A 138,883-nucleotide genomic window follows, 5' to 3' on the forward strand; every position below is an offset into this window, starting at 1 on the left:
GGGTGGAGAACAAAACTTTGCCCAAAGTGTAGTGCAGCAATCCTCCTGCATCTCCTGGATGCATGTAAAAGGGGCTTGGAAGAATCTTCATTTATCAGGAATTCAATTAAGTGGAATAGTCATTATTAATTTGATAGGAATTATTTGTGCAGGAAAGCCTGGAGTGAGGAAAGGACTCCTGGAGCCATTTCTCCTGTCAGTGCCCCAGGTCAGGTAAGCACTGGCAGCGCAGTCTCACCAGTTGAGATATTAATGAGATGCCTCAAGGTGCAAATGATAGTTTAATAGGTGTTACTTAACGGGAGTGCCCCTCGCCTGCGCACGCCAGCGCGCGGCTCCTGACGAGGCTGCCTCCTTGTTAGGATAAGTAATTAGAATGTAGGAACACTCACTTTGACACTTTAATAAAGTGTCAGCCATCATCAATTTAGTATTTAATAAAAATAAAATTAAATATTTACTAGATTTTTATAGCATCGCATTTAAAATACATATCCCTCAAAATTAGGTGGTTTAAAATGAGGTCCTGCTATAGGACTCTGGCCTCAGAAAATAAGTCCCGTGATTTCCTTCTTGGGCTTTGTCTTCCATGGGGAGGAGGGAATTTCTTACAGACATCAAAACCCAGCAGCACATGGAGGGAAGTGGTGCTGAAGGGTGGAGAAGAGGTTTCTTCCTTTGTTCTCTGTGCCTCCATGTGCTGTTTGGAGGCTGAGGATGAATTGAGTCAAGCAAATCTATCCCTGAAATCACCGGGGCTGGTGGGACATGGTGAGGCAGCCCGGCAGGAGCAGCTCCCTCCCTGCTCAGCATGGATGCTCCATCCCAACACAGCCAAACCTATTGCATCTCCCTGGGAAGGACCTCCTCCTTCACCCCTACCCTTGGGTGTAGGGCCTTGGGGTGGGGATGGTAGACTGCCCCACCAAGGCATGGGGGAAAAGTACAACTTTATTCCTAACAACTTTATTCCTATTTTGTTGGAAAGCCAAGCCTTCCAAATCAGGTGCTGGAAAGAAAACAGAAGAAAACCCTGAAGGTTAAAGCATGCCTTAAGCTTGGAGGGAGAGTAAGAGCTAAAATAGCTTGAGTGAGTTTATTCCCTGCCCATCTGACCATCCCAAATTCCCCTTCCTCAGGTTGCCCACCTGGTCAAGGACAGCCCAGCATCACTCTGCAACATTGGCCCCCCAGCATGCCAAGGTGAGAAAGGGCCACAGGTTACCCCCAAGACACTCAGTGACACAGCCAGATATTTGCATGTAGACTTTCCCCAGCTTCTCTTATCTCTTAAAGCAGAGCCCTTTTGGGGCACGCAGACCTCAGCCCCATGCATGCACACCCTGACTGTGATTCGGAAAACAAGTGGAAGCAGCAGGAGGTGCTGGTCTCTCTGGCCGAGACGCCCGGCAACACGGGGCGGGTGTTCCCCAGACAGCCCCCTGCTAACAAGGGATCCTGTCTCGGAGGCTGTGAGTCACCGCTGAAACCCTGGCAACAATTCTTTCCATGGGAGCAGCAGCGCTGCACTGCGAGCGGTGCTGGCACCTGCTTCGGGGAACGGCACATCTCGACACGAGTCTTCTGAAGATGAACTGCTCGGGCGGCTGCGGGTCGGAACGCGATGCTCCTCTCAGCGCCCAGAAGGGACGACGGCACCAGGGGCCGAAGCCGGACCCGAGGGGCGAGCGGGGCTGGGGAGCCCCGGGGCGGCGGTGGAGCCAGCGGAGACGGGGCCGCTCGTGGGCTCCGTGCGCGGTGCTGCGGAGAAGAGTGCCACGCTGTGTCCGTGCCGGGCCTTACAGCGGGCAGGCAGCGCTGCGAGCCCTGAGGCTGAATTCCTGTTGCCTTTTTCTCCCCAGCGCTCACGGCTCCACGAGGACACCCACCAGCTCTGCTCCCTGCTCGAGGCTCCCCACGCTGTTTGCTTTCACCCGTCTGAGCTGTGCCATCCCAATGGACGGAGGCTGCCTGCTGCTTCCTCGGGTGGTCCCTACCCAAATATAAAGAAACACCTTTACATTTTAAAACAGGGCTCACCTGGTCACCCTCAGCAGCACCTGTCATTTGGCAGCCGATGGGGCTGCTCTGGCCTCAAACACATTCCGTGAAGTTCATTGAAAATCTGTCTGATAAAGGAGAAGCAATTAGGAGATGGCTTGGGGCTTAGGCTGACTTCAAAGGCTCCCTGCGAAGCACGCAGCAACACCCAGAGCTTCTAAAGAACCTGGACCTGCAACATGCCAACAGCCCTCACTGGGGTGAGGGTCCACCTGCAAGTGAGACCCGGAGTGCTCTGCTTTGCAGATGGGCCAAAACGCAGCTCCTGGCAGCCTCAGCGAGGTGTCAATGTAATGCAGAGGCCATGGGAGGTCCGAAGGATGGCAGAAGAGGACTGTGCTGTTTGCAGAGTACCACTGATGGGAGCACTCAGCTTTGCCTGGTGATGCTGGCAGCCCCACATCCGTGTTTTCACAGGCAAAAACCCAACACTGACCTCTTTCTTGAAACATAAGGCAAATGCCTGCAGTCTGGTTTACATCTGCCACGGGATCCTGTTACATTCAGAACAACCCCTGTCAACGCTGAATCTGTAACAATCAATAAAGAGGAGAGGGTTTGTTTATTCGGTGTTGGGTTGTTGGGGTTTCTTTTAATGTGTTCTCATCCCTAATAGTGTTATTTTGCTGCCCCAAGTTTTGCAAGTTTTGTGTTCACGTCCCTCCTCCCTCCTTGTTTGCTTCCAGGACAAGCTGTCATCTTCTCGCATCTTTTCACCCGGCCACTGCCAATGTAAAACTGTAAATTGCGGGATTGTGCAAATAGCGCTAATAGCATTTGCATAAAAATTGGTTGCAAAGAGCAATTAGCACTTCATTAATAATCAATGAAGGGCCAATTTACACATTGCCCAAAAGCAAATTGTAAATTCAATTTTGTCTATAATTGAGCATTTGGTGCTGGGCAACTGCACACGGGTGCCAGAAGAGCCCCACACAGCAGTGTGAGGGTCAAACCTCCAGCCATTCAGGTTTCAGGTAACTCCCAGCCCTTGGGGCCCAAACCAGCACCCTCTGACAAAGGAAGGATGCTCCGTGAGGTCCAGTGGTTTCAGCTTTCACGGAGAACACATCTTGACCTATTATTATCCCTGCTCACCTGCAACCCTATTGAAAGGAACATAGATGCTGCTTGCAGGGCAGAGGTCCTTCTCCTGTCCCTGCACCCTGCACCCTGTGGTGCAGCTGTGGAGAAGGGGAGATGCCTGAAGGATGTGGGAGAAGAGACATCACTGCTGTGGTCCATAGACCTGCACATCCTCCTGCTGCAGTGTCAGCCAACGCCCTACAAGTGACACCAGAGCAAATCCAGAGGTAAAGGTCTAATGTGGGCCTGATGGGTGAAGTGAACACACCATCCCAGTTAATCCAGTCTGCCCTTTGCTACTGCCATCTGCACACAACCTTTCTGAGTTATCCCAAACATGCAGCTGTTAGGATGCAAAGAACTCATTCATCCTTGTTTCACCGCTTTGATTTCAGCATCACTGAGTTGTAACCAGGTCTCGTTGGCCATCAGGAGGTGCAGCCCTCAGGTTCCCCCTCTTAGCAGCATCCACAAAATTAGGCAGCTCACCCAGGGTGACAACTTCCCCCGTCCCAAATTCACTGCTATCTCATCCTCCACTTAAAAGGCACAGCCAGCTCTGCTTCCCGAGCGGAGTCTGACTCTAAACCACTTGACATCTGAGGTTTTTCTTATCACATTTTACGTGGATCTCATGAATCTGGTGAAAAGCTCGACGATCATTTAGCAGGGGTTGGTCGCTTTATCTATTTTCCATAATAATTTGAATATTATTACAATGGCACCTTTCATCTGGGGATATACATGCACTTTACATATGTTACATTAATTTCACCGATGAGCTGGGGAAGCACTCTTTATCCCTATTGTGTGGGTGAGGAAATGGAAGCACAGAGATGATATACCGCTTGCCCAGTATCACGCAGGAAGTCTCTGACAGAGACAGGAATAGAAATCACATCTCCCATGTCTTATGCAGAAGAATATCCCCATGTCCCTGCCCAGTAACTGAGCCCTTAATCCAGACTAAGGCACCACACAGGACCTGCTTTGCAAGAGCAGCACAGCTCCGGCAATGCTCTGCTCTGCTCCAGGGCACCTCCCAGATTTCCCCCACCTTGAAGGCCTTCTGTGAGCTCCGAATGCTCATGGGGAGGGAGGACAGCTCTGGGAGCAGTTCCCATCTGAAATGGATGTTATTGCTTGCTGTAAGCAGATGCTCGACGTGGGATGCTCAGCACTTCTCAGCTTTCACCCCATGATGTCCCAGCTTCTTTTCTCCTTGCCTGTTCAATCCACCTCTACCAAGAGATTGAATTTACAGTGGGCTCGAACACATTTAAATCCATTTATTGCGAAATTACTTTTCAATAATTACATCACTGTGCTGACTGTGTTGCATAATGAAATTAGCATGAGGGATATTAGGAAGAATATAAAATTACAAAAAATATTGAAATACCTCTTTCTCCGTCTGCCTTAGCACAGCCCATAGCTTAACTGGAAGACGAACATTGCGCCTGGATGGGATTTAAATGCATCAAGTGTAATTTTATGTCTTTTATATAAATTAATTATAATGGTTATTGCTGCTTTACATTATTAGATTGAAATTTGCCTCCACTTCAGCACACTGAAAGAAAGCTGCACCCATTTTGCTCCCCACGTCGGCACCACTGACACGTTTGAAGTCTGGAGCTTTGGGAGTGTGTTGGCATTGCAACTCCTTCAGTCCCAAACTCAGCTCCAGGCCCTCGAGCAGTGCTGGCATCCTATGGGGTTCTCTGGCTGATGAGGGGCACTGCACCCATAGCAAAGCTTGATTTCTGCATGGTCATAATGAGGATGCCTAGGCTGGGTTAAGCAATCCCACCCAAAAGCTGTATCCACAAAGAGCTAGATGTGGCAAAGGAGCTTCATTTTGCCTATCTCCACTTTTCCATGCAGTCATTGCATTGCTGTTCTAATATCTGGGCTATCACACACAAAAAAAAAACAGCATGGAAAGCAGACACTGAGCTCTCAGGAGCTGCTTGATAGGCTGTACAAACCACCGTCATGCAAAGCAGAATGAAGACACAGCAATGTGCTTTCACCACCACTTAATACTCAATATTAAGTCCAGTAATATTCAATTTGTGACGTTATTTGCACATTGAATTAATGCAGAAGCTAAAGGGCTAATGAGTTACGGAAAGTAGCACATAGCTTAATTGTAACAACAAAGGCTGCCGGGCTGTGTTCAGTCCTGGATAAACATAACATTTTGCATCCAGTATTGCACAGCAGATGGGCAGGTCCTAAAGAAGTTGAGAAGACCTGGCAAGCAGCAAATTGAACATTGCAAGCTATTGGAAAACCTGTTCTTTAAATACCTTTAAAGTTTCCCCCCCTTTTTTTTCTCCCCACTCATATTCCTCCCAAAACACCACAATGTTTGATCAGCAAAGCTCAGAAATGCCATGATGACCTATGGGAAACAAAAAAGAAAGAAGATTGACCTTGTGTTCTCCAAGGAAGTCATTGATTGTGCCATTTCCCACTTCAGAGCATGCAGAACTCTCTCCAAAGCCCTTTCCTGGGAAGAAAAGCCACCGAGGATCCCATCTTCTGCATAGTCTTGTGGTTCCTGCCTCTTCCCTGAGTCCTGCGCGTAACGTCATGGTGTGGACAGCTTCCTGAGATCCCCTCGAATCATGGAGCTCCATCATGGAGTACCCAGAGTTGGAAGGGATCCATAGGAAGCACTGAGCCCAACTCTTGGCTCTAGACAGAACCATCCAAAATCTGACCCAGGCAAAGAAAATAAACATGGAAAGTGTCATAACCAGCCAACTCATCCCCAGCATCCCCAGCTGGACTATACCAGCAGTCCTGCTCTTCTTCCCAGCACTGCTTTCCCCAGCTCCTGGAACAAGCATGGAGCTGGCAGGAGGAGGGCTGGAGCCCTGAGCCTCCGACAGAGCCAGGAGCAGGTCAGGAGCTCAAGAGGTTGCACCATGTAATAGAAAAAGTGAATAAATCTAAACAGCACTTAATTTATTGATGAAATAAGAAAGACTGTTTAATGTGGAAAACATAAGCAAGATCAATAGCAGAGAACGCAAATAACTAAAGCTATTGACACTTAAGTATTTTAAGCCTAATTGCAGGCATATGCACTTTCTAAGGGTAGCTCACCTTCTAACAGCACCCTCGAGATTACGGGGTTAATTGATGCAGCTGTTTACTCCTGGCTCACGTGGTCTGGATTGGGATTCCCCGGAGGATGCTATTAAACTAAAGTGTTTAATGAAGTGCTAAAGAGTGGAGTTTCTAATATTCTCCCCTTGAATGAAACTGAAAGGAAACTGGAGCAAACTTCTCCTCCCCAGGTGGGAACTACAGCTCGCATTGGAGAACATCAGCCTGTGGTCCTCACGGGGAGAGGCTCATGTGCAAGGGCCAAAGGGTTGCTTGGGCTTCTTCAGTCTGAACCTTTCTTAGGCTGAGGCTGTAGGAATGCTCTTGGGTGATTTCCTCTTATGTAGCAGGTAGGAGAACAGACCCACATACATATTCCATATTTCATGGGTGCATCAACTTGATGATGCTGGGGCAAACCAAGACTGCTAGAAAAGAGGCTCTTAGAAACAGAATCATTCAGGTCAAAGAAGGCCTCTAAGAACCCCAAGCCCAACCCCAACCCTTCTTCTGTGCCCACCAAGTATGTCTCTCAGTGCCACATCTCTGCAGTTGTGGAACACCTCCATGATGGAGAGCCCACTTCTCCCTGGGCAGCAGTGCCAGTTCATCACAGCTCTTCTTGAGAAGAAATTGTTCCTACTTTCCAACTTGACCCTTCCCAGCACAACTCGAGGCCATCACCTCTTGTCTGCCAGCTAAGCACCATGAAGGCAGGTTTAAACTAAGCTCTTTTCTTTCACAAACAGAGCATACAGCCAGATAGCAGGGCTCTGCTGCTGTGGGCTAACTCATTAAATGACAGCAATTAAATTGCCTTCAATTGCCTGTCCAGCCCCTCCACCCCACGCTGGCTGCTGTCCCCCCTGGAGGCACCCCTCAGCCCTATGGGGATGGTGTGGGAGCACCACAGCCCCTGACGCCAGTCCTGCAGTGCCAACATCCAGGACAGAAAAACAGGGAAAATTAGCAAAGAAACACACAGCCAGTCTCGATGCCGAATCACTAAAGGATAATTATTGTCCTCTCACACGTCTTTCTTGTCCTTCTGACAAATAGAACGTTTCTGAAAGAGCGCACCTCCCTTTACCACCGCTGTCTCTCTCGCGCCCTCCCTCTGTCTCGCTAGCTCCGTCTCTGCCTCCCTGATACCAACTCTGACAAACCGTGCCATTCTGATGGAAAATTCATTAGTCGTCCTCTTTCTTTTTTTTTTTTCCCTTTCCCCATTTTCCCAGTCAGCTTCGCGCCTGATCTGTCAGCCTCTTCCATCCTGATTATCTGGAGACGCCAATTTCAAAGAGACATCTTAATAGTGATGTCAACGAATTAATTAGATGTGTTAATGAGCTAAAAGCAACCCAAATTAAATTAATGCAGTAATAAGCACAGACAGCAAAATTAGCTCCAATTTCTGTAAATGATTCTGAACTGTACACAACATCTCATCCTGCTAGAACATTACCATCCCCCAAAGCTAATCAAGAACTCCAGTGCAATTAACTGCTTAATTACAAAACACACACACAGCTCATAGATCCAGCAGCAGGAGGGGTGCGCCGTGCTATTGAGTGAGCGGGGAAATTCTCTGCAACCAACACCATGCATCAGTCCTGCAGGAAAGGCTGTGTCCCAGACAAGAGAGCCCCACGAAGCCCCAAAATGGGGTTATTTGGAGCCAGGGCAGGGGATGGGGCAGGTGTGGGGCCGGGAGCATCCCATGCTCTGGGCATCAGCGGGGGTGGTCAAGGATGCTCATTGGCCAACTGCTCAGCATTGGTTATTGTGTTGATCAGAGCAGGGGCTGCATGGCAAAGCCTAATTGTCCTGCTCTGCTCCTGTCCCCTGGGATGAGGTGGGAGCCACTAATAACATTGCGGAGCAGCTCAGGTATCTGATTAACGCTAATTGTAGGCGGGAAGAGAAAGAGAAGGAGAGGATAGGGCTGTGATGAAAGGAAGAGGGATGAGGATGGTGGAAAGAGGGAATAGCTGAGGGGGACTGATGAGCATCCTCAGGATGGGGAGAGAGGGGAGATGAGGAGGGGAATGATGGACATAAACAGAAGGAAAAAAAAGGAAAAAGAAAGGAAAGACAAATCGTGCAAACAAAGAAGCAGAGCCAGGAACAAAGGGGAGAAAGTAGAGACAAAAGGGTTGTGTGTTGCCAGGCCCCACGGATCAGCAGGCACAAGGGTGATGGGGACATGGAATCAGCCCTGTCCCAGCCCTGCCATGCTGGTGGCACTGGGTGTAGAGGGAAATGCTGGTGGGTGATTCTGCTGGTGCAGGGATTGTAGAGTCATCAGCCCCCGAGCAAAGGAGGAATATTGGCGATAAAGAGGAGGACAGCTCCCCAGTGCCTTTCTGAAATACCTGTTGATATGGGTCTCTTGTGCTTTCTGCAGGCCATTAAGGTTCCTCTCGGCTATTCCTTCTGATAGTGCTGATGCTGTTTCACAACAATCTAATCATTTCCAGGGGAAATCAAACCCCCTAAGGCAGATAAACCAGAACTGTCAACCACACAGAGAGCAAAGCCAAAAATCGTATCACACCAGAATAGGCGCTGTGCAAACAGAACCCCATGGGCTGTGATCTGCACAGCTGGGTTTGAAAGGAGATGCAGATTGTGGCAGCAAGAAATGGAGAGGCTTTTGGCTTTCTCTGCACCATCCTGCCAGTGTGTTGGGGGGACCCATCACTTGCATCATGCTTCGGCACAATGGCCAAAACCATCAAGTCTTGGAGAAGAAAAAGCTTAAAATGATGTTGGTTTTGCTGTTAATGAGAAAAGTAGAGCTAAAATTGGGCTAAAAATGGCTCATAACAGATCATACTCTAAAGGTTCTATACCTGGCCAATTCCTCACAGATCTTGCTTTGATTTTAATAATCGGAGTTATTTTTTAAGACAAATAATGCACTTCCATGGGTATGTTAAGGATGTTATTGCAGACTCTGGAGGCTTCGTTCTGTGACAGTGACAGACAGACAAATTGCTTGCACTGTGCTAATGACATATAACTAAGGACCTACCTAATGGAAGAGCCTAATAAAAGTAAGATGTTTCAGAAAGCAAATGCTGAAACGATCTTCTGGACTTGGGCCTAATAGCAAGTTCTCTGTGCCAGGAATATGCAGCTCATCTTCATGCCGTTTCCTCTCTTCCCAACTTTATAAATGGGGTAATACGATGCATTCTCCAACTAGAAAAATCAATGGAGCCTTCCCTGGCCAGGAGCTCCATGGACAGTCTGCAGCAGTGCAGGACAAGCCCAAGGGGTGGGGGGGAGACTGGTCTGTAATGCCACAAATTAACCACGCTTTAAAATGCTGGTGCTTGATCTGTCAGCATATTTCTGAAGAATTTACAGTGGATTTGGCAGGTGGCCGTGATATAGAGAGTACTGCGTAGGAAAAACACTTCTGTAACAGAAGTTAATACTTTCCAGGAGAACAAGGAAATAATTGTGTCAAAACAAACCTTAATCATCGAATTTTACCTGTTTCTCACTGCACACAAGTTTGCAAACATGATTGCCATCATAGCAAACAAGAAACGCGGGCAACGTCTGTGTTCCTCGAGAAGAAAATACTTTTCACAGGTGCCTTCTTGGTGCTGCCTAATCAATCTGCTATCTCTTTTTATTTATTCATGATTTCTTAAACTACTGCAGCAATACTGACATTAAATACAGCTTCAGCTTATTTATTTTTTTCATTCATTTGTATTTTAAGTTGACTTTATCGACTTCCCCTTGGCTCACTCTGTTTGTGCTCCCAGCCTCCCCCTACACACATTACCCACGCTTCTTTCCCAACTCCTTGCTCCTGTTCCAGGTAACCACAGCACAGTCATTTTTAGCTCCCAGTGCAGTGGATGAGCTGGATTAAGACCACACTGACCAAAGTGGGTATGGCACACTGTTTAACTCAAGACAGGCAAGGGTTAACTCTATTTGTCCCCTTTTCTATCTCATTGCCCCCTGCGATGCCACGGCTGGCTGGCGCCGTTCAGCCCACCTCTACCTTCCACCCATCCCTTCTCAAACTTCAAATCATCAGGAGAAGGACAATGCTTGCTCTGCTCTCCAGCAATCTTCCTTTTTCTCTTTCTCTTCCCCATCCCCATCATGGGTTCTCACTCCTCCCTCCTTGCGCTCTGCTCCCTGATCACTGCTTCCCCTCTTGTCATATTCCTCACGGAGTAACAACCTGTCACACTCGTAACCTCTTTGCACCAAAAGTGTTCTTTGATCTCTGCAAACTACATTTGATGCTGAAATCCTCGATATTAATATCTTTTGTTTGTGTGTCAATGTTCTCTAGAATCTAATTAAGCAATGTTTTGAGAGCATTATATATGTTTGAACAATTTGGCAGAGCAGACAATATGAGCTATTGACCTGCAAGGATAAATTGTGCTTGTGGATTCAGAGAACTCACACGTGCTTGCTTCTGTATGCCATTTCTTCTGAAATATGTGCATTTGTAAAAAGGCCTTTTTTGTAATAATCTCTGCAAGGCTTAATCAAGGAACCTCCCCTGCTATCTGCTGCAATTGCAGCGGCAGATTCAGCAGGGCAGAATAGCAGCAGGTTGCAGCCAGCAAAAACAATGATAAAATAAAGCAGAGCGAGTTCCACCCAATGCTAATAACAGAGATTATTCAATCAATAGACTCTTGTTATGAATGAGCAGGCTAAATTGCCTTTGAATGATGTAAAGATTGACAAGGTACAGGTCAGCCTAATACAACCACTTACCCTAATTTGACTTCAGCAGTCTGAATGGCAGCACAGGCTGGCAGTGGGGTTAAGTCCATGGAGTGATGCTCAGCACGGCCTGTGGGGATGCTGGCGGCAAGCCGGTAGACAGGACCTGGAGAGGGGCTCAGGAGGGGGAAGGAAGGAAGAAGAGCAATTACAGAACATATTTCCAAGCTTCCCCCACCCCAACAGCAAAGCCTGGTCAGATGTAGATGCTGGGTTAGAGTTGGCCCTTTGTTATGGAGCCCGACACATCAATGGTGATGCTGGGAGATACCCACTGGGGAGGGCTGGCAACACTGGACTCAAAGGAATTTCCCAACATTGGGTTGGACATGCTGTAGAGATGCAGTCTAGAGAACAGCAGAGGGGAAAACTCATACTGTACCACACTTCTGGTCCTGCCAGGAGGCACAACCCATTGCTGGAGCTGCCGATGTGCCTCTGCTCTCAGCAAGAACAAAGCTCCAGGACAGATAGAACAAAAATCCTACACATCCAGCACAGGAAATTGAGCAGAAAAGGATGCTGCCCACCTGAGCAAGGCAGGGGCCAAGTCTGTGTCTCGGTTTCCCTTCCCGGGAGGTGCAGCCAACACAACTGTCCCAAGCGCAGAACCCTTCCTAAGCAGCGCATGGAAGTCCTTACACAAGTAGTTATTAATATTAATAATAATAATTGTTGTTGTTACTAAGCCAACTACAAAAATAATTTTTCAGAGAAACAAAGTGCCCTGTCTCCCGGTGATAGATGACAATGATGTTAGAAATTACTCACAGTGTGAATCTGGTTTCCAGTCTGGTTCCTTTCAATAAATTACAGACTTGAGCCTGGAGTGTGCACAATTTTAAAGTAAATACAAAGTAGGCAGGAAGTCTATTCCCCCATCAATTTTGCTCCTGGTCATTTGGGGTTTTCTCTATATTTCCCCCAGCAGTTCTCAGCACATTTAACTTGGGACTGGTGGGGCTGTGCATGAGCAAATGGGGGGTCCTGCTGAAAACTGGGGTGCTGGTGCAAACATGAGCATGCCCTGGCCACCCCAGCCCTTGGCACCTCCTCCTGCAGTTTCCGACTCCCTCCTCACACTCTTCAATTCTATACTTCTTTTTGTTGTTGTTCTTTTTTAATGTTGGGGGTTTCACCACTGTTGTTTATCCGTTAAATTCCTTCCAGATGGGGCTGTGCTTTTCCTCCTTCCTTTACGCCGGCAGCGCGCAGCGGCTGCCCACCAGCAGGTGTAGGGCTGGGCGCAGCATATGCCGCGGGTTTGGCAGAGCCGGCTGCCCGGCAGCTCCTGCGTGCATCTCGCCGGGCAGCGCTCAGCTGGGACCTGGCGCTCCTCACAAACACCATCTGGCCTTGGCAGGCCCGTGGAGCCCTTCCCAGTGCTGGCAGCCTGTGTGGATGGATGGGTAGATGGATGGACGGACAGACAGACGGATGGAGAGAAGAAGGGATGGACGGGTGGAGAGACGAATGGATGGACTGCTGGAGGGATGAATGGATGGATAGATGGATGGAGAGACAGATCAATAGATGGATGGGTGGATGGACGGACAGAGGGACAGATGGACAGACAAATGGATAGAGGTATGGGTAGGTGGATGGTTGGACAGATGGACAGACAGACGGATGGATGGAGAGATGGTTGGATGGATAGGCAGAAGGATGAACGGAGCAATAAACAGACAAATGGATGAATGGATGGATGAATGGACGGATGGACAAATGGACAGACTAATGGATGGACTGGTAGAAGGACGGAAGGATGGATGCATGGAAAGATATGCAAACACCCAAAAAAATAATGAGCAGCAGAGGAAAGCAGAGGGAGACCCACAGGAAGAACTGCTTCTTTTCCACTGTGTGTACCAAGGGATCATTCTCACCCACTAAAACAGCCTCTGCAAAACCAGCACAGGGAGACAGGAATGGGCAAATCTTTCCAGAATGCTCTTGGCTTGCAAACAGCTTGGAAAAAAAGGTTTGCTCACTCCCAGTGAAGCTCTCCATGGTCAAAGTGCAACAGATACTTCAACAGATATCCCTGGGAACATCAGTGAGCAGTATCCAAGCTCTGTGCCTCCAGGCAACAACATCCCTGAGGGCAGCAAAAGACTCATTTTAACTCAGTTTCTGCAGGTGAGGAGGCGTTCTGGGCCCACATCTCAGCAGTCTATCATTGCCTGTATCCATTCCAGCACTTCTTCCATCTCCCACAAAAACTTCATTTCTTCTAGTCAGGTCCACCAGAAACAGACTCATCAGTACAGGCAGCTTGCACCCACACAGAGACATCCGCTATGCAAGTCACTTGCCAGCTGATGTGAATGAATGGCTCGAACCTTGGGATTCTGAAGTCTTACAAAAAACAGTTTTCATCTGGAACCGCACAAAGAATAGAATCATAGAACCACTGAGGTTGGAAAAGACCTCCAGGATCACCAAATCCAACCCCAACCCAACCCACCATGGTACCAAACCACGTCCCTCAGTGCCACATCTCTGCAGTTCTGGAACACCTTCAGGGATGGTTACCCCACCACTCCCTGGGTATCAGTGCCGGTGACACTGCGCTAAGCCTCACCAATGTATCACCCTACAGAGCCAGAGCCCCTTGTTGCAACACTTTCTATTTTGAACAGGAAACCACCTGCCTTCCTCCCTGCCACATCCCACTCCCCAAACTCAAACTCAACCAAAAGGATTTGCTGGAGTGCCCAAACCTGCAAACCCACCTCATGGAGCACAAAACATCGGGTCTCCCACCCAGCCACTTGAGCATTGCTGATTTATACAGAGGCATGCAGCATTGATATATGTATTAAACCATATATACATCTCCATTATACAATTATTTCACACATGGAGCAGCATCAGGATAGGCTGACCTCCCACCTCCCTGCATGGGGCTATCCCCTGGGCACTGCCAGTCTGGGAGGGCACCAACGGAGGAGGAGGAGAGACAGATGCTTCCCAAGCAAACAGAGAGGGACAAGGAGAGAAGAGAGCCAACAGGGTCAGAAAGGAGCATGCATACACACAAAGGCAGGCAGACAAAGGGAGTGCAGGGACAGGAGCTGCAGAAAGGACTCAGCTCAGCAAGGGCTGCTCTGGGAGCTCAGTGCAGGATTCAGCCAAGCAGCATCCTGACACAACCCTGTGATAAATATTTATTGTGCCTGGCTCTACGGCTTCAGTATCCACCAGGTTCACCTCCATTCTTGCTATAAAAAGTGCCCCAGTGTCCCTCACACTGCTCTGGCCTTCCTCCTCCTGATCCCCCCCCCCCCAAACCCCACTCCTGTGCAGCAAAGGAGAGAATTTTCTCTCATCAATCAGGACCACGTTTCTCCCATGCCACGTAAATAATTTAGAAGCACAAGCATCCATGGCACTGCTTATGTGCAGCCCAAACCCAGTGCCAGGAATCTTGGGAAAAGGGCCCAATAATATTGTACCAGTCCAGAGTAATTAAAGTGCATCATTACATATAAATTTGTAATTAAACACTTTAACGTAATCATCCCGCACAGCACGATTCCTGATGAATTAATTAAAAGAACTCCAGAAATTAATGTTTTACTTGTCACTATTGTTGTGCTAGCTGTAGCCATCTCCCTGACTATTCCTGCAGCATGTTGTGAAGTAATTATGTCATTACTGGGGAACGGAAAGGCTCAAAGTCCCAAAAGAGGAGAAACTTGAAACAAAGTGCAGATAGCAACCACAGAAGGCAGAAGTGGAGAAGCACCAGTACAGGGTGGAAGCATCTTGATGGCCCCCATGTGTGTGCAATGTGTGAGGGTGCTCCCATGCTCGCTCAGGACAGGTCACCGACTCCTATATCCCTCCCTTACACCTCACATTACATTGCATTGCATGTTCTGCTTCAAACATATTGGACAACGCAGAGTCTCCAGGACCAGCCACATCCCCCCATCTTGATGGAGATGATCCCCAGGATGCACCCCCAGCATCATCTGCTGGGGTTAAGGGGTTAGAGCTGAACCTGAATGGAATTGCTGGATGCAGCAGGCATTGCTGTCCACCCGCCCGTTCGTGTGCACGCATACATCTGCATGCAGTGTGCAGCCCTGTGCCAAAAATTCTGCTTGAGGCTGCATGGCGTGGTGAACACAGGGCTCTACCAGCAGCCAGAGCCCAGGCACTGCCTGCATGGCAAGAAAAATGGAAGAAAATAAAAGAAAGAAAAAAGGAGAGGAGATGGGCCCATCAGCGTGCTGCAGAACAAACTGCCAGCTGCATTGGGTCACCCATGGCTGCAGGACTCCCCATCTATATTTACACACTCTCAGTAAGGAAGAGATTCACCCACAAATTACATTCCCAGCGCTGGTTACTATCACTCCTCATCCTTCCAGGATTATCCTGGGCATCACCTCAGTCTCACTCTGGTCTCACTTTGGTTTTCTACCCGTGCAAAGCCCTGAAGTGCTCCCAGCTCAGCTTACTGGAGAGGTGCAGACTAAGTGTGGCACCTGGACCTTAGTGCAGACTAAGGTAGGGCACCTCCAGGCTGACTCAGTTTCCCCAACTAGAGATTGCATTTACCTGAGGCTGCGTTAGTTAACATTTGTGCAGCTCTTTGAAAAAGAAAAACGTTTGAGGCTTTAAACGCTGCCAGTGGGAACAGATCAACAAGATTTCTAACCCCTCTGAAAAATTAAAGCTTTTGCCAATTAAGCTGCCAAACGCGTGGATGTGAATCTAAAAACCTCTCGAGCTCGAGACCAAGATGGGAACCTCCTGAGAGCAGCTCTCCTGCTGCTCCTCGTACTCACCACGTCAGAGATGGAGCAGGGAGCTCAGACACACACTGCCCAGCAGCCACATGCCTGCAGCAGAGACCTGCCTGCACAGAGCCACCGCTCCTCACATTGCCATGTACAGCACCAACGTGCAGATAACGTTGTCTCCCAGATTGCTTCAACTGCTACTGCAAAAATGTCATCATAAAGCACAATTTCCTTTAATTTTTCAATTAGCCCTCAAAGTCAGGTTGCAGATTTGATGCCATGAGCTCCACATATATTCATTCCAGGATATGCATCACCTATATTTTGGTGATGTCTGTGGCTTCAGCGACTAAATCTCCTCTTCAGCTCTGGAGCAGCCCAAAGAACACCATGATGGATGGCAAAGCAAAACGTGTGACACCTGAACATCCCCATCCCTTCCTGGCTTAGCCCTGCTGACTGGTGCCCAGCTGGACACCCCATTGCATCACCCATCTACATAGCCCTAGGACAAGGGCAAATGCTCACATCATTGTAGGAACTGAAAACCAGAAGCCTCCAAGCCACCACTGTGTGCGTGCATTGCACTGGTGGTTGTAGCAACATGTACACGTGCCATGATGCACGGTCTGAGCACAGGTACCCAAAGCAACGCCACCTCCAGGCACCAGTCCTGGATGAAACCATTTATCCCATCACCTGCAGTCGGTCACAGTCCTTCAGTGTCACCACAGGGATGGGGCAACTACAGCACAGCTCACCCCACACACACACCTTCCCCAGGAAGGGTCCAGCTTGCAGTGCTGGGGGCTCTTCCTCACCCTTCCCCATCCCTATAGGAAAGCCTTACCTTTCGGAGCAAGTCCAAGATATTAATTAAGATAAATCTACCTCAATTTTGAGATTCTCTTATCATGTAATTTATCAAAATTATGTTAATTATTTCTGTAGGGCAGCAAAATTATTACCTCTTCCGTGTCTGATTTGTATTAATATTCATAATTTAATAATTCAGCATCCAAGCCATCTGGTTTGGGGAGCCACGCTCCTTCCCCTCCCTCTGCCGGAGCCAAATCGCTGCAGCCTCACATCTCTCCCCGATGTTCCCCACCCAAAATACAGCAGCGATTCTGCCATTGCCATCCCCCGCTGTGGCCGTGTGGGTCCCACAGAGCCCCAGGAGCAGAACAGCCCCTGCCCTGTGTTGGGCTGAGCCTCTGTCACCGGCGCTGTCTCAGCCCGGCAGGTGAGCTCAGCTGAATTGACATTTTCCACACTTTGTGATTTTTACACTGTAATTTGACATAATTAATGCCTACATTACTGCTGATAATTTAGCTAGTTAATTAAACTCGGAGGAGATAATTAAGGAGAGGCTACTGCTTGGACTGCTAATTGTTTTTGTCATTATTTTAGGGGCCCGACAGCTGCCGGCTGAGTCATCCTCCCCATCAGCTGACGGCCGCACGTGAGTGGGGCTGCGGGCATGGGGCTGGGGGCAGAGCGGTGATGCAGATGGCGAGGGGCTCTGAGCTGTGCGGCCCCGTTTGCTGCTGGAAAGCAAAGGGAAGCTGTCAAAAGGTGGATAGCAGTCAAGCTTTGGAACGGGCAGCCCGGGGAGGAGGTGGGTTCACCATCTCTGGGGGTGTTCCTGATCTGAGATGTGGCACTGAGGAGTGGCTGGTGGGCATGGTGGGATGAGCTGGGTTGGGATTGGGGGTCTTACAGCTCCAACCTTAAGGGGTCTGTGATGCTACAGTTCTATGATTCTATAATAGCATGTCCAAGGTCTTCTTCCTCCATCTCATTGGATCATTGAACACCCCATGTGCCATCAGCTGGCGGTGCACAGGGCTCTCTCTGGGGCTCACATGGAGCAGAAGCACTCATTGCCTGACCTGCATTTCCCCATGTGTCAGTGCCATGTCCTCATCCTGGACATAAGAAAAACTTACCCTCCTGCACTAGCAGCACACGTGGCTTGGCAGCGTGAGATTTCTCATTCTTGGGAGCTTCAGCCTCATTTTCAATTATGGATAAATCCCTAGAAGCAGATGGGTGACAGCCCCACCTGGTCCCCAAAGAGAAAAGTACATCATCAGCACAGTGTCCCTGCTTCCCACACTCTTTGTCTTGCAGAGCCCTGTGCCAGCCCCACATCACCACCCCATATACCCATATACTCCCCTACACCTCTCCGCTGCCCCACGCCTCCCCCACGCTGCCTGGCTCCCTCTGAGCTCTGCACCACTCTCCTGACTTCTCAACCCAGAGATGGGGAAGGAGAATGGTGACTGGCAGACACCCTCCAAATGACGTGATTGATCACCTTAGCCCCATCCGGTGCTGTTGGCATCCTCCAAATCAAAGCTTCTCTTGCAATGCTGTGTCAAAAAAACCCATGGAGCTGCTGGAAGGGTTCAGCCGAGCATGAACCAAAGCAGGAGCCGTACTCCAGGGGCTGTGCATGGCATTGGCAAAACACTCCTTCTCAATATCTCTGCAGTCAGAGACATGAGATGTGTAACAAAGCACACAGGGACCGCTTTGTGTCTCTCTGTGTTAGGAGGAGACACTTGGATTTTCTTTCTGCATTTCTATTTATCCCACTGCAAAAAAAGAGCAGGGAGGAGGGGAAAAGGAAAACACGCCAAGAGGATTCAATGTTTTCTCACTCCTTTTTTGCCCAACCATCCTCAGACTGTGCCCTGTGAGGTGCTGCACACACAGATTGCCCCATACAGCACTTATCTATGGGGTCAGCACCACCCTCCTGCACACCCAGAGAGCACTGCTGGGGCTGAGCCTGAGCTCCAGGAGCCCAGGGCTTGTGCTGCCAGCTCTCAGAGCTCTTTGTCACTGCTGTTCCATCCCTAACAACATCCCTGTTCTCGGTGCCCCCCTGCATGAAGGACCACAGGGGCAATGCCAGAAAGCAGAGCTGTGCCATGGGCACTGTGGCCCACATGGCTGGCATTGGGTGGCTGTCCCTGCTGTTGTTGCTTCCTTGCTTACAGCCAACTCTTCTGCCTTGCTGCATCTCCAACAGCAGCTCCAGCCCTGATGCTCTGCCCTGGCTGACTTCTGGTGGAACCCAAAGATCCACAGCACAGACACCACCACAGAGTGCCTCAGCTCAAACAGGACCATATATAGGCTGCTCCAAAAGTAATGCCTCCTGTTCATCTCCATGGAAATCACAACAGCTACAAAGAGCACAGCAGCACTAATTGATGGAGCAGATTCTCAGCTATTCTTCAGTGCAGTCACCATAATTAGCCATGAATTTTTACCAGCAATGAACAACACATGGCAGCTTGAAGGTGCTGGTGGTGGGGATGCATGCAATGCACATGGAGGAGTTCCCCAGCCAAGCAGTGCCTGTGGCTGAAATGCAACAGAATGTCATGCTGCCCTTTCACTTCTTCCTGCTATCTCCCAGCAAAATGAAGCTCTCAGCTCCAACAAGCTCAGCATCACCATCCCACAGAGCCAACCTGCCTCCTCCAAGCCCCATCCTCAGCACACACAGCAACAGCGCCCTTAGCACCGGAGGGAGCGAGACGCAAAGGAAGAGCATTAGGTGGAGTGAGAGATAGCAAGAGCACGGCCGTATCAGACGTCTCCAGGCAAGATAACACGATAAATAATCAATCAATCCCTACAAAATCCTTAAGTGCTTGATGTATCCTCCCGCAAATTGAATCACTTCTCCTACCAGGAAGTTCTCTCTTGTAAATAAATGAGAGCAGAAATGGCCCATATTGAAAAATAATGTTGTTAAAACCACTGATTAAGTTTTACACAAGCATATGAGAGGAAACTAAAAGGTTTTAGCTTTTTAATTTAAGAAATGAGGAATATGATATAATTTCAATTTGTGATGAGATAAGATGTTCTCGATATTGTGGCTTCAATTGGATTATATCCTAATGTACTTTTATAAAGTGTCAGGCTAGCTGCAGATTAAGGTATGTGTGTAATATTCTTTATTAACAATTTAATGGACTTGCTTTCACTCTATCCATCTTAATCAGCGTTTCCAGTCCACCTGGGAGATCTAGTTAGTGCAGAACCTGAAACTCCAACCTGATGAAAGAGGGAACTCAGTGATCCGTCAGTGTCAAAAACAAGAGGGAAGCACTGATAAAGGACTGCTGAGGATCATCTTTAACCTCCTGTCATCGGCTCCACTCCAAAAGCGCTCAACAACCGCTCTTGGAGTCACTCGATGAGACAAATGCCCTCCTCAGCCCCACATCCATCCCTTGCCAGAACATCAAGGGGCCTTTTGGCAACTCACAGGACATGCTGCATCATCAAACCCAGTGTCCTGATCCGGAGCAACTCACTCCATAATCCCATTATACACTCAGACAGTGGTGTGAGAGCAGCCTGGCTGTGTGGGCTCTCCAGCGCTCACCCACAGCCCTGCCTTGGTTGGAGGCTTCCAGCTCATTTCGTTCTGAAATTTATTCATGGCAGTTTTATATCTGCACGTGCTGGTATCAATATTGGCCTTTAGCTCTTCTCTCTCCCTCCTGTTTATCTGCCTGAGCAGTCACATCTCTCAGCCTTCATTTGGTTAGGATCCATCAGCTGAGCTTGTTCAGCCAACTCAGAGGGACGTCCTGACACCTTCCCCACTCTCTGCACCAGTTCCTCTTTTCCAGAGGTGCCATCTCCATACACAGCTCCCATCACCTTTCCTATGCTTTTACTGAGCAACCTCTCACTCCGGCATGGCACTGAAGAAAGGCAAAGCCAGAGCAGCCCCCAGGCATCCTCCTCTAGGCAAAGGGCATGAGACCTTGGAGCACACAGCATGGCCACACTCAGACAGCACCCAGTGACCTCCATCTGGGACTACAGCACAACTGGAGGATGAGTCTACCTGGCTATCAGCATCCACCAGGCAGGTAAACCCCTTTTCCTACTGCCTTCACTGCCATACACACACACAGCCATCACCCGATGCACGGAGCAGCAGCCTGGTAAATAATGGTCCATCAGGAAAGAAGTGTCTATACATCTCATCTCCTTTAATTTACTTGCAATGCGGTGATTCGGTGAGGGTGGGTCGGTTGTAGCTGCAGGTGTTTCCGGACCTGGGGAGGAGCACAAAAATGAAGTTGTTTGTGGCTTTTGATTCCATCCCCGGAATTATTTACAGCTGCAGGCAATATTAAACTATGTAGAGCAAGTGTCCTCATTTACATGCTAATTCATTTATACCCTCTGGATTGATTTCTCCAATTCATTTTCAGCCCACTAACTCTTCTGATATGAATTATATTATCACCTCCAGAACGGCAGCGGGGAAATGTGACGAAGCCACCCCAGCTCTTCTGATCTCTAATTGCCCTCGCTGCTGCTCGGAGCTGGCGTGGCTCCACTCCCTGCCCACAGGCACCCACATCTGCTCCATGCCAGCAGACAAAGGCTGTGCTCAGACAGTCCCACCTCCAGGGCTCAGTCCTGGGGAAGGACCCAGACTTGCTGCTGCCTCTGGAAACCATTCCTTCTTTCTGCCCATGAGGAGCATTTCAGAGAGCAAAATCAAAGTGTGTCCACGTCCTCCAGCAGACAGGCCTGGAATTAAATCTAGATCTCAAGAGGGTCTCTCTGAGGCTACTCAGCATCCTCAAATCACAACAGATGGATGTGACACATCCCCAGTTCTCCTTGCCTTGGGAATGAGGATCTTACAGTGAGAGGACACACCACCACCAGGGGCTGGAGAAGAGCAGGGGCTGCCCATAGGAAGCAGCATCTTGTCAGCATCCCTGATGGAAGGCTGAGGCTGAGATATCCTTTTCCAGATGACAAATCCAACTGCTGGACTCACTTCTCTAGAAGACCTGGCTGAGATGTCAAGGTGACAGTGAGGAAATGAACCACCTCCTGCTGTGACCCATGAGCCTGCAGGACTCCAGCCTGCCCCAGGGTGGGGGGGAGAAGCCAGCAGCCAATGGGGGAAGGTGTGACCATCAAGAACCCTTCCAACCCAAACCTATGACTCCATGTGCAGCACTGCAGGGTGCAGGGCAGGCTTCCCCTTCTCCCTCACAATAGCAGTGAAGTTCTGCAGGAGTTTAAATCTCAGCATCCATAACCGGATGGATTTCATCAGACAGATGCCCCATTGACTATCTGTGACATCATTGCACTGGGCTCACTGTCCCTTCATCTGGAGCATAGCTTGGTGTTCCCATAGCACCATTTGCTCCCTGACCCTGTGTTTCAGCATTGCTTACCTTGCTGGCTATGGGTGAATTCACAGTAGGGAACTGGTGATGCTCTCATGCAGAACACTTACACATCCTCTGTGTTGCAGCCAGATTTGGGTGCGTTAGTCCTGTAGAGGGGGAATCCACCTCCCATGAGCTGTAGTCAGACGCACTGACATATGCCCTTCAGAGCCCATTTCAGTGTTTCACAGCTGTTGGTTGACCATGTTGGAGATTGGAGTCCAGCACCTGTGCAAGTCAGCAACTAAGGAAGCCAGCAAGAGGAAAACATTCAGCTGGCCAACATGGCTGTGTTCAGACAGTGGTGGGTTAGATGTCACACACTGAGGCTGATATAGACACATCCAAACTGGACACACACACACAATGTTTGGTATTTTAAAGGCTTGCAGAAACCCGCTTTCAACAGCCTAACTCCTTCCTTGCTCTCGCATCTTGTATGAGCAGCACGCAGCTCTCTGCTGCAGCTGGGCAGGCGTGCCAGAGGGACCAAAACCAAAAGGTCCAGGCTCATTGAAAGTTAAACAGAACCACTTCTCCTCCAAATTCCACTGCAAAATGAAAGCTACAGGGAAATTAAGACATTTCTGCTGGCTGGCAGGGAAAGGACAGCTCTTTGTTCCTGATTTACACCATCTGAAACAATTAACTTGTAAAGCCGAGATACCGTTCCCTTTGGCATCCCCTGTTTGTTATGCCTCAGACCATTTCAAATGAGCACTTGAGAAAGGAGAGAGCCCCTCTGCCTCCCATCACTTGAGGGAGGGGGAAAGTTGTCCTAAGTGGAACAATAGCCTGTCCCTTCTTAATGCCACTTCAAAGCTCTTCGGTCAGGAAAATTGATAATTGCGTCAAGTGCAGTTTCTCTAAACTTCATCATTTAGCACTGAAAACTGGGCTATTGAATTCATATAGTTCTTTGATCAAGACCAGTTAATTAAGTTATTCCCTTGATATGACTCTTATCACTTTAGTGCCAGACCTACATCACACTTACGCAATTCCCACACTAGCTTTGATAAGCATCACGTAAGCTTCCCAGACCATCATGACTGGGCTTCTACCAAGCCACCGCTACTTTACCAGTTCCACCCAGCACACGGGGCAGGAGGTCAGCCTGGGAGCTATTAAGAGTGATCCTACAGCCCAGAAGGCTCCTGTGCCAAGGGAAGTCATCCATGGGCTGAAACCAGAGTGGCAATTTCCAATTAGCACCTTGAGTTCAAAACTCCTTCCTTCCCACCTGATTCCTCCTGATCCTTCCTCTTCTCTCAGCTCCTCCATCCCACCCAACCATCCAGGCCTCATTCAGTAAATCCTCTTCTTCCTCTGCATTCCTGCTTTCCATGGAAGAGTGACAAGCTCCAATTTAGGTCTCCACAGTCTCTTCTTGGGCTTATCCCCTTAAACCGGATTAGCGAACGTCTTAATGCCAGTGACACCACTCACAGCTCACCATCTGATCCTGCCTTTCAGGATTTGCTGCATCTCTGCACTTTCCACTGTTGAAGGAGATCCTGTGATCTCTCCTTGCGAGGCCTCCAGCTCCTCACCACCAGCAGCCTCCCACCCCACTGTAATCCTCTCCCATCTCATAGATGTCCAAATATCCTCATTTTCTCACCCAGCCACTCCAGGGTCTCTTTTGGCACCTGAAAGCCTTTGTGCTTTCCTGGTTTTGATACCTACGGGGTTCTCATCCAAGCCCTCTTCTTCAAGATGCAGCCCTGCTGGAAAACTCACAGCCTTCTTCCTTACATCTCATTTTTCCTTCCCTATCAGATACAAAACACTGAGGCAAACAACTCAAGGCCACATTCCATTCCTCTGATCCATTCCTATATGGAATCTGCACGTGGTCTCCACCCTGTCAGGACTTCAACAGTCCCTGACACCCCATCCTCAGGGCTTTGCTGCCCTTCCCAGCTCAGCTTCTTTCCCTGCAGCACTTAACACATACCAGCCCACATGGTGACTCCTCTTGCTTCTCCTCAACCTCCTCCATAGACATGTGTTCCTTCCAGGCCTGCTGGTCACACTCCATTCCCCATCCATCTCCACCATGATAAGGTGGCACTGCTGCAGCACTCTCCCACTTACAGCAATGGGGAAGAGATGGGGTGAGCTCCAGCGCAGATGTGACAGAGGAACCCCTGTGAGCAGCACAGAGGTAAGACAGGCCCTGGTGGGCTGCATCTCACATCGCTGTGCTCCCCATCATCCGACCACCACCTCCCCATAAGCACAAGTTCCCGTTGTCTCCACAAAACAAAACCCCAATGGAGCAGAGTCACCAACCAGAGTTCAATTTACAACTCCAAGGCGTATCTGGAGCCAATTTGCAATGTGCTTACTCCAAAAATTGCCCTCCCCTGTGATGTGTGACAGCTCCAGACCACAGTCCTGCACATGGCTCTGAAGGAAAAATGTTTTAATTTGTCACAAACCAATTATAGCGTCTCATCTATCCCCGAATTACTCATCTTGGCTACAGTATAGGACAAAGGGCCCCTCTGAGAGGAGATTAGACATGGATATTAACAAGAGAAAAAGTGTCCACTGTCTCACCTTGCTGGGGACGCGGCTTCAACAAGACAGGAAAAGGAAACCCCTCCTGACTGACAGCTGGAGGGAGGGCTGCCATCCCGCCGCAAATCCCTCGCTTCACACAGAAGAATAGTCACGACAAACTCCGTATTACTCTGTATTCAAATAATATTCATGCATGGCAGATAACAGAGTCACGGCTGGCAGAGCTGCCACATGAATATAAATAACCTGTGCTCCTCTGGTTGCTACCGGAGATGCTCTGCAACTGTGTTGGAGCATGAGTGACCAGGCTGTCAGCGCAGTGTGTGGGGACCTGAGGGATAGAGATGCTTACATGGGTGCTTTGGCCTCATCTGAGGGCACACCAGCAGTCCTGATAACCTGTGCTTCAGACCAAACCTAATTCTCAAGGACACAAGGCCTTCCACATCAAGGCTCCATCACTCCCTTCCCAACAGTGCTGGCCTCAGGCATCACCCTTCATCTAGAGGCCAAGGACAAGGGTGGCACCACCCAAGAATCACACGCAGTTGGGTTGGAAGGGACCTCAGACCATCCTATTCCCACCTCACTGCAATGGTTGCCAGCCACTAAATCAGACACAAACTGAGACTCAGATTTGCAGGTGGTTTTGGTCACTTTGAAAAGTATTGCCTGAAGCTCCCATATTCAAAAGGCTCTTTACATTTACAGACCCAACTGTGGCCAGCCCTGGCCGTTTAGCTCAGCAGCAGGGCTGCCCTCTGGCAGCTGGATGAACAGGAGGGCTTGCTGCTCTGTCTCAAGTTGATTTAAGGCATCCAAGGGCAGCCTATTACAGATCATCTTCTTCCTTGGTGGAGAGGGAGCTGATGAAAGCCAATTTCCCTTTGTACTCATCACGAATAATTTGGAGAATTCCCCTTGTTTACTCAGAACTGTTAATGATGCGTCAGAAATTACCTCTGAGATTGTAATTAAAGAAAACGGCAGAAGAGACACACACACACACACACACACACACACACACAGAGCCTCGTCACAGCTTCATCTGCAAGTCAAGCAATTCTGGAGCAGGCAGTCACCTCCCCTGCATCATCTCAATCCCAAAAAAGGACCCCCCCCTCAGCTACCCTTAAATGGCAGAGACTCAGAAGTACAGCCCCCATATACCTCCAGTTCAGCTACGAACAAAGCAGCTGCAGCACTCCTGGGTATCCAGGAGCCAGCGAGGCCATGAACCCCAACAGGGAATGAGTAGGAAGCTCAACCCTCCTAAAAGTAGAGCAGCTGACCTAGAGGAGCAATTGAGCTTTCAGTCATTGCCAAAGTGCAGACACCCCCACATGAGTGCAGCAACCATCAGCCAGCCCCCTGCCAGCCTGACCTCGGGGCTCAGCATCTTTTGAGGTTTGAGTGGAACACAGCCAGCCCTCTTCCATGGAGACATGAGAGGAATTTGATTCCTGTTTGATTGCAGGAAGGTGCTCAAATCGCCCAATTACTCAGGGATGACCACTGCGGGAGAAAGGCAGCAAGAGCTGGTTACCCAACTTCCCACTCAGTCCCGAGTAGTGAGTGCCTGTTTTCTAGCAGCAGCAGCTGGCCATCTCCAAACCCTATAGGAGGCTGTAAAGTTGTAACTTAAACACCCAGTAATCGCATTCCTGTGTAGCTCCAGTTCCTGCCTGCCTTCAAGATGAGTGAAGCTGAAGACAGAGGGCTTGCATGATGATTTTGCCACCCTCAAACTTGCATAGACTAAATTTCTCGAGGCTGAAGAATCTGAGCCTGAAAAGACAAAAGCAGAGTGAGAAGAACAGCCCAGGCTGAGACAGTCATCAAAGGAAGAGCTTCACAAAAAGAACAGTCCCTGTGGTCAGAATGCTCCCAAGCCCAGCTCATCCTCCTCCCTGGGTGAACACAGGCTAGCATGGAGCACACAGTGACAGTGATGAATCTGCAGCTCAGCCAGACAGGCCAGCAGTATGGCTGTGTCAGGGTACTGCAAGGCTTGGGGATGTGTATGATGTTAAAGCAGCAAGGGAGAAAATAAATGTACTTATCCATCTGGGAGCCAGGGGGAGCTGGGCATGTAAAGGAAGTCATGGAGGAAGCCCTTGGCTCTGCTGCTCTCCCAGGACCTGCAGCTGGTCTGTGAGCTCAGGGAGGGATGCTATTCCAACACAGGTGCACAGAGAAGGACCAGCTCTCCTGTGGGTCCCCTGCTACCACCAATGGCTCTGGACACTCTCATCCCCAGAGAGTGAGTCAGTGCTTGCGGCAAGCGGGACAACCCAAAGCCAGTAACCCATTCCTAAACTCACACTGACTCTGAGATGTGCACCAGCAGCTCTTTATTGGACAAAAACATAGGTAGGTACAGGGCGTTCCACTGCATACATGCACTGTGGGCAGTGAGAAACCCCTTGGGTGCTGGGTACCTCACTGAGATCACCCTTTCGGTGCCCAGGGTGGGCTGCCTCGGATGGAGAGTCCCACTGCCACCTCGTGGGTGAGGGACGCATCGCCTCTGCTCTGCCAGCGGGCACAGCAGGCAGCAAACCCCCTCGCTGAAGAACAGGACACAGGGAAATCATGAAGCACCCTGGCATGGAGGGAGGAAGGAAGCATGGGGGAGTGCACACTTGAGCTAGGGGCATCATGAATTATTCTCATCCATCCCTGACAATCTCTATCCTATCTTCCAAGGTTGACTGCACAGGACGATGCCATGTAGGGCAGCTGTCTGACTGCAGTCACTTCGGACTGAGTGTGGAGCAGGAAGACACACTGCCAGCAGCCCAGCGCCTACCTTGCACTGCTCCTTGTTGCCCTGGTTCTGAGGTGAACCATAGCAACCCCTAAGGGCACTGGATGTCCAGGCACAGAGACTCAGGAGATGAGTGCTTGTTCCACACAGAAAGCTGGTGGGTGAGACGAACCCAATTACGCCCTTCTGCTCCCTGTTAGCATAAGGCTGTTAAAAGAAAAGTTGTGTTCGTCTTCAGCATGGTGGGCCACAAGCAATGAAAACCACACTTCCCTGTGCAGTGAGAGAAACAAGGAGTTAAAAATCTCCCCCATAGAGGGAATGAAGCAGTGAGCAGCCCTTCATGGCTCTGAGAAATCAGCCTACAGCAACTCCCACAAGGAGGTCTGGAAACAGCACTATCGCTGAAATGTCTCTGGGTCTAGGACATGCCAAACCACAGGTAACTCTGGTGTCTGCTTCCCCTGGCTTTGAGGGCTGAAACTCCAGTTTGCATGGGTGCAAATAAGGAGGAGGCCATTGATCTCTTGTGACACATAGTATCTCTCTTTCTGCCAAAGGGGATGCAGGGAGGGAGAAAGAACTGCCATTCTGGAAACCAACACAGTACCTGTGGCATAGCTCTGGCTGATAAGAGTGGGGCGCTGTGGGGTGACACACAGTGCCATGCTCCCTGATTCAGGCCTGTAACGACCTAAGCAGTAGATGGGAAAACTCAGTTCTGTCCTTCTGAGCTGCCAACAAGGCTAAAGCCAGCTCTGAGTAGATTCAAAGAAGGAAAATCTTCTGGGGAAGGTGCATCTCACACCAGTAAGAGAGGACTCACACTGTCCCTTTGATCAGCAAACCTGCAGTCTCCACGTCAGAGAGGAAAGAAGCCTCGTCACCATCCTGCACAAGTCCAGGAAAGCAGCAGCAAGAAAAGAACATTCCTTTGACAGTCCTCCCTGCACCAGTGTGCAGAGTAACATCACTCCCGAGTTTAACTCTTGTCTTTCTGCTTCCATATTTTGGACAAGCGGAACTTGTTCTTCTTCTTCTCTGACTCCTGGCCGCCAAGAGATCCATCTAGAGGAGAGGGAACAGATGTAAAGAACATTGAGACCCACAGCCCTAGTATTATCCAGTGCTGCTCTTTAACAGCAGAAAGGGTCCTTACCCAACTTCCGGATCATGTCTGCCAGCATCTGGTCCTCCTCTTTCTCTCTGCAAATGAAGAGCGTGGCATTAGAAAACGACTCTGTCTCATGACAAGGTGGCAGACATTGCAAAACGTGTAGAATCACTGCTACTGTCACTTCAGAAGCAACCAACACCCCAAGGTCAGGAAAAAAAAAACCAGTTAAATTCCTAGACATAAGCAAATTACTTCTGTCCCACTTTAAAGCAATAAAGAGTGTAGGGATTTCCAGATCAAAGAGGACCATCGCTACAGCAGCCAGGCCCTCCCTCAGCTGGTATGAGAGTCATCCTTGTTCACTGTGTTGTGAGGCAACACCACACCCTAGGAGATGAATAAAGGTTGGGACACCAGCAGCCCAGGGTGCTGCAGAGGTGCTCACATTGCAGTCAAAAACACTCTGCTACTTCCTATGGCCTGGGCAAGGCCAGAGCCAAAAGCTGGGGCATTACTGGAACCCTCAAGGTAGAGCTGCTGCCTGAAGGCAAAAAATGGAAGCTGCTCTCAGCAATAGGAGGCACACATCCAACTACTTGACATAGCAGCTTTCCTTTGAACTTGGAGAAGATCCAGCTTAGCACAACACTTACAGCTGTTCCTTTGCTTTAGCAGACGAACACACACATAGCTTCATGCTCCCAGAGTCCTCATGGGGTTCCCATGCTGCTTCCACCTCCCCATCTCTAACTTCTCTTTCTCTCTCCCCTGCCTTACACATTTTCATGGCCCTTGTCCTCAGAGCAGTATTTGCTTGAGAGAGCTCTGAATATGACTGCAGACCTGGTCACAGTTTCTAACAGCTGCCAAGGAAGCAAAGGCAGCAGCATTTAAGACAAGATGGTTGGTGACAGGTCACCACCCACCTCTCATGGAGCAGAAGTATTGATAATAGCCGTTCATCCACCCCTGCAGTCTGGGCAGTGGAGCAAGTACAGAGCAGACCACTCCTTGTGCTGGCTCATACCCTTCCACCCAAGGGCCCTCACCTGATTCTGTCTTCATCCAGGCACTCCACAATATTATTCCGATCATTGACTGTGTTCAGGTATGAATCCAGCAGCTCCTTTTCACGTTCCTTCTCTCTGGGTGTCTTCAGATTCTCTGCACAACACAAGAGAAGTCCATCTCATAGCTACAGGTCGGTACCTCCCCGCCATGGCTCTGCCTCCTCCCTGCTCCATCAACTCCCTCTAGAAGGTCTGAATTCAATTACCCTCACTCTCAGGGGTAAATCCTACATCCCTCAGAAAAAGTGAGTAGGTTGGATCTTACAGAGAGCCTGCACCTGACAGCTCAGCCAGGAGAGTTTCCCAGTGAAGCTTTGATACCTGGAAAGCAGTCATTCAGATCTGAAGGACATCCTAGGACAAGGTGCAGAGAGTGCAGCAGGGACCAGCAAAACTCTCAGTACAGCTCATCCTCACCTGGCTTGTCCACGAGACGTCTCAGCTCCAGCTCAATGTTCCATTGCTGCTCCTCCAGATTCTGCTGTTTCATCCTGGAAAAGTCCATAGAAGTGATGAGTTACACCCCTCCACAACCCAGGTCTGGATTCTTCTCATGTCATGCTAAAGCTTCATCTCTGCATGGCTCACCGCCTCAGCAGGAGTTGATGGACTGGGAGAAATTTGCCTCCATCACATCAGTAAGGTTTCCCTTCCCACAAGCTCATCACAGACACTGAGGGCTTGTCTATCCACTCAGTGCTCAAAGGCCCATAAGCTAATACCTCAGGATGCTGGCAGCTCTCTTCCAGCCCTTCTCATCCAACCAGCTAGCACATAATCTTGTGGCCTCCCACATTTCTTCTCCTTCACTGCTTACTACTTTACTTTACTTTACTAGGTAAAGAGTATGGAGAAACAGGTAAATTTTTGGTTCTGCTTACTTGTACATCAGCTCTGACTCCTGTCTCAGCAGCAGCTGTTTCTCATGGATCAGTGTGAACCAATCTACCATGAGGGCGTCCTCAGACTCATCTGTGAAGATGACAAAGAGTGAAATAATTCCAAAAGCTTCATCAGTTCAGTTCCTTCTGGCACTGGCACAAACATACAATCACTTGAAGGAGAGCCCAGAATAACTTGAGTGAGCCATAGGCAACCTCCACTGAAAACAACTCATCTTTGGTACTCATCTGAGATATAAAGGAAAGGAAGCACACCACCCCCTGTAGACTCAAGGAAGCTGCTCACAGATACTCTGTCATAGGGCACCCTGTTCATTTTCCATGTGGCTGCCTTGCTTTGCCATTCTGAATCCACACAGAACTGGAGCCAATTGTGACAGTCAGTCTGGCTTGGTATTAAAAATCAAGATTAATAGCAGCCTTCCACTCCCCAGACTCCCTCTTTCTCAGCCAAATACACACAAGCTCAAACAATAGGTTAGGAAACAGCCCTAAATGGGTTCAAAATTCCCAAGGCTTTATCTTGCTCTACCAGCTACTCTTGGTAACTTGGTGTCTCATGTGTAGTATGAGCTTCTAGAAGCAGAGCCAAGAATGCCCAGGGGTAGGATGTGAGCCTCGCACCTCCCTACTGTAACAAAGCTGGCCCTCCCATTTCTTTTACCTCCTTCACAGCTACGCAGCTGCTTCTCCAGATCCACTCCTTTCAATTCCAGCACATCTAGCTGCTTCTCAATGTCACGTACTTTCTTCTGGATTTCCTCCTCAGGGAGGTAGTCTGGGTGCAGCTAGGAAAACAAATGTAGGAATGAATACAACTTAGTGCCCTCCAACTGCATCTTGAAGGCACAGCCCCAACAGAAATAGGAAACAACACAAAGAACAAAAGTGAAGAGCCATGCCCTGGAAGGGGCAAGTAAGCAGAGATGCAGAGCTGGCTGTTCACAATGCTGTGGTAGCCACTGAAACACTACAGCAGTATGCTACATACGCTGGATGATATCTACCCACACTTGTCAGAGCACAGGCATTCTCCCTCCCTTCTCTGCTGGAGCAGACTTCATCCACCCGAATTCTATTACTTATGGCTAAGTTTTGTTCCAGCCTCTACTGTCCCCTTGCACAGGAGATAACTGGCAATCTCTTCCGTTTATCTTTGTCCCAGAGCTATATAGTCTTGCCCTGGGAATTCAAATACATCTTCAAAAGAAGACAAATTGTATCATGACAAGCACATCAGCAGGATAACCAGCAACACCAGTCTGTGCCCATTACACCTGGTTCCCAGCCATACCTTGGTTGGTGACACAGCTTCAATGCCCTGGATGCTTTTTGTAATGGAGGATTTAACTAGAAAGAAAAAACAAAAAGAGAGAAAAAGTAAGAAAGCCCACACCAAACCTTAAATAATTTTGTGCTGAGGGACAGTACCTATACCATGTCACAGCAGGTCTCTTCCACCCAATAGAGGGCACTAACTCGCACTTGCTTTGGCAAGCCCTGACTAAGGTGAGAGACGTATCCTCAAGAAACATCGCAGCCTGATTTACTCCTTGCTGCTGGACACTCACACACTCTGTGATCCCAGGGCACTGCTTTCCTCCTCAGGGTAAAGCAAAATACATCCCTTATTAAGCTTTGAAAGGATAGAAAAGATGCATTGGGTTACTGCCATTAGAAAAAACAAGCTATATTTTAAAATACCCCTCTAGTGCTCTTGTACAAATAAGTATCAGTAAATACTGATGAAAGAAAGATGGTCTAGGGGAACTTACCCTAGGCATCGGGAAACTAAGGTTCAGTTCCTTCCACAAAACACATCCTAGGTGAGAAGTCCCTCTGGCCCAGCTACACAGCATTATTTAGGCCCTGGACACCTATTAAAATCAATCCTTAAGCAATGTGTGTTTGTTCCACTGTGCCTCAGCTTCCTCTACCCACCTGTGCTGCGAGGATAACTACAGGAGAGTGTGAGGTATTTGGATACCCAAGAGGCTGGGCTGGATAATTACCACAGAGAGAGAACAGAGCCATATGTGGATGATGTGATAGGAAGGAAAGCTGCAGTATTAAAAGAGCAGAACTGTAGAAAGGCAGTGGAGGTGCAGCACACACAAGGAGAAACACAGGACAGACAGGCCAAGGAGCCTCCTGAGAGTCTCTCTCTACTGTGCTGACTGCTGCTGATGAGAAACTCGTGGAAGAGCTCAAGGACATCTTACAGATTGACCAGTCCTTGTTCTAAGCAGGCTTTCTTGAAGACTGCAAAGGAAGGAAAAGATGCTGGGTACTGAATTGTTGCATTGTCTCTACACTGTGCCCCCCCCAGGTTACTCTTCCCTCTGTTTGAGGGTAGTTTGCAGCCCCATGTGCTACCTCTGATTCACACTTCTCAAAGAAGGATCTTCATCTCCAACCTCAGAACTCTATCTCCAGACTCTTCCTGATGACCTCTGCAGCATCTCCAAGCAAAGCAGAAAGCTGTACCACTGATCATGAGAAAACATGGTGGCTGGAAAGGAATTGCTTGTAAAATGACATCGCTGACCAACACAAAGTCTGATATCCCCTGATAACCTCAACTTCTATTCCCACAGGAAAAAAATCTTTTTCAATAGAAAACTATCTATAATGATCTACAGAGATGTTCATCTCTGTGAAACACAGAGATTAAGGGTAGGAACAGCCACTGACTGCTCATGGAGGCTCTCTGCTGAGGAAAAGATCTATACAGTGGAGCAACAAGTCCATCCTTAATCCTCAGGCTGCCAAGGGACAGCAGCAATGGAGCAGCTTTTCAGATAGCAGACATGCACACATGAAAAACTGGGGGAAAACTGCCAGGCAAGTCATTCACAAGAGACTCTCCCCAGCAGCAATCACTAAGAAATAGGTTTAAAACAGCCTCTTTAGGTTAATGGCTCACTTCCTGGAAAAAGATTTACTGCTGAGCCTTGTGGAAGTGGAGGCATGCTGAATTTCCAAAACAGACAACGCAACTGGAGTTTCAGCACATCTCAGATGTCAGAGGTGAAGGCCAAAGACGGTGCTAATCAGCCAACAAATATGAACAACACATGAGACCACCAAGCCATGTGGAACCATCCTGCCTGCTCCAAGACAAAGATCAGTCAGAGCTGAACCCTGCTCTGAGGATCTTCTAGTCCAAATAGGTAAAACAGAGACAGACAGGGTAAGGAAAGGAGAAAAACAAGCTGAGCACACAGAACAGCAACAAATATCATATGGAATGTTAGCTCCATGATGGCATTACAGTGAGCTATGTAAGAAAGAAAGCAGCAAGGACTACAGGGTAAAGGTATGAAGTAGCACTAATGTAAAACAAACAAGAGAAAGGAACTGGATTAAAAGCAAGGAAAAACTGGCCAGAACTGGTTGGGACATCTTTGAATGTCCCAGAAGCAGCAGCCCTGGCTACTTCCACAGTGGGTCCCACCAGCTGCAGTTTCTTGCTGACAGTTCTCTGCATTCCTTTCCTTTTCCAAAGTCGCTAATTTGGAGAGGAACAGAGACATCAACAAGATCCCAGTTTCTCAAATCAGAAGATGCTCCTCTTCATAGCTTTGAGTCTGGAGAATGACAGGGCAGTGACCCTGGAAAGTCCTTATTTTAATTTCTTCCCTTCCCACTGAATTCCTTGGCCTGGCTGGTTCCTTGCTAATAAAAAACTATTGCCACAAATTTTTCTCCCATGACAACAGTTACAGGCTTATGCAGAGAAAACTCTGGGACATGATTCCCACATTAACCACTGAGGTTGCCCCCCCAGAGTGCAGAGCAGAGAATGGCTTTAAGTAGGCAGAAGAGATCTTACATGTAACAGTGTTTTGGTTCAACTGGAGGCTGCCCTCCTTCTCCTTCTTGGCAGAAACCCCATGATCTTCCCAGTCTTGCTTTGAATTCTGAAAGCTCCTAAGAAGATCTGGGCTGGGGATCAACTTCTTACGGTTTCCACTGGAGGAAGCTGGATTAAGAAGCACAGACAGGTCTTGGGCAAGAAATTTCAAGCCTCACCTCACAAAAGTCCCTGTATTGCCCACAGCCTCTGGCATTTGCCACTAGCTGACATCATCTCTAGTCCTACCCCTCCTTTCTTGACAACACTGAGGGGCACAAGTCTGAAGAAAACAGGGAGAAATCACCGATCAGAAGACCACAGTATGAGAGAAAGGTGGAAGAGAAGAACTAAAGGTGAGCAAGTATCAACAAGATTTCTCACCATTATATACCTATGCAAGGCAGAATAAGTGAAATCTTGCTAACTGTCCTGCAGAAGAAGAGCACACTGGGAAGACAAAGACTCTCTCCTTGGGGAAGGACAGCTGTCCAAATAAAAGTAGAGCCAAAGCAGGTGGAGAGAACAAAAATTCCAGAAACCAAGGCACTGTCTTGACCACCATATTCCCTCACCCCCTCTCTGCACTGCAGTACTAATGCTTGTCCTCTGACCAGCAAAATGAAGGCAAAGCTTATACCCTTTGTACTGGACTCCTGCTTTGCTGACGGAACGACTAATGGAGCTGGCTTTTTCTCCTTCTCTGCTGGGTTCCCTGTTCCCACCTGTGAGTGATCAGTAGGCTTCTTAGAGCCAGCCTGGTCTCTGCAAAGAAGAAAGACAAAAAGTAGGAAACCATGCCTCTAACAGACCGGTCCATAATAAGATCTCTGGACATCCTGGGCTGGGATCTCCAGCCAGGATGGTCACACCCTTCTAACCAGAGTCCAGCAACTTGAAATGTGCTCTCCCTTCCTGGAAATGAAAGTCTTTGACTTTTCATTCAAATAGTTGAAAATAGAAGCATTAAAACACAAGGACTTATCCCTCCTACATGCACACAGACCTTCAGCATCAAACACAGCCTGCAGACATGGACATCCCCCTACAATTCTCACAGAGACCCACAGAGTCAAAGACACTCACTTGTTTGCCACAGGCTTCAACCGAGATCTCCACTCTGCAGGGCTCTCAGACTTGTCTTCATCAGCATTCACAGTTCCTAAATGAAGATACATGGCAAGATAATATCAGATTCAACAGAAAGATACAAGCCAGATCTGCATCCCAGAAGGAAGAGGCAGCATTTACCTGTATGCAAAGCTTATAATGTCTCTGGAGCAAACCAGTATCAATTCAAGAAGTTTAACATGGACAAATTCATATACAATAGGTTATAAAAAACCTTGGTGCTATTTTGCCTCTCTCAACTCAAATGCTCTAAAATCTATGCAGCTACAGAAACACAGTTACAGTGGAAACGAAGACATTTTTATCAGCAATACAACAAAATCAACTGAGATCTTAGAAAGCAAAACATGGAGGAGAAGAGGAAAGACCAAAAAACCCCACAACAACCACACAGAATCGCATCAGACTTCACAGAAATACTGCATTCAGCACTGTCCCCCTCACAAAACAAGCCATAAGGAAGTGGCTGAGACTCTTAAGTGCTCCCAAAACATCATTCCTTGGCCTACTGCTCAGTCACCATTGTGGAAGATCTGCTCAAAACAGACAAGGAGGCTTGGAAAGCCCCAGCTGCAGCTACAAAACCATCCTGAAGTCATGGCAAAGTCTTCCATCTGGAAAGTCTATGTAAACCTCAGAAATGACCATGATCTCAACACACGATGACAGCTAATACAACTTCAAATACCTGGAGATCATCAGAGAAGAAAGAATTGCCATGCTAGAGGGAGCAATTGCACAGGGCAAATAAAAGTGTGCCAATCCCCAGAAGGCAGTAAACCCTTATGTGGTAATACAGCAAGGAAGCAGAGGAGCTGCTGACAGATTCATTGCAATGGCCCAAGAGAAGGGTGCAAATTTAGCTTGCTGGGTCCAGGCAGAGCCGTACGCAAATCAGTCATTCTTACCTTTAAGGCCTTTTGACTCTGGCTTGTGCACAGATTCAACAAGTTTGCTAGTAGTCTGACTCCTGGGCAAAGGTTCTGTGATCTTTTCCTGTTTTGGTGCTGTGTAGCCTGTTTTGCTGGTCTGTAGTTTCGGAGTTGGACTCTGCGATTGGGAACTGGATGGAGAAACGTTGCTACTGCAGAAAAAGAATGATCTAATGAGATTTGAAAGTTTGTTCTCTTTGAAAGGGTAGGCCTTTGTTACTGAATGCCATTCCCAAAGACATGGATGAGTCATTTTATTTGTCTTTAAATACTCTCCAAAAAAGTAGTCAGGGAAAGGGAAGAAACACGCAGAGACTTTCCCAAGTTATTGCAAGGTCTTCTTGGGAATAAAGAAGGAAAGGGAAATAGTACCTACCTGCTAGATGCTGAAGAGCCAGTGGAACTGAGTCCTCCTGGCCTGCCTGGAGAGGTTTTTGATCCAGCTAAAGTTTGTATAATATGGTTACGTGCCTGATCCTTCTCAGTCTTCACTAAAGTGACCTCAGTAGCAGTTCTGCCAGAGGAAATTTTCCCACAGCTGTGAGAAGGGCTGTGGTTTTTAGCATCAGAGGTTTTATTGCTGGAGGACTCTAATGACTGAAAAAACTTTTCACGGGCTTGCTGTGTTTTTGTGTTGGAAGTTGTCCAAAGAGGTCCTGATGTGGTACCTTCACGATGATCTGTTTTATTTCCCAGTGGGGTACCTTTGCAGTCACCTGATTTATTTACAGCTGATGATGACCATGGAGTATTTAGACTTCTGAGGCCAGAGCTTCCAGAAGATGGAACAGATGGCTTGGTTGAATTAGCAAGGCCTTCCTGGCTTGGTTTCTTCAACATCTGCTCCTGTTTCTTGGGTTCTGCTGCTTTCTGGAATGCTCTGGCACTAGTAGAGGCTGGGGTGCTCTCAGGTTTGTTCTGGGTGCTGCTGAGCCCAGAACTCTGGACACTGTCTGGCTGCTGGTGGCTGGTACAGATGAATGTACCGGGCTCAGGCCCGGCTTTGTAGCTTCCAGGAAGAAGCACATTCCAACACTGCCTGCACCTGTGGGTAAGAAAGAGTCAGAACACATCCTTCAGAGAACAAGAAGGTCACTGATACAGCTGAGTGTGCAGGCACAATTTCACTGCCAGCACAATGAGGGCAAAGTCACCACAATGGCAGTGAGCATGCTCCTGTGTGCATGTTTGTATGGCACCAAAACAGGAGCTGCCAATTACAAATGGCCTGAAGCAGGAAAGGTGTGGCTGAAAAACAAACTGTGCAGAGTTCCCCTATGCACAGGTCAAGATAAGGCCCAGGCTGCCTCCACTCTGACGGAAATGTTTTCCCGGCTCTCTGAATGCCTCACATCTCTCCCTCCAGCCCTAAAGGAACAGGACTGCCCCACAGAAACCCACAGCTGTGCCCCCACTTCAAAGAGCCATACCTGAAGCAATTCCTGTGATAGAGCTTCCCATCAACCAAGTGACGCTGTACCAGGTGGACGTGATTCCCACAGATACCACAGCAGCTACTACGGATATTCCCACTCTCTGTCAGGACACCCTTCTGTAGGAAGAAGCAGTCATGAGCAGGCAGCACTCACATACACCTGAGAATCTCCCATAAAATCAAGTGTTTGACAATAGTCAGTTGCTGGGACAGAGAAGGGATACAAGCAAAATCCTTGCTCTGGCTAACGACTATTTTATACAACATGGAACCAGGTTGTTCAGTTTGCGTGTAGGAAACTGAAGTTCAAAGGTCTCTGAATTTAAATGGCTGGAAAATGTCTTTAGTAAGAGAGAAGCTTCCTTTCTTCCACTCTGAAAGCATCTCTGAAACTGTCTCTAAGAAATTAATCAACATTTTCTAGACAAAAACAACAAAACCCAACAAAAAATCCAAACCCACAAACAACTTTTGTTAAAAATCCCCATCCTCATGGTCTACTGGCTAGAAACAACAAAACTGTGTCCTAAGACACCCATCTCCTATTCACCACTAGATGATTCACAGCTGGCTGATGTCTTCCCAATGACTCCCACCTGAATATGCGCAGTATCCAGACCTCTGGATTAAATCCTCCATAATGAGCAGAAAGTTTAGAGACTGAGTAGAGTACTGACAACTAGCTGCCTTGAAATAGCATAATACTCCCAAGTTCATTGAACAGATTAAAGACAGAAAGAATAACTCAAAATCTTACTGTGGTGACTGGGGAGGCTTCTTTTGGCTTAGCTTTGGCTGGTGGGTGTGCAGGAGGCAGTTTTGGAGATGCTGGTTTAGGAGGCTCTGGAACAGCTTTCTTCCCAGCAGGGTGCTCCTGAAGTTCAGAGGAAGAACGCTTGATTCCAGCCATGCCTCCAACTGGAAGAAAGGAAAGAGGGAAGATTTAAAAGGAACATAAAGAAAACCTATGAACCTAGTAGTTATCTACAGTAGAAGAGCCAGACGTGCCTGATGGATAACCTGCAAATGCCATACAAAGAGACACATGCTTTCTTCATAAACAGTTCTGCAGAGGAACAAGAGACAAGAGGCAAAAAGTGAGCTTTATCAACACTTGCAGGAATAATTTGGCAGAATAAACTGCTGTTCTTTTTTTTTTTTTTTTCCTTCTGAGAGAAATTCCATAGAAAATATAAAACACTGTCCTTTGACAGTGTGAACAAGACCTGTTTGTTCCCATGCTTGAACCTGGCTCACAGTTTGGTTGCATTTAATCATCACCAAAGCAGGCCCTGCTGTTACCCATCACAACTAAAGCAGCAAAGTACAAAGGGTTTATTTCATTCAAGTTGCTGCACTCCAGTCTTCCCACACATCCTCAGCCCTCACTGCTGTGTGTGTCCAACCCACATCCTAGCTGGGGCACTCACTGAACAGACAGACTTGTCAGACACAGAAGTGACCTCTAAATATGGCTAATTCTGCATCAACAGAGACTAGGATGTGTCATGGCCATGCTGATGCAGAAACCAACATGACTTGCCACAAAAAGCCTGCAAATGCCCAATCCTTTCTTCACTGCAACCCCTCTAAATTCACAAACAAGCTGAGGAAACAGAATCACCAATACACTTCAGTAATAAGCCCAGCACAAATTCCCCATGACCTGGGAAATGCAGGTAGACTTCCTAGGGAAGTAAGGTTTCATGCACAGCTCTGACAGACAAGACTCCTCATTTGTCTCACCAAGATGTTATTTTTATGCCACTTCCTATTCCGAATGTCACTGCATTCCTTGTGGGAACTCAGCAGTTATCTGAGCCACAGCTTTGCTTTAAGAGCAATCAACTTAATGACCACTCATCTCAAAAGAGATTATAACCTTCCCAGTGAATACAAGGGGAGTCTGGGCAGGCTGAAGGGAACAGAAAGGAAGCCCAGTTCTCAGTTGTCCAGATAAAAACCAATGGCTCTTCTAACATAGAGCCAAATTGGACTGGTGACACCAGACCCATGTTGGACTTAGCTTGTGTTCTCACTGCCTGCTTGTTCCACACATACAGAGCTCCCAAAGCTATGGCACAAAGGCGTATGGCTTCAGTTCAACTCTTCTGTAAATGTCTCACCTCAATAAAATATTGGCTGCTCACCCTTTCTGACCTGCATCTTGCTTATTTCATGGTCCTGCCTGAACCCAATCAGAGGGCAAAGCTATAGTATTAGGAGCCTGCTTAGTGTCAGAGGGCACATTCCTGGCTGGGCTCATTTTCAGACACACACTTTCACCCCAGCAACAGGAATGCAACCAGAGCAGTTTGTAAGACACTAGAGAGTATAAAAATGTGCTGTGCTTGACGACGTGGTAGGCAAGATGCTGGGAGGGAGGGAGTAAAGACCCCAAACTGACCCAGATTCCCACAACTTGGCACAAACAGGATGGAATTTGTTTCAGCATGATTTCAAAACATGAAATAAAAAATGAAGGGGGGAAGGGAAGAGCTTGTGGAGGGAAAGAGAAAGCCTGCTTAATTGCATGAAAACATGGAGGAGAGAGAAGAGCTTACATACAAAAGAGAGCTCTCAAGAGTGAATTATACTTTCTAAGATGTAGGATGTTTTCAGTATTTCTCTCCTCCATCTAGACTCACCTTAACCAGTTAGGTCATTCATGTTCTTATATAAAGCTCATACTTAAAGCCAAATATAAACCAAGCCTACAATAGCATTCCTGTGAGCCCAGATAAACTCTCCAGTACATGGATACAATGCCTTGGCAGCTCTGTGGCCTGTTTTATGCTTGAAAGAATTGCTACCACAATTATGCCAGTTGAGGGAATCGTTTTTTTCTGTCTCCTACACCAGTCTGCTCTGCTATACAGTCTCTACTGTGGATGCTGTTTTGTTGGCAGAAACTCACAGACAGGCTCAACATTGTTAGACTCCATGTTCTTTCCAGCGTGGCAAGGACTAGAGTGGTGATGGAGCTGCTCAAGAAAGGAAAGTTGTGGTGTAGATCATGGAGTTGAACTTTCTGTGCTCCTATGTGGCTATACTATAAGAAATTTTAGATCATATTCTAAGTTTTAAAGCACAAGTTTTGAAGATGAAGCACATCTCTGTGCCCTTCCAAAAGCACCGTGCTGCTCCAAAGAGTAAATAAGTCGGATCCCCCCACTGAAACAGTTGTGGTACCAGAATACTTCTGACTGGTCTGTTTTGCCTTTCTAAGTTTGTTAGGAGGCAAGGAAAAACACAAAATTAATCCCCAATCCTGCCCACCCCTACATGGTATATGGTACTTACTAGGAGAACGTCCATGGAAGTAGTTATAATACTGGGAAACGTAGGTAATGATGCTCAGCCTGTCTGGCACCCTCAGAGCAACCATATCCTCTGCATCCAGCAAGGCTGGGATCCCCAGCTGCTCTGATGCCACTTGAAATGCCTAGGGAAAGAAGAAAACAAGGAAGTGGGGGGTCTTATCCAGCCCAGACAGCAGAGCTGCTGTGCATCAAGAGAAACTGCATGGCAGACAGCCTCATTCAAGTAATAACTCTACTGGGGAACAGCTGCATCAGTTTAACTCCTACATTGTACGGCCGTTACAGGAACCAACAGAGTCGTGGCTTCCAGCCACCGCGTTGAGAAATTCAGGAAAGGAGCCAAAAATCTGGCCTGGCAAGCTGGCCATAACTCACTGCACAGGAACTCACCTGGGCTTCCCCTGCTCTTCCTCCAGCCTGCTTCTGTCTGGATGTGCACAGCTGCAGAGTGAAGCCTGGCAGAAGGGCCTGTGTCAGTCCAGGCTGGCAGACGTGCAGCCAGGCTTCCAGCCCAACCTGGGGTGCTCTCCAATTAGCGGTGAGCTGGTAGGTGTTTGCAGGCAGCTTTCTATCTCTGAGTGCTGCACAAATGTTAACACTTCCTGCTAACACATGCTTTTTTCCCCATTTAAAAATAGGAAGATCTGTTTTTGGGAAGGAAACCATTTCTCCCAGACTAGAGAGTGGGAACAGAAGAATAAAGAAGGATTCCTGATACCTAGCTCCCTCCCAGCTTAACCATTTCCATGCTGACATAGCATGTACTGGGGGCAAATACTCTTCATTGTGGTCTGAAACTGCAGGATCAAAGACAGACAAAGGACAGAAAAGCTATTTTGTTTTGCCACTGAATTAGAGCCTTTAGTAGAGGATACACACACACAAAGCAACATCCCTAAAGCAATGGTGCCTTTGCCTTATTCGCCATAGGTCTTTTGTTAGAGACCTTCTCCAGTCCTCTTCCATCCTGACTTATGAGAGAAAATCCTTCCACCCCCCCCCCTTTGGTGCACTCATTTTAAAATGCCAATAGAGAAAAGGGCAGCAGCACCTGCAGGAGCAGAGGCACAAAGAAGGGGACTGCTGAAACCCACAGTGAAATAGTTAAAGCAAGACTTGAACATATTAAACCCCTCCGCATCTGACCTCTGGCACAGACACACAACAGAGTTGGTGTACATGCCAATAACTCCCACTTAGAAGAAACAAACAGCCACTATTATTTAGTAAGATAATTACTGTTTTCTTCCATTGGGTATCCCAGCAAAAATGTAACTAGGCTGACATTAAGCGTGCTTTCAGCCAGTCACCTCCGGCTGCATCATCCCGGCTGCCAGCCCAGCCTGGCACTTGCTTGTCTTGTAACCTGGTACTTAATATATTCCTTGGAACACTTCCTATCAGGTTGGCTGCCCAACAGCTCTGACCAGTGGGGTTTTCCAGTTCCTGGGAACTGCTCTTGTCTGGAGATCTAACATGCCTGCCATCCAGCACAGCCCAGTTGCTTTGCTCTACCTCTCATACCAGGCTTGCCTATAAAGAAGCAATGTTTTTCACCAGTGTAGCTCCAAGGTCATACAGAAGAGGCAAGCACCACTGCTTCCACTTCACAAAGACCAGAGAGGATAATACTTGAAGCCATCTGAGTAGGTCAGCCACTGCTTTCCTCTGCTGCATGCACTGTACCATGCCACCATTCATCAGCACTGAAGAAACTGGATGCCAAGTCTCTAGAAACCTTTCTCACATTTATGTATGAGAAAAAAGCCTCTAACAGTAATTTCTTTCTTTCTTTCTTTTTTGGCACTTGAGGAGTGACACATTCTTTCTTGGCAAAATGACATCACAGGACAAGTTGCAGCCTGGACAAGATATTTTTTTGTTGAGTAATTGGGCCCTTAAAAAGAAGATACTGAACAACGTGGCATGAAGGAAGGTCTGAACAATAGCAGAGGAAAAGTGCTGAGAGAAATCAGAATGCTCACATCCCAAGGAGACAAGCCCAGGAACACAGTGCTGTGGGGAGATGGAAGGGAAATCTCACTCAGGTGCCAGGCCAGCAGGAGTCTAGCAGTGTAAGGGTAACACAAACTAGTCATTCTCCAGCAGAATGAGGGGGAAAAAAAGCAAAATAAAGGGCATAAAGCAAGAGATGGAGGAAAGACAGTCTAAGAAACATAGTCTGACTTAAGGAGTTTAGCAACTGTTTTTTATGAGAGGCACAAAGGAGCTTTTCATCAGGAAAAGCAGCGGAGGTCAGTTGTACAGCTCATTTCCCAGAGAAAAAACAAAGTCACCAGCAGAACAGACACCATCAGCCAGGCGTGGGGAAGGAGCAGCACTCGGGGCTCACAGCACTCAGTCCAGGACAAAGAGGCCCTCATGCCTCCCAAATACCAAAACAACAACAGCAAAACCAGTCTGAACCTCACCTAGAGGAGAAAAATGTGCAGGACTGAACCCGAGTCTGAACACAACTGCTGAACCTGACCAGGGCTGAAAGGAAGCCGAAGCAAAGGAGTGCACACAAGGCACACAATGCACTGCTCTTAGCTCTCCTGGAATCAAAGACCACCTCAGACAGCTCACTGTGTCAGAAGATATTACTGCTCCAGTTCAGACAGGAGGAAGCTGCAGCAGTTCCTTTACTGCCCGAGCTCTGGCCAAGCAGCCACGAAGCTGTGTGGAGCGATGCCAAGATAAGTGTTTTAATCTACTGTTTCTATTCTTGCAAGGGGGAGAGAGAGAGAGAAGGAAAATCCTTTCATAGAGTACAAAGTTTATGTTCAAACTTAGTGCAGGAGTGGGTTGGCCTGTCCAGTTTTTTTTCTGAAGAGAACAAGAGAAACTGAAAACCCATCCTAGAGTGATGTGGGAAGATGAGAAGTTAGGACTTCTACACCTTGCAGAAGTAATGTCCTGTGCTAGAAGCAAGAAGTGGGGGAACCCCTTACCTTCCTTTCTTGCACCACCTCCTGCTCTATCCCTCATCATATACACAACATGTCCACATCTCTGTTCTGACCTCCACCATCTGCAGCCAACTCCAGCCAGGCAGAGGGATGGGAGAAAGCAAGTTCACTGCCTGGGGCCAGTTGTCTACTCCTTCTCCTTGTCAACAGCAATTCTTTCAACGTCATTTCCCCAAATCCTCAGTTATCAAACCACCTCCCCTTCTTTTGCTATTCCCACTACTGAGGTCTGGTCAGGTTAGGGCATGAGAACGTCAACCACTTTACCAAAATTGAAGTGTTGAAAGTCACTTACCAACTTGTTGTTCTCGTACACATTTTCTTTGCTGAGAGAATTGAAGTTTCTGAAACACAGAAAGAAAAATCTCAGGCTGGTGACACAGAGCAAGCAGTCTGAACAAGCTTCTAGCTTCTCAAACCTCTCTGAGCCTCACTCGCATGGAGGACAGAGCCCCTTATCCCACTCTTCCTTCCCAGAGATGCAGCAGAGAGAGCAGTGTGGCAGATCCCCACACGAGCCTGCAGACTGCCACAGATCTGCTGCACCTCCTGAGGCAGGGGTGGGCAGGAGACCCAGCAGGCACAGCCATCTGCCCATGGGCAGCACAACACATTTTTGGCACAGCTAACCTTGCAGGGCTGACTTCCTCAACCTCCTGCAGACAGGACATGCCGATGCCCTGCAGATTGAGGGGGGTTGCTGAAACAGCCAGCAGCAAATTCTAACTCATGCTTTTGATTTGTTTGTTCTTTATTTTCCCCCACAGAAAGCCTTGCCTCTTTCTCACCCCAAGAGGATAAACTCATGGCTGCCAGCCAGACTTGCAACACTCTTTCCCTGGAAATACTTTCCAAGCAGACACATTCAAACTTCCTCCAGTTTGTCTCCCCACACTGGAGAAGAGCTGGGCACCTCCAGCGCTGCATCTCACACTCCTTCAATGTGATCATGTCCTCTGATCTCAGATGCTGCTGGTTCCACCAGGACACAAGTTCTGGCTTCAAATCCTCTTTCCTCCTCCAATACCAACTGTCTGCATAAGAAATATGTTTACCACAACACAATCCTACAATTGGTTACACCAAATCTAGCTCTCCTTTCCCTGGGGCCGTCACCTCTGATTTGTAATCATAACCAATAACCAGAAAGGAAGAGACAATTACTGTCTGCAATTAGGAGCCAAAGTCAACAATCCTTCTTCCATTCCATTGGCCCTGGGCATCACCTCCCTTTTCCTGTCTCCCCCACTTGCTCTCCGGTCTCATACAGGTGCCACCAGGCAATGTCAGGAACTTGAAAACAGTGACCTGGAAGGACATAACAGAGAACACAAGGCAGCCTGTGCCTTGGAAGCACAGCCCACACTCTGGGCTCTTTTTCACTCACAGCAGAGCATGTCCATTTCTTAGGAAATGATCACCATCAGCTTGTTTTAAACTGATCATGACTGCTAACCCTGGGGCTACATACTGACTTCTGGAAGGCAGCCCCACTTCCAACACTGCTTCCTCCTGCTGGGCAATGCACAAGGTCAGCTCGCTTCCAATAATCCAGTTTCACTTTACAATCCTTGCACTTGTTGGCACAAGGCTGAGTGCAAGGCTTTTATCAGCAAGGAAACTCTCACCGACAAACAAGTGCTACACCATCAACTTTGCACGTTTGTATCCAGTCCTTCTGTAATTGATGCTGCTTCACCCCTGCTGGCCTCACCTCCAGAAGAGTGCGGGTAGCAGTGCTAAAGCCAGGGCAGAGCCGGCTCACAGCAATCTATTCATGAGGCAAACACATGATCCGCAGCACAGCAGGGGAACTTTTTCCACTAGTTGTAACAGCAAGGAGCAAGCCAGGTGCTTTATCTACTTCATACAGAAAGTGGAGCATTATACTGTAAAGGCAGCACCTACAAATCTCACGCACAGCCCAGGATACCTCCCCTGTTTCCCACATTGGAGGCTGTTATGCTGGATAAGGAAAGAATGAACAGGAAGCAGCAGAGCAGACCCAGAGGTCACACTCCCCCAAAAAGCACATAAAGACAAGGCACATCCCAGCTTTAAATCACACACTCTTATTCTGTGCAAAAGCAAAGGGACTTGCAGAGGTTTTCCTCCAAGCACGATCCTGCCACGAGACTTCCCGTGCCTGTGCTAATGGATGAAAATAACTACAAAACAAAAAGTTTCACGGAGACAATAGATACAATCACTCTGTTTTATGTCAGGCAAGAAAATCAGCTTTTTAAAGAGCCAGCTGAAGGAAGTACTGGAGCTCTCTGCCTCACTGCCGGTTCCGCTGCCAATGAAACCTCTACAGCACCAACATCCTGAGCACAGGAAAACACCTGCAAGACAGCAAGGAGCTGCCACTTGCTCAGCCATGCAAAGGTGTAACACAGCACCAAGGGAGGAGGGGATGGCAGGACCAGGAGCTGAGCACACAGCTGAGGGCTGGAAACACAATGCCACAATGGGTCCTGGCTCTGCTCTGTATCAGCACATCAAAATGCAGACATGGGACATGCCTGAAGGAGATCCGTGCCAGCTCAGTGATAGCAATGACCTATTTATTGCCAGCCTGTGCCTCTCACACCTTACTGAACGCTGTTTGCAATAGGATTGTTTGTTCAGCTTCCCACTTGGGCGGAACAGAACAGGGACCTAAAGACATGGATCTCTGATGGTGAACATTTGAAACCCCCTCCTGCTCCCCAAGGAGGGTGCAAACAACCAGGTCCTTTGGTCATTTCAAGAACCTCGTGCCCTCACAGCTTCTCTGCTTCCCTGGCTATTTGGGTGAACAGTTTGCATAGAGTATTTCTTCTGGAAGCTGATCTCGCTGGTGCATCCCTATCTTGGAATATCAAAGCTCTCTAGACCAATGTAATCCTAAGAAAGCAAAGCTAATACAAAGAGAGAAGTGGGAGTTCTCCGCTGAGGAAACACAGGCAACTGAATTAATTGGAAGAGGTGAGAAACATAAACCTGACCCAGGAGAGCGCCTCCAGTGCTAGAAATAAATCAGAGTGGAGTTCACCAGCAAAGGAATAGAACTTGAGTTTTTAGCTCTCCAGAAAGTCCATTTCTTAGCAAAAAGTGGCCAAAAATCTGTGACCACCCACTGCATGCTCACAAAGTCCTCTGCAATTACATGTGCTTCCTCTGTGCTGATGCTTTGCACACTCAGAGCCTTCACCAAGTAGGAAAAGTCCAGAGGCTATCAACTGCCTGGCCACATTGGCAGCTCACAGCCTCATCCTGCCTGGCTTAGCTGACAGCGACCCAGAAAATGCTGCTGGAGGAACGGGTGCACACAGCTGCTCTGTTCTGGCCACCAAACATGCATGCCCAAGTGCACAGCTGTCAAGGGGAATTTCACAACCATCCCATTCCCAGAACGCTGCCAGCACTCTGGGAACGAGCAGGATCCAGGATGAAGGAGCTTAATCAAAACCTTTATTCAACATCTGGCATCAATAACAGAGAGAGTGTGGGCGGCTCCCCTGCTGCTTTTAACTCACTTATCGGATGGGGAGCAGAGAAACCTCCAGCCAGAGCTGGCTGCAGAGCAGGGCACACCACTGTGAGGCTGTGCTCCCTCTGACCACAGGGACTTTAATGCTCTGCCACCATCCCAGAATGGGCTCACACCCATGGCTGGGTACCACACACACTTCAGCTGGGATGAAGGAGAAACAGATTTCCATGGTAATTCAGTGTGTGCCTCTGCTCCCACAGAGCTCAGCCTGTCTGTGCATCCCTGGGTGAGTGGGAAGTGAATTGGAAATGGGTTTCTTATTTTACACAGCCTGTCCTGCTCACTGATAACACACAGAACTGGTTAAGTCTGAGAGGAATTATCATGTTGTCCGTATGTTTCCTGGCAAGAAAACAAGAACAGGGAAGAGCCCTGCACCAACCTGCCCTCTGACCCATGGAACCCACAAGAGAAGCACATGATTATTACCACAATTTGTAATTGCTTCAAGTTTTCCTATGAACTCCTCAGGCTCTTTCAAGGAGAAATCACCTCTCCATATCATGCACTCTTCAGCCCAGGAATGTAAACCAAGACGGAAAACACACTGTTACAAAACTGCTGCTGTGACTGAATCATGTCCTGCAAGCAATTTATATACAAGGGCTGCAGCAAACACACCGCCACTGCTAACACCAGTTACTCAATTCTGGTTTTCTTTTCAGTGTGATGTGTTTAATCCTCAGCTTTTCTAAGAACAAGAGGAGGAGCTCAGGATAAACCAGTTTGAGCCCCCAGGAAGCAAAAATCACAGCCACACGTACACCCAGCTGCCAAACTGCCACAAGGGCTTTTATAGATTCACAAGGAAGCTGCACGAATACTCAGCCCTGGGAGCTGAGTTACACGTGACGGCCTGAAATGACGACTATTTGAAAGTATAATTTACTTGCAGCAGGACTTTGTCCAGGCAAGGGTATACCTGGTGATTTCCTACATTGCACCACTGACGCTGAGGAGGGAAGTCATACCGAAAGCTTCTCTCACTTTCACCCCCAGGCAGCCTTGTTGAGCTGGTCCAAGTCAAAAAGGGTTTTTGCAAAGTCCTGTAGGATTTCCAGCACAAGATAAGTTCAGCAGGAACAAAGATGCTGCAGGGATCCTTTCCCCTCTCCAACACAGAAACATTTACTTTACATACATCTATCCACAACCCCAGCACACACTTCTAGGACTGTAACAACCCACTAAAGGGGTCCCAGTTCCCAGATGCTGAGCCCTGCTCACACTCACACTCCAGATGGGCTGGCAGCAGAGCTGGCCAGGAAGCAGCCCCAGGCCAGTCCGTGAGCACCTCCCATCACGTCAGCCTTTCTGCTCTGATATTTCCTACCTTTGGGACAGTGAATGAATGGAAGGAAGGGAAATATCTGGAGCCACGTGGATGTGACAGCACATCAGGAAGCCACACACAGCAACACCATGGTGACAGCCCAGGGAATGGCAGAGCAGGCGTGTAATAGTTCCTGCTGCTCTCAAGGCTGCTCCAGCCCCTTCTAAGTTTCAAAGCTATGGAGAGGAGTGAGTGCTAAACGACAGCTTGTCCTTGGGCTTCCATCAGCACTGAGACACCTATAAAGGATCTCTACACATAAAGAGGTGCCGGGCTGCATTGGGAAACCAAGGGAAGGCAGAACTCAAGAAACAATCGGAAAACTCCAGTAAAGAACACACACCCCATCAGCCACGTCTCACTGGGAATGACCTAATGCTTAAACCAACACACCTGGCCTGTGCTATTCCACTGCCTGCTCCCTCCTCAATCCCCCGCAACAAAGTGCAACGAGCCCAGAATTCCTTCTAAAAAAGACCAAACCTAGGACAATCCCTAGTTAATTTTCAGTTTCCTTTAACAATTCTCATAGCCGGGCGTTACGTTTGGGGCAGGGGCAGGTCAAAAACCACGGGATGACAGCAAAGAAAGAAGCAAAGGGGCAGAACCGTGCACGGGAACGCAGCGATAGAGCTGCAATGTACGGGATGGGAGGACGCACCGCCCCACCAACACAGACAGCGATGAACGAAACCCCAAAGCGATGCCTAAAGATGTTGTGCAGGTTTATCTGACAGCCACAGCTCCCTGCAGGAGGAGGGAAGGAGGGAAAGCAGACTCAACATCGGAGCTAACGGAGCGGCTGAGGGCCGGGCTGTGCCGGTACTCACATGAGGTCGGGTCGGTGGCGGTGCAGGATGGCGCAGAACGCCAACCCGTCGCGGAACGAGGTGGTCATGTTGGTGATGCTGACATCTCGGTAACCCTCGCATTGCTGCTTGCACCACAGCTGCAGGTTCTGGATGGCAGCCATAGCGCAGCCCCGGGCCGTGCCGCCTGCGGGAGCCGCGGGCGTGAGGCGGACGGAGGGAGGAGGAGGCGGGGAAAGGGGCGGGAGCCGGCGGTACCTCACGGCCGCCCACAGCCGGGCCCGCCTCAGCCGCCGTGCGGGGCACACGGATAAGGGCAGTTCTGTTACACTCATAGCGTTTTCATGTGGTGTCAGGGCCGAGCAGGCCGCCCGTCTGGTACCGGTTTACGCACGGCCTCGCTGTGTGGAGAGAACGCGGGCAGATGGGCCGGGATCCGCACTGTGTGAAACCAATGGGCGGACGTAGCGGGGGCTGGAGCTGCAGCTCAGGAACATCCCGGCCATAGGATGGTTCAGACTAAAAGAGGGCAGCTATAGCAGTGTATAAGGAAAACGTTTTAAGAGCCGTGAGGCGGTGGGATGGGGCGCACAGAGCAGTTAGAGCCCCATCCCTTCACACACCCGAGCTCAAGGAACAGATTTCAATACCTGAAGGGAACTTACTCCCAGGAGGGGAGGAAACTCTCCAAAAGGGCTGACAATAGCAGGACACGGGGAAATGGTTTTAAGTTAAAAGAAGGAAGATTTAGGTTGGATGTTAGGGGGAAGTTCTTCACTAGGAGAGTGGTTAGGCCCTGGAACAGGCTGCCCAGGGAGGTTGTGGATGCCCCGTCCTTGGAGGTGTTCAAGGCCAGGTTGGACGGGGCCATGGGCAACCTGATCTAGTAAATGTGTATGTTTGGTGGCCCTGCCAGGCAGGGGGTTTGAACTACATGATCCTTGAGGTCCCTTCCAACCCGGGTCATTCTGTGATTCTGTGTGATGGAGCTGTGGTATCCCTGTATCACTGCACACAGTGGGACCAGGTGGCCCCAAAGGGTCCATTCCTTCCAGCTCAGAGCACAAAACACAAGTGCAAGGAAAGCCTATGATGACCTCAGTGTGGCTGAATTGAGGCTGTGGAGACGCAGCTCCAGGCCTGCACAGGTGGCACAGCTGGGGGAAGAAGCACCACAGTGAGTTTATACCATCACCCACATCCAAATCATAAGTCACCAGACTGAGTCACACGTGGCTGCGGAAGAGACAAGGTAACGCTTTAGGAGCTGCCTATAAATCAGGTAAAAAATAATTAATAATACATATACTCTAATATATTGATGGTGTTTTCATGACATGATATGGATAATATACATTAATATATAAATACCTTACAAATAATTCAGCGTGTTTCCATTTCATCAACAATCACTGGCCAATGTATTTACTTTATGGTAAGGATTATACATTTCATTATAAATGGCTTGCTGGGCATGTCAGCAACTTTTACATCTCCATTCACTTTATTATTAATGGTTTCCTGAACAGTAACGGCATAATAATGCACACAATGCAGCATGCATATTTTATATGGCATATATAGTCACTCATTTATCATTTATAACGTGTTGCAAAAACATTATAAAACATTTATTACACATTTATAGATCACTTTATACTAAAGCAAAGTTGTGTTATAAATACATTATTAATCCTTGATGCCATTTATAGGAATCCCTTGTAATAAGGCCTTAGCATATGTTGCCACACGACTGCAACGATAACAGAACAGTGAGGCAAGGAGGAAATACAGCACAGTAAACTTGCTCTCGAGTACTGTGTATATTCTGGAAAGGATGGGATAAACATCTGCACTCAAAATTAATCAGACTACCAAGGGACCAATCGAAAGTAAAGCTGGGTTCACTCAAAATAGTTTCTTTTTCTTCCCCTTCAGAAAAGAAGCTTGTTTGCTTGCAAGTTGGAAACTGCTGTGCTGGAACACTGAAAGCTGAGCTGTCCTGGTTTGTTTCCAAACCACCTTTTCATTAGATTGATGAAACTTCATGAAAAGCAAACTGGCTAATGATGGGCAGATGGGTCCTTCCTATCCCCTGTCATCAGGTCACTCAGGGAAGGGGCCTTGTGAGAAATAAAAAGGAGGTGATGGGTTCAGGAAACACATTTGGGGGGGGTTTCCTCTTGTTTAAAGTCCCAAATATTGTTTTTGCTTAGCAGTATGCGTCCCCCTGCTGTGCTTGCAATCTAAATAGAGTAGCACTGGGAAATGAAGAGACAAAATTGATGTTTGGAAATGGAGTTGTTGCCAATCAGTGGTGGAAATCAGCTTCTGAGCCTAGCTTTGACACAGCTGTACTTGCCCCTTTCAGATTTAATGGCCCAGATGGGGCACAGCACAGGGAATGATATCTGTTTTTCTTTTCTTTCTTTTTAATATATTTGTTTAACATGACAATCTGTCTTCTAACAAACCCAGCTTAATGAGTCGATGTGGTCAGTGCCTTCTCATTACCTTGCACTTCAGGAAGGGGCAGCTGGGGCTGGGTGACAGGGGACACAGATCCATGGAGCGGAAAGCCAGGCTGGACTATGAGAGCAGCTGCTATTTTCTGTATGTCACAGGCCCCTATATGTCACCTCACTCCTCCCCATACTGAGCCTGGTCATCTGTGTTTGACTGGGGCAAAACCTATCAGAAAGGCATCCAGGCTTGCAGACACCAGAAGAATCTGTTAGTCACTGGCTTCAAGCTGTGCATCCCAAGAGAGCGAGGCTGGAGACACAGGCCTCGTTATACCAAAAGGAGCAGGTTACACTAAGGTGATTAAAATAACATTGCTGAACAAGTTAGCTAAAGCAGTAATAGTAATAGCAGTATTACTACTGCCCCAGTAATGGCTTTTCAAAATACAGACATCAGCGACTTGTGTGGTGTTCTTAGATGGTGATTAAGGGAGCTCTGCAGGAGTTTATAGCTATGATGAGTCCTTAATGCACCAACAGGTAAACTAACAACCACTAGAGAGAGGAACTGGGGAGGACGGGAGCAGAACTGTCTTACAGCTGCTTACCCATTACCAACAACTGCTGTTCTCACAGGACATCCCTTGCAAAGTGAAGCTTACAAACGTTTACTCTGGATTGTGTTCTTCCCTTTTACATGTTTGCAGGTCCCTTACATGTCCTTATCCCCATTTTGTACACCTTGCTTTCATCCCTCCCAAGGTGTGTTCAGAAGCTTTTGGAGCACAGTAGGTCACAGCTAAGGAGTGTGTTATTCTTATGTATTTTCAGACATTTTTCCTTCCCTTTCACTCCTTTTCAGTTCTCTTTCTAGACCCTGAACTACAGCACAGAAATGCTGAGTGCTTCTTGACAGTCGTTCTGACTAGTGGGGATCACTCTCTGGTACCACCTCTTAAATTTATCCTGGCTCCCACATGCAGTATCCTGAGTTTTACCATTAGTAGAGAAGGAGTTTAATATCCGACAAGAACAACCCTAAAGCCCAATGAAAAACAAGCCAACATTTGTTACTTTGAGGACTCGAGGAAGAAGGGAAGGGTTGATTCTTCATATCAGACAGCACGGGGCCTCAACTAACACATCTTTTCTTTGTAAGAGCCACAACGTCATGGACTGACAAAGCACATCTTTTAACTATTGTGGGAAATCAGTAGATCAAATTGAGCTACTTCGTAATTTCGCTGCAGGCTGTACACAGTTCGCTCTCAACAATAGGAAGTATGTGCTGTAGCCAAGAGCTTTCCTACATTCCCCTGCCAATGGCTTACATTAAATCGAGGGATTCAAAACAAGAAGGAAAAAGCACACGTCTCATCAGTAACATGCCTCATCAGCTCTCTCTTCTCTCTCTTCCCAGAAGGCAGCCAGGCTGACTCCACAGAGACACAGGGGCCCAAACCAAAGGAAAGGAAGCTCCTACAATTTCACAGCTACTAACATAGAAATGCTTGTGCATGATACTGCCTCTCTGTGGAGCCCGGCTAGCTTGACCTGTGCAGCAGGAGAAGAAAGTTATTAAAAATTTCAAGTCTGAGCACGAATTTCCACTGAAAGAAGATGAAAGTGAAATGTGAAGTTGCAGAGAAGGGCACTTCGGTAAAGCTCACCACAACATATGCCACTGAGAAGCTTGTAAATGCTATATCCATTATCCTAAATCCTCAAAGCATCAAAAACAAAGCATCAGGGCAAAGTGTGTCCTGCCACCCAGGTGTAACACAATGCCTGACTTAAAAATAACCCCAAAATACTATCACCAAGTCTCTGTCTCTTATAAACCATTACTGACGATGTGGTCTGTTGGCTTTCCTGTCCCTAGCACACAGAGGTGAGGGACAGGCAAGAGATCCATCTCAAAGTCATTGCTGAGCAGCAAGGATGGGAAACTATCCACCTGCTGCATCCTTCCCACCAGGTGAGAAGAAGAAATGGAGAGATATAACTGCTTTGTAGGGCACCAGGGAAGCTCAGGGAATTGAAAGCAGCGCACAGAGAAACAGGGATGGTGCTTGTCACAAGGTGACCTTCCCTCCTCTTCAGAGAAAGCTGAAATGGCCAGTGGTGATCTGTGACCCTCACACAACCATGACAAAATGCAATTCTCCAAGAGCCACAAACTTCACTGCTCTTATCAGAAAGTGAAAGTAAAGGTATGTTTTGCTGATCAAAACCTCTTTGGATCCTGAGATTGAGTGAGGTGAACCGTATCTCATGGCATCACCATGGGAGCAGGACCCGCCCTGGAGCAGGAGCTGGCTTGGCCACTTTGAAATGCTGTGTTTTATCAGCCGAGCAGAATTTAAAGCCCGGAAACACGATAATATTTGTTAGTGATTAACAGTGTTAATCACTCTTAGCAAAGAAGCCCTTTGCCTCTTTCAGGCTCCTTGCGGACACAAGTAAACGAAGCCTCCATTTCACAAAGGTGTGAGCAAACAAAGCTTTATACTTACATCACTGGAAAACAAAGCCACGTTTGCTGCATTCTGCTTAGAGCTGAACTCTGAAATCCAGCTTCCTGGTTCCTTACCAGGACCAGAGGGCAGCTCTTCCCTCGGGTTTCCAGCTGGGGACGCATATAGTGCTGTGGCCATAGATGTGGTTCATGATGGCACATGTGCAAAGTGCCATTAGCCGTCGCACTCCTCTCCAAAGACATCCCCAATAAAGTCTGGAGAGAGCAAATCTGCAAATGTTGCCTTCGATTTTAAATCTCATTATTGATTTAAAAAAAAAAAAAAAGAAAAAAGAAGTGGTAATTTTATTACTTTTATGGTGTGTTTTCCATTATTTGCATAATTGTTCAATGCTAATAAGACAATTAGCAATTCTTACAGCTTAATAATTACCCAGTGATGACTGGCCTATTGTAGCTTAATGAATTTTTTAATTGTTGCTGGGGGTCTTGACGTTCTTTTGTCCAATATCTTCTTCAGTTAGAAATGCTGCTCACGCAAACAGGGCAAGGCAAAAGGCAAGACAACACCAGCTACAGAGGACAAGGAGAGATGTTATTATTAAGATCTCTTGAATTTAAAAGGAGGAGAAAATACGAACTTTATTTTCGGCTGCTTTAGGGTGGTATTATTTAAATGCATGGAAAGGCAAGGCAGAGGTTTAAACATCAATCCACCTTAGGCAAATGCTACCTCTATGGAACCCAGGCTGCTTAGCTGGTGTGGGGCTGGCCTTGACATACACACAGCTAACAAAAGTCTTAACGTTTTTACCTTTTAGTGAATAACTCCTTGACTTAAGCGTGAATCATGCTGTCTTGAACTGCCGTGTGGCCAGAGGGAAGTTAATTGAGATCAGGCAGGGCCAGAACTGTAGCTGTCACCAACCGAGGTCACAGATGAAATTGGCTGAAGAGGATGGCGAGGCACCAGGGAGCAGTCGTAGATAGACTCCTCAGCCCACACTTACCCATACACAGTAAGTAATGGAGATGGACTTTTCCTCTATCTCCTTCTGCACTACGTTCCTTGCGTGCTGCTGCTTGCAAAGCGTCTCATTCCTTCCTCTAATTCTAAAGGCTGGAAAAACATTGATGCCTCTGTCCACAAAAGCCTGTTTACTAGCAGTTACCTGGAGACCCTCTGTCTCTCCCTGCCTTTCTGTTGCTGACAGCAGGTCAGATAGATTTGCCTCTGAGGTCAGTGCTGGGTCTCTTCCAGTTCCCCATTGTAATGTATTTCCCAGGGGCAGCTGCCACTGAGTCAGGAGCAGGCAGGCAACTCCCCTGTTAGTCATGCCCTGCTCTCAGCTGAACCAGCACCACTGCCCCTGCTCTGCAGCACCAGCATGCATGGGCCCACACTGTTGCCACACCAGACTCCATCCATCTCGGTCCCAATAAATTCCTGCCAGCCACCATGTGCCTTTCATGTCCACTCTTGCTTCTGCTGTCTGGCACAGAGTGTACACACATGTGGTGAGGCTTCATATTGAGTGAGTGCAAGGATTTGAGATGAAAGGCACCACCTCCATCCTCTTCCCAGAGGGGAAGAAAGGGGAAGCCTCGTGAGTCCCAGTCCAAAGTTATGAAGTATAAGAATTAGTTCAAATAATAGGGATCTGCTCCCTCTCATACATTCCTGCTAGCGTACTTTTCTGGTGCTGTTCTTGTGAATTTCCACCATATATTTGATGCACACCTGACTTTCCCAGGATCATGCTCTTGGTATGGATCATTAATGTAGCACTGATATAACATTTTCACCATGGCTAATTCTCCCAAATAGCAGATGCCTTTCTCCATAGCAGTCCATTTCTTCAGCCCAGGCATCAGATCTTCAAAGACCTTCTCCCCAGATACAGCTCTACCTCACATCTACTGATGTATTTGCATTGGCAGTTGTTGTCCAAGCAGAAAATGGAACAGTGACTGCACCCTTCCAGGTCTCCAAGTCTCCACAGGCTGAAACCTGGGGAGTGCTCACACTTGTCCCTATGAAAGTTGTCTGCTATTGCTGCAGCAGACATCCTCCTTTAGAGAAGCACCTCAAAGGCAAAGTGAAAGCCTCCTGGGTCTTGGAGAGCTAAGAGTAAGCACCATGGCAGGTTCAGCTCTATAGGAGAAGGAACAAGCCAGCCCTGAACCCCCACTCTGGGCACTGGGGGCCTTGGAAAAAGCCCCACTTGGAGGCTGTGCTGGAAGAATCATTATAAAACATACTTATGGTGTTTCTACCCTGTCTTTGCCCACCTGTGCTTAGTGGAGGGTCCTGCAGCCCCTCCTTTGTTCCTCAGCCCTCTACCATCTCCATACAGCAGGCACTCAGACAAGAGCTGCTGCCAGCATAGTATGGCGCAGATACAGGATGCAGAACAAGCCAGCAGACAGTGTTTCCTTCCCCTTGAGCTGGATGGAATTCCCAGGATATTCCAGGACACCAGCACTGGCTTGGGAGCAGGCTTGCTCCAGGCGGACACACCAGATACCATCTCTGGCAGACCACAACTCACCTAGGAAGCTTTCAACTGCAGAAGCTTGCAGCAGAGGAGCATCCAAATGATCTTGCGACTTTGGGGCATGTCCTCTGACGGGCAGACAGCAGCAGTTTCCACTGGGTGAGTCTTGTGAGCTTCCCTGGGCTCAGATAGGAGCAATGCTGCAAACCTCCTCCTTGCTCCTCTTCTGAGTGAGTCAACATCTCTGAAAGTCACAGAACATGGCCCTGGCCCCCAGGAGGAGCCCAGCAGACCTGCTAAGGATAACGCTGTCAGCTCAGCAGGGATGGGAGGAGAGAAGGTGCTCAGCCAGGCAGAGATAAAAGTTACAGAGTGCTGATTAAAAGGCAGGCGAGTGTCAGAGCATCTGTAATGCTGTCGCTAACCATTTCAGAGCTGTCACAGCTGCTAAGGATGGGCTCCCACAGCACTCCTGCCCCGAGCTGTCTCCTCACATCCAGGCACCTCTCAGCTGCCCCCTCTCCTCTCAGCCATGATCTGGTTTCAGTGGCATGTTTCAAGCCAGGGCAGCCTGCTCAGCTGCACTGCAATCAAATGGAGGATGGTAGCAGAGCAAATGCATAGCAAGAACTTTCAATTTAGCAGAAAACAGGCAGGGAAACAAATCACAGACGATGCTTTTTCTATTGGGAGATTAGTAGAAATACATTGCTCTACAGCACAGCTTCTACCCTCCTACAAACTTTTGAATTTGTTTCCTGATCTCCCAAAAGAGATGAGCTCTCAATGATAAAAATACTGTTTCTACCTTCTCCAGCACACCTAGTTCCCCACTGCAAAGCCTAACTATCATCCTGCAGCACAAGGTGGTTAAACAGTTCCTCCACCATCCAAGTGTCCTCTAACCCTGGCCTCCAGACATTACAGAATTCGAGGCCAGCCACACCATTCCTTTTTACCCATACATGTTTGTAGTTATAGCTCTGGAGTAGGATTTCTGGGAAGCCCCATCCAGAGGGAGGCTCTTCAGCAAAGAACAACTACTTTGATTCTGTCTTTGCTGTGATAACAGCCCTGCAACAATTTTATTACTCCTTAGTTCAAAGTCCTGTGAAAAGCCCTTTCCCAGCCAGTCCCATAAGTTCCCACTGGCTCTGGGCACACAGCAGCACCAAGAGAAATACTACCCTGTTCTGACAAACTGAGCAGTGTTTTAATGATGCCTGATAAGAGACTATAGTGAGAGGAGCCAGTAATCTCACTGGGAACCCTTTAGACAGGCGTTAATCCTGCTGTCATTGAGCCCCTCAGGAAAACCATTTCACTGACTTGATCTTCTTCAGCTGTTCCTCCACATAATTTATATCTAGCTAATTGCCACAGTAGTGGCTCTGGATACGAAGCAGATGCTGCTGAGGAAGAAAGCATGTTGCATCCTTAAGCAATAGCTCTAATCTATTTAAAGGCAAGGCGAGACTACTTAACAGTGGTTGGGAAGTTCATCTCTCTCCCTTTTCTCCTCTCATTCTCTGCAAAGCAAGCAATTCATACAGCATAATCATAGTCATAGCATTTCTTGTTTGCAAGACTGGACAATGCTTCTCCATCTTGCCACCCACAATGTTACAACTGTCTCTTGCAAGGATATAGATTTAATTACAGCTGTCCATAAAATTTCTCTAGGATCTTTGTATTTAGGATACTAGATTATTTACTAGCAAATGGAATGTGAGAGGAAAAGAGACAAGTGATGTGAAAGCAAGCCGGTGAATAGAGTAAGACTGTGAAATGGGCGGTGAATTTTCCGCCACAGAGGGATGGAAGCCACCACCTTTTCTGTTCTCCCATGACAGCTGGCAGTAAACAACCACATCGATCAGCAGACAAGGACTAGAAGAATCACAGGGAGAAACAAGCAGATGCCAAAGAGGAAGGCCAGCTGCTTACTCAAACTCAGCTGCTGTGACTGGGATGTTTGCAGATGCGCTAAGAAGTTTGCTTTAATTGTTTTTAAAGAAACCTCTCACAAGATCTTGTCAGCAGTTGGTGCTACCAAGACCCAATCATCAGATTCATCTTCCTCATGCCACCAATCCTTCTAAACTTCCTCTAGCATACACTGTAAAAGGCCAAGAGGGCTCTGCATGCATGTGGCCACAAAGACAGGTCTTCCAGAAAAGCTGTATCTAAAATAACAAGACAGTGAAGAACAGGGAGAGAAGGATGTCAGGCTGCACCAATGGCAGCATGAAGCAGAAAAGGCACAATGGAAACAAAGATCATTTTAATTGGAGGGGGAAAAAAAAACCCACAAGAAAAAAAAAATGACTTCACCCACCAGCCTGTCCCACCCCCCCAAAAAAACCCCACCAAAACATTAAATGGTCTCTCCCCCTGCACATATCCACATTTTTTTCCAGCATAAAGTGCAGAGACTTCAACTGAAAGGGCCAGCGCTTCCTTCTGCTCTCCCAGCAGCTCTGCCCTCTTGGAGGAAAAAAACACCCAAGATAAGTGTCAGCCACTGCCCTAAGAGTCCATGACAAAACTGGTCCCTGTTTGGCACAATATTCAGGAGATTTTTCTCCCACAGTAACAGCAGCATAGCCAGACAGATCTGTTCTTGCTCCTTCGTCATCTTCATCTGGCCTGCTGCTTCATCTCTTTGATCCTTCAGGGCATTGGCTGAAATACAGTGCCGTCTCACAGGGCCTCAATGCAACTGTTGAGTCCAGTTAAATTCCACTGGAAGTGAAGCTCCCACAACCACGTGTTCAGATTGTGGCTTCCATATGCAGAACCTTCAAGGCCTCTGAGATTTGAGAGCTGGTGTCAATCTGGCTGTACATCCCCACTAGGAAGGCTCTGTGCAGTAACACTGCAGCGTGTTCTGTGAAAGAGAAAGACAGCATGAGGAGTGGCCTGAGAGCAGCAATCTGCCATGGAACACCTGGATGAATGCTTGCAGCCATGCAAGAAGTTCCTCCTTCTAATTATGGTTAAACAGAGCATAATTCACCTTGAGGGTTTGTGATTATGTGAAGGATCACAACTCAAGAGAGTAAAATCATAAAGGAGCAAATCTGTTTCAAGGAAGCCTCCCTTATCTCTATGGCAAGTCTCCTCTGTGTTACTCAGACAGAAGTTGCTATCGATACAGATGACCTACATGTCTGATAGGCTACTCTAGGCAATGCTGACTCTTAGCAACTTCCCAGAAGGCCATTTTCATAACAGGAGTTCAATTGACCTTTGCAAGAACACCAAGCATGCACCCCAGAGGAGGCAGATACTGACTTACCTTGGCAAAGGAGGGTGTACTCAGGCAGGTTCCTCAATGCTGTCTGCACCACCTCAAAGTCTCGGCTGCCAAGGCAGTACATGAAGGTAGGAAGGAAGTCCGCAGCAATGCTAAAAATAAAACATCACAGCATCAGTGCAGCCCAGTTCACCATCAACAGACCTGCACGGTGGGCAGCCAGTGCCCCTCAGTGACTCACAACAGCCTGAGTGCCCACAGTCCTTACCTGGGGTTGTTCTGAATGGAGCGCAAAGCCAGGCTAAAGGCCAGATTTCGGCAGGATTCCTCTGATGAGCTCATCAGCTTCTGTAGGTTTGTCTGAGAGATGATGCACAAATAAGGATCACAGGGCCACATAAGGATCAGAACTGTGCAGACTTGCATTACTACCCCTCCAGCATCAATCCAGCAGGTACCAGCTGAGACAGGAAATCCCTCTGTAATAAGGATTATCCTGTTTTGAATGCTTTAAAGCACCATTCTTTAATCTTATGGTGTGTGGGACAGCTGAATTTTCCCTGCATTCCTGTGTGTTTTTAATGGAGCTGTTCTGCTTTCTCCTAGTCCCATTACTGTAAAGGGGACAGAAGGCTACTACTTCCTCAGATATAAAGAGAAGTTCAAGGGGATGATGGAACTATGATTCAATGGAGAGAAGACAGTAGGAAGGAACACACTGCCTGCTGTCAGAAAGCCTAACAGAAAGTGCAGCATCTTAAGGGAAATGTAATACCATCCTCCCCTCCAAAAGCAGAATAAGAACAGCAATTAAACTGGCTGTGCAACACACTGTAGTGAACAGAATCTTTGACTTTTGGTGGCATTTAGACATGTCATACTCACAGCAAAAAAGGAAAGAATTTCAGGCCTCCGTCTGGACATCTCATCAATGTCTGTCAGCACTTCCAAGATGTCTGGTGGAAGATGCACATTAAAAGGAATGATTGAAATTCACTGATACAGTAAAGGACCTACAAACCCAGCCTCCCAAATGGTCAAGTTTTACTTAAGAGCACATAGAGCTAGAATAATAAAGGCAGTTCTTCAAAAAGGAAGAGAACAGGCAGTTCACTTGCTAAATCAACATATCTCAAACTGCCCAAGCAGGGGTCACCAGCACTGTCCTGACATGGGCAGGGGAGGAGTGAAGTGGGGCATCATGTTTCAACTCCTTTTATCTTCCCCAGTTTCTAATGTGGAAGGACAACCGTCACCCTAATGTTACCACTTACGTCTGATACAAACACTGGACACTTGCGATTTCAGAACACTTCAGGAGAAGCAGCATGTTGTTGCCACATGCCACGTTAATATGATATTCCTTCATGAAGGTCATCTGGGATTTCAAACAAAATCGTGCTTCTAATCAGTTTGGTATTTTTAATATATTAAATAAAATGGCACTCCTATCAGTACTCTAGAGCAGAGTCACTGGATCAGTGCTGGCTGACCATGAACTGCAACACTACATGAGTTACTCATGCAAACTCCCAGATCACTTTCAAGGTGTCCGAAAGAAGAGGCAATTGCAGCACCGCTATATTAAATGACAGCAGCATTGTAGGAAGCCTCTGTCACAGAACCACAGAAAGTTACGGACGAGTCCATCCAAAACAAAACTACATCCTGACTGCTGGAGACTGCCAAACAAAGTAAACAGGAAAGAAGCCTGTAGCTGACAGCTGAGGAACAGGGTTGGCACATGGCTGCATTTGCCCTATGTTCTTGCACTTACCCTCAACTGTTTGGCCTCGAGAGAGCCTCTTCATGTATGGGGCCATTTCAGCTGGTGTGAGAGGAGTGAAGAGAGAGACGCTGACAAGGGGGAGTGAGCCAGCTGCAGCTTCATCTGGTACAGAATGAGAACAGGTCACTTTTGACAGTCTACACAGTTTTAACAGTGTTCCCTACCAGCCATCAGCTGAGCAGCAATGCTTCCCAGCTCTCACAGCCTCCCACCTCACTGCACCTCCTGATAGCCCTTGCTGATGTAAAGAAAACAAACCTTCCTGACATGATTTAATACTGAATAGTTATCCCATGCAAGTTGCAAAGAGAAAGAATGTACCCCAGGGTCTCCTGACAAGCTGATCCCGAAGCGAGGCTTTGGAAGGTAAAATCCACAGTAATGAAAATTACCCTAAAAGCTCTTCTTCTGCACCAACAGTTGTACCACTGACAGCAAAACAAAGTAACCCATTCCAGACACTGATTTCACACAGCTGAGCACACAAGTGCCATTCCACATTCTAAATACCTTTTGCTAGAAGTAGAAAAAACACTGCATACAGCACACAAAAACATCTACACTCCAAGAAGTGTTGCAGGTTTGCCAGCTAGAATTACTCTTGCTTCCTAGTCAGACTTACCATCCTTCTCTTCTTCGGAGCCTCTGTCCAAGATGCTGCTCCTACTAGGCAGACTCAGCCCAGCCAGGAGGGATTTCAGCATTGCCAGGTCACTGTTGTCTGATGACAGGTCACTAGTGGAACAGATGGCATGTTTAAATAGAAGTAAAGGTGTGAAGACAGATAACAGCACGTAAATTAAGCATGGTAGAAACAGCTTCTCAGAAGCAAGATTTTTCCCATTCAGTGTTAACTACAGGGGTTGCTCCAAAATTAATGCCTTCCATTTTATTCTGTTGGCCTACAATATCAGAGATGGATGGTGGTGGTATGGCAGCAGAGGCTGAATTTTCTGCCAATTTTTTGTTACATGTTGCTGCGTGACAGATGGCAGCAGAGGGGCTGTCTGACAAAATGGCATTTGACATGGAAGTGCACAGGAAGCAAAGGGAAGGAACTGAATTCCTGCATATGGAAAAAATGGTGCCAATTAACTGATGATTCCTGAACATCTGAGACCAAACAGTGGATGTGAGCACAATGAGGTGGTGTGTAGAAATAAATAGGGGGCAGTACTTTCAGAGTGACCTATTAGAACTCAAATAAGCTTGTCCCTGTATCTGCAGTTGTGATCCTGCTGTTATAGCTCCAGGTAAAGACCTGCTGCTGGCTCTCTGGAAATGACCGCAGAGCACTACAACACATTATCAGAGCATTTAAGTGATTACATGAGCTCAGATTACCACCCAACTTTGTCAGATTTGAGTTTTCACACATAAAAAGGGAGATGCTGCTCATTTCAATAGATATTTAAGCAAGCAAAGGTGAAAAAGTGCCACATTAACAACTACTGTCACACAATCTTGCTGCCTGATTATCTCACTGCACCCTGCCTGATCAAGCTCTTCATGAACTAACCCGTGAGTTAACTGGAATAAGAAAGCTTACTGTAGAGGATCTGAGTGCTTCTGCAAGAAGGAGACAGCTGCTTGTGCATTGCACGTGATGTACTTCTGGATAAACTGGACATATTTGCTGATGAAGGCAGCCAGGTGTCGTGAGGATTTCCTGTAGTTCTGAGAAAGGGTAGGGATGATGAGTTAACAAAAACAGCAATGATTCATTGCTCCATTCTGCACCTCTGGGGCCTAGGAATTAGATTACTGATCGCTGGCCTCCCCTATTATAATCTCTCCCAGGTATTCTATACATCTTTTGGCTCTTAAGATATACGAAAGTTCTCCCTTCATATAGCAGAACGTTGGGCTGGCCCTGTGTTACATCAGCTTCTCCCTCTAGCGGCTGGCAGCCTGCACACAACGTGCAACAAGGACTTTGCCTACCAACAGCAGACGGATGAAGGAGAGCAGACAGTCCCACAGCGCCGTCTGGTGCTCATTCTGGAAGACCTGCGGCTGAAGCAGCTCCAGGATCCCCAGGACGTGTATGAAGAAGGTCAAGTGGTTCTGCTGCCTGAACTCCTGGAAATTGAGGTGAACACGGCCGTGTAGCAGAGCTGCAATCATTGGTAAGTGCCTGGAACACCAAACATAAGAACATCCAGCTCTAGCCTCTTCCTAAATAGAGTCACATGTTGTTACATCCCAGTGGCTTTAAATGTCCCTCAAACTCTCCCAGGGTTTTGGGTTTGACCCCAGTATCCATGGAATCAGCAGTCACCATTTCCCACCCATTTTCTGCTCTGTAGGCTGCAATTCTATGAAGATTGTTTCCTGACAAACAAGGAGCCAAAAACAGTGCTGCCTCCTTATAAAAGATACGGCTTTTATGCCCTTTCTTATAGGTTTCATATATGAATACAGATCCTGCACAATCTATGTGACAGCTCCAAGCTCCCCCCCCCCCTTATCCCCTTCCCCTTCTATGGCAAAGGTGGCTTTTCAGTAAACGCAGTCACACGGATGGTGAAAGGAGAGAGCTGTACCTGAGGAGGAGGATGGGATGAGCCACAGCCAGCTTCCTGCATGCCATGTTGGCATCCCACACACGGCTTTCTGATGACTTGGAGTCACTGGTGTCTGCAAGGAGGTTAATGAATCTGTGAACCAGGGCATCAAGCTAGAAAAGAAAGTAGTGAGTAAATAGTTAAGTTTAAAGCACAAACAAGCCCATGGCTCTTCAGCAGCATTTCTCAAATACTTTCCAACTACAGATGAGGTTAACAGAAATTATTCCCAGGTAGAACCTGCAAGCAGAAGCAGCATTCCAGCTGGCACAGGATCTGAAGTCCACACTCCCTACAGACATCAAAGCAGGATCAGACGCCTGCACACTTGTGCTTTACAGAAGCCTTTGGCACACAGAAATTTATATAATCAGAGCTTAAAGTATTTTATAGAGAGACAATGCAAAATAAATCATACCTAAACTCTGCTCCTGAGTGTAAAGGCAGAGAAGGGGCAACTAAGAGCAAGGTTAAGAAACCAAAATGACCCAACCAGCACACTCCAGTTCTCTCCTTTCAGTCTAAATATCGACTTAGCATTCACTCTAGGTGCAAAACTGGAAATGGGCTTTTCTGTGCTTATAAATTTACCTTGCAAGTACTGCTGTCTCTGGCTCCTTCACTGGTGAGAAGTATCTCAGGCAGAGGCACAAGTTGCTCAGGTAGCTGTAGGTATATCTGAAGCAGAAGGTCCTGGCAGCATTTTCCCACAGAGCTGGAAGAAAAAGGGAGACATGAGCCTCTGGTTACTGCTTTAGCTCAACCAGCAAACGTCACAGATCCATCAGATTATTAACAGCTTTCTTGTATATGATAAGCAACTTTGTACGGTAGTCACCACTAATCTGAACAGTGTTTATTCAGCCTGTGCTACTTTTTTAACTACTCTCAAAACATGCCCAGTCCACAGGGATCAGTGATCTACAGTGATCCACCATGAGGCCACTTCCAGTGCTGAAATTAGAAAATGAGTTACCTAGTTACCCCTGCATACAGGACAAGAAAGCCAGGCTTCCATCTCCAGTGAGCAGAATTCCTCTATGCAGTACTCATGGCCATCAACATCTCAATTGGAAAAGTAGTCTGAAGTACAACTATTCAGACTAGCCTGTTCACAATTAGCACACCTGGCTGAGATGCATCATCATGCAATAGCAACTGAAATTACTAAGCATCGTTTCTATTACCATAAATGAAGTTAAAATTAGGTCAGTTTGCTCCGCTGACACAAAGACACTATCTTCTGCTTTCCCAACAGTGCTAACACAGCTGTTGGAAAACAATCATAATGATCTGCGCAGTTTGATCATATAATTCAAGGGATGAGTAGACAAGAAATTCCACATTAGGAACTGATAATTAAGAACAACAGCTGACTTAGGGAAAAAAAAACCAACAGTAACATTGAACATTTTATGCCAAAATTCCTGAAAGAAAACGTGCCCTGCAATTTCACTTTTAAGGTCACCTTCTTGGTTCCACTAACACTTAAGAGTGGCATTTCACTCTCCTAAAATGACTGGGAAGATAATGCATGGTAAGCACTTGTTATACGGGCTCTAGAACACTCACTAATGAAGACATGCTGTCAAGTCTCATCATTACCTGGCTGCCTGTGCCCAAGTAACTACAATTAGAGTAGACAGTTTGCAACCCCCACCTGCTACCCCACTGCTGGATGCAGCTGGTCAAATACTCTGTTACTTTTTTCATGCTCTCAAGGTCCCCATGAGAACAACTGAGCAACAGAGGCAGTCGAGACTGGATGAGCGTGCAGGAAGCCTCTTCTGTGTTCTGGTGTCTGGTTTCTGCTTCAGCCAAGATCAGCTCCACCATGCTGATCAATTCTGATGCCTTCAGATGGAGCACAAATTCCTCACGGCGCTTCTGCAATGCAGAACACAAAATTAATCCCAGCTGAATCCCTAGATCCTTAGTTCTAGTCACATTTCCTCCAGACAGACAGGAGCATCTCTTAAGATGAGACTTAAGTAATGTGGAAACTCAGAAAGAGATTGAAGTGCCTTTCCATGGCAAAGTGGGAATTATCCCACGCTGGGTTTTAGTTTGCTCACTGCTGTAGCCTTTTGACTAGATCTTTAATAGATATTATGGCAACTTTGCAGGAGCTGCAGAGGAAATGTCAAGGGGGCAAATTTATGTGTGTTCAAATGAGCTTTTTGAACCCAAAATTGCTGTTGTAATATATAATAGAATAGAGCAGCTAAGTAACCAGCTGAGGTACAGGCAGCAAATTTGGCACACTGCACCTGTATCACACTCCAGTTGCCTCTTGGCCATGACAAGTCATGCAATGTGAAAGTATCACCTCTCACTCCATCCTGACAGGAAACTTGGAAGAACTAAACCACTACCTGAGGAGTTCTTTGGTCCCTTCCCTGCCAGATCCGAGGGATATGAATACAGGCCCACAAGAAATCCAAGGAAGCAGTTGGATCAAACCTGCCAGAAGACAAAAGAAGACGGATTTGCAATTAGAGTCAATGCAGCCCTCAGGCAACACGCAAACACATGGTACTGTCTCTAAACATCACAAGTACTGTGAAGGAAAAACATCTGCAAAATGTAAAAATAGGATCCATTAAGTCCCAAGAAGGGGCTTGGTTCTGTTCCCAGATTATGGATAAATATTTGTTGCAGTAAGCACAACACAGGTATGGTGCCCAACAAATGGCATTCAGCGACAGTATGGAGGCTGCACAGCTATGCAAGGTCAGAAGTCTGTCATAAACATAAACACTTGATACAAGAAGACAGTGATCTTCAAGTTGCAGAGTGCAGAACATCCTGCCTGTTATCCTGGATTGCAGAAATTAAATTGTTAGTGAGCAAATCAATAAAGAAATTGCAGGAAACAAATACTGCTAGCTTTAGAAATACTGTTAGTTTAATCATGCCCTGCCTCGCTACTTAATAGGCGTTAGGGTGATCTGGTCTACAAGTGTAAGAAATTTAAGCATGATACTACTATTACAATGTAACTGCAGTATCTGAGAGCAACATATAAGAGCTGAGAGCTAGGGCTGCTCCCGGGATCAGAACTGGGCTAGAGAAAGACTGGTAATGGAGTTTAGTACAAGCAATGGATCCAGCAGAACCTGCCTGGGTACACAGATCCCCATTGGTTTGCTATCCAAGCCATCTTTCAATCCCCATGTTCATAAAGATTATCAACAAGGGCAATGCTAGATGGATTACCTAAACGATTAGTACTTCCTATTTAAAACACAGCCAAATCTTTATGTGCTCTTTCCATCAAACAGCAGGTAATATTTAAATCAAGGTACACAAATCAGCATGACTGAAATCAGCATCCTTCTCGCAAAGCCTGTTTTTGGCTGAGCTACATCTCTTGGCACATGCACTGTGGAACTCAGCAGCTCTTGTTCGCAGCTTCTGATTGTTCTCTCTCAGATAGCAAATTGCCCAACTCAAAACTCTGTGCTAGGCTCAAAAGAAAACCCACTAAGACTCACCTCTGCTCTCTGTTTCTGCAAAGCAGAAGCTTGATGCACTGGTGCAGCGTAGTCCAGCTGGACTGATGAGTGAGAAGAGCCAAGAGATACGGGCGGAAGGAGGGCACCTGAGATCCAGCCTGCAAGGAACAAAAATTGAGATACATAAACAGATTCTTGCTGTGAGATGGACACAAGAGACATAACGATGGCAATCCAAGCAAGCAGACAGCACAGAAGAGAACACGTGGATTGAGAATTTGAAGTACAGTACAGTTTAAAACATGGCAGAAGTCACGACACTCAGCTTTAGCCTTAGCTTTGGTATAGCGCTTCTGGGCAGGATACTTAATTGTCTTCAAAAAAGCAAATCAAAACACAGAGTGCTAGGCTACTATCGGACTACATCGTGTCTATAATGCTCTATGAAGTCTCAAAAAAGAACAGGGATGAAGAAATACAAAGATGAGATGAAACATGTGCCTTGTACTAAGAAGGATACACCAGAACCTCTGTCTTAAGTCAGACTGTGCTTTCAAACAGGTATAGTAACATGTGGCAAAACATAAAACTCCCCCAACACCCTTTTTCCAGGTGTTGGGTCAGCACCCCATAAAGGCTGTGTCAGCACAGCAGTCTCTCTACCCAACAACTCTTACCTTGTTCCAGGAGAACAGTAGTTTCTGCTGGAGATCAGGGCAGCTGCTTATCACCTCTGGGTCCAACATCTCCAGCCAGTCATTCAAAAGACCAGAGGATGGCCCCAGCCAAGCAGCTTCAGTACTAAAAAGAAAAAGCCGGTATCAAAGGTGATGCCATGAAACCAGACCTCCCACTGAGTTCCAATTATTGCCCAGGCTCACTTGCAACTATCCAGCTCTTCCTTCACCGTTGTCTCTTCCTTGTCCTGAAGCAACAAGGAGCTCACCACAGCAATTGGTTTCATGGCAGGAAATCTGGCAGTGGTTTCAACCGTAGCTGAGAAGAGGACTGTGAGGAGTTCCTCCAAGTATGGAGAGTGAGTTTCAATCAGGCCCTGAAGGACTAGCAGAGGTAAAACGATGTCACTAACCTCAATGTGTGGTGAAAGCTATGAAATGTTTTAAGTGAAAGCAATCAGTCCAGAATTCCCCAGAGAACAGCTCAGTAAGGAAGAGAGAGAAACCATTTCTATCTGGAATAGCAGACTTCTATTTCTTATTAGGTTAGCAGAAACCAACAGTTTGCTGTAAGACAACCCCAGTCCTAGGTCACAGTTTACAAACCTATGTACCAGCCCAGGGAAAGGAAGAGATATAAGATAGGCCATGTTTAGATCAGTTTGCATTTTCTTGCTTCTCACTGCCTATATATGAGGTACTCCCTCACTGTGCTGGAATTTCATCCTGCTTCTGCTATAGGGAGGAGAGCAGGAAGACAGTCATACCTTTGCTGATGAGCTCTGGCTCCACATTCACCTTCTCTCCTGATTTCAGGGTTGCAATAATGGCACGTACCGTGGAGCTGATCAAGTCAGGGTCATGACGGAAAGTCAGAGCTTCTGTGAGGTGCAAGAAACCACCTCGAACTGCAAAGAAATCACAGCATTTGTATCTGGAGAACAAGCAACAACAGATCTCTCTTCTACAGAGGCACCATGTTATAGTGGTACATAACTACTCGAACATACACACCCAAAACATCCCACTATCCTTCTACTCCCACTGCAGCTCTTGATAGCTCTCCAGGATATGGATTGAATGAGTCTTGTCCTCTCAAGGACAATATGGATTAAGAGAATACTCAATAACCACAAACCCATTTCCCTGATGAATCTCTTGGTGATAGTCTCCTCCCAGCAGATGGCAGATGACAATAACTACAAGCCATGACATGACCTTGTTTCATGAGCATTCTTGCATGTTCATCTTCCAGGTCTACAGCTAGCATGGAATTCCTTACCTGAGCAAATCAAAGTTTTCCCTGAGAGATCTGCTTTGCTTACTGAGATGCTAACAAATGTCAACTGCAAACTAGCTTTGTTTCTGCCCCTTTCTTAACCCACTTGGTCCAATCAGAACCCCACAAGCTGCACAATGCCAGTACCATCACTGATCCTGTGCCTCGAGGAGTACTGCACAGCAAAAGCCTTCAGCTGAGCACGCAGAGGACCATCTTCCACTGCAGGGTTGTCCAACCACTGCAGCATCTGCATGAGGACTTTGAAGAAGAGGGAGGAGAAGGCAGTGTCTTGTGGCATGCAGCGCTGGGGAGAGCAGCAAAAGACACCTGCTTACACACACACTTTAAGAATAAAACAAAGACAGCAGAAGTGGCAGACAGTGGCACATACTGCCACAAATACACAGAGTACACCTATTCTGTTGGACCGTACCTCACTGAAATCAAGGCAGCGGCTTCTAATGTAGAAATGCAAAGCAGAAAATATCAGTCACGAACAAAATACCTCTCCGTGCATAATTAAGGGTAGCTTTGTGTCTTCTTTCATCATGAAATGAATGAGATACTTTACTGGTAACTTTTAGCCTGCCCTGAAGTTCTCTTTAAGGAATTACAGACTTCCTTTCATAAACTGTCTGCAGATGCTCTGCTTAAAAGACATGTCCATGCTACAAATCAGTACAGACTGGAGATTCCAAAAGAGGACTCACAGCTGCAAACCTACAGTGCCACAGTTTCTAGACTGCTTCAGGTTCACCGAGCCCTGAAGGTAAAGTTCCAACTCTCAACAGTGCTAAGCTAACATGGCCAATGTGCACTCAGCTGTCTTGTTGTTCAGACAACTTGAGTCCCTTTATATTATGCTCCGCAGGCTGTGTTTCTAGCATTACACAGGTAGAAAGTCTGCACACAACAGAGTGGATGCACAGCAGGTTTTGTTTCCTTCCCAGCCCACTTTGTTCAACACCACTCACCTGATACTGGTACAGCTGGCGCATCAGTGGGCAGGAGATGAAGTGGTTACGATGCATAGCCATCACCAGTGCACCACTGTGTGGTGAGTTCATCAGAGCAGCTACTGCCTGGAGAAGCTGTGCTGTGATCCCGGACACTTGTGTTTTTCCCTGGCGGATGTGAGCCAGCTCCTGCCCCAGGGCCTGCTGTAATGCCAGGGCAAGTGGGCGCAGGTTTGAATTCTGCCATCGTGGATCTGGATTTAGTGGGAAAAGCTGGTAGGATGCAGAACAGAATATGTCTGTGAGAAAGCAAATGAAAGGACTTGCTATACCATAAAGTACCCTGAGGCAGAGGATCAATTTACCTTGTATAATCACACTGACTATGAACTAACTAGAACCTTGATACAGCTTTTTCAATATTCTAGTGCCTGGTACAGGAACAGCATCTATGCAACACCAACTCGACTGTCAACACTGACACCATGGGGGACCACCACACTACCCAAATACAGGCAATCAACTTGTCCAATTAGTTCCCTAAAGGTTTGTTTTGAAGTCAACAGAGAGAAGAAGGCTCTGCTAGCAGACACGCCAAAGCACAAAGGCTGTTTACATACAGCTTTGTTGCCAAGGCCCTGTGAGTGTTTTAAAATCCTCCATGCACTGCTGAGACAAAAGGCACTATACACAGAACAAACAAGATGTAGAGATGGTAACATGTTAGAAGGCACTGACAGTATTAGGCATGATCAAAAGCCACATCATGTTCAGACTACCTGAAAAAACAAGTCCATCCAATATAAACTCTGCCAGACTAACAGACTAACATAACTTACTTTATGCAGGGCTTTCCTACTCCCTGCCTACAAACAGTGCAGGAGGAATGAAGCAAAAGATGCAAATAAACAATATGGATTTTGCAAAGGTGCTGCAGGAAAGGAGTTGATGGACAATCAGCTTGAGGTTATACCAGTACCTGCAGGAAGATGCCTGCTAGATCATCTTCTGGGCCCAGAACCCGAACCTGGCTTAAGGCCCGGATTCGGCTCTGGCTTTGATTGCTCTCAGGGCTGGATTTTGACTTTGCAGTCTCAGCACTGTCTGCAATAAGAATAGAAGGAAAGAAAGAAAAATACTGTTATGGTAAGTAGCATCTGGAGCCCCAATATTGAATCACCTTCATCTTTACTGTCTGAGAAATCCAGTAGCTTTTCCCTCATGGCAAAGCAATACCTACTTCTCTGTACTACTCAGAACAAATAACTATAGAAAAACTCCAAAAATACTGGAATTCCTCCCATGAGCAGAAGATAAAAGACGTTTGAAAGAAGACTTTGATATTCTGAAGTTTAAGCTATCCTGGACAGTACCTCGACGGGCTGGTAAGGAGGCTGTGAGCAGGGAGTGGAATGTCTGGCCACCTGTCGCTCCTCTTTCATGCTGAACCTCCACAAGGTGAGCCATGTAGTCTGAAAAAAGGACAAGATATGAATATGTTACTTCTCCCTCTTCAGTAAAGCACTACAGAATTGGTTGCTGATTGTGTAGCTACCACAGTGAAGACAATTTGCTGTTCATTTGGACTTCGTAAACATGATGCAAATGAGCCCAGTTTCTTTTACAGTTTTAGCCTCCAAACTATTTATAGACTTTGGACAATCCAGTTCAGAAAAACCCTCCTCTTCTTTGGGAAATACAGTCAAGGGCCATTGAGACAAGAACTGGGCAGGTCTCTACAGAGACAACAACCCACCAAAGCAGCTGGTACAGAGTCCAGTGAACTAGTTTGGATTTTACATGAGGAAGTCACAGGATGTATTCACAGTGACCATTTAAGGCGAAGTAAAACGTCTAGTTAATCTCATACAAAGCTCTTACTCTTGTCCATAATGTTCTGCTCCAGTGTCTGTGGGTCATGAGACACTGCTTGATCCAGGTACTGCAGGAGTTTGCTCATGCTGGAAACTGGGATTCCAAAGGACTGAACAAAGAGAAGCAACTGCTGCGGCTCCAGGTCCTGCAGGGCTGAAATATAAAAACATCAAGTTCTCAGACCACCAAATTGCTTACAAAGGGTCATCGTTATAACCCAGTATTGTACTTTTGGCTGGACTAAGCAACACATTAACGACAGGACTGCAGACAGCCTAAAGCCAAAAGTCTGACAGCTGCCTACACTGCTCTGCAAATCACTGCCTTCTTACTGCATCTTTCAGTTAATTCACTCACTGACTAATTTGATCTTCTGTTTAATTTGATCAAAACCTCAGAAACTCAATCATCCATATTAAAAAATAACTTCCACCCTATCTGTTGATAGCTGCAGGCAGGAATTATTGAATAATTCAATCACTGGCTATAGAGAGCTGTCATTTAATTAGTAAGAAAGGGACAAAGCTCTGAACACCAGGAAGAAAGACAGTACTGATAAGCTGTGCAAGGACAGAAGTAACTACAGATATAGCTTACATTCTTCAGCCACTTCCCTCCACACTGCAAGCACACCACGTCCTATGGAAGCAAAGCTGTGCCTGCTGTCTGGTCATTGTGTACTTTAATTTGAGCTGAACTGTTATAATGTAGATAGTACCCAAATAACAGTCACCTATTTCCTTTACAGTATACGGAATACACAGAAGCTATACAAGCTCTCCCCCTGCTTGAGAAATAATAGTCACCATCTATAAAAGCCATCACTCAGCTGCATATAAAAGCAGCTCACTGCAAGGTCTGCAGTGACTGATGGCCCCAACAAAAGCATCCACGTAGCGCAGCTGGAACACAAAGAAGAACTGAGCAGAAAAGGCTACCTTTCCTACAGGAGGGTCTGAAACACCAGCAAACATCCCACAGGCTCACCTGCATCCACGAGCCGTGGGACCTCGGAGCGGATCATGCGCAGCTTTAGCCAGTCAGGGAGCAGCAAGGCCTCCTCCGAGGTGTCAACCAGAAAAGCGGTAGGAAGGGGCTTCTTCTCCGGGAACCATATATCCAATAATGTGTAAAAATCACCATCCCCTGCTTAAGAGCAGACACAAAAATCTCATGAACATAAGGACCCAGAATACTCTATCCTTCTCTATATGAATCAATCCACCAGAACACTTCCTCATTCTAAGGCTAGAAACAACTTAGGAATAAACACTATCGAATGGAAATGTGATCTGTGTATTTGAGTGCCCAGCTCTCATCCCATAATAAACCCTGAAGTCCTTGTCTAGCAGGGAGTGACACACCATTTTAATGTTTTCTGCTCTCTGCAGAAGGCAGCAAATAAGCCTGCAAATCCTTTTGTCCATGCAGCAACATTGTAATAGATACTACAGCTATTAGCAAATGTTGCTACGGACAAGGCTGGGTAGACAGAGCACTGACCTAACCTGTTACACAGGTACAGGACAGTGTACAGTCCACCATCCCTTGAACAAATCTGAGTATACTTACTAACCTTGAGGTGGCCCTAGTGTCAGGAGAATAACCATGGCATGCACCACAAGGATATGCATAGTGGCTGTTTCACCACTAGTCCAACGAAGGAACACCTGGTCCTGTGACTCTGACTGGAAAAAAAGGAGACAAAAAAACAACCAAACAGATGAGCAATGGTGGGGAAAGAACAGAAAATGAGTTATGTGAGAAGCACATGAAAGGAGAGCATAAGAATGGTCACGTTTATTCAGACCAAAGTTCAATCTAGCCCCAGTATCTCTAACAGAAGCAAAAGAAGATACAGAAGGAAAACAATGCAATTTTGATGCTACATCAACCTCCAACTATTCTCAGATCAGGAATTTTTTGAACCAGACACAGCTTCTGCATTCTTAGCAACCCACAATGGGCATATTTTGTGTTAAGTTGGCATTTATCTACCTGCCTAAGAAAGGTAGGGAGGAACTCACCCATCTATACACCTCCTCGCCTTCCTTACTCTGGCGCATGCATTTGATGTAGCGGGAAAAGATGGAGAGAAGAGCAACAAGCACTGCATCTGACTCAGCAGAGTATGAGAGCTTGGAGAAGAGGTGAGACATGATGGTAGAACGCTCCACTATGAGCCGGGCTACGTCCTGCAAGAGAAGAAGGTCTGTGGGTTCTTTACAAAATTAACACAGACAGGACCTACTGCCTCACTATGCCACATCCTCCAGTTTCCATCATCAGCCCAGTTAACACGATTCTAGAGACCAATATAGAGAGTCAAGACAGGAATCATCAAATTAGGAAGACCAAATATATTGTGTGCACCCTGTGAAAACTTAGTGTCCCACATTGCAGCACAGATACTTTCGAATGCATCCCATGAAAAGGGAGCAATTACCAGTATTTACACAGCAAGAACAGTGATTCTCTAAATATTCAGCAACACCCACATATTTAAGAGGATCTACTAAAGCATAAAGAGCCTGTCAATCTCTAGATCCATGTAACTGAGTCTCCAGAAGGCTGTTACAAAGGACGCTGGTTAATGGACTTAAAAGCAATGAAAAGAGCACCCAGAATGACAACAATGAATAACCGCCGTATACAAGCCAACCATCCCCAAATCACCAGGCTTTAACAAGAAAAAAAAAAAAGAGTCAGAAGTTCAATAATGAATATCCCACCACTAAGGTTCCTGACTTTCCATTCTCTCTCCAGATACATGCAGGTTTAACACCTGTTTACTTGAAAAATGCTGCCAGATGGTGACATTCCCTTCAAATCACTATCTGCTCCTGCACTCCCCATACTATCTAAGACAGGCTGCTAGACTGGAGATCGTGACTATTGATTTTCTGTTTGAATATGAAACCAAACACACAAGTTGCCCTTCATCACATATCCAGAAACACAACTATACAGTTATCAATTTCACGTGCTCCCATAAACCCCATCCTGCTGGTACAGCAGGCTACTGCTGCCCTGGACAACGAGTTCAACACATCAGGCCTCCCCGTGCAATCCCTCTGTCTTTGCAACTCAGTCTCTCACCAGAGCAAGGTCATTATGCTGTCCCTGCTCCTCCACAGGGGCGTGCTGGGAGAGGTACACGAGGTAAGCACTGATGGTCTGGGGATCCGTCTCCATGTGGATGGCCTAGAATGACACAGTTCTCATTAGAGATCAGGAAGCAATGAAAATAAGCACCAGCAGAAGGTATGCTCTTTTGCAAGGATATGAAAACATCAATATGACAAGCCACACAGCTTGCTCAGATCTATTTTAGCACAAGTAGGATAAAGAATCATTTGCCCAGGATCTGGTCATTTATCCCTTCCAGGTAACACTTACCTGTTGCAGGGCAACAGCTGTTGTTGCTCTAACGCTGTCAAACAGTGGCAGTCTTGGGAGGTCCCTCAGTAGCCACTGATAACCCTGCAGCAGTTCAGAATCACCAGAGTCTTCTTCCATGGGATGATCTTTCTCTTCTCCATCCCGCAGTCCTCCTTCTGACAGCACCAAAGACAAGCCCTGCAGAAATCACACAGACACAGCCCACGTGCATGAAGCTGGACCAACCAGTTCCATACAAGTGAGTGAAATAGAAACAAGCTTCAGACATCAGGAAGCAATCCAACCGCCACACACACAACTTACAACATAGAACTTGTTTGCTTGACAGCTACCCTGCTTAAAGTTTCAGTCCTCTGTTAAGCATAATCTTGAACTCTGCAATTCTGCCTGCCGTGACTATGCTCTAGAGCACCAAGCATTTACTAATTTACATTCCCCATGGAAAACAGCTGCTGCCAATTATTCCTTGTACTTCACAATCTGCTGAGTCTACACCTGAACTTCACAGGGAACAGCAAAACACAGCTTTATCTTAAAAAGGTACTACTTGGCTGTTGAATAGAGAAGATTCTGAGCAGCAGGAAGCAGAAGTGCATTTGATGAGGCCTGGAGATTGAGATGAGTTAGCAAAGAAGGATGATAGAAAGTTCTGCTCTCAACCCTCAGCTTCTGATAAGACCTAGTCAAACAGATTTTTCTTTTGCTCACCTTCATGGCCAGGACCCGTGAGGCCACCTGGGAGGAACTCAGGCGTCGCAGGAAATAGTCAAGCACCTCACAGGTTGTCTGTTCATCTGCCTTGGGACCCAAAAGCAAGTCTTGCAACCGTCCAAGCAGCTGCCTTTGTTTCTGTTGTCTCTGTGGAGCGAGAAGTTGGCCTTTCCAGTGGAAACAAATTCAGGATGCACAGAAAGCAGGTAACAGAACTGCCCCCCAAGAGACCCCTCACCTGGCGTTTCTTGGCACGCTGCTCTTTACTCTCACCCTCCTCCTCTTCTTCACCTGAGGTCGACTCATCAGCAGCATCATGAAGCAAGAATTCACAAAGGCACTGCACAGGTAGGACATCCAAGGAGCCCTCACTGGACTGGACCAGATCTGCCAGCCATGGCATTGATTGCGATGAAGCCTAGGAAGCAGGAGAATGAAATGCAGGATCAGCAGAACATAGATGCAGCACACTAATCATTTCATTCCTGAGCAATAAAACACCTTCTCCTGCACCATACTCAGCTTCCTTCTGTCCCTTACTCTGCTCAAACTTTAGAAAGAAGAGATCAGATCCTAACTTTGCCAATCCATCAGTGGAGCTTACCTGTCTTTGAATGATGTTGAGAAGAAAGTCAGGATGACGACTTCGACACAGGAGGTGGCCCAAGCGAAGAGACTGGTTCAGGCTTTTCACCTGCTCCAGGACATGTGGTGGAGGCCTGCGTGGGGGGCCCCTGCCAGAGAAACAAGAAATTCATCACAGACAAGGCACACTTTCATTGTGGTGATCAACCAGTTCAGCAGAGCATGAAGGCTACATACAAGCTGCAACACACATACTACACGTCCTACCCCACCAACCTCCTTATTAGCAGCAGGAGTTCCTGACCAGGATTAACTGGAATTTCCTAATACCAATAGACTGTACAAGGGTACTCACTGAGGGTCCAGGCTTGTCAGCTGGGATAGCAAGAGGCTGCTGCTCTCCGTTATGGTTTGTTTTGTGGATGCAGCAGCCAGATGACCCTCAAATGCAAGAATCTCCTGCTTTTCCCTCTGGGAGATTTGAAGCTCACGATTAATCATCTCTGTGCGAGTCTCCTCATCCGTCAAGGTACATTGAGGATAGGAGTAATTACTGAGAAAACAAACAAAAAACAGTTATCTTGTCCCTTTCAAAATCTATGAAACGAGCTATGTCCCCATGTTATTAGTTCTATTAAGAAAAACAAAATATAAATAAGGCAGCTTCTCAGCAGCACCAGGGAGAGACTGAGAACCTTTCAGCAAATTGACATCACAGTCACCCCATGCTGCTTATATTCTCTTGAGCGGAAAACTCCTTTCCCGTTTAAACAGCAGCACTACTGCCAGCTCCACTAAAAAGGAAGAAGCCAACAGACATGAGCAGAATTCAGAAATACACCATCTATAAAGGGATCTAGACATACTAACTTTGTCATGACCATTTCCATGAGCATCTTTAGAGAGGGGTACTCCTCCCACGCAGCCAAACCTACAGCACAGAAGATAAAGGGATTCAGGAAAACAGGAAAAAGTCTCAATCTCTGTAAAAGCTTATATCACAGTCCAAGTCATTGGGACACAAGCTTACTTTGGAACATCCCATCACAATAAGGGCACAGAAAGACTCCAGTCGCATGCCAGTGCAAACCCGCATACTGTTTCTTTTTGCACACACACAGGGACCATGCAGCACAGCACAATTTCCTAGCACAACTTTTTGTAGCAGAACTGGTATCCTGAAAAACGTTCACACTCACCAATGTTTTCAGGATTGAACGCAGCCACTACAAGCAGGAGAGGCCAGGCCTTCCAGTACAGGGTAGAAATAGCTAGATTTGGAGGCTGGTACCTACAAAAGCCATCAACAGATACAAGCGATTTGATTACTGGAAGCCACTACAAAACTGCTGTTCTTAATCATACGTTGTTTAGATTTGGCAACAACAGTTCAGTGGTTTTTAGGAAAAAAAACCCAAAATCTCTTCCAGGTGTGACAGCAGAGTTCGAATGAAGATTTCTAGAGCAGAAAGACCAGAGTTCTTGCAAAGAGAAGTCTATTCTGTGACTCAGAACTATCTTTGCCTAGGAGAAATTCTCACCAGAACAAAACATTGAAAAGATTTCTTTGGGATTTCATTACTAAAAATTACACCTGGAAGAAGCATCCTGAAATCTGTGAACTAGAATTGCCAGTCGTAAAGTGAAAATGATCACACTGTGATTATCTATGTGATAAGCCTTACCCTGGGGGTAACTGAATATTTTCTGGGTGGTGATAAGTGCACAGATTTAAGACAGCATCAATCAGCTGGATTCTCTCTACCCTGAGGACCTCGACATCTGGAGAAGAGGAAAAGACAAAGCAAGTTATTGACCAGTCTGCCTCGCTGGAAGTCCTTCAAGAAAACCAACAAAGCAACAAAAATTGAGCTTCAAGCAACTGTGTTACTGTGGTCTTGTTCTCAAGATATTACAGGATTAAAAAGCGACAGCTCAAAAAGTAGCAATGCTTAAAACAAGCCTAAGGATATTGAGCTAAAATAATATAAATGAAAAGATCACAGAACACATGGGTTAATCTCTTTAACTTCCAACACTCACTTCTGAATGCCCTAAAAATTTCTGTTCATTTTATTGTCTGGATGAAGGTCTGAATTGAATTTAGAAATGGTAGCTCAAATCTCTGGGTGGCAACTCACAGCCTCTCGTCCTCAACAAAACCAGTATTTCCCCGACACCCCATCAACTGATGATTAGAAACAGGCAGAAACAGTAGGAGAAAATAAGAATCTTCTCCAGTGAGAAAGCAACAACAATACACGTCTGGGCCTGAGCCAAATGCTTAGCCATCAAGATTAAAACATGCTCTGAGCGATGCAAAGGCTCTTTGGAATATGGTAGGAGCTGCCTCAGCTCTGAGCAGTGCTAAGCAGACACAGACAGAAGGAACCACTTGCTGGCTGAAGCTTTGTACAGTCTTACCATCTGCTTGCACAGCTGCAGCACGCTTTACCAAGTGGTCAGCAAGTTCCATGGCATCTGCAGGGCCAAGAGGAAGGTCCCGTGACAAACCAATCACAAGGATCCGCATCAGTGTGTCTTCAAGGATGGGCACCTCGGAGCAGAGGCGAAGGAAGAAGCTGCATGAGACAACAGACACTGGTTATTCCTCTCTTGACAGCAGCACGAGGATTGCTGAAACTCTCCACTGACCCTACAGCTCACCTGAGCAGAAATAAAAGTACAGTTTAGCTTCCAAGCATTTTCCTGGTCTCCAGGTCCAAATGCAACTATCTGAAACAAATTGCTTACATTGCTTTGTACCTCTGCACTTCAGTCTGTGTGAGTCTGAGCTCCCTAATGTTACACCAGTACAAGCCAAAGAGTACAGGGCTGTCCTTCTCACAATTAAAATACAGAACAGCTTGGCAAAGGAAAAAAGAATCAAGGAAGAAGAACAGACAAACTGGTGCAACAGTTGCCGATTTTAGGCAGTGTAACAGATGATGAAAAAGAAAGCATAGTTCCAAGCCTTTCCAACACAGAGCTACGTAAGGAAGCACCAGAAAACACAAGTTCTTTTGTCTCTAGTTAGAGTAGCTCTGCCTCTGTACCCAGCTACAGATGGAGCACACACTCACTTGCGGTCGCTCTCAGGGGGCCAGTTGTCCCATTTGTAGTAGGTCTCTGGCTGTTCTGTGAAGAGCACCTTGTGGAGGCTGTAAGAACCAAGAGGACAATAAACATAATCTGTGTGAGTCTCAAGAAAACATTCAACAGTTCATTTTCCACAATGAAAAGACATCAGAGAGAAGGATAACAAGGGGTCCACAGGAATCATTTGTCATCAGATAACTGGAAATTCCTTGTGGAATCAAAAGGACACATGCAAGGGTCTTCACAATGTGCCATATGCAGTTGGGAAAGGGACTGGATATGCACAGTAGATTCCCAAGCTCTCTTACCAGTGCACGTAGTCCTTCGGAGCAAGCTTGCTGATAGATGGAACAACTGTATGAAGCCACCAGACAGCATCTCGTTGGATAGCAGCAATTTGGTTCTGGAAAGAGCGCAGCACTTCCAAGTCTGAAAGACAATCAAATTATGAAACTACACAGGTACAGGAATGCCATCCAGAGCAAAGCAGGAGATGGCAGTCATTTCAAGACCAGGAAGTAACCAAGGCTCTGAATGTTAAGTAAACTGGGAAGAAGTCAGAGCCTTTAGCATCCCAGCACTGACAGCACACACGCTCCACTTTCTGATACTTGCTGCAACAAAATCCCAAACCATAGTACAGATGAGGAATGACCATGAGAAGACATCTCAGCAGTAGATGCAGTGCCATCCCAAAAGCTCTGCCATCTCAGAAACACAGACTTGGTAATCCTTACTGCTGCCCCTTCAAACATGACCCTGTCCCACAAAAGGCACCCATCTATTCAGCCAACACGCCAATGCCACAACTACATACAATTCTATTGGTCGTGGGATAACAGCATGCAACCCCATACTGCTATTCAGAGCATGGCATACACTTCTTCCTAATTCTAGCTGTAATGTTCACTCATTCCCAGCACTATCAGGACATATCTAACAAAATACCCCTCTTCGGAGGGAATCTGGGTTTTTATGCTTACTCTTCTTCTCTCCTTTGTCCCAAGCGATTCCAGCCTCTTTCACCTGGGCTGTGATACCAAGCATCATGGAGACAGCTAGAAGGTCAGTTATGTGGATGACAAACCGCTCCTGAAAACACAAGTGAATCAAATTACATCTTCTGAAAAAGTGTTTCATCATAAAAAGAACAAGCTGTGACTATCTGGAAATGGAATATGGAAGATCTGTTATGAATTGCAAGACACAAATACTGAGTCACTCAGATAACAAAGGGAAAAAGGAAATATCAGGAAAAACAAACAAACAAATGAACCAAACAGACGCAGAATAGCCCAGCACACCTCTGGTACCACCCAGCATTACGTGGATCAAACAAAGCGCTACCTTGAATTCCATTTCTGCATACTGGGCCTCCTTTCGCTCCTGCATGAGGCCCAGGCAGAAGGCCTGGAAGTTGATTTCATGTTTTGTTTGTTTGATGATCTCTCGCAGCAGTGCCCGTGAAGCCCGCAGGTAATCATCCTTAGTAGTCAAAAGATCCTGGAACACCATTGCTAAGTACTGAGGGAAAACAGGACTTTCAGTGCACTGTAAATATCAGCACTCGGAGAACAAAACCCACATTGTTTGTCATTCAGACACCAGTGAGCTATAATACACATTTCTAATGAAATTCTATTACAAGGCTGGTCACTCTGAGTGTGAGAAACAGAAGATGCTCAGACACATTTATTCATAACAAATTTAACGAGGTGATTTCAAAACAGTATGATACATATTGCACACATTTCATTTGAGCCACAGTTCAGCTAAAACTTTCAGGCAGGGATCTGGGCCCACACAAGACACTACACCTACCTTTGGCGCTTGCTCTGAGCTGTGCTGAAGAACAGTATACAGGATCTGCATGTTATTGGGATTTCTTGCATTTGAAAGCTCATTGAAAATCACAAACTTAATCGTAGTTCCCAGGTTATCCCTGTGTGCATTCAGCAGCTCTCTGCAAGGGAAGACCAGAGATTTGAGAGCTGAGATTTCAGCTAGATTCACATTCTGATTTTCCTTTGTGTTTAATACACAAAAATAAAGGTGGCAGAGCAGTAGCTACATTCAGAGATGCCAAACAATTACTGGAGGGTTTCCAGACCAATTAAATTCATTTGAATGTGACACAATCTCCCGTGGCCAAAGCAGATACAAGACTATCCAGAACCAAAGCCCTGGGCACATCTTCTGGATTGCTCTCCCTCTGCCCATCACAGATGTTGTCACTCACTCACCTGACACACAGCATGTAGTGGTTGAGAAGGACCTTTGGCTTGAGACGAATTTTGATCAGGTTGGAGATAACTTCCATGTCTTCTGAGCTGTGAGTGTTGCAGTTCATACAAACAGACATCAGCAAGTCCTGCGCTGGTTTGGTCAACTGCAGAAGAACAGGAAAACTGCAGCCACTGGCCAACACAGATCAGAAATGTAACTCGCCTTCCTGGCTGAATTTCAAGTCCAGCAGCCTCCATCCTTACCTTTGGATTCTGCAGCCACATTTCCAGCCTTTGCACAGCCATCTGTCGCACCTCTTTGTAGCCACAAGTTGCTGTCAGCAGACGAAGGAGGTTTCTGGACACGTTATCCATGGGCTGGCGCCGGTTGAGTTGATCCCGCAGCATGTCCAGAACATACTCCTCCACACTCTCTGCAAGGTCATCATACCTGGGCCATACAAACTGCATTTTATTCACTTCCTCCCAAGCCGGCTCTGGCATGCTTCACTGTGTCCAGAGATCAGCATTCTTTCTTGTTCACAATAAAGACTACAAAAACAAATCTACTCATTTCTCCTGATACTCAGTGTTCTCTAGCAAGTGTTATGGGACAGCTCCTGCAGAGAGGGAGATCTCTGCCACAGCACTTCAGGAGTGGGTGAGCACAGACAGATCTGTTACATGGAAAGGAAAGCACTTTACCTGGGCATGAGCTGGCCCTCCTGTTCTGGGCTCATTTTCTCCTCTGCAATCAGCAGCTCGCTCTGGCTGTCTTCCTCCTCTGTCATGGAAGGGTGTGGGCTACTTCCTACAAGAGATGAGCACAAAGAAAGAAATCCAAGACCTGCTCTAGAGGACTCCATCAAGTAACACACTGTTCACATCTGCCTTTAAGCCCTTGCCACTGTTTCTAAGACATCCACTTACCAGCACTAATGTCCCCACCACTACGACCAACTTCCCCATGCAAGAGCATGCTCTTAGGAGGCATCTTTGTGTTAAAAGCTGTTTGGATGTTATCCACAAATGTCTTGCAGTGAGGGCTGTCCACCCAGATGCGCTCTCCAAGGGAGTCCTCAATGTAAACCTACAGGAAAGAAAGCAGCAGGAATGCAAACCACATACAACTTGCCCAGCACTGCCACAGCTCAGCAGAAGCATCCTCTGTTCAACAACCTTGACAAAGATCTCCGGCCAGTTCTCATCCTCTTCATAAGCTGCCATGAGAAGGTTGCAGGCCAAGACAGACACAAGGCTATTCCCTTTAGCTTTGAAATTAATAGAGGCATCTCTTCGGAGCAGGCTACACAACGCCTGGAAGATTATATAAAGAGAAAAAAAAGGAATTAAATTACAAACCCCCAAAATCATATAGAAAAGCTTTAGAAAAAGAGCTACAAATCTCAGTAACTTGCCACAGAAGTGCAGCATCTACAAAGGCATGTGAGCTGTGTTCTGGCCAGACAGCAGCTGCGACTATGTGCGTGATGATGTGGCAGGAACCCCAGAATTATACTTCAGAAACATATAATAGGAAACCCAGGAGTCCCCACATAACAGCCCTCACCTCGATAACTCCTTCAGTGGCAAATATATTCGGTTTGATTTTTGCCAGGTACATGAGGCTCAGGTACAGCGTGGGATCAGGTTTGGCTCGGTTCATTTTCAGCTGCTTGGCCGCTCCACACAGCACCCCCTCAATGCGGTCATCGTTACCTTCAGCCTCCGCTGCCTCAATTTCATCCAGCAGCACCGTGGGAACAACTGCAACAACCAACACACAGGAACCAGTTTATACCCTCACGCAAAACAACCTGCCAGGATCAACCTGCCCTGATGTGCTGCAAAGGATCAGCCCCCAGGAAAGCAAAACATGGATCCACACCTTGAATACTGCGCCATCCCTTCCTTCCCCCTTGTAGGTGGGATGTGACAGGACCCCTAATATGTCTATGTCCATAAGACTATGTCCATAAGACTATGTATGTAATATACAAATATGTATGTATGTAACAGGGCAAGGAAGCTGTGAAGGATGTGAAACACAAGGGAGAGGCTAAGAGAACTGGATTGTTCACTCTGGACAAGGCTTGAGGGAGACCTTACTGCTCTCTACAACCACCTGGCAGGTCTTGCACACCTTTAGCCCCTCAGTGATGTTTTCCCCGTTAAGTTTTTCAGACCAGATGAACACAACCCAACACGAACAAGGAAGAAAAGGTGATGAAACTGCGACTTTGCCCCCACATCTATCAGGGGAAAGCCTTAAGGACGGCAGCACTGCACGAGCTTAGAGAAAGGCTCCCGGTAAGCTGAGCCCCAAGGCTGTACCCTGCTCTTACCTTCGATGGGGATGACAGACGGCTCTTTGATGGAGGGTGATATCGCCCGCTTCTCCGCCACAGCCGCCTCAGCCAGCCGTCCCAGCGCGCTGAGCGGCGGCGTGTTGTTCAGCTTGGGCCTCTTGCTCAGCCCGCCCAGCCCCGCGGGGCCCGACAGAGCGGCGGCCGCGTCCCGTTTTCGCTCGGAGGGCAGCCCGGAGGGTGCCGGCTTCAGCAGAGTGACGGCGGCCTTGCCATCCCCGCCCTGCCCCTTGGAGCCCAGAGCGATGAAATCTCCCGGCGGAGGGTGAGCTGCAACGGACGACAACCGTGATGGGGACCGAGATGGTAAACGGGGCAGCCCCCGGCTCGGCCTCTCGGGCGCGGTCTCGCACTCACCGGACGGCTTGGGGGCGGCGCTGGGCCGCCGGACGGCAGCGGCCTTGGGTCGGTTCATGGCACCGCCCAGCGGCAGCACCGACACCGGCACAACGCCCACACACACGGAAACGGAAGGTTCCCCCTGGCGGAAGCGAGGTGAGCTCTACCGCTGCCGGTATCAGAGCGGCCCCTCACTGGGTGTGACATGGCGCCCCCTGGTGGTGGGAGGTCGCGGAGTGGCGGGGGTGGGGGACTGTGTGAGGCGCCGCCCTGCGGGATGAAGTGGAACTGCAGCACGGGGGGAGATGGAGGGGGTGGGGAACAGGGGGACGTGGTGAAGAATAAAGGGGAATTGGGGGTATAAGGGTGAATTATGGGACATAAGGGTGAATTGGGGGACATGGGGTGAATTGGGGGACATAAGGGTGAATTGTGGTATATGAGGGTGAATTGGGGATATAAGGGTGAATTGTGGGACATAAGGGTGAATTTGGAGACATAAGGGTCAATTGTGGTATATAAGGGTGAACTAGGGGGACATAGGGGTGAATTGTGGTATATGAGGGTGAATTTGGGGACATTAGGGAGAATTGTGGTATATAAGGGTGAATTGGGGGACATTAGGGAGAATTGTGGTATATAACGGTGAACTGGGGGACATTAGGGTGAATTGTGGTATATAAGGGTGAACTGGGGGACATAAGAGTGAACTGGAGGGATATAAGGGTGAATTGGGGGATATAAGGGTGAATTATGGGACATAAGGGTGAATTGGGGGACATGGGGTGAATTGGGGGACATAAGGGTGAATTGTGGGACATAAGGGTGAATTTGGAGACATAAGGGTCAATTGTGGTATATAAGGGTGAACTGGGGGACGTAAGAGTGAACTGGGGGGATATAAGGGTGCATTGGGGGACATAAGGGTGAACTGGGGGACATAAGGGTGAACTGGGGGACATTAGGGTGAACTAGGGGGACATAGGGGTGAATTGGGGGACATAAGAGTGAACTGGAGGGATATAAGGGTGAATTGGGGGATATAAGGGTGAACTGTGGGACATAAGGATGAATTTAGGGACATAAGGGATTGGGGAGCATGGTGGAGAACTGCAGAACATGTGCTGACAGAAAGACACTCAGACACCCAACTCTCCACGTGCCTTTATTGCAGATGGGGCCCTCACCCCACACTGATGCCGTAGCATGGAGCCCCCACCCCATCCCACACCCCTTGCAGCAGTGGGTGACAGCAGGTGACAGTCCCTGGTGCCGTGTTACCATCCTGGCCTTGAGGGCTGGAGCAGGAACGTGCACATTGGGTCATGGCAAGGCAGGGCAGCACTGTGCCCACACAGCTCACAGCCACTGCAGGGAGAAGCCCTGGCTGAGCACGAGGCCGAGGCCACTGACGGTGAGGACCTGCAGGACATGAGGGGACAATATGGCTGAGCTGCTCCAGCTCTTATTGCAATGACCTCAACCCTACATATGGCACAAAAGCACCATCCTCCCCCTCCTGCCCCCCATCAATGAGGGCTGGGAGAGGAGGGATGGGCACCCTTAGGACAGATCACACCAAGACAAAGTCATACCTGGTTGTCCAGGTAGGAGAAGGGCTTCTCCTGCCCATCCAGGAGGACTTTGCTGGGAGGCTCCTGCACTCCATAGAAACTCACTGCATCGATGGTGACATCGGTGGCCTCGGTGCTGGCATGAAGGACGTTGGAGGTGAAGATGTTCTGCAGGAGGGGGAGGTGTGAGCACGAGGTGTCCCATACACCCCCCTGCCCTCCCCACCATGTCCCACCTCCGTGGCATTGAACACCAGGTAGGAGTAGTTGCCCTGCTCGAAGGTGTCCAGGCTCTCTCCATCATCCCAGAAGAGGTCCCCCCAGGCAGTGGCACGTGTGGACAGGGCCACAATGAGACGCAGAGGGTTCCCTCGGGTGGCCTTGCTGGTGATCCCGGGTTTCTGGGTTTCAAAGGAAGCTGTGGGGCTGTGTGCCCAGAATGGGGTGGGCAGGGCTACGATATGCTGAGGACTGAGGAGGAGCAGGGGACTCCTCTGAGACTGTCCCCAGCCCAGGGAGGTGGCAGCAGGGAGCTCACCTGTGTGGGCAGGATGGAACCCTCCCGGAGATGCAGGTTGAGGTGGTCCAGGGGGGCTGACAGCTTTAACATCTCCCCACTGCTGTTCACAGAGGAGCCCTGGGAAGGGGCAAAGGACAAAGAGGAGTCAGAGACACAGTGATGGGCTCAAGCATGTGGCCACGAGCAGCTCCCTGGGTAGCAAGCCCCATGGCTGGTGATGCTACAACACTTCAGCATCCCCTGAGAGCCTCATGCAAACCATCCAAAACCTGACTGTGAGTGCCATGGTGCTCCTCACCGTGTAGAAGTCGTACCACACGCCCTGGGGGAAATAGCCCAGCACTGAGTCTGCTCCGGGCTCCAGCACCGGTGTCACCAGCAGGCTCTGCCCCCACAGGAACTGCCTGTCCAGCCCGTATGTGGCCACATCCCAGGGGAACCTGCAGTGGGATGGAGGCAGAGCTGCCACCAGCTGCTCTTCCACCACCCGACCACAGCCAGCATCTCACCAGCTCCCATCAGGGTGCCCTTACTCAAAGAACAAAGGCCGGGCGACGGTCTCCCCTTGCAGGTGGGCACGATGGAAAAGCGTGTAGAGGAAAGGCAGGAGGGAGTAGCGGGTGAGCAGTGCGTCCTTCATGGCTGTCCTGGCCGAGGGGCTGAAAGCTGTGGGGTCCTGGGCCTGGAGGATACACAGGGAGTCAACAACTGCACCATCCCCACGCACATCTCCACACATCCCACCAAAGACCTTCTCGTTCTGGTTGTTGTGGTTGCGGGAGAAGGGGTAGAAGGCCCCGAGCTGCATCCAGCGGGTGCACAGCTCCTCCGAGGTGCTGCCGGAGAAGCCACAGATGTCGGCCCCCACCAGTGGGATCCCAAACAGGCTGAAGCTCAGCATCCCTGCAGATGGGTGGGTAGAGATGCTCAGCAGGGTATGGGGAGTTTCGTGGCCTCCACCACCTCCCAAATGCAGGATGAAAGGAAATCCCGACAGGGCTGGGCTGCTTCCTGGGGACGGCTGGGGCTGGGAGATCGTACCACCCACCTGGGATGGAGTAATACATGTCCTTCCATTGGCTCCTGTTGTCACCCAGCCAATGACCCGAGTACCGACCCTGGCTGGGGAAGGTGGAGCGGGAGATGACAAAGGGACGCTTCCCTCGGATCTGGATCAAGGCGCTGGAAGGCAATGGGGAGACCCAGGTGCAGGTGAGAGCAGCCCTGAGGAGTCTCCTTACCCCTTAAATGTCTACAGACAGCTCTGGGGGTATGGGTAGCACAGACCCTGGGTGTGGAACAGGACTGGCTTTATCCTCCCTCCTCTCCTCATTCCTCTGTGCAAGGCTGTGAGCAGCCCCAGCATCTCCCTTAGGTTCAGGCCCTCAAACCCCACTTCTTTTCCTACACTGACATGCCTGAGCAGCACGGTCTCCCCCATCCTCTCCCCGTGGTGCTTGGGTACCTCGCCGTCGCTTCGGCTTCTTTCAGCCCGTAGAGGTTGTGCAGGTTGTAGTGCACCGATGCGTTCTGCTCCGCTGAGGCACACACCGTCTTGGCGGTCAGGGAATTGCCCAGCACAGCTGCCGGGAGGGACAGCCACCATTGGCATCAGGTGGAGAGAGTGAGGGACACAGAGCCCCTCGTGATGCAAACTGAGCTCCCATGGCACCCCCGTAAAGCTACAAGCATGCAATGCTCAGGTATGGAGATTGGCACACAAAAGCAGAGATGGGCACGTTCAGGGTGCAGAACAGAGATGTGATGTGTTGGAAGGATGGTTTTCCTCCACAGCACTCAGTTTGCAGCACAATGAGAGCACACGGTACCTACCAGCGCAGCCTGCATCTCACCGCCCTCCTTACCCGGCGTGTACGGGGGGCTGTCGAGCTCTCCAGGTGGGCAGCCCTCTTCAGACCCATCCATGAAGTTGGATGGCTCATTCATGTCCTATGAAACCACAGAGCAGTGTGAAGGGCGAGCTATGGGGGATTAGTGACGCCTAAAGGGCAGCACAAGAGGGGCGTGCTGGAACCCACAGGCTCCCTCCCACACCACCAGCACCACGGAGCCCCTTTGCTCAGCACACACAGATGGACACATATTTGGGGTGTTTTCCTGCCAAAACTCAATGAAGCCAGAAAAGCAACACTTGGGGAATGGCTGCTGCTCCAGGAGCAGGGAGATGGCACCAGCCAACAGGGAGCACTTACGATCCAGAGGCCATCGAAGGGTACGTGGGTGTGGAAGCGCTGCAGGTTCTCCAGCCACCACTGATGTGTGTCTGTGTTGGAGAAGTCGGGGTAGGCAGTGTAACCAGGCCAGACCTGCAGGGAAGTGGCAGAGCAGCAGTTCAGCAGGGCAGAACACTAAGGAGAAGGGGATACCCCGAGGCTGTGAGCACCTTGAAGGACACAGGGCCCCCCCGAGCACTACGGGGTGAGCTGGAGAGCAGCATCTGCCTGCATGTGCCAGTGATGGGGAAGAGCTGCGATTCTCTGTGTTTCACCTCCCTCCAGAAATTACAGTGTTGGAATCACAGAGTTGGGTCATTTTCCCCTCTTTGTTTTAGACTGTTATAAGTTATGGTAGGACAGGGAGAGCCAGGAGGAGCAAGTGGCTGTAATGGGTAACAAACTGGCTGTGGGTCCGGAGCAGATTGAAGGCGTTTGAGCATCACAGGCAACCCCTTCCCACCTCAAAAACAGGAAGGGAGAGGATCAGATGATCGGCCTCAGGCAGAACCACCAGCCCCGCTGCACTCATATGACTTGCTCGGGTGCCTCTGCCAGGGCAGGGGTTGGCTCTGGAGGCGGGTGGTGATGCCACGAGGTGAAAACTGAGAGCAGGGCCCTGGCATTCAGCCACCTGCCTTCTGCTCCAGCAGGAGGGAAGAAACCTCAGCCTGACTCCTTTAAAGCCCCCAGGGTTTCCCCCAGCTCCTCACCTGCCCGATCAGCGTCTGCCCCTGGGTGGTGTTTAGGAACAAACCCCGTCTCAAGCCTTCATCGAAAGGCCAGTAGGAGCCACGTGGGCTGGTGCTGCTGATGCCGGGGTCCTGGGGATGGAGCAGAGGGTCGGGATCTCTCAGCCCCTTCCCCCTGCAATGCCAGTGTGATTCAGAGAGCACAGTCAAGGCAGGGTCAGCCAGAGCCCGCACACGGTGACTGTTTCAACCAAGAGGAACAGAAACTTGCTTCAACACTTCCAGGCTCGTTTTCTATAATGTCACTTCTGCAAGTCCCGGGGACCCGTTATGGGGTTATGGGGAAGGGGGGATAAATATAAGAAATCATGCACTTGTGCAAGAAGCATCAGGTCACAGCTTGGGGTACAAAGAGGACTTCAATCTGTCCGGAGCAACCCAACGTCCCCTCCCAGGTTCCATCTCCACCCCAGGAGCCCCAGCACTTGCTGCCCACAATGAGCAGAACCACATCCCATTTCCTGGCAGTGGGACATCACTGTGGGGTCACGAGAGCTCAGCACTGCTGGGGAAGTGGGGATTCCTGTGTCGAGCACCACGAGTTGAGCCCAGACCCTGGTCACGGTCCCTCTGCCCACGAGGATGAGGAGCCCACTTCCCCGTGCTCCCGCAGCAGATGGGAGCATAGAGCAATAACCTGGCCCATATCTCAGCATTCCCTGCCTTTACAGGGGATTTCCAATGGCAGATTGCAGATTGCTGACAAAAATCCCCAGTCCTGGAGCTGGCTACCACCACCCAGACACCAGAGGTCCCTGCTTTGCAGCCACCAAGCCCAGCTCTGAAGCAGTGACAGCCCTGAGCGTGAGTGAGACCAGTACCAAGATTATCACGTAGTGCTGCCCGTGCTTGTGGAGATCTTCCACCAGTGAAGGGAGGGAGGCGAATTTCTGGGGATCAAAGGTGAAGTCCCGGTACCCGTCCATGTAATCGATGTCGTTCCATTGCGCATCCTGTGGGGAATGGGCTCAGAGCAGGCAGCAGCACACAGCCCCCAGCCCTCCCTCCTTCCATGGGGTACCTGTGGGATCTGGAAGTTCCTCATGGCCTTTGCAGTCTGCCAGGTCTCATTGCTGGAGCCGTAACCCCAACGGCAGAGGTGGAAGCCAAGTGCCCAGAGGGGCGGCATGGCTGGGAAACCTGCAGTGTGCCCAATAGCAATGTCAGCATGGCAAAGGGATGGGAGAGGAAGTGGGGGGGAAGAGGAAGGGAAAAGGGGAGATGGAGCACGGGGTAACCACATGGTGTTCCTGGAGGGATGGGGATGGGTTGGGGTGATGCAGACACAGAGACAAAGGGAAGAGCACTTTATGGTGTGCATGCTTACCTATCACCTCCTGGTACTGCTGGATGACCATGTTGGGGTCAGGCCCCAGGAAGATGTAGAAGTCCAGCACACCTCCAATGGTTCTCCAGGTCAGGCCCGGGGCAGGCTGCAGGGCCACCTCTGTGCACAGTGGGGAGAAAAGCACAGTGAGACCTGGGGAGCATCCCAGCGTGGGGCCAGGCAGCACCAGGGCTCACACCATCACAGGCTGGGCAGATGACTGGTTTATACATGCAGAAAGCTCTCTATGGACACACTCTCCAAGTTGAAAGCTGTGCTCTCTGTTGGCCCCCACTTAAACTCCAAACGCATTGCCTTCCTTCACATCCCTCCTCAAACTTGGTTTCCGAAGTGAAGAATGAATTGAGAGCTCCAGTGTACAGGAGTCAGGGGGATCCCGGGTTTTTCACATGGCTGAGCCCTCAGACCTCAGCTGGGTGATGCTCTGCCCTAGGCTCACCCTGGGAAGCAGAGCTGCATTGAGGCTGAGCACAGCTGGAGCAGCACGGTCCCAGATGGCTGCTGGAGGGGGGGATGTGGGTGACCACCAGTGTCATCACTGGCAAAACAGGACCCTATGGGGCTACCAGCAGGAGGGAGCTGCAGGGCACAGACAGCTCAGCTGGGAACAGCTGGAGACATTGCAGGCAGCATCCCCATCTGGGCAGGAATCACACACCCTGACAGCCTCGGGGCAAGGCTGCTTTGGGCAGATGGGAAATGGGCACAGAGCTGCATGTGAGGGATTCGCTTTCCCGACAGCAATTCAGCAGCTGGGCGTGTGGTTAAACTGCTTGGCAGTTGCTAAAGAGTCTCGCTTCAGCCAGGAAACAGATGGCTCAGCTCAATAACGGAGCCATCGGACCACATCTTTTCCCTTTTATGGCTTCCTCTTGCCCCAAGATCCCGAACCAAGGGCACACACCTACCCATGGCATTGCTGTTGAGGAGGAAAACCCCGTGGGCATCGCCGCCCTCCTCCATCAGCAGGTAGAAGGGGTGAGCGCCGTACAGGTTGAAGGACTCCTGCAAGCAGTGGTTGTATGGTGAGAGAGCAGCTCCTGGGCAGAGCAGCTCAGCCCAGAGCCGTGAGACTTGGGCTAACCAATATTCCCAAGTCACATCAGCTGCCAGCACCCAGCCAAGCATCTGTCACTCTGTCTGACACATGGGGAGGTGGGGGCAGTTTTGGAGCTGGCAGCCACAGGAGCTGCTTCTCCTTGCAATTGCACTGAAATCCTCCCCACGAGCACTCCCTGCCCCAGTGGTACCGTGGGGGCCACATCACGGGCCCAGAGGGTGAGTGTGTTCCAGTCGAGGCTGTGCAGCAGGTTGCTGCGGTGCTCCCCCAGCCCATACAGGAACCTGGAGGGCAGCGTGGTGGAGATCTGCAGGAACTGATCGGCGAAGATCAGGGGAGCCACGGTGGTGTTGAGCCTGCCAGGTGACACAGGGGGAGAGGAGGCAACCATGGGATGGTCATCCCCTCACTGTGATGTGCTCTTCCCTCTAGAAGCACCCCAATGGCTGCAAGCAGTGAGTCCCATCCCACCTCCAGCCCTGTCAGGGCAGACTGGGGTCTGGCTGGTGGCACATCCTGACCCCAGCAAACCCAACCCGGCACAGCCGTTCATTTGACACCAGCAGTTTCCACTCCGGTTATAATTAACCACGGAGGCGATGTGGCTGGGGAGCAGAGCAGCTGCCCTTGCTGATAAGCAGCTCCCAAGGAAAGGACAGACCACAGGGCTCAAAATGGGAGGGAGGAGGACAGGACGGGATCTGGGGGAGCGCTGGGACACCCTGCCCTGCAGTGAGCACTGCAACTCCCCATGGCTCAGCACAGGCAAAGCCATGGAGGGGACCCAGAAGCCTGGACCCAGAGTTTACTGGGGAAGTCCCACACCGTGAACAGCTCTCTGGAGAAACCCAAAAGCGAAGCCAAGCAGGCAGAGCTGTGGCCCTTTGCTGGTCCTTTCCCCAAGCCACCAGGTCCATCCTTGGTGACACACTGGGGACCTGCATCCCATGGCTGTGCCTCGCTCAAGACACAGTTTGGAGCTGCTCCATGACACTGGTGAGGATTTGGGGTACTGCACTGGTGTGGGGACGGGTGCTGACCCCACCCACTCCTGCATGGCCACATTTCCAGCCTGCACGGCCAGAAAGCCACATGCTGCTGTGCCCCCATTTGAGAATGATGATGAAAGCAATGGTAACTAATGGATTGAGATGTATAGGTGTGTTTTTCCCTAAGGAAAGCACTCAGGGCAGCACACTGAATCCCACCGAGGGAAGGATGCACAGAAGAGGTGGGCTCTTACAGCACTGTCCCTGTCCCTTGGCGCCTCAGCAGCACCCCAAAGGGATCCTGGGAGATCTCCAGGCTGTAGATGGGGTTTTCTGCTCTCTTTGTCACTCGGGGAACTTCCAGGGGCACCTCATAGCGGGGATTGGCTGCATCGGTTATCTGTGAGGGGGAGAAAAGACACTATGAGAACCAGCAAAGCAGGAGGACAAAGGGCTGGAGATGCTCATTGAGGACATGTGTGCTCATGCCAGGAGCAAAGCAGATGCCAGCCCCTCTCTGAGCAGGGAACGGTCACCTACTGGGACAGAGCTGGATGCTCACCTTGATGTGCAGCCGGGTGTTTGTCTGGAACTCCACATCCATCCTCAGCATCTGGATGTCCTTGGGGTAATAGGCTTTTTCCCTGCGCACCAGCAGCCCCGTCATGCCCAGCGCTGTCTGGTTGAGGCTCTGCACCACGTAGCTGGGGAAGTCGGGTGGGTAGAAGCACCAGGGCACCCCCTGCTTGCCCCCCACTGCAGGGAGGGTCTGGATGAAGCAGCAGCCCCGGCTCTCGCACAGCTCCTGGGTCACCACCACGTTCCTCTCGGGGTAGCAGTCATAGCGGTGGCTCTCGGGGACCAGGTGGCACTGTGCAGGCGGTGCGGGGCCGTGCCAGCCCCTGGACACTTGTCGCAGCACCCAGACGGTGATGGTGCTCAGCAGCACGGCAGTGATCAGCAGCCCGCTGCCCACCCACCACGGGGCCAGCTTGCTGCGGCCAGCAGGTGTCGGGGTGGTCGCATCCTCCTCCTCCTCCTCCTCCTCCTGGCTCAATACCAGCTGTGGCACCGCCGTCCTCAGCTTCTGGTACGACCTCATTGTCCTGGGGCTGGAGCGAAGGGAGAGAGGTGAAACGTGGACGGTTATGGGAAGTGGCCAGGGGAAGTTCATGCGAGGCTTCCCTGAGCCTGATGCGGAGCTTTCTGTGTTGGTTGAGATGTGCTCTGCAAACTTATGGCAAACAGGATCCAGGCTTTGCCTGGAGCTGCCCATGCCCGGCCCCACCACGGCATAGAGGCAGCCACGAGGCTCTGCTGCAGCCCCAGTGACCACCAGACCGAACTCTGCATGCTCTGTGCTGGTAATAGTGCTCCTGCAAAGAGTTTTGCCCATGTCTGAATTTAAAGATGGCAAACAAAAGTGAGACCCCCACCCCCACCCAATGGGGCAGAGTCACAGCGCTGGGAGCCGTGAGGTGTGGAGCATCCTCTGCCCTGAGCATCCTCTCTGCCTGTTCCTAAAGCCCTGAGTCAGAGCTTTCAGCCTGGAGAGGGCAGGACAGCAGGGAATATGCCGTCAGCGTTCGCCTCCCACTGATAACATATGATTTTAGAAACTTCTCAGGCAAACGCCTTCCAGGCTGCAAGCGAAGCGGAGCCTCCGCTCCTGCTGCCTGCAGGGAGCAACCCCAGAGCGATAAACAAGGACACAACTTTCTCCTCCCCACCTCCAGCCAAAGCGCCCACACCTCGCTCCCCTGCACCCCGCAATCGGCATTAGCTCAGCACGGTTCCTCTGGCTGGAGAGCGGATTTTATCCCCACCGTCCCTCCCCTGGCCCTGCACCAACATGGCTCGCCCCGCTCAGCACCCCGCAGTCCCATCCCGTGCCATGGGGCTGCTGGTGGGGATGGGGGACAGCGGGTACCGTCACACCCTGCATGCAGACCGGACCGCCTCGGCACAACGACCCCGACCTCGGCACGGCACCTGCCCGGCCACACACGCTCATGCCGGGGCACCGCGACGCAGCGACGGCCTTTTGGGCAGGGGGCGCAGAACCAGCCCTGCCACTAAGTGCAAGGACGGCGGATGCGGGACCCCCAGCCCAGCACGGGGGCACAACCCGGTCCGTGCCGGGCGCTTACATACATGTGTCTCCTCTTGATACTGTGGCTGCGGGCGGCTGGCGGTGCAGGCAGCGCAGACACGGGGCTCGCAGCGCCGCAGCTCTGACTGCTCCACCGTAAAACTCCGAGCAATTGCCCAGCAGATACCGCTCCTCTCTAATAGCAGCGCCAGCTGAGCCGCCTCTAAGCTGAATTCAAGGCTGCTCTCTCGCCCGGTTTGCTTTGCTGTGCATTTGCAATGTGTCTGTACATACAGGTAGATCCATGCCCAGTGCTGTTCCAAAGCCCCGTGCTGGAGAATAAGGGAGATGGATGAGTTTTGTTTTCAGTTCTCCTGTGTATACACTGGGTCTCAAGATGCTGCACAGTCACATTTCCAGCCTCCCCTTTTCAGGATCAGAGTGATTAGCCTAAGCAGAAGCTGGAAGAGATGCCTGTGCTGAGCACTCTATGGGGCCTGACCTGCTCTGAGCACACAGCAGTGGGGCTGACCCACAGCTCCCCCAGAGGCCCCTTTTGTCCCCTTGTTTTTCACCCATTGCACTCTCTGCCACGTGCTCACACTCTCCTGTTAAGCAGTGTGTGTCTGTGCACGCTCCCAGCCAGGTTTGCACTCTCAGGAGATCAGAGCTGCTGGTTGTTTGCTGTCGAAGGCCACTTCAGTCTAAAGGTCAGCAGCAAAAGACAACAGACCTTTGGAGCTGAGCTGCTCTCTTCTGGAATGGAAACAAAAACCCAGATCTGTTGTGAATGGCCAATTTGCTGAATTTCAGCCACCCCCCTTTACCAAGCCACACACAATATGTTCATCCTTGCAAAGCCAGGGGAGAATGTCCCACTTTGGCTCTCAGCAGTGGGTGAGACCACATGTAAGAGCCACCACCTGAGAGAAGTCCTGGATGCAAACAGGGCCCTTGTGGCTGTTCCACCACCTGCAGAGGGTGGGTAGCAGCACTGGGGACACTGTTGGCCATAGGGCTCCTGTCCTTCGTTGGGCTCTGTGAGCTGGAGAGTGAGATGAGGATGCAAAACACACGCAGAGCCCAGCAGGGAGCACAGGGCTGGCTCAGACCTGTCCTTGAACCCTGAGCCCAGCACGGCTCAGCCAGCGGGCCAGATTTAAAGCAGAGTCTGCAAACACAGGAGGGGTGAAGTCAGCAGTACTGCAGCTCCTGCTTCAACCTTAGTCTGAGTGCAGCCCTCAGCTATTGGAGGAGGTTTGGCCCCGAGGCTGCAAAGCACAGACTGCAAAGAGCCGGCGCTGGCTTCGCAATGCAGCCATAAATAGCCCCGCACATAAACGCAACAGGAGTCCGGTTTCGATGGGGGTTGCTGGGTTGGCTCAACCTGCGCTGACCTGGCACTGCAGGAGGGTCGGGCCGTGGTGGGTGTTTCCCTTGGCAGCACTGATGCAACACCCGCTGCCCAGAGCTCAGGTGGCGGGCGCGGGACTTCGGGGCGCGCCGGCGGGAGGTTGTGTGGGCGTGGCCTGGTGACGTCACCCATTTTCCCGCCCCTTCCCCAGCCATGAATGAACCTCGTGGGCGGGGCCGGCGGTGACGCGCGCGTTCGGGGCGCGGCGTGGCGGGGCGTGGCGGCGGTGACGCGCGCGGTGACGCGCCGTGCCGGAAGCGGCGGGGGCGCTGGTTGGTCGGCGGAGCGGCCGGGGGGGAGGGGGCCGCCCCGCGCTTGTTGTTGTCCGCGGGACCTGGCGCTCAGGGAGGCACCGAGCCCCAGCAGCGCCCCCCGCCGCCGCCCCCCGCCCCACGACGCCGCCGCCGCCCCCCCACGACACGGGCGCGCGCGCGCTCCCGCCGACACGCAGGTGAGCACCGGGCGCGGGCACGGCGGGGGGGGGGGGCGGGGGGGTGGGGGGGGGCCGCGCGGTTCTGCCTCCGCCAACACTATAGAGATCGGGGAGGAGGGAGAGGAGGTTCAGGGGGGGGTTGGAGGTGTTGTGAGGATGGGGGAACCGGCGCGGTGCCGTTCGGGTGGGGTCGAACCCGAGCGGAAAGTGCTGAGTCACCACCGCGCCGGCACGTGGGGCCGCCGCCCCGCGCAGCACCGGGCCCGGCGGCACGTGGCGCCGTTCTACACCCCCCACCTTCCCCGAAAGAAAGTTGCCGCGAGTCGGGGCTGCTGCTCCGTGCTGCCTTTGGAGCTCAGAGCGAGGCGTAAAATAGAGCGGGGTCAACCTGTTGTTGGTTGGAAATACCGCGCAGTGCCGCGCATGGAGGCTCAGAGCGCGACCCGGCCCACGGCCACGCGCGGCGCTGCTTCCTGCGGGGAGCGATGGGGGCAGCGCCGTGTCCCGCCGCCTCCTCGTGTTGAGCCGCCGTCGCGCGGGACGGCCGGGGGTTTTGTTATGATGGTGATGAGTGTCGTTATTGCTCGGAAACGGGGCTGCGGGAAAAGCCGTTCCGAGCTCCTCGTGGAGGTGGGGAAGGTCAGAGCCGGAGAGCGGCGTGGGGACAGCGGGGAGAGGAACCGAGAGCGGAGCTGCAGGACGGCCGCCCTCCTCCCGCTGCTCTCCCGCGGGGCTGTCCCAGAGCTGCACCAAAAGCAGGCCACCAGGTCCCGAATTGGGAACGGGCCCGTTGGGCAGCGCTGTCACAGAAAGCTACAGGGCCTTTCTATTGCTGTCACCTGCCTTCTGAGTTCCAACAGCCCCGAGCAGGGCTGGGAACGGGCACAGCCGTCGGGAGGGATGTGCTGGAAGGCAGCTCCGTGCCATCGCTGATACCCCAGCACTCACAGCATTCATTACCTGGCCGTGTCTGCGCTCAGCGCTGCGTGTTGCTGCTTTTCCCCTCTCCTTCCGCGTCCCCCAGCGCAGCGCAGCGCAGCTCCTTCCCCGCGCAGTCACTTCCTCGCTGTGATGGACGCCGCTGCTGCCCAATGGCGCCGCGAAGAGCCGGCAGGCAGCGGAGTTAACTCTGCCGGCACCTAACGGGGAGCTGGCCGCTAATTAATTGTCCCTGCGGTCACCGCGAGGATGGGGCACGGCGGCTGTCCGTAGCTGGAGGCTCAGCTTGGCACGGTGCGTGTCTGTACCTATGGTTGGTGCAGGTTCACACCCGGCCTCGGAGGTGTTTTCTGAGCCAGGCGACCGATCGTCAGCATTTTCCTCTCCCCTCGTTGTGGTTTGTTGTGTTTCATCCCGTTCTCGTGCTCTCTCAGCAATCTGTTGCAGCTCACGGTTCGCTCGGTGCTGTGTGCAATCCGAAAGGGAAAGCTCAGAGCAGCACAATACACCCCGTGTGCGTCCGTGTTGGGAAGCGATTAATGGCGTGGAATGAGCGGGGTGAGAGCGGGCAGCACAGTGAGGCTGTGACTGTGTTTGGGCAGCAGGAGGGGACAGCTGGGAGCTCTGGCGCTGGGGGGCTGTGTGCTGAGCTGGCCGTGCTGTAAACATCCAGCTGTGAAGTGCTCGAGAGGCGAGAGTGCTTTCAGCTCTCAGGAAGTCTCCGGCTCAGCACCCTGTCGAGATGAGCCGGCAGTTTCCACTTGTCTGAGCTATTGTTTCAGGCTATCTTCAAACCCCAGCACTGAGCCTTCCAAGCATGAAGCAAGCACAAAGCCATGCAGCTCCATGGCCATAAACACGAGGGCTGGGGGAGAGGCAGGAGCCGTCCCACTGCTGCTGAGCTCTGGAGCAGTGGGATAGCAGGCGTAGCAAAGCCCTGCTCTGCGGTGCTGCAGGACCTGAATGCCACTGCTGTGCAGCAGCTGAAGGTGTCCGACCTGCTGGCTGGCAATGGCATGGGGACACTGGGGATCCTGACCTGTCCTTGCATTGCTCTGTGTATGGGTGAGCTGGCTGCTGCTCGCAGGCGCAGCTTGCCTGGACTAGTGATGCTCAGATGTGATTGTAGTGTAGCTCTACCCCCTGTACGTGCATGATGGAAAAAGTGCTGCATCCTGTGGTCAATGAGCACCACCTCTGTCTGTCCTGTACCTGTCCCCTTTGGCCACCTGCTCCCCAAGGTCCCATTTGTGATGTGGTGCAATGTGCCCTCCTGGTGCTCTGCTCGCTGACCGCAGGCTCTGCAGCATCTGACGAGGCTGTTTACCCAACCACCAAGGGCTGTCTGATCTCCGTCCAGGCTTCCCCAGAGAGCGCCTCATAGAGCCGTGTTCTGGCAGCTCTCGCCTTTGCTCTGAAGGTTCGTGAAGCTCCTCTCTGCTGCTGGATGCTGGTTCCGATCCATAAGGGAAATGGAAAGCTGGCCAGCTGGGCGAGGGCTGTGCGGAGCTCCTCTAGAACGGTAAACAGTGACTCACCCCTCCTTGTGTCTTCTCTCTGTTCATGTCAAATACGTTGCCTTACATATGCTCCTGCTCTCTGATTCACACCGGGAGCGCAGCCCTCCCCTCTCTCCTTACAAATGAATGACAAGTGTCAGTCTGTCCTATGGAATGTGAATGCTGTCAGAGTAGGGAAAGGGTTCATAGAATCAGAGTTGCTCAGGTTGGAAAAGACCTTAAAGATCATTGAGTCCAACCACAGCCCAACCACACCACCATGTCTCTAATAACCCTCCACTAAATTGTGTCCCTGAGCACCACGTCCAAATGCTTTTTAAACACATCAGGGATGGTGACTCAGCCACCTCCCTGGGCAGCTCATTCCGGTGCTTAACAGCCCCTTCTGTAAAGAAGTTTTTCCTGATATCCAACATAAACTTACCCTGGTGTAACTTGAGGCCATTTCCCCTCATCCTGTCAACCATGAGAAGAGCCCAGCCCTGCTCTGCTGCAGTCACCTTTCAGATACTGGAAGAGAGCAATACGGTCTCCCCTCAGCCTCCTCCTCCCCAGACCAAACAGCCCCACTTCCTTCAGTATCTCCCCATAAGCCATATTCTCCAAGCCCTTCACAAGCTTTATTGACCTCTGGACCTGCTCCAGCACCTCCATGTCCTTTTTGTACTGAGGTGCCCAAAACTGAACACAGTACTCAAGGTGAGGCCTCACCAATACTGAGTACAGGGGCAGGATGACTTCCCTAGTCCTGCTCACCACACCATTCCTGATACAAAAGCCAAGATGCCATTGGCCTTCTTGTCCACCTGTGCACACTGCTGGCTCATATTCAGCCGACTGTCCATCAGCACACCAAGGTCCCTTTCCATCAGGCAGCTTTCCAGCCACTCCTCCCCAAGCCTGTAGGGTTGCCTGAGGTTATTGTGACCATAATGCAGGACCTGACACTTGGCCCTATTGAAACTCTGCTGTTCACCTTGGCCCATTGATCCAGTCTATCCAGGTCCCTCTGTAGTGCCCTCCTCCCCTCAGGCAGATCAACACTCCCTCAACTTGGTGTCACCTGCAAACTTACTGAGGGTGCACTCAATCCCCTCATCCAGCTCATTAATAAAGATGTTAATAGAAGCGGCCCCAGCACTGAGCCCTGGGGGACACCGCTCGTGACCGGCCGCCAACTGGATTTCTGTGTGATGGCTGAGAAGTGGGGCTCTGTGGCACACAGAGGTGAGAACTGGAGCTGCCTTCACCTGTTGGCTCTGGAGCTGCCCTCAGTAAGTGCAGGTGGAGCTGAGCATCACTTGGGGTTAAACCTGATATTTTAGTGACTTGCTGGAGCAGCTGCCTAGAAATCGAGTCCCTGTATTTGGGAACAAGAGGAGTATTCCCCACTGAACTCAGCTCTGTGCTGAGGTTGGATGGCGGAGATCCCTGCTGCTGCTGCTGGAGCGCTTGGCTGTTTTTCTGCCCTCTGGAAGTTGTTGCTGGCCCGGCTGAAGGTGAGGGCTGCGTGTTTTCAGTTTGCTGTGCTTGTCTCGGGATGGAAGCTAAACACCAGCAGGGCTGCCTGCCAGGCCCTCGTGTTCTGGCCAGGCTTTTTGTGCGGTGTAGAAAGAGCTTTAATACTGGAGTTGATCCGCAGTGGTTGGGTGTCGGCGTTGACTTGATGGTAATCCCTCGGTGCGTAACGCGCTGTGAGAGCCCCGTAGCGTGGAAAGTCTGAAGTTGCACTCTGGCGTGGTTCCTTTTGCCTTCATTGTGATCCTCACATGGAAAGCTTCGGCTTTCTGCTGCCTTCCCCTTCAGAGCACAGGGATGCTCCGTGTTGAGACCCTCAGTGTGGAGACATTGGGGTGCCTTGTTTTTAGCGGGTGCTGCCAATGGCACAGGAGACAGAGAGAGGGTGAGGGCGTTGGCGAGGCTGCTGATGGATAACTTTATTGCGGAATTACAAGGGCTCTTTATGTAACCCACAGTCAAAACACTGGCTGTGGATCCGAGCTGTGGAAGCCTTTGCACGTACCGTTGGTGTATTACTACTCACTGCTTTATTTATGTAGTGTCCTAAGTGTGTCACGCTGCTTACAGGGTAGAGATGTAAGACAGTCCTCGTTCCAAAAAAGCTGAGCTCCTAATTTGAGACGTGATGCAGCAAATGCAATTAAGGGAAGATGAGCAGCAATAGGGCAAAGACTAAAAGGGTTGTAGTAATCAAATTGCAGGTGGTGTCCCAGCAGACCCTGAAGCAGCGTGGTTGGGAGATGCCACCCGGTGTCTATGGGGTGATTTGCTGCTACCCAGGGGCTTTTGCCTCCCAACCTTGGGGATGCCTTATCTCTGGGAGCTGAGCAGTGTGAGTGGTGCCTCTCTGCTGCTCTGATATCACGCTGCCCCAGCACAGCGCTCCCACCTCTGCCCGCTCCTGTTCCCCATCGCAGTGCATCTCTCTATTGCCTACGCCCCATTCAGTTTTTCCATCGGCTCTTTGAAGCCCCGCTGGGTGCAGATCAAAGGCCTTTCAGTGCGGCCGCCCCATCACCGCCTGCTTAACCTTCCCTTTTCCGCCCGCACCTCGCACCCCATCCTTGTAGGGCTGGGGGGGAGGGAGGTGAAGGGAGAGGGGATACCGAGGGGAGGAAGAGTTCCTGATGCTGTGGGAATGCGAGCTGCGCTCTGTAAACAGCTGGTGACTCACTGCATAACTATGGCACCAAGTGCCTGCGCGGCGTGCAGGGAGGGGGCTGCCGGCCGCTTCCTTTACGCACTGGCAGCTCTCGGCTCCCCTCGGCCGGCCGAGCTTTTCCTTCCTCCTCCGTGCCTGCCTGGACAGCGGGGTGGGCGGCGGAGGGGAAGCGATGAGGAGGACGAGGACGGGCAGCGCTGAGGTCTGAAGGCAAAGCCCGGTGCAGGTCAGCGAGGTGCCGGGCGATGGAGGGGGCTGTGGGGTCGGTGGGGTCGGTGCCATACGGGAGGGGCGGCTGGAGCCGTGTGTGTGGGGCAGAGAGCAGAGCGGGGCTCGGGGAGGTGCTGCTCGCTCCGAGCTCCATTCATCACAGGGCAGCGCTGGGGAGCGTGCTCGTCCTTGTCCCTCCTCTGGCAGACTCGCAGCACTGGGTTGTGTCGAGCTGAAAAAGAGAGGAGGAACCGATCCACATGCCCTGATAGCCGGGGTGGTGTCCTGCAGCCTTACTGCCCACCTCGGCACCCCGCTCCCTCCGCCCCCCGTTCGCAGCTATGAATGAGTTTGTTTACTCTCCGCCGACTCGGTGATGTCTTTGCACAGACATGACCTGAAGTCATTATTGCTTTTGGGCTTCTCTGTTGCCATGCCGACTGTCTCGGGGTTGGCTACTTTCCCAAGGTCACCATGGTAACTATCAGACGGGAATCATGCTTGGGATGCTTTGGCTGGATTTTTCATGAATGATTAGGATGTGTGACACGACGCAGACGTGGAAATGGGGAGGGTTCGGGCCCGGCTGGGTAGTGGGGGGGAGAGAGAAGGAGAGGACTCCAACAGACAGACGCGGTGCCGCCGGCTGCGCAGCCCTTGGAGCGTCGGGGTTGGGGGGGGACCGTCGCGGCGTGGAGCCCTCCCGGCTGGGAGCGACGGGCGGAGGTGGTGATGGTGGCACTGCTGTGCCCGCCCCTCCCGGGGTAGGTACCCGCTGTGCTGTAGGGTGATGGTTTTAGATAGGGACATTGCTGAGCTGCGGCTGGGTGTTGTCCTCGGTTAAGGTGAGCGTGAAGGGCAGCGTCTTGGCGGAGGATGCTGTCGGTGGACACGCGCCTGCCTTGCCAGACAGCACCAGGCTGCTGGGCTGTGAGCATCGCTGAGCTGCTGCCGTGCTTTGTCATCACAGGGGGCTTTTGTTTCTGCTGTTTGGGTTTTTCTGGGAGCGCTGGGTGGGGACGGTGCTGGGAGCAGGTGACAAACCAGGCAGCCTATTTCTGTCTTGCTGATTCAGTGTCAAGCTGGGTTAATAAGCATCGAAATGAGAATGGAGTTGTTGTCTTGTGGCTTTTCGGCGCCTTTTATGAGCAGAGCTAACTCTTCAATCAGTCCCTAATAGGGCGTCCGGAGTGTCCGGATGCCACTGGAGGGAGGTGAGTGAGTGGGGCCTGGGCAGTGCATGGCTGCGGCATCAGCCACGTCCTTCCCTCCCTGCACTGTCCTCCCTGAGCTTAAGAACAAAACATGAGGGCTTGAGCATTGAAAAGCAACGTGACTATCAGTACAGGTTCTTCCTATATGGGACGGACTGATCTCTGCCTCCTTCCTCGTGTGGTTTAATTTCCTATGATGTCGGGGGTTTTGGAGTGCTGTTCTGTTAACTTACCTTCACATCTGAGATTTGTCTTAACCCCAAAATCTTGTTTTGTGTTTTTTCTTTCCAGTTGCAATTTCTGAGCAGTTTTGTCCAGAAGACTGTGCTCAGGTTATGACGACTAATCCCAAACCGAACAAGGCATTAAAGGTAGGGGAGAGGCTGTGCTGGGGGGGCTGGGTGTTGGGCAGGCTGCCTCAGAGCCGTGCTCCACGCTGTCATACATGGCACGTCTCTTCTTCTTTTGGGAGACTCCTATAATATGATAATTTCATATTATCTACAGAGAAGTTCTTGGGGAGATGGTGTAAGGTGAAATGATACAAAGATAGTAAGATATTCAGAAGGTTATTTATAAGGAAAGACTTACCGATATGGATGCCTTCACTGGAAAATGCTGAGGCAATCTCCAAGGGATGCTGCCTTTGTGGTCGTCAGCCCTTAAATGAGGTCTAGAGGAGGTGGAGTCAGGCTCTACCCCTTCCTGGAGCACAGCTAAATTACTCTCACCCTGTGCTCCCACAGCTGACCCAACACTTGCCTCAGCTCATTAATCAGAGGTTCAGGCGGTGATTACCAATTTCCCATACAGACAGGTAGAAGAATATTGGTTGTACTTAAAAGTCTGAGTTCTCTGCAAAAGAACGTAAGGCCAGATCATCCCATCTGCTGCCCCAGAGACCTCTGGCCATTGGGAGCATCCTGAAAGCAGTGCCCCAGGCCTGACAATGCAGCACTTCTGCTCTCAGCACTAAGATGCACTGAGGAGAAGCAGCTCCTACCTGTTTTCTCACTGATCCAGCAGACAGTAAATGCTTTGGGTGTACCTGCTGCATGGTGGACCACATGTGCATTGTTTGTGCTCTGCTGTGTCCTGGCTCTTTGTTCCAGGTATCTACAGTCTCTGAAGAGACAGAATAATAGTGTCTTAAAGGGCCTGAAAATAGCTGTTGTAGCAAATGTCCTTCAGAGAAAAGCAGGAGCCCTTGGTATTCCTCTTGTGTACCTTCAGAGTCCTTAAAAGTCTCACTGTTCATTTTTAAGTGAATTTCATTCAGAGGGGGGTGACGCACTGGAACAGGTTGCCCAAGGAGGCTGTGGATGCCCCATCCCTGCAGGCATTCAAGGCCAGTCTGGGTGCGGCTCTGAGCAGCCTGGGCTGCTGGTTGGTGACCCTGCACACAGCAGGGGGGTTGAGACCAGATGAGTATTGTTGTCCTTTTCAACCCAGGCCGTTCTATGTTTCTATGCTCCTATGAGGCTCACTGCTGTCCTTGACTTGAGAAGGTGACCTGAACCCAGATAACCCAGATGGGAGCGCTGCTTGCATCGCTGCCATGTGTCACCCCGCAGTGGTGGCAGTGTCCGAGTGGAGCACAAGCTCTGTGAAGTGCTTTGGGGCATTTCCAGTAGGGTGCTGAGGTGAAGCCCCCGCTGTCCCCATCAACCTCTCCTGCAGGGCTGCTGCTACCCCTGTGCCATTGGTGTTTGCAGGTAAAGGAGGAGTCGGGAGAGAATGCCCCAGTGCTGAGCGATGATGAACTCGTGTCAATGTCCGTACGGGAGCTGAACCAGCACCTGCGGGGTCTCACTAAAGAGGAGGTCATCCGTCTGAAGCAGCGGAGGCGCACGCTGAAGAACCGGGGCTACGCTGCCAGCTGCCGCATCAAGCGCGTGACTCAGAAAGAGGAGCTGGAGAGGCAGCGGGTTGAGCTGCAGCAAGAGGTAGAGAAGCTGGCCAGAGAAAACAGCAGCATGAAGCTAGAGCTGGACGCCTTGCGCTCCAAGTACGAAGCACTCCAGACCTTTGCTCGCACTGTGGCGCGAGGGCCCATTACCCCGACCAAAGTTGCCACCACCAGTGTCATCACCATCGTGAAATCAGCCGAAATCTCATCCAGTTCCGTGCCGTTCTCAGCAGCGTCCTAGTGCCCTCGGTGGGGGGAACTAGCAGCCTTGCAGAGGAAGGGGGGAGGGAGGAGGCTCTTACGCGTTGTTCTGGAGTTCTTGGTCACGTCAAGAATTGGCATCTTAACAACTCTCTTCCAAAAGTGCAAAAAAAAAACCACCAAAAATTTAAAAAAAATAATAAAAAATTAAAATAAATAAGGAAGTAAATAGGAAAGAAAAAATACCTACAAAGGGAACTTAACTGGCTGCTTCTCTCTGGACTCGGTGGCTCCATCAACCCCTCGTGTCCAGGATTTGAGCTGTGTCTGCAGTACAAGTTGCAAGATCTACTTCCTTGCCCCTGCCTCCCCGAGCTCCTCGCAGCCGTGGGCAGCGTTTCCAGCTGGGAGAAGATACCTGAGGAGCCTCCAGAGCCTTTGTGAATGATGCTCAAGAGCCAGGAAACAGATGGACCGTAGAAATCATCGTGTGAGATGAATGTATGGAAAAGAGTTTCCTTTAGTGGCATCCTACTCCTTGTCAGAAGGGTCTCCCCTTCCCTTCCCACTTCCATCTGCTGTTCCGAGGGCAGGGAAATAGGCATTTTGGTTTGAATTTCATCGTGCTACGAGTGGATGGGAGTGGGAGGATGATGGAGATTAATGCTTGGGTCTGACCACACCCACTAGGAATAACCTTTTGTTTTCAATCCATGCTGTTAAAATATGGAAAAATATATATTTTACATATTTTAATACGCCTCACTACCTGTGTGGCCTATGAAAAACTACATTGCAGCCTCCTTTATTCCAAGCCCACGTTTCCCTGTAGCTCCTTCCCTGAGGTGTCCTGTGAATTGGGTATATTTATGCAGTGTATTTCTTCCAGATGATCCACAGTCTTGAAATAGCGGCTTATTCTATTTTATTTTATTCTTTTATCTCTGGATTCCCTGAAGCTTAAGGGAAGGAGGCACGGTAGGTGCTGTGAAGAGTGGTGTAGTGGGGAGGAGAAGGGGAGACGAGGAAGAGAAGAGCTGGAAGCATTAGCAGGTGGAGGCAGAACCGATGCAAGGCAGAGGGGCTGATGTGCTGGGATCAGCTCTATGAGAAGGGGTTTGTGCAGAGGGTTTGGGAAAGGTGTTTGTGAAGCACTGGAGGGCTGTAGCACAGTCAGGAGGAGTTAGAGCCTTGGTAGGTGAGCAAGGAGCATCCTGGCTGTAGAGCTGGGCTTGCTGGGCTCCGTCGATTAGCAAAGGGCCGCGGGGAGGTTGGCTGGGAGCTGTATGAGGCCACTCTTCAGTGTTCAGACAAGCTGTGTGAATGTGACCCCGAAACTTGATGTTTCCTCTTGGGAATGTGTGAACTACCCCAGGAGATGTGAGGAGGGCAGGATGGAAATCCATGTGCATAGGGAATGGAAGGGTCGGGACCGAGGAGTCGTGTGTGTGGCTCTGAGCAGTGGTTTGGGAAGAGGGATTTCTGGCCCGGCGATGGGCAGGAAGTGGGAAGCCAAGAAGGAGGAATTCTGCTGTCACACAGCAGCGCTGAAAAGATGAATGTGTCCAGGTCACTGTAAAAAAAAATAGCTCAGTTGGTGTTTGTGTGTTCTGTTGTGTTTCGTTTTTAATTTTCTGATTGAAGTAGGAAGGAAAAAGGGACTGTGAGTTTTGCAGGGCAGAGACTTGTGGAATGGACGATGCCTGTCGTTATGCAGGTGAGAAGAGAGTGAGACTGCTGATGGATGAGGTGAGGAGCAGGGCTTAGAGGACTTGGGCTCTGGAATAGAAGCCAGAGATGGCGGGGAGCTCACTGCTGTTTTGGACTGAGAGAGCACTAATCGAGTGCCACCGTTGTTGCAAAGGGGACATTATGGAGGCATCCACCACCCTGTGTGATCTGTTGTCTGGGGCTTTGTTTTGTCTCGACAGGCAGTGAGTTTGCAGACTTCCAGTGAAGCTTTCTTTGCCTTTGGAAGAAGTTAGCTTGCTTTTTCTTTTTATTTTTTTTTTCCCACCTTGTCATTGGAGTCTCTGGATTCCCCAAGAGGGTTCTTTGTGAAATAGGTTAATGAAAAGAGGAGCCTCAGCCTCGGTTCTTGTTCAGTCCTCGACACCTATGCTCATGACCTTACGGAGCTGGGAAGGGGCAGGTGAGCCTCCTCCTGAAAGCTTCTTACCCCTACCGGAGCTGCATATACCGGAGGGGAGCAGGGAGTTTCCTTCAAGTGATTTTCCAACACATAGAGTTTGGATGACACTTAGCGTTACCTCATTTCTCCTCCACTCCCTCCCTATCTCCTAACAGGCAGATTGATGTCCTGTGTATCAGTACCAGTTATTGACTCCCACAGCAGAAGCTGAGGAAGAGAAAAAATGTTAACTGTCATTTCCTGGTCCTCTCATGTTCTCCAGCTCGCAAACATTGGAAACTATCCCAGACCTTACAGGTGCCTCCGGAAACAGGCAAAATGGAGACTCCTGGCACTGCTGGGGCTTTAAATGAAAACTTAAACGAGACAAAAAAAGGCCAGTTGATCTGTAAATGCCCAAATGCTTCCAGTCTTTAGAACAGCTCCAGAGCTCCATGACATTCCTGGCTAGATAGGAACACCCTCAGGCTGCCCTTGGCCCCTGCGGGGGGAAATCAGACCAATGGCACGGAGGGGGATGGAGGTTGAACTTTGTTCCGTAGGGTCTTCTTGCTGTTGAGAAACGTATCTTTATGTGGCACTTCCCTTGTGGCCAAGTATTTCTATTGTTTTTTTTCTTGCTTTTCCAGTTCATGGAAGGGTGCCAAAGGCTTGTCCAAGTGATCGCTTAGTTTAGTGCTGGTAGGCACTTCCATCTCTGGTCACTCGATAAAGAACAAGAGGCCTGGGTGTTGTTATAGCTGTTGATACCATAGCCATGGTAGGTAATCCATATTGGATATCCATAAGGACCACGTGGAAATATTTAAAGAGAGAGAAATATATATATAAATATATAATTATATACATTTTATCGTACAGATTTTTCGTAAAAAAAGAAAAAAAAAAAGATACTTTTTTTTCCAAGTTTGATACTGTAAATCTTTATTAAAAAAGAAATCGCCGGTCCAGGGCTCCCTCCCTGGGTGGTGACCTGGAGGGGAATGAAATGTCCTGGCTAAACTTCCACAGGGGGATCAGAATTGCAAGGTAACGTGGAGGGAGGAATGACCCGAAAGCTGTTGACCATCATGGAGACCCAACTCTTCCACCCTCCACCCCGGAGGGCCCTCCAGCTTGGGGTTGTCGCATTGCATTCCTCTGGGGTTTGGTTTGTTTCTGTTTGTTCTTATTTTTAAGTTGTTATTCTGTTTTGTTTCTCTCCGTCCTGCCCTTGCAAGCCTGACACCCAAGGTGAGCGTGGCTGCTGCCGCGGGGTCACCGGGTGCTCCCTACCACATCAATCCGCTGCGGTATTTCGGATGCTGGGCTCCCTTCTCTGCCCCTCTTTGTTCCCCAAGGAGCACTGAGGCTGAGCACTGGGATCCTCCCCCATGGGCCTTTCTGCCCCCTCTGCAGCGTGATGTGGGTACCTTGGGATGCTGGAAACAGCCAGAAGCGTCCACCCAGGTACCTTGGGGGGCAGCACCAGGAGGGACATCCTTGGTCTCTTGGGTGTCTTTGCTGAGCTCTCCAGTGGCAGTAGGGAAACCTTTCCCTCCAGGGCACCTCCAGACCCGAGTCAGCATCTCAGCTCTCGCCCAGCTCTGCCATCTGACGGAGGAGACCGTGGTGCCCCAGCTGACAGCGCAGCAGCGGCAGGGCTGGGCTGCGGCACGGCTCGGACCCGGGGAGGAGGAGAAAGTGGCATTGATTTTTGTTTTAATTTCTTCCTCTCTCGAATCATTTAAACTTTGTCGTCATGATCGTTTTTATTTAAAGAAACAAACAAACAAAAAAAAGGATTAAAAAAAAACAACAAACAAAACATACAACAACAAAACAAAGCAAACAAAAAACTTTTGTAACGTGGATTTGTTTTCCTTCGTCTGTATTTCAGTCTGCTGGGGTGTTTCCGTAGATGGTGGATACTTGCTTTCATTTGTTTTTTTTAATGATAGAAGTCTTCTGTTTTAAGTTGTTTGGGTTTTTTTTTTGTTTTTTTTTTTTATCACCAGCTCATTCTATCCTCTGTGGTTACTCAGTAATTTCATTTCAATATTTATTTTTGTGCTGCTTTTTTTATTATAAAATAAATTATTGATATACCAAGCAATGTGGATTCCTGTTTGTAAGGCGAGTAGCCCTGTGTATGTGTCCATTACTTTCTCTTGACAGCCACAACGTAATTTATTGCTGTAAATTTAGCTGCAGTGACTGGTTTTTTTGTACCTTTCCAATAAAGCATTTTCTGGTTTCAGACTTGCCCTGGTGTATGGTCAGCATTTTGGAGCTCACATTGATTTTTTCAGGGGTCGTTTTCCTTGCTCATCACCTGGCTGCGGTGCTGTTGGGATGCAGGCTGGGTGTGGATGCTTCAGCTGAGCTCACCCACCTCCCAACCCTGCTGTGCTGCTGCTCCCATGTGTTTGGGCCATGCTCTGGTCCAAGCTGCTGATCCCAAAGGGCTCATGCTTATCGAGTTTCCTGGTGTGTGTTTGTGCTCTCAGCCCAGAGCACGTGGGAGCTGCCGTGGTGGCGGTGCTGGGAGCGCCCCGTGGGACTTGGCTTAGAGACCTTGTGCTGTGAAACAGTTCACGGTGCTGGAGGGAGCCGCTCCCCTCACCGTGAGGTTGTGAAATATCCTTCGGTGCTTCCTGTGCAACTGCTGGTGAATAAACAGCTTTAACTCCTTCCATCGATATTTCATCGTTCTGTTTTTCCCTATTGGTTCATCCAGGCTTTAAAGCGATGGGAGAGCTGGGAGCCGCGTGGGCTTTGGTCCCCTACTTTGGGCAGTCCTTGTCTTTAGGGGCAGATAAAGGAGGAAATGTGTTGTGCTTGCCCAAGGCAGCATGTCGCATGGATGTGGGCAGTGCAGAAGTAGGGCAGTGTATGGATGGGCAGTGGGACTGGTGGTGTGTGGTGGTCACTGGGTGCCACGGTGGGGCTGGCTGCCTGCTCACCCAGCTCCTGGGCACAGAATGGGGATGCAGGGCAAGCTGGGAGATTTCAGGTGCTATGAGGAGCAAGCTTGTGAAGGTCACCATCTCCTGCTTCAGCTCCTGCCCATGTAGAGGATGGCTGATGATGGCACAGGGAGGCGGGATGTTGTGCTCATCGCAGAGATGGAGCAGCACCACATGTTCTGCCAAGGACACCTTTAGTATTTCAGCCCTTATTGGGGTGTTCTGAGCTCTGAGCCTTGCAGTCTGAGGAAGCCCAGGCCATGGCAGTGTGTTCCTTGGGGCTGGCATTGCACTGCAGGCTTCGGTGCGTCACGGCTGGTTTGGTGCTTTTTTTTTTCTTCCATGTTTTTGCTTGTGAGAAAGACCTGTTTAACATATAATACAGTAATCAGGACTTGACATAAATAGGCAATTGTTACCGTCTGCAGTGGGAATTGCACCTGCTGGCAAAAGAAATGAATGCAGCCCATTATGTGCTGGAGTTGATCATTTGTGCAATGAAGTACAGCCGCGCTTCTTGCTGTGTTCTTATGCCAGTCCGCATCCCGTGAGCACGCTGGCAGATGCCCCATCATCAGCTCACAGTCTGTCCTCACCCAGGGGGTGAAGCAGCCTCTGTCCCCTCAGCTGTGGCACAGAAGGGGCTCAGAAGATGAAGATGTTTGCTGAGATGAGGCCCTGCTTCCCTGCCAGCCCTGCGCCCAAGTCGCAGCCTTGTTGGTGGCAGCTCCCTGGATGTGCCAATTGCTTGGCTCTTGTTTACAGGCCAGGTGACACAAAACACAGCAGCCTCACGGGCTGGGCAGGTACAGGCATCAGAGCACCAGAGCAGAGGGCTTGCAAGACTGGCTCAGTCATAGCCTGCCTGTGCTAACTCCACATTTCCAGCACGATAAGATACTTCTGATAATAATAAATAGGTTTGTGTTGTTGCTGATGGGCTTGGCTCGGCTGCAGAGGACCCAGCAGCTCGGAACTGCTGCATCCACAGCTTTGGAGGAGGTGCAGTGCACGGTGGGGACACGCTGCTTGTGGAGGGAGAGGGATGAGCGCAAGCCCTGTGGGAACATCGGAGTGTGGAGGATGCTGTGTGTGCAGGTATTTCTGCTGGGCCAGCACCAAGGGGCAGGGAGGACGTGCAGCTTAAGAGCATCAGCATTAGAGCAGGAGTGGGCAGAGTGCGGGCTCTGCTCGCTGAGCTCAGAGAAAACGCTTGTTCAGCCCATGGTAGAAATTGCTGTTTATTAGAAAAAAAAAATCATAAATAATTTCCTCTTGCAATTTACACGTTGCAGCTCAAGAGCAGGGAATAAAACAACACTAGGAGCTGTAAAACAGCTATAAGCCTCACCCATGGGTTTGTTTGCCATGTGACTGCAAATCAAAGGCTCCAGACTTGCCCCCGTCCTTCCACTGCCCGGCTCCCACCCCAACCAACAGCCGGATGGTGCCCAAAGAAGTTGCCAAAGGGAACACCTGATTTACAGCAGGGGAACAGAAATAGGAGAAGATAAAAGTGCAGAGGAAGTTTAAGAGAAGGAGAGAGAAAATCTGTCGGGCTCAGCCCCACGTGCCTTCTCAGAGCCCAGGCAGGGTGATGGATTTGTGGGATGCTGTGGTGCTCCAGATAGTGGCTCACACAGCCCTTGTGCTGCTGAGCTCCCAGGGCCTCCAGCATCCGCTGATTCTGGTCTTGCAGCACTTGCTTCTTGCATGCAGGGTAGGGACAGGGGATGGAGAGGAGTTAGGAGGAACAGACAGTTCCCGGTCGGTACATTCCTACCAACACCAGTCACAGTCTGGTTCCCTAATAATGGCTCTGATAAGAAAGCTGGAATCCCTTTTAACTCCTGATCTGCTTTGCAGATAAGTGGGTTCAGACAAAAACAAGCTCCTCTGCCGCAGCAGCTTTCAGGAATGCAGCTGCAGGACCGTGCAGGGAGGTCCAGGAAAGGTCCCACTGCTGATCCCAGGAGAGCTGGACCAGCAGCTGCATCCCCATCTGGAGGCTGAGGAGGATGAGCTGCTCTTCCTCCTGGTGACGGGCTCCTGCACAACCCTGTGGGCTTTTGGAGGGGAAGGAGAGAGGAAAACATAAAAATAAGGCATGATGTCTTTCAAATGTTACCAGGTTTTGAGGTGAAGTGAAGTCACCTTCCTGCACTGTTTTTCTCCATGGGGCCCTGGAGATCATTTTTTTACCCAAATCAGGAGAAACTAGAGCAGAACTGTGCTGAGAAAAGCATTTCTGTCACACCTCGGTGCTGTTTGCAGGTAAGAGGAGGGTGAGGAGGCCAGACTGTCCAACGGCACCGCGGGGGTCCTGGCTCAATGGGAGCCCAGCAGGGGTATGGGCACAGGACTAGCACCCAGATTGGCAGTGAAGCAAAGAGCCCAGTCTGTAACACCTCGGAGACAAGTCAGAAGCTGGCACTATTTTAACTTTTCCCTGGTTATTGCATCTTCCCTTTTAGGAACTGGCTTTATGAGTAGAGTTCCTGGCTCTCCTCCTTCCAGCATGCCAACATGACCAGGTCGTCGCAGCCTTGAGGGAGCCTCCCCTTCCTTGCATTTAAGCCTCACCAATGTCTCTGTCCCCTCGGATATCTCCTACAGCTCCTCATCCGACAGGATCAGCACTCTCTTTTCGATGTTTTTGCTCTTCCTTCCTCCTGCTCCCTCTGCCCTGCAGGCCACGTGCCCATTTTCACCCGGTGCCTTGCGCTCTGCCTCCTGCATGGCCTGCTGGGTGTATTGCTGGTAGGTGGGTGAGAAGTTGTGGATGGCATCCTGCACGATGTCCTGAGGGCTCATCGTCTCCTTCAGCCCGCTCGAGATGCTCTGCATCGGGGCAAGGTTTGCTGAAAAACAGAGCAGGAGGTGATGGGGCATCAGACAGCCAACAGCCCGAGTGCTTCAAGACTGCAGTGATGTATGTCCCTAGAAATTCAGGATCATGGCCTCACCATGGACCACATCTCACTGTAGTGAGTACCAAGGAGGAGGAAGGCAAATCCAGCTCTGCGTTTCAAAGAGGATGGATCCTCTCCAGCAGTGTGTGCTGTAATACCAAAATCCCCTAATTCTGCCTATCCACACCAAGGTATCTTTTCCTGTCACAAGCAGTTGAGGGAGAAGGAACTCATGGAGCACAAGAGGCTCCTTTATTGTTTTTTACCATCCCATTGGTAGTGCTATAAGGGGTTGTCCTTTCCCTATCCACTGATGAAAGAAGAGAGGAACAGTTACCTGTTGAGTTTTCTTTCTTCTCTCTGTACACACGGCAGCTAAAAGCGTAGCGCAGGGCAATGGAAGCAAAGAGCATCTCAATGCAGATGATGAAGTTCTGGTAGCCAGCAGCCACTGTCCCAGCTCCCACCTCCTTCCCATCGATGATCTGAACTTCAGGAATCACCCCAAATTTCTCCAGGATTGCCAGCAGTGTCCCTGTGCAGGGGAAGGGAAAGGGATCAGCTCCAGACAAGCCCCCCTGGGCTGCATGGTGCTGCAAGAAGGCTGGGACTCACCTTGCCAGAAGGAGAGGAAGATGACAGCCTTGATGGTGAGGAACTTAAGGACCGGCTCGAATGGGCGCAGCAGGTCCATGGTGGCAAAGTAGAAGAGGAAGAGGGCATAAAGAGCCAAACTGACAGAGAAGTTGTAGATGATGGTGATGTAGAGATAGCCGCTTCGGACACTGCAGGGGGAGAGGAAGCTGCTGAGTGAGCACAGCTGGGGGCAAAGAAGGAAGGAGGGGAGCAGGGGGCTTGAGGAGATGTGCATGGCTGTGTTGTGGGGGGCAGCCCAGCCCAGCTGAGGAAGGTGGGGAGCAGGGGTTGCTGTCACGTTTGTATTTTGGCCCTTGGGTGTTTAGTCCAAATCTTGCCTGGGGATAGTGGGGCTGTTCTTGGGTTCTTTGGGCTCTGTGTGGTCTCACTACCTGGGGTGGGTCAGCAAGTCCCCCAAGTCACCTCTGATGGAGCAGGGACCATCCTGTCCCCTTCCCCCAGGAGATACCTCCCTCCCAGCCCCACCCAGCATCCTCACTTGAAGTCCCCGTCGTGGTACTTCCCAAACGCCTGCAGGATGATGGTGACAATCGCCATGAGGGGTTTCACAATGCAGAACTGAAGCGTGGCCTGCACAGGGGAGAAACACCATGCACAGGGTAGGAGTGACCTCCTTCATGCCCTCCTTCCCCCCCCACCCCCTGGTCCCATCACTGCTCTCTGCTGCTGGGATGGACGAGGCAGTGCTTCTCCATTGCAGGAGTGATCTGAACCAGCAGACAGGAGGGGGCAAGGCTGTGCACCCTGAGTGCTCCCAAAAATCAGCATAGCCTCTCTGAGGAGGGGGTGGCTCAGGGACAGAGCGGTGCCTCCAGCCTGCAGAGCTGCACTGGGCAGTCAGGGAGCCGGCCAGCCAACCTGAGACTGGGCAGAGATAGAAATCTCAGCGCTGCAGTGGGAGGGGACCCTGACTCAGCAGTGAGTCAGAGCAAGGACAGCAAGCGCAGCGCCCTGCTGCTGGCCAGGTGCCCACAGACAGAAAAATAACGAGCATCTGGGTGAGATCTGCCTTTGGGTAAGGGACCCACTGCAACACAGCCCCAATAGCTCCCCATCCCTTGCTGCAGAGTGGAGTTGCAGTGCTCCCCACTGGGTACCCACCTGCTTGCAGAAGCGCAGGAACCCGATGGAGTAGGACATGCCCTGAAGGCAGCAGGTCCCGTACAAGCAGCTGGACCTGGAAGCAGAAGCCGAGGAGATGCTGTTGGGCAACAGGATGGGGAAAACAGGCAGAGGGTTGAGGAGTTGGTGGTTTGCCACCACTTACGCAATGGGTTTCCCTCGGATCTCAGTCATGATGGTGCTCTCCCCACCGAGGTACTCAAAGCACAGGCTCAGGAAGCTGTAAATCACAAAAGCTGGCAAGGAAAGGGCAGACATGGTCAGCAGGGCTGGTGGTGGAGATAGGGGGGCTTACATTTCACCTCCCTTCCTGCTCAGATGTCTCCTCATCTACCCAGCGTGTTATCAGGGTTTGGAACAATGTTGTGGGTGCATAGAAGACCACCAGCAGGTTGAATCCACCTGAGCCAGACACACTGAGCCATGTCTACAAAGTAAATGTGTTTTGCTGCAGACACAGCAGCTCCACTGTGCACTCACAACCCCTGCATGCAGAGAATGTGGTGAGCATAGGATGTACCAGCAGCACCCAAGGATGCACATCTGAGCACGTGCAGGAGGAGGGTGATGGCCAAAGACCTTCACGGAAGGACATTAAACTCAACTCACAAGCTCTCTCCGCACCTCAAAACATCCCAACTGCCTGATTTCATAGGTAAGTCTGCCTTTTGCTTTGGAAAAACAGTTTTTCTACCTCAAATATAGGCAATTTTTTTTTTCCCCTGGGGATGTGGCCAGATGCTGGGCTGTTAGAGACTGCAGGTGCCCCATGGGCCTCCTCTCCCTGCTGCTGATGGAGCAGGAAGGGGGAAAGCTCCAAATGGTGGCAGGGAGAGCTGAAGGCAGAAAGAGTGGAGATCTGGCACAGTGTGCAAGCCGGGATGCTGTAGGGACACAGAGCAGAGGAGGAGAGCCCTGCTCTACTGTTAGCATCCCTGCTGATATAGCTGCCCTGTGCTTACCCTCATAGCAGTCGCGCACTGAGTCGAAGTAGACGTAGTACTGGTGGCTGCCGAGGAGCAGGAGGCTGAGCCACGAGTCGAAGGCATAGATGGGCACAATGAAAAGGATGCGGATGATGTAGCGCTGCTCCTTGGGGATGGTGTAGTTCTTCAGGTGCATGTAGATCTGTAAGGGAGAGTGTGCCAGTTGTGCAGAGCTGTGGCCAGGACCGATGAGTCTGGGCTTAATTTGGTGATCTGAGGCAGTGGCTCACTCTGGGGCAGCCCCAGCAGCGTGGGTCTGAGCAGCATCTCAGTATGTGCCTACTGATGGGGTGCTGCAAGGCTGCATGCCCAAAGGCACAGCTGTGTAGTGCTGGATATACTCCCAATTGGGTGCTGCCTTGTGCCTCTCCCAGCTCCAGCAGCCACAGGGTAAAGTCCACCTGATGTGGAGATTTCCCTGCCACCACCGCAGAAGGAAACACCCACCTGAGGGTAAGGATTTGCAGTGAGATGGTGGGAAACAATGGCTTTGCCCCTGCAATAACCCCAAGCTGTGACTCCATCCTGCCCATACCTGATGGAAGGTGACAATGAGCGCCGACCACACGAAGATGCCGGAGATGACCCGTGCTGTTGTTGTGGTCAGGAAGAGCTGCTGGCCATCCTGGGAGTCGTTGTGGGCAGCTGTGAGCAGGGTGAGGGCTGTGGATGGGGTGGTGGCGGCCAGCCTGGCAGCTGTGCCTGGCCCTGGGGAGCTGGGTGCCACAGGAGAGGGCCAAGCACGGGTGGCATTACTCATCTGTGGGAGGGAGAGGTACGGGGAGTGGCGTGGGATGGAGGTGAACTGGTGAGGGGGAAGGTCCCAGCAAGTTTCCCAGCCCACAAATCTCTGCTGAGCTTTTCTCCTCCCCATGCCTTTTCCAGCATGGCCTTCACCCAAGCCAGCCTATTCTCCACAGTCAGGGCTGCTTCTCTCAGCACAAGAATGCAAATGTTCCTCAAGAGCAGATCCTCATGTCTTCAAGGAGGTGTCTCTAGTCCCCATATCCCCCCAAGCACACTTTGCTTCCTCCCTCTGGTTTTCTCAGGGGTCACCATCCCTTGGGAAATTAAAACATCTACCCACATTCTTACTCTCAGGTATTCACACCTCTAGCTCAGGACCTCTCCCAGTGGCTACCAGAGACTTAAGCATTAAAATCACCTCCTTCCATGATTAAAACCATCCCCTTATTAAAGAGCTGTCAACATACTGACATCCCTGTGGATGGTGTGTGCACATCCTTATCCTGGGAGCCCAGAGAACACTGAGATCCTTGTGGTCCACCCCCAAATTTGGCTTCTTTCCTTCTGAGTGACCTGCTAGCAGCCAGCTCCAGGGTTCATCAGGCATCAACCATCATTCACCTCGGCCATCTCATGGTCTCAAAGTCCTGGTGTGCCAGCCCAGGTAGCAGCAAATGGTTTGGGGATGCTGGTGCACCCCTGCATCTCTGCAGGATCCTCATGGGCAGCTCTGCCCTCCTCAAAGCCTCTCACCCCAGCATTCCCAGCACAGAGCACTCTGCAGCTCAGCCAGCAAGGACCAAACTAATAATACACTCTTATTTATAGGGCAGCTTCATATCTCAAGGCCAACAGATGCACAGACTGCCATGTTTGGCCTCTCTTTGAGCTATCTATGGCAACCTGCTTTTTCCACATGTATAACAGCAGTTAAAAAAAAACAACACAACAAAGCAGCAAGCGGAGCTCTAACAATATAGACAGACCTCAGCACATGGTTAATAAACAAAGATTTTAGCTGCCGGGTAACTATCGCCCAGAGGAAAACCTGTAAGCACAGACTGGTGAGAGGCAAGAAAATATCTGCCAGAGATAAGTGTAATAGGGAACAACCCGGATCCACTTAAGCACAGCAAACAGCCCAAAGCCCAGCTCGCCTGGCAGCTCCCTCTCCAAACCCCAACCTGTAAGGGAGGAAACTGAGCTGGTGTCACATCAGGAGCCCTAAAAATACCTCCCCCAGAGCCCTCCCGCTGTCTGTAAGTGGAGATGCCTGGTGCTATGGGCTGCCCAGGTCCCAGGCTGTACCTGTGGCCGCAGTGGGCTCTCGGGGCAGCAGGAGCAGAGGGTTTTCCTCCGTACAGCTGTCGTCACCCTGCCCAGGCCGGCAGGAAGCAGGATCCAGGGGAGGGATCTGTTCTTTGGACAGCCCTTGTAAACATTAACAGGAGGCCAAGGAGAGCTGGCGGCACAGGCAGGAGGGAGGAAGCCGCTTTGGGACCCTTCTATAGCAAGACCCTTCCCCCATAGCTCGCTCTGGGGATGCCCTATGTCAGGTTAGGCAGTTTTCACACTGCTCAAGCTTTGTGCAAGGGAAGAGCACGATCTGGCTTGCTCCCTGGGACACGGCAGAGAGCTGCGTTCAGCGCCAGACCCATTTATTCTGCCTTCAGCCCGGCGCCGTGCCACAGATGCTTGGCCCAAGCTGTCCCAGCTCCTATTAGTTTTCACAGCCCGGCTGTGCAGCAAGCAGCTCGGCACCAGCGGCCTTCCTGGCAGGCTCTCCTGCATTGTAAAACTCTTTAACGCGTCGCAGCAAGTCATTAAAAACAAAAGCCTCGGTGCCACTCAGAGACAGGGCTCCCAGCTCCAGAGGTAACCAGATCCCGGCCATGCAAGGTAGCCGGGCAACTCAATGCAGCCAAGGGCCCATTTGCTTCCAAAACAAAGGCAGCCAGGAGGTGTGAGAGTAATTTTAGCCCCAAAACTCAGCTCGACAGGACGGCACATCCCAGTAGGCAGCTCTCAGACGTGGGGCAGACACCTGCTGTGCTCCGACTGCCTGCTTTGCTCCATCCCTGGGATACCGGAGTGAAAACGGAGCTGAAGACCATGGACAGTGCACTGGGTTTGGACGGGCTGTCTGCAGGATGGCTCTGTCCATGCCATGCTGCTGGTGAGGGGAGATGGCTGACCTGCACCCAGGGATGAGAACGGCCAGGCTGCGTCCTGCCAGCACCAGACACTCCTTTCCTGTTGATGGCTTCCAGATAAAGCCCAGCTCGGGGCTGTTTATGAGCAGCCTCTCTATACCACCCCCACACCACCAGGAGGAAGTACCTATAGCACATATAACCAAGGCAGAGCAGCACCCAGCCCTCCGTCAAGCCCATATGGATGAGCGAGCAATGCATGCACTGCAGGCTCTGCTCCACCACCCACATGTACACGGGGCCAATCTCTGCCCCACTGGCCAAACCCCACCAGGCCACCGTGCCCCCATCCCGAGGCCCCACTCACCCTGCAGGGCTCCTCCAGTTGTGGGCCGTGGCTGCGTCCTGCCGTGCACCTGCCTCCGCATCCCCTGCGCCCTCCTCCAGCACAGACTCCTCCTCCGGGCACCTTCCCAGCAGGACACTGCCAGCCCTGCTGCTCCCTTACTGCACCCCGAGGGGCTCAGCCCTGGCCCTCTGTGCCCTCCCTATAGCAGCAGGTAGGGCTTTACCTGCTGCAGAAAAGCTGCCAAACGTACCTTTCCAGTCTGCCCCGTTTGGCATTCACACCCGGAAAGCAAACAAGGCTGGAAAAGCTCCAGAGCTTCTGCCCTGCGTTTGTGGTGAGCGCTGCCTGGGTGGCAAAAAGCAGTTCTTGTTGAGATTGAGAATTAATCCCTCCTGGAAGATAGCGATGACTAAAAGGCAGACATCTGGTTGTACAAGCAGCCAGGCTGGGGAGGCTGTTTTTTGGGGCAGGCCTTCCCTTGGTTTACTGCAGAACAGAGCAAACTTGAAGGACCAGCTGCTCGTGGTCTGACTTATCGCCTGCAGAAAGGCAGCAAGATGAGATGTTGTGGCTCTGTGCATCAAATGGGAGAGAGTGCCACGTCCTTGCTTTGCTCACCGCTGCGTGCAGACCTGGTTGCCAAAAGAACCAGGAAAGCACAGTAGTGAACCTGGCTGAGCTTTTAGGTAGCAACACATGAGGTTCACCACAGTGGAAGATGCGGTTTACATTGAATTCACCAACTCATACATGGTTTATAAAGTCACTGGAGCTAAGGAGCACCACGAGTCAGGAAACAACCTGCATTTTGGATTGGGAATGAGCAAAGATCAACGTTAACAAATTCCACGGGGCTCTCTCAGCCCTCCTGGGCTGGAAACAAAAAAAAAGAAGAAATGTAAAAGAGGGAAAATGTGGAGTTCTGACAGATGCAAATTGCTGATTCTTGGAAGCACGGTTTGGAACATTATTTTTAGATGGAATTTCTGTCAAGGGCAGCTGCAAGCCTGCAGTTTCTGAATGTACTCTTAAAAAAAACCCTAAGTTTCATTTCTCATTATCCTTTAAAATGCTGGAAGTAACCAGTGCTGCAGAGGAAAGTGCCCTTTCAGAATGCATTAGCTGCTATTGTACTTTTAGGGGATTCTTTTAGCAAGGGAAATGATCCGGCAGTAGGAGCTGCATGGGGAATGGACAGGCTCTGTGCTGGTTCTGCTGATCCTGATGGGTATCGGCACAGCACAACTCTTCCCTGCCTTGAAGGCAAAGGCAGGACCTGGCCTTGGTCTGCTCAGTTGAGTTCATAAGTGACAAAAGCGTGCAACAGCTTACTTAAAGATTTATTACTCAGTGCTACCTGTTCCAAGAAGAGGAAAAAACAAACATGCTTTCCAAGCAAACAGCACAAGTCGGGCTGTTAAGCGAGCTGTTAACTCATATGACCTCACCTAACAGCACTTTCTTTCAATGGACTCAGCCAGCACCCCACTGTGTAACCCTCAAAATTCATCTGTCTCCACGTCTGCTCTGTCAGTGCTTCAGGAGAGGGGCAGCTTGTTGGAGGTGGCCCAGAGCAATGCACACGCTGTCTGTCTGATGTGCTACATCATAAGGAAACAAGTGATATTTTGCCTCTTTCTCATTACCTCGGGTTCCTTCCTGCCATCAGGTTTCATGAAACTGGAACACTGCGATTATCCACCTCTTCAAAATGAGACTGAAAGTGAAGAGCAGATTCAGAACACATCAGGAGGGGACTGACGGAAGGATAAAAGCAGTCACATAGGAGTAATTACCTTAAAAATAATAATAATTAAACATAAAGCAGGCAAGACAAATCTTTCCTATTGTGCAATTGCTGTTTATTTGTTACGGAGGCTTGTATTTCAATTGAAGGGATTTTCAAAGAGCCAAAAAAACAAACCACCAACCAACCATGTAAAATTAGATTCATCAGTGTTTCTTTTACTCACTCTGCACTGGGTGTTCCCCTTTGCGGTACAGTGTAGCTACAAAGCTTGGCATCCATCACTCCTCCTCGGGACACTAATGCAGAGCTGTGACGTTGCCCAGATGTACAGCCCTCCCCAGGTGACAAAAGTCACATCTCTGTCCTATACTGAGGCAATTGTTCTCATCACCAACTACCTGGACCACAAACCTGTCGCAGCAACAAAACCCACAACCGTTCTACACAGTAGAGGAAAAATTCATCACATTCCTAAGCATGTCCAAAACCAGCACAAAGACATTCCATCATTTTCATTTCTTGTCCTCTCAAAATAAGCGGCGATGAGTCACGGACTCCAGATCATTTCCTTGAATCCAGATGGTCCAACTTCACCACACTTGGCAACTTCGGATCACTTCCCGTAGAGCTTGTATTCCTTCCATGGTCTTGTCCTTCAAAGCCATAGCGAGAAGAACCGGTTTGTTCCCAGCTTCCTGAGACACAAAGGCCACCAGGTTTTTGGCACAGACATGGACGAGGGGCTGAAAAGCAAAGGTATAGAGAGGTACAATCCCAGCTGCAAAGTCCTAAGCATGAGATAGCAGAGGAAGAGCCCCACAGTGATGTGTTAATGGATCACGTTGAGAACCTGACTGTGCTGGAGGCTGAGCATGAGTTTGCTGAGCACTTCCAGCGTGATTGGAAACAGACACACAGCTTGGCTGGTCAGCAAAGCCAAGCCGTGGTATGGGATCATTTAGAAGGCACTTTCTCAACTGACTTAAAATAGAAGAGTTTAGACCTGCGAGTGGCAGCCCAAGAAACAACTGAACTGGAGCTGCACTGGAGTCCTGCGCTGCTTCAGGGTGTTTGGAAAGCTGCTGTTGAGAGCCCTTCTGCAATACTCCCCACAGCACCAAATATCAGCTCATGTAAAAGGACCAGAATGCCTCTATTCCCATCATAACCAGATTCCCCAGTACTACATTCCCGTTGCTGACCAGACTCTGCTCTGCTGACAGACTCTGTTAGTAAGCTGTCTTGGTTCTGTCATTCTTATAGACATCACACTGGCGTTATACACAGTCTTTGCACATGTAAAAGATGCTTATGATTTAGAAATAAATGCTTAGGCTGAAGCAGGGAAGAAAAGGGAAATAATCTTAGTGAGGTTTCCTTAACAAGAATATCCAACTTGTCTCAGTTGTATCGACACCTATAGCTGTGTATCCCTTAGAAGGCTGAGCTAGCATGACTTTAGCTGCCAACGTAGCTTGGAATGGCCTCAAACAGGGATGTTAACAGCAACCAGCAGGAAACCAGCAAATTAAAAAGCCTTCAAGGTGAGATTGATTAAGTTGGCCACACAAAACACTGTGTAAAAAAGGCACTTCCTGCCTCCAACATAAAATCCAGGAATGACTCAAGGTGCTGCTGTTCAGAATTAGCAGCCACGTCAACCAGGCAAAGCAAAGCTCCCCCCACCCAGGGAAGGCTGTTATTGAGGAATGAGGACTGCACTGAGGGGCAGACAGAAAGGGGAACCTACGTGTTGTTACAGCTCTTCTAGTTAAGGGTTAGCAAGTAACATCTGACAGCCCAACCATGATGGAAAGCCTCATAAACTTGTAGCTCTGTAACTTATTGCTTTAATGCTTGACCAGCCGGTGCTTTGCAAAACACGTTCGGTTCTGCTTTTCTCTCCGGCTCTGTGAAACAGTCAATAAAAACTCGTTTAGTTGAAGGAAAACAAATTAAACTTTATCAAGGGCAGGTGCACAGAGAGAGGGCATCTAAAGTGCATTGTGGGGCTGGCAGAGATGGAGGCTGGGGGGGGGGGGGGTAAAAGAGACTCGAGAAGGAGAAATCATTGGAACAGAAAGCCAGGAAAGCTTATCAGAGTTATGTTTGATCTTACAACCCTTATAGCTGTATCAAAGCCTCCATAAACACAGCAAGGCAACCCATACCCTGCGTGACACAAAGCAGCAGCCCCACAGAGCACTCGGTAATGCCGTGTTTTGTAGAGGAAGCCCCTCTTCCTTCACAACAGACTCTGACATCCATTTTACCACCGTGCAAACACCGCTTAACGACCGTGATTCATCAGCAGCTCCCTGGCAACTCGCACGGCCCCACCTCCAGCATTTCCCCTTCTCGGTGCCGGGGAGCTGCTCATCTGCTCCTACCTCATCCTTGCCCAGCAGCACTTTGGTGCTGAGCGAAGGTCTGCCAATGTTGTCCCCAACGGTGTCGGGGTCCACGTAGACCAGCGTGCCCATCTTGCCGTACTGCGTGACCACCACGAGGATGGAGTTGGAGAACGCGGTGCAAACCACCTCGGTGCGGACCCCGCGGACCGCTTCCTCCCGCCGCTTAGACGGCACGATGGGGCTGGCTGCCATCGCTAAGGGTCAAACAACAGCCGGGCCGAGCTCAAACCTCGTACCGGATCGATCAGCCGGCCCGCCCCGGCGGAAGCAGCGCCCGTCCCCTCCTCCCATCCATCCCATCCCTCCCTCCGGTGCGGGCAGATGGCGTCGGGCCGCCATGATGGGGAGGAGCCGCCTGTGGTCCATGTGCCTGTTTGAGCCAGGCTGTGCTGGTTGGGGGAGAGCTTGATCCTTCCTTTCCACGCATTCACTTGTTACCCTTCTTTCCGACCCCCCCCAGGAAAAGCACTGAACCCCACGTTACCTCTTATATGCAATCCCTCCTTTTAGCTTCCCCTTTTAACTTGTATCTCCCATGCGCAGCACGCAGGCTCTGTGCTGACAGTGCTCGCAGGCACCATCAGAGAGCAGCAGAGCTCCACTGAAAAGCCTTGTGCTGTCTCGGTTTGTTGATGCAGGAGGGCTGCCTGCTGCTTCCCACCGTGCTCTGCCTCGGAAGGACGTGTGTCTATGCTTGCACTCTGCTTATCTGTAGAGCTTTTCATCCAGTGATCCCTAATCACATTGCAGACATGATTACATTTAGCTTCATCAACTCTCTTCTGACATAAGAGGTTATTAATACGCCCCATTTTACGGTCCGAGGGAAATAAAGGATGAAGGCAGGCAGCAGTTCAGAAGCCATCGCATCCTTGGCTGCAAGGCACCAGATCTCTTCTTCCATTCCCATGCACTTACAGCTGGGGAAACATGAGTTGAGCTTGTCACTATCTCAATTACTAGCAAAAATCAATGACTATGCAGCCCAATACCTTGATAGGAAGAACTACCCATAGCATTGCAGCTTTAAACCTTTATTATTATTTATTCGAGCAGTTTCTTACCACTCTTGTTTTGGTTTTTCAATGCTTAAGTGCCTCTGTGTGGTCTGCTTCTTTATCATAATCTCTGCATTTATCTGAAGTGATTTTGTAGAGCTAATGCATGAGATCTGCAAAGCATTAGAAATGTTTCCCACTTCTCTTGAAAACTAGACACGGTGTTTCAGGACATCCATTAATAATCCCTGCTCTTGGGAGCGCCTGGCTATCAAAGTGCTGGGTTGCTTTATTAGTTTACAGGTTATTACTTCTCTAGTTTAGATTTCTCTCTTGTATCTTTTATGATGCAGAATATAGACTGTGAGCTGGGACCTGAGGTTCAGCCAGGCTCTGGTCTGAGCATCCAAGGAGAGAAGAAAGGAATTGGTTTGCTCCCCAAAGCAGGAGCTGCTTGAGAATTCTTCTGACTCCAGTTATAAATCAGCTGCATGAAGCAGAGCTGCTGCTAAGGACAATCCTCTGGCCAGCCAATATCCCTGTGCTCTTTTTCCCTGCGTCAGCATCACAGCAAGGTTGGGAGCATGTGGGTAGTGTGGGGTTAGTGTGTCCTCATGTCGGTGCTCCCAGGGACAACAAATAGCATCATTTCTCCTTCTATCAGAGCACTCTGGGAGGTTTGCTGGTTTGTAAGTGGTATACACAGCTCTCATTGTATGGGATTTTTTTCTCATTGTATTGTATTTTGTGTAGTCTGGAGACTGCAGCCAGCTGCACATCTGAAGTGCTTGAGGTGGATGTGAGCCTGAGACTGTTGGGTCATCCTGTCGTCTTGCTTTCTTGCATTTGCGACATAGTGAGGAAACAGTTCATTGATGTGTGTATAAATAGTGAGTACTCACATATGAATATCAGCCTATTTGCCTGCAAAAGCTCAGCGTGCAGAGTAGGATTTAAAAGCATGTCAGTAAGCCAACACTCCCTGGCTGGGCCCGGAAGCATCCAGGTAGCAATGTGACTAAAGCTCTTTGCTTTTTTATTGCTTCTTTTTTATTCTCCTTTCAGATTTCGCAAGCTATAGATGGAGTACTCCAACCCTTACAGGATTTAGTGATGCTGTGTCATTTGTGTTTTGAGCTGCTGTGCAGACTGGAGGAGGAAGACTTGAGGTCCAGGAGACTGGGGTGAGCAATGGGCCCCCATGGGCCTGGGGGAGAGCTTTAGAAAGGGGCTCCTTCTGAGGCTACAGAACCTGGCATAAGTAGCTTCAGCCTATCTACAAGAGCTCTGCCTGCCTAAAAGACTGCATTACATCACACAGTCAACCTGGTGCTGTGCCACAATAATCTCATTCTCAATATTTGTCATGAGATAAGAGCTGCCCAAACTGGGCACTGTAACCAGGGGACGTGGATCATCATCATGATGCAAGACTGAGTTTGAGTACCATTCACATAATTCACATTCATCATTTAACAGCCCTCCACTGATGATGACCATGGTCGTGCCTGCGAATGGAGTCATCCATCAACAGTCCCACGTTGTGAGCAGCAGAAGCTTTGCATTACTGGAATGGCTGAAGAAATTATTTCCATGGATCAGTATAAGTGGCAGTAAATAGCCCACAATGGCCCATGCAGGAGGTTTTTGGTTGCTCGTGGTGGTCTGTCAGATGAAAGACAGAGTGCAAATAATGGATCATAAAAACAATAGTAGTGTTGCTTCCAAGAACCAAACTCAGAACCCTTTGTTCTTAAGCAGGGTGAAAACACAGACAATAACAGCATTTCTCTTGCAGGAACAAGAAGAGAACATCAGAGTGTGGTTATAATACCAGTAGTATCATCACTTGTATAAATCACTTAATTGTGACAGTAAATTAAATACTGCTGTTGTCTAGAAATCAGCCATAGTTAAAGTGATGAGTCTTGAGGAGGCAAATGCTTTGTGCTCTGCCAGTAATATATTAGCTCCTCTTCCAAGTGAGAAAACAATTAAAATCTCGGCTGAAAAGGGCATATTTTCTCTGTGGCCACTGATCCCTCACATTCGGGATATAATAAAGTGTTTCTAATAGTTGTTCATTATTACCCAGTTGAAGGAGGAAAAATCCTTTTTCTCATCATGCTCAAGAAAGTTATGAAATGGTTCTGGGAATATTTGAAAGTGTAAGAGGCACATAACCAAATGGCTTTGACAATATATCATTGTTTGCAGCTCATAATGCCGCTGTTAAGTGTGGGAGCTATCTGTCAGCGCACGGAGTGGAAAATGAGAATAAATATTTACTTTCTCTTCCAAGTAACAGAATAGTGTGAGGTGAACAGGTCCTGATGTGATTTTGAGGGTCGTGTAGCAAAAGCTGAAGCATTACAGGAGGCATTTGTATTGCAGAAGTTAAATGGATGGAAACACTGAGGTGTCTCCCAGTGAAGTGGGCAGCTTTGAGCCTTGGACATGCAAGCATGATTCTGAGCACTGGGGATTCCTCTTGGATGCTGGGTGAAGATGGCGATGAAGAACATACCTCAGATCCCCATTATCTCCATCTCATAGTATGTGTAGAAGTCACTGTGTCCATTCGTGTCCCTGGAGAGTACCAGAAGAAATGTGTTTTCTTGGAGGCAGATTTGACATTTCAGAAACCTGCAAAACGAAAAAAGCTGAAGTTTAAATTAATTTTAACTGACTACATAAAGAGTTTTATGAACCAACATTAAAAAAAGAGCATTGAAATTGTTTGTTATTACCATTCTAAGTAATGAACTGAAGTCTTTAATAATTGAATAGTGCCTTTGATGTACACTATAAACGTACTCTGTAGAGAACAATGCAATTATACACTGAGGAAAATGGCATTAAAATGTAGTCCCTGATTTCACAGGTGCTTATCTATTTCTGTCAAAGAAACATAATCATCAAGAGAAGGGGATATGCTGCGAACTTCTGAAGTTTCATGCTGGAGATGAGGTCTGAATATTCCATAAGGAAATCAATGCAATTCACCTACTCTCTCTTTTGCCTCTGCAGGAAATGCTCTGTATCAGTCTTTCTCTGCTCTGTGCTTACTTCGTTTTGTTTCTCCAGAGGACTCTGAGCTGTTGCTCATGCTGTTCCTCATATCTTCACTTGAGCTTCTTCTCCCATCTCATCCATGAGCATTTTGGAACCGGTTTGCCCTGAAACCCCGAGATCAGAGAATGCTGGGGGGGATTAGATTTAAACTTGTTAAACTGAATTAACACTCCCACCACATGCTTCTGGCCTGTGCCAGTCCTTCTAATCTCGTTCGGAGTTTAGGATAATTTGTTTAGTAGTGCTGATCAGCTGGAGGTTAATTCAATTGGACTTTGGTTGTTTATTCACGCCCGGATTTGCTAAGTGTCACAGTAGATCTGTGAGGTCTCTGTTACAGTTATGAGACGGCTTCATTAGTGTGACGGAGAGTCCATCTGGATGGCTTCCTATCCTCGCTGCAATAACTAGCTGTCAGGGCTCTCTCCACTGGAAAATATCCCTATATAACACCTCCCTTTCATTTGTGTCCTACGTGTATTGATTACCACTTCTCTATTCTGATTGCTGGCACTGCCAATGATCTTTCTTAGAGATCTCAGCAGTACTTCAGGTCTATATTTTAAACTGATACCAGAATTTAACAGGAAAGTACAAATATGTTTTAAAAGGCATTTGTTGCAAGTAATCCCTTCAATGCAGTGTTTTGGTCCTAGAGAATTCCTGCTCTCCTCAAGGTTTGCTTTCTCCATCCATGGAATCCTGCCGGCTGTGGGGTGGGCCATGGTCAGTACTGTATGTTGTCCAGAATGAACCATCCCAAAGGAGAAGACAAAAAGGAGAAGGAAATTGCATCCTGCTGGAAACTCCAGAGGAATCTGAGTTGGCAGAACATTGTTACTCAAGCTGGAGCATGGCCAGGACACCAGGATTAATGATAACACAAAATGCCACTTGATTGCAAGTGTTTGGATAACCGTGGGTGAAAGTCTTACCTGAAAAGAGGCTCTGTCTGACAGAATAGGGCTCCCTGGTGCTGCCTTGACTCACTTAGAAAAGTTTTGCTATTTGCTTCAGCAGGTTTTGAATGCGGCAGCTTTTGTGAGGCAACAGATCTCCCCTGCTCAGCCAGCAGCACAACGGGTGATTTCCAGAAAGGATTCCATGCCATGGACTGAAGCCTCTTTTTAGACTTGTGATTTGTTGTTTCCTGATATAACATGCAGGATATAAATGGAGCCTGAAGGGGGATGCGTGCTGGGGAAACGTCCTAAAGGAGTAGAAGCTAAGAAAGCGTTCAGTGCTGAGAAGGCTCTGGGCCAAGCTGAGCTTCTGCAGCCACATGAACATGAAGTAACTGCTTACATCATGGAGCTTCTTCTGAGCAAGAGAGAGCCAAATTTGCTTCATTCTTGTTTTATTTTCCTCTCTGAGTGCTTCTACTTTCAGCCCTCTTCTACATGTTACGGGACAGGCTGGCAGAAGCACGTGGTGACCAACGAAAGCTTTGATGATGAAGAGCAGCATTAATCAGCGTTCCCTCTTGTGCATTTTTGTGTTGTTGTTTCTTTCCAATGAAGTTGTAAATCTGTGCTGAGGAACAACCGTTGACTTTCAAGGAGTGAGGAATATCCCCACATGTTTGACCTGCCGCAGGGAGCCCCGCACTGTTTCATGCCTTGAAATATGGTTTCCAGCAGAACAACATTCCCAAAACCAGCTGGGACCTGCATCACAGATCAGCACACTTTGCAGCAGCTTATTGCTGTTGGCCCCTCATTTTCCCTGGGAACCCACTCCTCCCCTGCAGCAGCTTAGATCTATGTTTGAGCCAAGAGCTGAATCCCTGAAGGCTTCGCTTCATTTAATATTCCTCTTCCCCGTCTTCATTACTTTTCATTCATAGGCTAACCAGCACCTGAGATGCTCAGTGCTTTTCCTAACTTTCCTTTGGCTAGATAAACTTTCACATTAAACATTTTCATCCCTCCCCCCTCTCATTCTGTTGGAGAAACACTGTATAATTCTGTGTTCTTAAAAAAGACAGAAAACAGAGAGGAAATCACAAATGCATTTTGTTGAGCAGAGATCAGCGGCCTGACATAAGGGATTGAACATACTGTTCCACAGATATCCCTGCACCTAACAAAATAGGCCAAGCTTGTTCCGTCTGTAGCTCCACCAGGGAAGAACAAGACCAAGGGGCTGCAGGGAAGGCCACGTGCTGACGTGCTGTTTCATCGAGTCCCAGAACATTGAATGTGCTCTTGATATGCAAGAGTAGTCTGAAATCTGCAATCAGCTCCACGAGTGTAATTGAATCTGAGTCAGGAGAAGTGACACCTGCATGATGAAGAAGGGCGTTCATTATGCTCTGTTCAGGTTTGTACCATCCTGCTTGTTTGGATGGAGTTCAGCATGTACTATCTCAAGCAGGGAGATCACACAATCATGTTCCACATATTTTCTATATATACTTCTACTACGTGCTGGCCATTTCAATGCCATGCTGACGACTGCATGAGCACACATCATGCTATCTAAATATCTGCTCTGTACTTATGCATCAGCTTGCAGATGCATGTTGGTCTTATGAACATGAATGTGTGTGGCAACCTTCATGCCAGGCTCACTTTCCTTCATGTGTCTGCACTGTTGATAGATCCCTGCTCTCCTGGAGGCATCAGTGTCATTTAAGACCATTCCTCTGTCATTGCAGGAGGCCCATGATACAGCTTTGATGTCTGCAAGGGTCTGTGATGTTGGGCATTACATGCATGCTCCTTCCATAGCCAAAGGTTTGTACAGAGCAAGAGCTTGGTACAGAAGATGAAATTCTCAAACACAGTCCATGGAGAGAGAAGGAGAGGCCGTATCCATCACCACTGCTTTAAGGGAAATAGAAAAGGGGAAAACACCTGGATGATCTTCTCATGCTGTCACCAGGAGTGGCTCTTTTGGAGATGGTGCAATTAAGAGCTTTTCAGACAAAATCACTGGTTCAGCATAGAGGTTCAGTGTCTTGGCCACGCCACTATGTGTCCCTGGGGATGCTGGGCTCGGTGCTTGGCAGGGATTGGGGTCCATGTGCTGAAGACTTCATGTCCTGTGAGATGAACCACAAGGCTCCTTGGCAGGATTCTCCTGCAGGAGGAGCTCGTTTTGATGTTTAGCCTTCAGGGAACATGGCAGTCCCCGCAATCAGCCCTTAGTGAGGGCACTCAGGTGCCCTTGACAGGTGGCTTAAGTGGAGAAAGCAGCACATCTTGGCAGGGAGCCCGATGAAAAAGCAGCTTTGGCAGGTAGCCTGTGTGCAAGGCAAGCACTTTGCAGCAGTGTGTGAGGGGAGGGAAGCACGGTATGGAGACAGGTAGGAGGGACTGACCTGCTGCAGGCCCTTGCATTCAAGGTTGGATCTTCATGTTCTCTTCCTACATCAGATGGAAAACATCTGCCATTTCTCCATCTTTTGAGGAAGTCTTACCAAAATCCCTTCCGTGTGATGTATTGGTATATATACATACACCTAAAATCAGCTACTGAAAGCAAGAGGAAAAGATACTGTGAAAATCAGCTGTGTCCTCCAGGGACCAAGTTGCAAAATATGTATCCAATAAAGTTTTCCTGATGATACCCATAAATACAGAACTGAAGTGCTGGCCCTGATGTCCTCTCTTGTGCCATTCCACCAGAACTGTGTTGCTCACATCCTGAGTCATCCCCAAGGAGAGCAATAGATGTTACACACTTGAAACGGTTTAATTTCTAACTGGCCCAAGCACAGTTCATCCCTCCTTCATCAGGCAAGAGGAAGATGGAGAATTTTAATATCTTCTGTCTAGATCATGGGACTTCTGAGTCCCTCACCTCATTCAATGCAGCCGGTGCATTTTGCCAGTTCCATGCAACAAATTACAGGTACCAGAGAAGCTGGGCTCTCAAATTGCACTGCAAGGAGAGAAGACTGATGTATAAACATTTTACTCTCTTGGCTGTAGGACTATGGAGATTTCCACTTTCATCTGTGGGAAAGAACCTGTTTAGCTCTTAAGTTTCTAAAGAGGAATTCAAACAGCTTTATTTCCAGAGGCAGAATTCCCACTTGAATAGATCTATAGGCAGATGCATTCAGTGAGCATCCAGCACTCTACTTGCCCTGGAAGAACTGAGGTTGCCACATCCATTCCTCTTTGGGGAGGTCAGCCTATGTGTGCTGTTATAATTGCAGAGGGAAGCTCCCAGGCTCTGCTGTCCCCTCAGAGCCAGCACACAGAGAAGGGCTGCTCCCATCAGCTACCCTCACTGCTCATCGATGCCTCAGGCACAAATTGCCCTGGGCATGAGATGAGTGTCTTATAGGAGGATTTCGGAACAGATCCGGGCACCTCTACGGTAGAGTGAAAAAGCAAGAAAAATCTATAGGAGAACCTCCTGCTGTGAGGTGACTTTGCTTTGAGCATAAACAAGAAATACATTTGCAGAGCGTGTGGAATCCAGAAGCACACAGGAAACAAAATGAGGAAATCAGATGGCTGAATTACTGACTCATTAGAGGCCAGTAGGGACTGTGGTAATACAAACTGTATTATACTGTCAATTTGTATTGTACATTTGGAACAACGAGGATCATGTTGGTCTGAAATTAAGAACAACCTGGAGGGGGCAAATAAGCTGCCAGTGCAGCACATGGCCTAGAGAGAGGGAATTTGTACTCAGAGTTAATCAATACTCGTATGCGTCTTCTAATTGAGTCAAGCCAGCTTTCCTCTGGGATGTGACAGTGACAGCTGAACTCTTCTTCCTGTCTGATGGATTTGATTGCACCACGGCTGTAAATAGAGAGTGCACCAAAAAATGGCTTTGCTTATCCTCGGTGTCTGGGCACCAGTCTGGCTTGGTCCAGAGCAGAGATCTAAGATAGTCCTTTGAAAACTCCTTAGTGCCAGAGGCATTGAGTAGTCAGTCAGTTACAGTGGCCCAGTGCCTGGGGATCTGCAACCAATGTGTTTGTTGTTTTCACTCTGGTATCCTTGCTGGTGTGACTGGTTTGAACAGTTGCTGGATTCATGGATGGTGAGGGCCAGGGGCTTTCATCCAGCATATACTGGAGGCAGACCGTGGGCTCACTGCTCCAGATCCTGGCATTTCCTGGCTTGTATTCCTCCCTCCATCCTGCTGTGGCTGGAGGCACAGTGCAGCCGAGATGAAAGCCTTTCTTTTCCCCCTTCAAACTGCTGCTTACGTTGTCGGCTCAGGCTCCTCGCTTGGGTTGTACTGGGGGATGAGTGAAAACCCCATTCATATTTCACGTCATGCGCACATAAATTGGTGCTTTATATCATGGGGACTTCCTAAGGAAGCATCAATTTGATCTCTTAATCTTATTATGAACCCATTTTCCCCCCTTCCTTTTCCCTTTTTGCCATAGATAAGATTCCTTTCATTTTTTCAGGACATGAATCCATTGCTTGAGGTTTCTCAAATCTCTGCTGTGGGACACTGTGAAATCTTCTCCCGGAGGCAGGAAAGGAAAAGTGGTACATGGAGGGAACTGTGACTCATGCAGGAATTGAAGTGATGAAGCAGAAGCCGCTATTATGAAGGCTCAGAGGTGTTCAAAGACCTACTGGTGGAAAGGCAAAAGCTTGGGCTTTTCAGCTTTGAAAGGCTCCTGCATATGGGGGCTGGGTGAGGGTCGTGCTCTGCTGAGCTCCTTTCCTGCTGTTAAGTCCTTCCCTCTGCCTCCAGCAGCAATGCGGCGGAGCTGAGAGCTGAAGGCAGCGTATTTAAGCCCAATCAATGGGCGACCTGTTAAAGCTTGAAATGGTGCAGCCTCCTTCCCTGTAACAGAAACTTTAAGGACTTTTTCTTTTCCTTGGAGACGCTGAATCAGAATGAAGGAAAATGAAGAGAAAACATGCCTGGTTTTTCCATTCCAACGAATGAGCTGAAGGAGGCACCTATGAGTCTGTCATCATAGAAAACTCCTTGTTTTGATGGAGCCCGAATGGATTTTTCAGAAGATTTTTTGAACGCCTCTCCCAGCCCTATTGGAAATGGCTGTTTTGAAGCTGGTGCCTTGCCACGTCTGTTTATGTTCAATATTGCCTTCAAAAATAGCATCACTTTAATCTTTTTTTAGTTATTCAGTGCAGTATTAATACATCGGGTGACGAGCTGGCCTTGCTTCTCCTGTGCTAGGGAATGGGGGAACACAACCATCTTCTCTCCCTAAAGATGGGAGTTCCTGAGCTCCTCCTGCCACACAGCCCACATTTATGTTGCCACAGAAGAGCTACCAGACATGCACACCAACAGCAGAGAAACTTTTACAGCTCTCATGCTATTAATCCCCTTGGCTGGAGATCCACATGACCCCAAGGGTCTCCGCTCCAGGGCTCCTGTTGATTTTCCACACCCAACCTGATTTGCTCTTGCTGCAATTTAAACCCGTGACATCTTGTCCTGCCTGCTGCAGCCATGGAGAACAGGCTGTTCCTTTCCTCCTGAAGGTTATCTTTTAAAGGCCTTAAGGACTTAGCGGTTAAGCTGGGGGAGAGACAAGGCTAACACCCCTCCTCTGCTATTCCTCAGGGTAAACAAGGCAAGAGACCATTCCTTCTGTGGTGCAGAGCTGTCCCGACGCACCATATCACAACAGCAGCATTGCCCCACGTCTGCTGTTGCCCCAGGTCCTTTCTGGAGGAAAGGCCGCTGCTCGAGCCCCTCTCACCCTGGATTTGAGCATTCTGTGCCTCCCACTGAAATGCAGCACCCTGCTGTTATCCCCAGTTTAATTTTCACCTCCTCAAACGGGGCTGTTTCCCATTTCATCCAACTTGTCTGTATTATTTTGAATTCCAGCCCTGTCTCCAATGTGTCCTTGCCATCCCTCCCTGATCACTCTTGTCTGCATGCATAATCAACCTCCTCCTTCATCTGTCACCCCTGTCTTCAGTGCAAACACACAACGGAGCAGGAGCCAGGAGGACGTGCTGCCCACTCATCCATCTGATCCATGGGGACAGCAGCCCCATGGGGACCTTCCAGGGGTCACAGCTGTTTTGCTGTGTGCCTTTTAACTGAGGAACCCCAAAAGGAAGGGGCAGAGCTCATAAGCCCAGAGTGGTGGTTGCAGTGCAGCTCCCATCACTGAAGGTGGCTGAGGAGGTGACAAGGTGAGTGGATGGTCCTTTATGGGGCGGATGGAATCTTAGAATGGCTTAGGCTGGAAGGGATCTTAAAGGCCATCCAGTTCCAACCCCTGTCCAGTTCCATCAAGTTCCATCCCCTCTTGTTGGCTGCAGGATGAGCAAGATGCCTGGTCATATCTTGATCTTGAGAACTCCATTATCAGAGGTCATTTATTTTCCTCCAAAGTATCCTTAACTCAGTGAGCGCTGCAGTGTTATCTCTCCCAGTGCCAAATTCTCCTTAATGAGGTTTATCCAGCTTTTCCAGCATGGCTTAATATTGTCCATCTGGACTGGCCAGAAAGGATCCTTTATGTTGCTAATGTAATTAATAGCAATAAGCTGTCCATGGTGTGCACTGATAATAGTATTGGTGCTGTGATGCCCCATAGACAGAGCTTGGGATTTAGAGCAAGTTTTGTTCTGTGTGCAGTGTTAGCAATTTCCCCAGCTCCCTTCCTGAACAGTTTCTCTATTTCACTTCCTATGCTGGAATTATGCCTCCTGCTGTTTACATTAAAAATGCATTATACATGTGTTGAAAACATTGAGTTCCATGTTGCTGGCAAGGAAGGAAGCTGTTACGTTTAAGAAGTGCTCTCTTATATTATTATCACTTTTGTTTAATTCAGTAGGATTATTTCCTCTAATTCCAAAGCTGGGAACAGACTCCTGTAAATATTCTTCCCACTGGCCAATTTCTTTATCATCCAAACCCACGTCTAAGCTGACGTGCTTATGAACTGCCACATCATCCCGTTAAAATGCTGATTTCCCTCTGTTCGCTTTCTCCTGTGCATTGGATATAAAAGGAAAAGGTAATGTCATTTAAAAAGAGCTCTAAAGGGCTTGCTGAAGCACGGCGGAGCAAGGATTTGTGCCAGCAACAGAGCAGTGCCAGGCTGGGAGGTGCTGAGCTGTCTTAACTTCCCCCAAAGAACCACATGACCTTGGAAGATATGGGACTGAGCATCTCTGCACCTGTGGACACTGGAGGCTCAAATGCATTGTACCATCCTCAGCTCTATTTGTAAGAATGGAAGGGATTATCTGTAGGACTCTGGGAGTTAAACTTGCATCTCTCAAACCCAGAGCTTTAACTATGTGGACACCTTTATAGTCGATAATGTAATTCGGCTTGGGTAAACTGGAAGCTTAAAATGAACAGTGGTAAATGGGGGGCACAGCACAATGGGCCAGAAATGATGAGTGGAGATTGGAATCAGAGTGTCAGAAGCTGATGAGGTGTGAGAGGAACAGCAACAGGGAAAGGGAAGGAGAGGAGAGGAGAGGAGAGGAGAGGAGAGGAAGGAGAGAAGGAAGGAGAGGAGAGGAGAGGAGAGGAGAGGAGAGGAGACGATGTGCTGCTCAGTAGAATCTCTTGCAGACCCTGGAGCTGTTTGTGGAACACAGCAGAGGGGAGGTCACTGGGGGAGCACACCCAGTGTGGGGCACAGCAATAAGGAATCAGGGTGGGTCACTGCAGTGAGGAGCTAAGGACCAAAGGTTAAGGAAATTATATTTGTGGAAGAAGCAAGGAGAGCTTCAGGCTGTGGTGTAAGGTTGTAAGCAGCACTGCCTAAAGGAAGGAAAGAAATTGTTTTCTTTAATTAGCGACTGACAAAGCTGTACCTGGTGGGCATGAGCTAGAGGAAGAAAGAATTTATTTCCATGGGCAAGAATCAGTCTTTAGGATGAAGACTGGTGGGGAGCTGCAACAAGACCAGGCAGCAGGTGGCTGGGTGTGCTCTGCTCTGCAGTGAGGCGGATCATGGGGGTCTTGGGTGTTGTCTGTGGTTGTTCCTACAATGTGATGGAGGCTGAGCGTTGGGCTGCAGAGCTCAGGGGACGGGCAGCAGCTGTTGTATGGCAGCTGGCAGCAGTGCACTGGCGGGGCTGTGTGTCGGTGCAGGTGAGCTGGGAGAGGAATGCTGAACATCCTGAATATCCCAAAGATCCCAAAGATCCCAAAGACACCAAATATCCTGAATTTCAGAGCCTGTCCCTTCCTCCTGGGGCAGAAGCAGGGTGCAGGGTGACTCTCACAGCTCACACCTCTGGTGATCTCCCCAGCACAGCATGCCCAACAGCACAGAGGCAATTATAGCCCAGCATGGGCTGCCCATGGCCCCTCCACCCTCAGGAACGCAATAACACATCGGGTAGATCTCCTTAAGCATTCACCAAGCAAGTGCTCTATACTAGAGGGAAATAACCTTGTGCTGAGCAGTTCAATTGTCTGGTGCTAATATAACAGGAGAAAGCCTATTAAATGTTATGCTGGAAGGCTCCTTTGGGTCCACAACAGTTTCTCCCTCTTTTTTTTTCGGTTGTTTTCTTCCTTCTTCTTTATTTTTTTTCCTTTCTTCCCCCCTTTGCTTCCTTCCCTTTCCCCTTCCCCACAGACCAGAAATGAACAACAGGGGTGAACTGAAGGCAGAGAAAACAACGTGCCACAGCTGGCAGCATCACCCATGGACATGCACCCTCTCAGTGCTGGGTCAGACCCACATTTCTCTCCCAGCTCTCCCTGCACACTGCACATTCACTACAGCTCTGCTCACATCTCCCTCAGAATAATCCCTTAGC

General features: G+C 49.3%; 6 protein-coding genes and 2 long non-coding RNA genes across 21 annotated transcripts in view; 3 read left to right on the top strand and 5 right to left on the bottom strand.

Moving 5' to 3' along the window:
* Positions 1 to 2,580, top strand: part of LOC107320551 — a 3,945-nt gene extending 1,365 nt beyond the window's left edge. The window contains exons 3-5 of one of the 3 annotated variants that reach the window (XR_001558310.1): positions 153 to 213; positions 1,140 to 1,203; positions 1,278 to 2,580. This is a non-coding gene — a long non-coding RNA (uncharacterized LOC107320551). The remainder of the gene's footprint in view (positions 1 to 152; positions 214 to 1,139; positions 1,204 to 1,277) is intronic. The other 2 variants (XR_001558311.1, XR_001558309.1) reach the window with 2 other exon arrangements.
* A 24,343-nt stretch (positions 2,581 to 26,923) lies between these two features.
* Positions 26,924 to 50,016, bottom strand: MICALL2 (MICAL like 2). Of its 4 annotated transcripts, none has more exons than XM_015876957.2 (17): positions 49,796 to 50,016; positions 44,390 to 44,438; positions 41,103 to 41,244; positions 38,557 to 38,717; positions 37,795 to 37,916; positions 36,741 to 37,409; positions 36,341 to 36,513; positions 35,388 to 35,463; positions 34,942 to 35,066; positions 34,281 to 34,430; positions 31,740 to 31,795; positions 31,110 to 31,233; positions 30,425 to 30,515; positions 29,961 to 30,034; positions 29,523 to 29,637; positions 28,516 to 28,562; positions 26,924 to 28,424 (listed from the first exon to the last, which is right to left on the bottom strand). In XM_015876957.2, exons 1-17 carry the CDS (start codon positions 49,936 to 49,938, stop codon positions 28,339 to 28,341), a joined length of 2,403 nt encoding a protein of 800 aa, XP_015732443.1. In that variant the 5' UTR covers positions 49,939 to 50,016; the 3' UTR covers positions 26,924 to 28,338. The 4 variants fall into 4 exon arrangements, with proteins under 4 accessions (XP_015732443.1, XP_015732442.1, XP_015732444.1 ...); XM_015876956.2 differs by having other exon boundaries at positions 36,341 to 36,516; positions 49,796 to 50,015; XM_015876958.2 differs by lacking the exon at positions 34,281 to 34,430 and having other exon boundaries at positions 36,341 to 36,516.
* Positions 50,017 to 58,773: 8,757 nt separating this feature from the next.
* On the bottom strand, positions 58,774 to 85,960 carry INTS1 (integrator complex subunit 1). 3 transcript variants are annotated; one of them, XM_015876951.2, is made up of 47 exons: positions 85,825 to 85,960; positions 85,447 to 85,737; positions 84,672 to 84,868; positions 84,281 to 84,418; positions 84,032 to 84,191; positions 83,807 to 83,912; positions 83,366 to 83,552; positions 83,120 to 83,265; positions 82,698 to 82,839; positions 82,224 to 82,400; positions 81,860 to 81,968; positions 81,185 to 81,305; positions 80,861 to 80,938; positions 80,202 to 80,359; positions 79,463 to 79,559; positions 78,977 to 79,068; positions 78,648 to 78,708; positions 78,133 to 78,330; positions 77,797 to 77,926; positions 77,431 to 77,610; positions 77,190 to 77,339; positions 76,479 to 76,658; positions 76,179 to 76,283; positions 75,107 to 75,274; positions 74,656 to 74,767; positions 74,067 to 74,228; positions 73,086 to 73,232; positions 72,578 to 72,676; positions 72,184 to 72,308; positions 71,223 to 71,477; positions 70,393 to 70,552; positions 69,734 to 69,874; positions 69,171 to 69,351; positions 68,967 to 69,090; positions 68,329 to 68,447; positions 67,207 to 67,294; positions 66,492 to 66,718; positions 65,423 to 65,546; positions 64,811 to 64,944; positions 64,209 to 64,401; positions 63,814 to 63,941; positions 62,887 to 62,999; positions 62,253 to 62,366; positions 61,361 to 61,431; positions 60,744 to 60,835; positions 60,518 to 60,627; positions 58,774 to 60,106 (listed from the first exon to the last, which is right to left on the bottom strand). In XM_015876951.2, the coding sequence occupies exons 1-47, from the start codon at positions 85,880 to 85,882 to the stop codon at positions 59,991 to 59,993; spliced, it is 6,564 nt and encodes a 2,187-aa protein (XP_015732437.1). In that variant the 5' UTR covers positions 85,883 to 85,960; the 3' UTR covers positions 58,774 to 59,990. The 3 variants fall into 3 exon arrangements, with proteins under 3 accessions (XP_015732437.1, XP_015732436.1, XP_015732435.1); XM_015876950.2 differs by having other exon boundaries at positions 74,067 to 74,225; positions 85,447 to 85,955; XM_015876949.2 differs by having other exon boundaries at positions 85,447 to 85,955.
* A 995-nt stretch (positions 85,961 to 86,955) lies between these two features.
* LOC107320667 (lysosomal alpha-glucosidase) lies at positions 86,956 to 99,717 on the bottom strand. Of its 4 annotated transcripts, XM_032447702.1 has the most exons (21): positions 97,773 to 97,873; positions 96,438 to 97,131; positions 94,846 to 95,395; positions 94,538 to 94,683; positions 93,485 to 93,650; positions 93,143 to 93,239; positions 92,214 to 92,333; positions 91,908 to 92,026; positions 91,708 to 91,839; positions 90,848 to 90,958; positions 90,114 to 90,227; positions 89,766 to 89,850; positions 89,366 to 89,483; positions 88,949 to 89,082; positions 88,652 to 88,803; positions 88,434 to 88,582; positions 88,199 to 88,340; positions 87,919 to 88,017; positions 87,617 to 87,781; positions 87,402 to 87,548; positions 86,956 to 87,228 (listed from the first exon to the last, which is right to left on the bottom strand). In XM_032447702.1, the coding sequence occupies exons 3-21, from the start codon at positions 95,383 to 95,385 to the stop codon at positions 87,166 to 87,168; spliced, it is 2,799 nt and encodes a 932-aa protein (XP_032303593.1). In that variant the 5' UTR covers positions 95,386 to 95,395; positions 96,438 to 97,131; positions 97,773 to 97,873; the 3' UTR covers positions 86,956 to 87,165. The 4 variants fall into 4 exon arrangements, with proteins under 4 accessions (XP_032303593.1, XP_015732255.1, XP_015732253.1 ...); XM_015876769.2 differs by lacking the exons at positions 96,438 to 97,131; positions 97,773 to 97,873 and adding an exon at positions 99,183 to 99,717; XM_015876767.2 differs by lacking the exon at positions 96,438 to 97,131 and having other exon boundaries at positions 97,773 to 97,957.
* MAFK (MAF bZIP transcription factor K) lies at positions 98,086 to 111,294 on the top strand. 3 transcript variants are annotated; one of them, XM_015876776.1, is made up of 3 exons: positions 98,086 to 98,240; positions 105,080 to 105,159; positions 106,504 to 111,294. In XM_015876776.1, the coding sequence occupies exons 2-3, from the start codon at positions 105,124 to 105,126 to the stop codon at positions 106,936 to 106,938; spliced, it is 471 nt and encodes a 156-aa protein (XP_015732262.1). In that variant the 5' UTR covers positions 98,086 to 98,240; positions 105,080 to 105,123; the 3' UTR covers positions 106,939 to 111,294. The 3 variants fall into 3 exon arrangements, with proteins under 3 accessions (XP_015732262.1, XP_015732264.1, XP_015732263.1); XM_015876778.2 differs by lacking the exon at positions 98,086 to 98,240 and adding an exon at positions 103,430 to 103,590; XM_015876777.2 differs by lacking the exon at positions 98,086 to 98,240 and adding an exon at positions 104,170 to 104,338.
* A 1,929-nt stretch (positions 111,295 to 113,223) lies between these two features.
* TMEM184A (transmembrane protein 184A) lies at positions 113,224 to 121,171 on the bottom strand. 2 transcript variants are annotated; one of them, XM_015876774.2, is made up of 9 exons: positions 120,943 to 121,171; positions 118,211 to 118,435; positions 117,652 to 117,817; positions 116,835 to 116,925; positions 116,669 to 116,744; positions 116,046 to 116,137; positions 115,526 to 115,695; positions 115,248 to 115,445; positions 113,224 to 114,859 (listed from the first exon to the last, which is right to left on the bottom strand). In XM_015876774.2, the coding sequence occupies exons 2-9, from the start codon at positions 118,433 to 118,435 to the stop codon at positions 114,609 to 114,611; spliced, it is 1,269 nt and encodes a 422-aa protein (XP_015732260.1). In that variant the 5' UTR covers positions 120,943 to 121,171; the 3' UTR covers positions 113,224 to 114,608. The 2 variants fall into 2 exon arrangements, with proteins under 2 accessions (XP_015732260.1, XP_015732259.1); XM_015876773.2 differs by lacking the exon at positions 120,943 to 121,171 and adding an exon at positions 119,731 to 120,888.
* A 1,593-nt stretch (positions 121,172 to 122,764) lies between these two features.
* Positions 122,765 to 125,371, bottom strand: PSMG3 (proteasome assembly chaperone 3). Its single transcript, XM_015876779.2, has 2 exons — positions 125,065 to 125,371; positions 122,765 to 123,417 (listed from the first exon to the last, which is right to left on the bottom strand). The coding sequence occupies exons 1-2, from the start codon at positions 125,278 to 125,280 to the stop codon at positions 123,265 to 123,267; spliced, it is 369 nt and encodes a 122-aa protein (XP_015732265.1). The 5' UTR covers positions 125,281 to 125,371; the 3' UTR covers positions 122,765 to 123,264.
* On the top strand, positions 125,124 to 128,461 carry LOC107320671. Its single transcript, XR_001558344.2, has 3 exons — positions 125,124 to 125,218; positions 127,152 to 127,270; positions 127,566 to 128,461. It is a non-coding gene; the product is annotated as an uncharacterized LOC107320671 (long non-coding RNA).
* Positions 128,462 to 138,883: the final 10,422 nt, after the last annotated feature.

This window comes from Coturnix japonica, chromosome 14 (assembly GCF_001577835.2).
Source record: "Coturnix japonica isolate 7356 chromosome 14, Coturnix japonica 2.1, whole genome shotgun sequence".
Lineage (NCBI taxonomy): Eukaryota > Metazoa > Chordata > Aves > Galliformes > Phasianidae > Coturnix > Coturnix japonica.

Coding starts and splice junctions, on each gene's coding strand:
- MICALL2 (XM_015876956.2), bottom strand. CDS start 49,938: ATGGCTGCCATCCAGAACCTGCAGCTGTGGTGCAAGCAGCAATGCGAG. Junction 34,431..34,941: donor GCAGGAGTCCAGTACAAAGG/GTATAAGCTTTG, acceptor TTCTTAATCCAG/CTTCCTCCAGTGGAAACCGT. Junction 30,516..31,109: donor GCTGCGTAGCTGTGAAGGAG/GTAAAAGAAATG, acceptor TCATCTTCACAG/ATGAGTCTGAGGACGCCCTC.
- PSMG3 (XM_015876779.2), bottom strand. CDS start 125,280: ATGGCAGCCAGCCCCATCGTGCCGTCTAAGCGGCGGGAGGAAGCGGTC. Junction 123,418..125,064: donor TGCTGCTGGGCAAGGATGAG/GTAGGAGCAGAT, acceptor TTTGCTTTTCAG/CCCCTCGTCCATGTCTGTGC.
- LOC107320667 (XM_015876767.2), bottom strand. CDS start 97,921: ATGGGTGACGTCACCAGGCCACGCCCACACAACCTCCCGCCGGCGCGC. Junction 88,804..88,948: donor CATGTATTACTCCATCCCAG/GTGGGTGGTACG, acceptor ACCCATCTGCAG/GGATGCTGAGCTTCAGCCTG. Junction 87,782..87,918: donor GTTCCATCCTGCCCACACAG/GTGAGCTCCCTG, acceptor TTTGAAACCCAG/AAACCCGGGATCACCAGCAA.
- INTS1 (XM_015876949.2), bottom strand. CDS start 85,882: ATGAACCGACCCAAGGCCGCTGCCGTCCGGCGGCCCAGCGCCGCCCCC. Junction 84,869..85,446: donor GTCTGTCATCCCCATCGAAG/GTAAGAGCAGGG, acceptor TGGTTGTTGCAG/TTGTTCCCACGGTGCTGCTG. Junction 79,069..79,462: donor AATATTCAGTTACCCCCAGG/GTAAGGCTTATC, acceptor TGGCTTTTGTAG/GTACCAGCCTCCAAATCTAG.
- TMEM184A (XM_015876774.2), bottom strand. CDS start 118,435: ATGAGTAATGCCACCCGTGCTTGGCCCTCTCCTGTGGCACCCAGCTCC. Junction 116,926..117,651: donor AGTGCGCGACTGCTATGAGG/GTAAGCACAGGG, acceptor TTTCCTTGCCAG/CTTTTGTGATTTACAGCTTC. Junction 114,860..115,247: donor GAAGAAAGAAAACTCAACAG/GTAACTGTTCCT, acceptor TCTGTTTTTCAG/CAAACCTTGCCCCGATGCAG.
- MAFK (XM_015876776.1), top strand. CDS start 105,124: ATGACGACTAATCCCAAACCGAACAAGGCATTAAAG. Junction 105,160..106,503: donor AACCGAACAAGGCATTAAAG/GTAGGGGAGAGG, acceptor TGGTGTTTGCAG/GTAAAGGAGGAGTCGGGAGA.